The sequence below is a fragment of the Coregonus clupeaformis genome, unplaced genomic scaffold (genome assembly GCF_020615455.1).
Source record: "Coregonus clupeaformis isolate EN_2021a unplaced genomic scaffold, ASM2061545v1 scaf0743, whole genome shotgun sequence".
In the NCBI taxonomy this organism is placed as follows: domain Eukaryota; kingdom Metazoa; phylum Chordata; class Actinopteri; order Salmoniformes; family Salmonidae; genus Coregonus; species Coregonus clupeaformis.
Genome location: NW_025534198.1, coordinates 94,452 through 238,630, shown reverse-complemented (window position 1 = coordinate 238,630; position 144,179 = coordinate 94,452). Strand labels below are relative to the sequence as shown.

The window sequence follows — 144,179 nt, the reverse complement described above, 5'->3', positions numbered from 1 at the left end:
CCCATCTAGTTACTGTAACACACCCCACCCTGCTCCCATCTAGTTACTGTAACACACCCCACCCTGCCCCCATCTAGTTACTATAACACACCCCACCCTGACCCATCTAGTTACTGTAACACACCCCACCCTGATCCCATCTAGTTACTGTAACACACCCCACCCTGATCCCATCTAGTTACTGTAACACACCCCACCCTGACCCCATCTAGTTACTGTAACACACCCCACCCTGCTCCCATCTAGTTACTGTAACACACCCCACCCTGATCCCATCTAGTTACTGTAACACACCCCACCCTGATCCCATCTAGTTACTGTAACACACCCCACCCTGATCCCATCTAGTTACTATAACAAACCCCACCCTGATCCCATCTAGTTAATGTAACACACCCCACCCTGATCCCATCTAGTTACTGTAACACACCCCACCCTGACCCCATCTAGTTACTGTAACACACCCCACCCTGCCCCCATCTAGTTACTGTAACACACCCCACCCTGATCCCATCTAGTTACTGTAACACACCCCACCCTGATCCCATCTAGTTACTGTAACACACCCCACCCTGATCCCATCTAGTTACTGTAACACACCCCACCCTGATCCCATCTAGTTACTGTAACACACCCCACCCTGATCCCATCTAGTTACTGTAACACACCCCACCCTGATCCCATCTAGTTACTGTAACACACCCCACCCTGATCCCATCTAGTTACTGTAACACACCCCACCCTGATCCCATCTAGTTACTGTAACACACCCCACCCTGCCCCATCTAGTTACTGTAACACACCCCACCCTGCTCCCATCTAGTTACTATAACACACCCCACCCTGATCCCATCTAGTTACTGTAACACACCCCACCCTGATCCCATCTAGTTACTGTAACACACCCCACCCTGATCCCATCTAGTGACTATAACAAACCCCACCCTGATCCCATCTAGTTACTGTAACACACCCCACCCTGATCCCATCTAGTTACTGTAACACACCCCACCCTGATCCCATCTAGTGACTATAACAAACCCCACCCTGATCCCATCTAGTGACTATAACAAACCCCACCCTGATCCCATCTAGTTACTGTAACACACCCCACCCTGATCCCATCTAGTTACTGTAACACACCCCACCCTGCCCCATCTAGTTACTGTAACACACCCCACCCTGATCCCATCTAGTTACTGTAACACACCCCACCCTGATCCCATCTAGTTACTGTAACACACCCCACCCTGATCCCATCTAGTTACTGTAACACACCCCACCCTGATCCCATCTAGTTACTGTAACACACCCCACCCTGCCCCATCTAGTTACTGTAACACACCCCACCCTGATCCCATCTAGTTACTGTAACACACCCCACCCTGATCCCATCTAGTTACTGTAACACACCCCACCCTGTAACACACCCCACCCTGATCCCATCTAGTTACTGTAACACACCCCACCCTGCCCCATCTAGTTACTGTAACACACCCCACCCTGATCCCATCTAGTTACTGTAACACACCCCACCCTGATCCCATCTAGTTACTGTAACACACCCCACCCTGATCCCATCTAGTTACTGTAACACACCCCACCCTGATCCCATCTAGTTACTGTAACACACCCCCACCCTGATCCCATCTAGTTACTGTAACACACCCCACCCTGATCCCCATCTAGTTACTGTAACACACCCCACCCTGATCCCATCTAGTTACTGTAACACACCCCACCCTGATCCCATCTAGTTACTGTAACACACCCCACCCTGCCCCATCTAGTTACTGTAACACATACAGCTAAAATAGTGTAAACAATCTTTAATCAATGACAATATGATTACCTTTCACATCATCACTAGTACTTATTGAAAAGTATGTTAGCACCATTGGAAAAAATTTTTTTGTAAACATACGTTAATTTCATTTCACATCCTAATATGCAAATATAAATACAGTGGAAGTCGGACGTTTACATACACCTTAATCAAATACATTTAAACTCAGTTTTTCACAATTCCTGACATTTAATCCTAGTAAAAATTCTCTGTCTTAGGTCAGTTAGGATCACCACTTTATTTTAAGAATGTGAAATGTCAGAATAATAGTAGAGAGAATTATTTATTTCAGCTTTTCTTTCTTTCTGTCACGACTTCTGCCGAGGCTGCCTCCCCTCCTTGTTCGGGCAGGTTTCGGCGTTCGTCGTCACCGGCTTACCAGCTGCTGTCGATCCATTTATCATCACTCCACTTGTCTTGTCTAATTAATCACACACACCTGGTCCTTATCCCCAATTAGTCATTGTATGAGTGTTCCCTCTGCTTCATTGTCTGTGTGGGTGATTGTTTGTAGTGAGCTGAGTGTAGATGGGTGGAGCTACCCTTACCTTGTTGTTGCCAGGGTAGATATTTCCCCTGTTCCTGAGTGTTGTTGTCGCATGCTTGCGCAACTGTTTATCGACGGAATAAACTCTTTGGATGGGTATTACTCTCCTGCTCCTGTCTCCTTCTATCACACGCATCACACTTTCATCACATTTCCAGTGGGTCAGAAGTTTACATACATTCAATTAGTATTTGGTAGCATTGCCTTTAAATTGTTTAACTTGGGTCAAACTTTTCGGGTAGCCTTCCACAAGCTTCCCACAATAAGTTGGGTGAATGTTGGCCCATTCCTCCTGACAGAGCTGGTGTAACTGAGTTAGGTTTGAAGGCCTCTTTGATCGCACACGCTTTTTCAGTTCTGCCCACACATTTTCTATAGGATTGAGGTCAGGGCGTTATGATGGCCACTCCAATACCTTGACTTTGTTGTTCTTAAGCCATTTTGCCACAACTTTGGAAGTATGTTTGTTGCATTGTCCATTTGGAAGACCCATTTGCGACCAAGCTTTAACTTCCTGACTGATGTCTTGAAATGTTGCTTCAATATATCCACAATTTTCCTTCCTCATGATGCCATCTATTTTGTGAAGTGCACCAGTCCCTCCTGCAGCAAAGCAACCCCACAGCATGATGCTGCCACCCCCGTGCTTCACGATTGGGATGGTGTTCTTCGGCTTGCAAGCCCCACCTTTTTCCTCCAAACATAACAATGGTAATTATGGGCAAACAGTTCTATTTTTGTTTCATCAGACCAGAGGACATTTCTCCAAAAAGTATGATCTTTGTCCCCATGTGCATTTGCAAACCGTAGTCTGGCTTTTTTATGGCGGTTTTGGAGCAGTGCCTTCTTCCTTGCGGAGCGGCCTTTCAGGTTATGTCGATATAGGACTCGTTTTACTGTGGATATAGATACTTTTGTACCTGTTTCCTCCAGCATCTTCACAAGGTCCTTTGCTGTTGTTCTGGGATTGATTTGCACTTTTCGCACCAATGTACGTTCATCTCTAGGAGACAGAACATGTCTCCTTCCTGAGCGATATGATGGCTGCGTGGTCCCATGGTGTTTATACTTGCGTACTATTGTTTGTACAGATGAACGTGGTACCTTCAGGCGTTTGGAAATTTCTCCCAAGGATGAACCAGACTTGTGGAGGTCTACAATATTTTTTCTGAGGTCTTGGCTGATTTCTTTTGATTTTCCCATGATGTCAAGCAAAGAGGCACTGAGTTTGAAGGTAGGCCTTGAAATACATCCACAGGTACACCTCCAATTGACTCAAATTATGTCAATTAGCCTATCAGAAGCTTCTAAAGCCATGACATCATTTTCTGGATTTTCCAAGCTGTTTAAAGGCACAGTCAACTTAGTGTATGTTCACTTCTGACCCACTGGAATTGTGATACAGTGAATTATAAGTGACATAATCTGTCTGTAAACAATTGTTGGAGAAATTACTTGTGTCATGCACAAAGTAGATGTCCTAACCGACTTGCCAAAACTATAGTTTGTTAACAAGAAATTTGTGGAGTGGTTGAAAAACCAGTTTTAATGACTCCAACCTAAGTTTATGTAAACTTCAGACTTCAACAGTAAGTGATAAGTGATTAAAAAAAATTACTTAATGAAGAGAATAAGCTTTTTAAATACATAGAATGCGACACAAATGGCACCCTATTCCCTATATAGTGCACTACTTTTTACCATATCCCTTTACACAGAATGTCTTTGTTCTGAAGTTCACGATCCTTTTTACAGAATATCTTTGTTTTGATAACCTGCTCAAGTTGACCATCCTTTACAGAATATCTTTGTTTTGATCACCCGTTGTAGTTGACCATCCTTTATAGATTGTCTCCTCTCTGTGATCACATAATGCTGCCAGGTTTTATCCATGGAACGGATGTGTTCCTTAGCCTTCACCCTCAGTGCTGCGATGCTGGTACTGTGTTCCAGGTCCTTAGCAGAGGGTACTTATCATTGAAGCTGGGGGGGCACTGGTAGGGTGGCGGGGCCATAGACTGCATCCCCTGTACCATCACCTGGTGCACCATACCATGTCCTGGTGGACTGTCGAGGAAGCCATGGCTGTGGCTAAGGGAGTGGGAGTGGTTGGGGTAGGCAGGCTGAAGGTGAGGACCCTGCCCTAGGCCTGTATATCCGGGGATAGTGTGCATTGGGGTGGCGCTGGGCATGGACAAGGCCAGCCAGGGGTCCAGGGGTAATGGGTTGGACATGGGCCCCACATTGGAGGGCATGGGCGGCCGGTTGAAGGACAGCATGGGGAAGTTGTGGAGCTTTGTTGAGCTGGAGTCCATCTTCTCCTGACGTCTCCACTTAGCCCGACGGTTCTGGAACCACACCTGGACACGGACAGAGAGGATACCCTAGTATTAGTCTAAAGTAGTCACTCAGTAGTGTACACTACATCGTATTACAATAATAGTAGTAATAATAGTATTTGTAGATTGTGTTGTTGTTGATGTTTTACTTCAATGTAAAAAAAATGGCCTGGACTAAACTATTCAGAATTCAAATCAATTTGGTTGGAGGCAGGTGATTCTCGTTTACTGTGTAATTTATCTCACCTGTGGTAAGTTGCCGGTGCCTACTGGTTAAAAATAGTAATTGAACCAGTTTTAAAAAGAGAAAACAGAACATTCTGCTCCACTCCATTTTAAAGTGTATAGTGATAGTAATAGTAGTACTAGATAGGAGGAGGCTCCATACAGTATTATTAGTGTATAATGATAGTAATAGTAGTATTAGATAGGTGGAGGCTCCATACAGTATTATTAGTGTATAGTGATAGTAATAGTAGTACTAAATAGGTAGAGGCTCCATACAGTATTATTAGTGTATAGTGATAGTAATAGTAGTATTAGATAGGTAGAGGCTCCATACAGTATTATTAGTGTATAGTGATAGTAATAGTAGTATTAGATAGGTAGAGGCTCCATACAGTATTATTAGTGTATAATGATAGTAATAGTAGTATTAGATAGGTGGAGGCTCCATACAGTATTATTAGTGTATAGTGATAGTAACAGTAGTACTAGATAGGTAGAGGCTCCATACAGTATTATTAGTGTATAGTGATAGTAATAGTAGTATTAGATAGGTGGAGGCTCCATACAGTATTATTAGTGTATAGTGATAGTAATAGTAGTATTAGATAGGTGGAGGCTCCATACAGTATTATTAGTGTATAGTGAGAGTAATAGTAGTATTAGATAGGTGGAGGCTCCATACAGTTTTATTAGTGTATAGTTATAGTAATAGTAGTACTAGATAGGTGGAGGCTCCATACAGTATTATTTGTGTATAGTGATAGTAATAGTAGTATTAGATAGGTAGAGGCTCCATACAGTATTATTAGTGTATAGTTATAGTAATAGTAGTATTAGATAGGTGGAGGCTCCATACAGTATTATTAGTGTATAGTGATAGTAATAGTAGTATTAGATAGGTGGAGGCTCCATACCTGGACAGTATTATTAGTGTATAGTGATAGTAATAGTAGTACTAGATAGGTGGAGGCTCCATACAGTATTATTAGTGTATAGTTATAGTAATAGTAGTATTAGATAGGTAGAGGCTCCATACAGTATTATTAGTGTATAGTGATAGTAATAGTAGTATTAGATAGGTAGAGGCTCCATACAGTATTATTAGTGTATAGTGATAGTAATAGTAGTATTAGATAGGAGGAGGCTCAATACAGTATTATTAGTGTATAGTGATAGTAATAGTAGTATTAGATAGGTAGAGGCTCCATACAGGACTAGAGTACTGTACTGTAAGATGTCCAGGACCAGAGTACTGTAAGATGTCCAGGACTAGAGTACTGTACTGTAAGATGTCCAGGACTAGAGTACTGTAAGATGTCCAGGACTAGAGTACTGTAAGATGTCCAGGACTAGAGTACTGAAAGATGTCCAGGACTAGAGTACTGTACTGTAAGATGTCCAGGACTAGAGTACTGTAAGATGTCCAGGGCTAGAGTACTGTAATATGTCCAGGACCAGAGTACTGTAAGATGTCCAGGACTAGAGTACTGTACTGTAAGATGTCCAGGACTAGAGTACTGTAAGATGTCCAGGACTAGAGTACTGTAAGATGTCCAGGACTAGAGTACTGTACTGTAAGATGTCCAGGACCAGAGTACTGTAAGATGTCCAGGACCAGAGTACTGTAAGATGTCCAGGACTAGAGTACTGTACTGTAAGATGTCCAGGACTAGAGTACTGTAAGATGTCCAGAACTAGAGTACTGTACTGTAATATGTCCAGGACTAGAGTACTGTAAGATGTCCAGGACCAGAGTACTGTAAGATGTCCAAGACTAGAGTACTGTACTGTAATATGTCCAGGACTAGAGTACTGTAAGATGTCCAGAACTAGAGTACTGTACTGTAAGATGTCCAGGACTAGAGTACTGTAAGATGTCCAGGACTAGAGTACTGTAAGATGTCCAGGACTAGAGTACTGTACTGTAATTTGTCCAGGACTAGAGTACTGTAAGATGTCCAGGACTAGAGTACTGTACTGTAAGATGTCCAGGACTAGAGTACTGTAAGATGTCCAGGACTAGAGTACTGTAAGATGTCCAGGACTAGAGTACTGTAAGATGTCCAGGACTAGATGTCCGTGGTCCTCTGTAGCTCTGCTGGTAGAGCACGGCGCTTGTAACGCCAAGGTAGTGGGTTCGATCCCTGGGACCACCCATACACAAAAAAAACAAATGTATGCACGCATGACTGTAAGTCGCTTTGGATAAAAGCGTCTGCTAAATGGCATATTATTATTATTATTTATTATTTATTATTAGTGTATAGTGATAGTAATAGTAGTATTAGATAGGTGGAGGCTCCATACAGTATTATTAGTGTATAGTGATAGTAATAGTAGTATTAGATAGGTGGATGCTCCATACAGTATTATTAGTGTATAGTGAGAGTAATAGTAGTATTAGATAGGTGGAGGCTCCATACAGTTTTATTAGTGTATAGTGATAGTAATAGTAGTACTAGATAGGTGGAGGCTCCATACAGTATTATTTGTGTATAGTGATAGTAATAGTAGTATTAGATAGGTAGAGGCTCCATACAGTATTATTAGTGTATAGTTATAGTAATAGTAGTATTAGATAGGTGGAGGCTCCATACAGTATTATTAGTGTATAGTGATAGTAATAGTAGTATTAGATAGGTGGAGGCTCCATACCTGGACAGTATTATTAGTGTATAGTGATAGTAATAGTAGTACTAGATAGGTGGAGGCTCCATACAGTATTATTAGTGTATAGTTATAGTAATAGTAGTATTAGATAGGTAGAGGCTCCATACAGTATTATTAGTGTATAGTGATAGTAATAGTAGTATTAGATAGGTAGAGGCTCCATACAGTATTATTAGTGTATAGTGATAGTAATAGTAGTATTAGATAGGTGGAGGCTCCATACAGTATTATTAGTGTATAGTAATAGTAATAGTAGTATTAGATAGGTGGAGGCTCCATACAGTTTTATTAGTGTATAGTGATAGTAATAGTAGTATTAGATAGGTGGAGGCTCCATACAGTATTATTAGTGTATAGTGATAGTAATAGTAGTACTAGATAGGTGGAGGCTCCATACAGTATTATTAGTGTATAGTGATAGTAATAGTAGTATTAGATAGGTGGAGGCTCCATACAGTATTATTAGTGTATAGTTATAGTAATAGTAGTATTAGATAGGAGGAGGCTCCATACAGTATTATTAGTGTATAGTAATAGTAATAGTAGTATTAGATAGGTGGAGGCTCCATACAGTATTATTAGTGTATAGTGATAGTAATAGTAGTATTAGATAGGTGGAGGCTCCATATATTATTATTAGTGTATAGTGATAGTAATAGTAGTACTAGATAGGTGGAGGCTCCATACAGTATTATTAGTGTATAGTGATAGTAATAGTAGTATTATATAGGTGGAGGCTCCATACAGTATTATTAGTGTATAGTGATAGTAATAGTAGTATTATATAGGTGGAGGCTCCGTACAGTATTATTAGTGTATAGTGATAGTAATAGTAGTATTAGATAGGTGGAGGCTCCATACAGTATTATTAGTGTATAGTGATAGTAATAGTAGTATTAGATAGGTGGAGGCTCCATACAGTATTATTAGTGTATAGTGATAGTAATAGTAGTACTAGATAGGTGGAGGCTCCATACAGTATTATTAGTGTATAGTGATAGTAATAGTAGTATTAGATAGGTGGAGGCTCCATACAGTATTATTAGTGTATAGTTATAGTAATAGTAGTATTAGATAGGAGGAGGCTCCATACAGTATTATTAGTGTATGGTAATAGTAATAGTAGTATTAGATAGGTGGAGGCTCCATACAGTATTATTAGTGTATAGTGATAGTAATAGTAGTATTAGATAGGTGGAGGCTCCATACAGTATTATTAGTGTATAGTGATAGTAATAGTAGTATTATATAGGTGGAGGCTCCATACAGTATTATTAGTGTATAGTGATAGTAATAGTAGTATTATATAGGTGGAGGCTCCATACAGTATTATTAGTGTATAGTGATAGTAATAGTAGTATTAGATAGGTGGAGGCTCCATACAGTATTATTAGTGTATAGTGATAGTAATAGTAGTATTAGATAGGTGGAGGCTCCATACAGTATTATTAGTGTATAGTGATAGTAATAGAAGTACTAGATAGTTGAAGGCTCCATACAGTATTATTAGTGTATAGTGATAGTAATAGTAGTATTAGATAGGTAGAGGCTCCATACAGTATTATTAGTGTATAGTGATAGTAATAGTAGTACTAGATAGTTGAAGGCTCCATACAGTATTATTAGTGTAGAGTGATAGTAATAGTAGTATTAGATAGGTGGAGGCTCCATACAGTATTATTAGTGTATAGTTATAGTAATAGTAGTACTAGATAGGTGGAGGCTCCATACAGTATTATTAGTGTATAGTGATAGTAATAGTAGTACTAGATAGTTGAATGCGCCATACAGTATTATTAGTGTATAGTGATAGTAATAGTAGTACTAGATAGTTGAAGGCTCCATACAGTATTATTAGTGTATAGTGATAGTAATAGTAGTATTAGATAGGTAGAGGCTCCATACAGTATTATTATTGTATAGTGATAGTAATAGTAGTACTAGATAGTTGAAGGCTCCATACAGTATTATTAGTGTAGAGTGATAGTAATAGTAGTATTAGATAGGTGGAGGCTCCATACAGTATTATTAGTGTATAGTTATAGTAATAGTAGTACTAGATAGGTGGAGGCTCCATACAGTATTATTAGTGTATAGTGATAGTAATAGTAGTACTAGATAGTTGAATGCTCCATACAGTATTATTAGTGTATAGTGATAGTAATAGTAGTACTAGATAGTTGAAGGCTCTATACAGTATTATTAGTGCATAGTGATAGTAATAGTAGTATTAGATAGGTAGAGGCTCCATACAGTATTATTAGTGTATAGTGATAGTAATAGTAGTACTAGATAGTTGAAGGCTCCATACAGTATTATTAGTGTATAGTGATAGTAATAGTAGTATTAGATAGGTAGAGGCTCCATACAGTATTATTAGTGTATAGTGATAGTAATAGTAGTATTAGATAGGTGGAGGCTCCATACAGTATTATTAGTGTATAGTGATAGTAATAGTAGTATTAGATAGGTAGAGGCTCCATACAGTATTATTAGTGTATAGTGATAGTAATAGTAGTACTAGATAGTTGAATGCTCCATACAGTATTATTAGTGTATAGTGATAGTAATAGTAGTTCTAGATAGTTGAAGGCTCCATACAGTATTATTAGTGTATAGTGATAGTAATAGTAGTACTAGATAGGTGGAGGCTCCATACAGTATTATTAGTGTATAGTGATAGTAATAGTAATATTAGATAGGTAGAGGCTCCATACAGTATTATTAGTGTATAGTGATAGTAATAGTAGTATTAGATAGGTGGAGGCTCCATACCTGGACACGGACCTCAAGGAGGTTGACCTTCATGGCCAGCTGCTCCCGGTTGTAGACGTCAGGGTAGTGGGACTTCTCAAAGGCCTTCTCCAACTCATGGAGCTGGAAGGTGGTGAAGGTGGTGCGGTTACGCCGGTGCTTCTTCTTAGGGTGGTCCTCCTTTGGCGGCTCAGGGGACTTTCCCTCGCTGTCCACCCCCTTCTGGAGGTCTCCCAGGTCCCCGTCACACTTGTCCCTGGAGAAAAGGCCTGACTCTGAAGGTAGACAGTAGAACAGGAGACACAAGTGTTTGTTTAGATATCTGTATTTTGCATGGGAGCTCTCGATTCATCCGGCAGTGCCAGTTCTACTTACCAAAAGTGGCCTACTGTGCAGCTCTCTCTATGGGTGATGTCATAATGTCCGTCTTTCACTGCATTCCTCTGTCCCAGTAATCCCATGGGGACAGATGCCACCTGTTAAACCTGAGTGTCCTCATGTGCCCTGGGAATGGACAGCTCTAATCTACACCAAGACTGTACTTGTCCTCTGCACTGCCCCAGTCCAGATCATATTTTCTAAGAAAACAGGGTGAGGTTGAAGCCCCACTACACATGGCTGATGGATGGTAGGATCCAACCTTGTCCAAATCAAGTCAGTCGATATCCAACCAGCTATATCTTATCCAAGCCTGGTCCTAGATCTGGTTTTGTAAAGGTAGAAACATTAAGTCCAACATTTTAGCTATACTGTAGTGATAAACTGTAGTCTCTGAATCTTGAGAAAATGACAACCCAAGCACTGTATGCTTTCAACTGTCCCTGCCTTTCCTCCTGGATGAGGTTAGCACCGTATGCTTTCAACTGTCCCTGCCTTTCCTCCTGAATGAGGTTAGCACTGTGTGCTTTCAACTGTCCCTGCCTTTCCTCCTGGATGAGGTTAGCACCGTATGCTTTCAACTGTCCCTGCCTTTCCTCCTGGATGAGGTTAGCACTGTGTGCTTTCAACTGTCCCTGCCTTTCCTCCTGGATGAGGTTAGCACTGTATGCTTTCAACTGTCCCTGCCTTTCCTCCTGGATGAGGTTAGCACCGTATGCTTTCAACTGTCCCTGCCTTTCCTCCTGGATGAGGTTAGCACTGTGTGCTTTCAACTGTCCCTGCCTTTCCTCCTGGATGAGGTTAGCACTGTGTGCTTTCAACTGTCCCTGCCTTTCCTCCTGGATGAGGTTAGCACCGTATGCTTTCAACTGTCCCTGCCTTTCCTCCTGGATGAGGTTAGCACCGTGTGCTTTCAACTGTCCCTGCCTTTCCTCCTGGATGAGGTTAGCACTGTGTGCTTTCAACTGTCCCTGCCTTTCCTCCTGGATGAGGTTAGCACTGTATGCTTTCAACTGTCCCTGCCTTTCCTCCTGGATGAGGTTAGCACCGTATGCTTTCAACTGTCCCTGCCTTTCCTCCTGGATGAGGTTAGCACTGTGTGCTTTCAACTGTCCCTGCCTTTCCTCCTGGATGAGGTTAGCACCGTGTGCTTTCAACTATCCCTGCCTTTCCTCCTGGATGAGGTTAGCACCGTATGCTTTCAACTGTCCCTGCCTTTCCTCCTGGATGAGGTTAGCACCGTATGCTTTCAACTATCCCTGCCTTTCCTCCTGGATGAGGTTAGCACTGTGTGCTTTCAACTGTCCCTGCCTTTCCTCCTGGATGAGGTTAGCACCGTATGCTTTCAACTGTCCCTGCCTTTCCTCCTGGATGAGGTTAGCACCGTATGCTTTCAACTGTCCCTGCCTTTCCTCCTGGATGAGGTTAGCACTGTGTGCTTTCAACTGTCCCTGCCTTTCCTCCTGGATGAGGTTAGCACCGTATGCTTTCAACTGTCCCTGCCTTTCCTCCTGGATGAGGTTAGCACCGTATGCTTTCAACTGTCCCTGCCTTTCCTCCTGGATGAGGTTAGCACCGTATGCTTTCAACTGTCCCTGCCTTTCCTCCTGGATGAGGTTAGCACCGTATGCTTTCAACTGTCCCTGCCTTTCCTCCTGGATGAGGTTAGCACCGTATGCTTTCAACTGTCCCTGCCTTTCCTCCTGGATGAGGTTAGCACTGCGTGCTTTCAACTATCCCTGCCTTTCCTCCTGGATGAGGTTAGCACTGTGTGCTTTCAACTATCCCTGCCTTTCCTTCTGGATGAGGTAATCTAAGTAAACACTACTCATTTTACTGCAGAGAAGTGAAAGTCTTAGATATACAGTACCAGTCAAAAGTTTGGACACACCTACTCATTCAAGGGTTTTTCTTTATTTCACTATTTTCTACATTGTAGAATAATAGTGAAGACATCAAAACTATGAAATAACACATATGAAATAATGTAGTAGCCAAAAAAGTGTTAAACAAATCAAAATATATTTTATATTTGAGATTCTTCAAAGTAGCCACCCTTTGCCTTGATGACAGCTTTGCACACTCTTGGCATTCTCTCAACCAGCTTCACCTGGAATGCTTTTCCAACAGTCTTGAAGGAGTTCCCACATATGCTGAGCACTTGTTGGCTGCTTTTCCTTCACTCGGCCAGGTCATCTGATGCAGCACTCCATCACTCTCCTTCTTGGTCAAATAGCCCTTACACAGCCTGGAGGTGTGTTGGGTCATTGTCCTATTGAAAAACAAATGATAGTCCCACTAAGCGCAAACCAGATGGGATGGCGTATCGCTGCAGAATGCTGTGGTAGCCATGCAGGTTAAGTGTGCCTTGAATTCTAAATAAATCACTGACAGTGTCACCAGCAAAGCACCCCCACACCATCACACCTCCTCCATGCTTCACGGTGGGAACCACACATGCGGAGATCATCCGTTCACCTACTCTGCGTCTCACAAAGACACGGCAGTTGGAACCAAAAATCTCAAATTTGGACTCATCAGACCAAAAGGACAGATTTCCACCGGTCTAATTTCCATTGCTCGTGTTTCTTGGCCCAAGTAAGTATCTTCTTCTTATTGGTGTCCTTTAGTAGTGGTTTCTTTGCAGCAATTCGACCATGAAGGCCTGATTCACAGTCTCCTCTGAACAGTTGATGTTGAGATGTGTCTGTTACTTGAACTCTGTGAAGCATTTATTTGGGCTGCAATCTGAGGCTGGTAACTCTAATTAACTTATCCTCTGCAGCAGAGGTAACTCTGGGTCTTCCTTTCCTGTGGCGGTCCTCATGAGAGCCAGTTTCATCATAGTGCTTGATGGTTTTTGCGACTGCACTTGAAGAAACTTTCAAAGTTCTTGAAATGTTGTTTCTCTTTGCTTATTTGAGCTGTTCTTGTCATAATATAATATGGTCTTTTACCAAATAGGGCTATCTTCTGTATACCACCCCTACCTTGTCACAACACAACTGATTGGCTCAAACGCATAAAGGAAAGAAATTCCACAAATTAACTTTTAACAAGGCACATTTGTTAATTGAAATGCATTCCAGGTGACTACCTCATGAAGCTGGTTGATAGAATGCCAAGAGTGTGCAAAGCTGTCATCAAGGCAAAGGGTGGCTACTTTGTAGAATCTCAAATATAAAATAGATTTAGATTTGTTTAACACTATTTTTGGTTACTACATGATTCCATATGTGTTATTTCATAGTTTTGATGTCTTCACTATTATTCTACAATGTAGAAAATAGTAAAAATAAATAAAAACACTGGAATGAGTAGGTGTGTCCAAACCTCTGACTGGTACATTTTTTTACATTATAGTCATTTAGCAGACGCTCTTATCCAGAGCCACTTACAGTTAGTGAGTGCATACATTATTTGTATTTATTTATTTTATTTTTCATACTGGCCCCCGTGGGAATCGAACCCACAACCCTGGCGTTGCAAACGCCATGCTCTACCAACTGCCGGCCATTCCCTCCCCTACCCTGGACGATGCTGGGCCAATTGTGCGCCGCCCCATGGGTCTCCCGGTCGCGGCCGGCTACGACAGAGCCTGGATTCAAACCAGTGCTAGCTGCGCCACTCGTAAGTCTTAGATTGTTTTGGTGTTATCATTATATGAACTGCTATTTCACTGATTTTGTTGCTGTATATGTTATAGATGTTTATGAGCAGTTATTAGCACCTATTTTGTGCATTAGAATGCCTCATGCATGTCTCATAATGCATTATAAGTGTTCTTATAATACATTATGAAGAGGGTATTCATAGGAAGTGATACCTTGTCTCCATGTAATAAACAGCAGCCAATCACCCAATCAATCAATTAGTTAACCAATAACCGTGGTACTGACCGTGGAAGGCAGAGTGCTGGGTGCTGTCCCCCAGACTGGGGAGGTGTCTGTAGGGGTCTGACTGGCCCTGCTTCCCCTGGTGGTCCTCCAGGCCCTCAGTGTCCACTTTATGGGTCCATTCGTACCCTATGGGGGTGAGCAGGGGGTCCTGGTCCTTACTGAAGCCCAGGGTCAGGTCAATGCTGTGGACCCGTCCTCCTCCGCTAGACCCCCCTCCCTTCACCATGTCATGGTAGTTGTCTGGTAACAGGCAGCCATCGTCCTTCATTCCCAAGGTATCCATTGACAAATGCGTCCAAGAAAAGAAGGATGATGTCAAAGAGCACTTCGATGGGGGATCCAGATCTGTCTGTCCTTGGATTTCCTGTCAGTCTGCAAAACAGGGAAAGTTAGACACGTTATGTATAGCTAGCTACATTTATCAACAGGGCTAATAAAACATGGAATGGACCAGTTCTAAGATTATATAGTAAATCATCTTTGACCCTTGAAACATGGGTCTATGAATAAATACTGTAGTTACTTTCCCCCCCAAAAACATATAAATCTGTCTTTGATTTTATAATTTTTTAGGAGAGACAATAGATGCATTCAAATGAAGTAGCCTATACCTTATGCCCATTGGAAAAACAGACTGCAGCGAAATTAAATGAAGAATTATCTTAACAATAATGATATCTTCCAAAACAAATAGTAGTTTCAACTAAGCGGCAGTAGTTCTATCAACTCAAAATAAACAGCAATAATATCACTAGCAGCATGTGTAAATGTACTTACCTCTATCCAGGTAACTTAGTTACAGTACACATCCTCTACCAGTGCTGAGCCAGGCGTTGTGGCTCCTCTCTCTGACAAGTTGTAAATGACTGTGGATGGGAGTTCTGTTAGCAGCGCACCTAATCCTCCCAACCGGCTAAGTCCTCGAAAGTCTGTAAGCATATACAGTGAGCAAAGTAATAAGTATTGAAATTCTCTGTAACAAGGCAACGGAGTTCCTCCCTCTTTTGGCTCCCTGTCCTGTGGTCCAGGTGGAGTGGGCGAGGCCCATCACCGGAGCTCCTGAGGCCTACAGGTGTGCCATGTTTAATTTGACCCGTTTCTCACAGCAGGAAAATAATCCTGCAGCAACAGGACATGTGAATTATTATGTGGATTATAATTAAATGGACATGTTTCTAGGTGTTGATAAATCATTTTGTTAGGGCAAATCAAGTCTGAGATTTTAAAGTGGAAATTACAAACTTTAGAAGCCTCTTCAAATATTGAATAAACGACAAGTTTGCATTTCCTGCTGTGCCAGAAAATTCTCTATGACAACAGTGACCAAATTAAGATAGCACATATAGTCAGGTCCAAAATGATAGGCACCCTTGATAAAGATGAGCAAAAAAGACTGTATAACATAAACAATACAAATACTGAGCTACATTATATATACAAAAGTATGTGGACACCCCTTCAAATTAGTGGATACGGCTATTTCAGCCACACCCGTTGCTGACAGGTGTATAGAATCGAGCACACAGCCATGCAATCTCCATAGACAAACATTGGCAGTAGAATGGCCTTACTGAAGAGCTCAGTGACTTTCAATGTTGCACCGTCATAGGATGCCACCTTTCCAACAAGTCAGTTCGTCAAATTTCTGCCCTGCTAGAGCTGCCCCGGTCAACTGTAAGTGCTGTTATTGTGATGTGGAAACGTCTAGAAGCAACAACGGCTCAGTCACTGAAGCACGTAGCGCGTAAAAATAATCTGTCCTCGGTTGCAACACTCACTACAGAGTTGCAAACTGTCTCTGGAAGCAACATCAGCACAATAACTGTTCATCGGGAGCTTCATGAAATGGCTTTCCATGGCCGAGCAGCCGCACACAAGCTTACCATCACCATGCGCAATGCCAAGCGTCGGCTGGAGTGGTGTAAAGCTCGCCGCCATTGGACTCTAGAGCAGTGGAAAAACGTTCTCTGGAGTGATGCATCATGCTTCACCATCTGGCAGTCCGACGGACGAATCTGAACGCTACCTGCCCGAATGCATAGTGCCAACTGTAAAGTTTGGTGGTGGAGGAGGAATAATGGTCTGGAGCTGTTTTTCATGGTTCGGACTAGGCCCCTTAGTTCCAGTGAAGGGAAATCTTAACGCTACAGCATACAATTACATTCTATACGATTCTGTGCTTCCAACTTTGTGCCAACAGTTTGGGGAAGGCCCTTTCCTGTTTCAGCATGACAATGCCCCCGTGCACAAAGCGAGGTCCATACAGAAATGGTTTGTTGAGATCGGTGTGGGAGAACTTGACTGGCCTGCAGAGAGCCCTGACCTCAACCCCATCGAACACCTTTGGGATGAATTGGAACGCCGACTGGCACCCCTGTTTTCAATAACTTTCAATACCTCACCTTGCGAGGATAATGTTTTATGAGATTGGACACATTGGGAGGGTTCTTATACAGAGGAGGCTGGTGGGAGGAGCTATAGGAGGACGGGCTCATTGGAATGGAATAAATGCAACAGTCAAACATGTGGTTTCCATATTTGATTTTATTCCATTCCAGCCATTACAATGAACCCGTCCTCCTATAGCTCCTCCCACCAGCCTCCACTGATCTTAGACCATTCCTCCATACAGAATCTTTATAGATCCTTGATATCATTCGTCTGCACTTATGGACTGCCCTCTTTAATTCAAACCACAGGTTTTCAATTGGGTTAAAGTCTGGAGACTGAGATGGCAATTGCAAAATGTTGATTTTGTGGAATAACTATTTATTTGTGGATTTTGATGTGGAAGGGAGTGCTCTGTCCGTACACTCCACACCTCTACCCTTGATTAGAACTAAACGCACCAGGTGGGCCGGCGAGACAGAGGAGTAAGTCGCTCTGGATAAGAGCGTCTGCTAAATGACGTAAATGTAAATGTAGAGTGCGTCATTAGTGGCCACCGTCACATTGTGTAGAAAAGAGAACAGTAACAGCTGGGACTCTCACCACTTGCCTCCTTTTCTAGGTTTCATGAAGGAATCTCTTTCTGAGAAGCTGTAGCGGCAACCTGCCAAGCCCATTAGAAGTGAATATGGGCGCTAAACTCTGACATGATTTCTGACAGGTTGTAGTTATACACGTGCCATTAGAAGGGGATTTGGATGCTAAACTCCCGAGACATGATTTCTGCCGCGTTCACGTGTTAGACGGAACTCTGACATTTCCAACGCGCTAACTGGTTTTAGTGATACATACACATATACACGTGCCACGTTTTACCAGTTAGCAAGTCGGAAATGTCAGTTTCGACTAGTTCGTGAACGTAGCAGAAATACCTGGGTTGAATGGTGCAGATGTAGGAGTATCGCGTTATTCACAACCCACGCTGTTAACAGGGCAGGCCTCCGGTTTTGACTAGCAGAAGTGACTTTTCGTAGCAGGTTAGGAGAATTTACGCAGCCGGTTAGTATAATTAACGTGGCAGGTTAGGAGAATTAGGTTAACGTTAGGAAAAGGGTTAGGATTAGCTAAAATTGTCCCCGACTTAACTCGGAACATATCTAGCCGGCCCTGAGAACATCCTCCGTTTCCACTGTGATTCAGCGTGTAAATAGCAGACCAGATGTACAGTGGATAATCCCACCACTTTAGCTCCTTAGCCCCTTAGTCTACAGGCCATGGTGCTGTACATTGCCAATTGTTTCAGGCATTATTGCCAGTAAGCGTTTCTAAGTAACTCCTTGTCTTAGTGGAATTGGTTTCGATAAGCTCTTTGGCTTTAATGTGACCAGTACTGGCCAGAAGATCCAGGGTACAGTCTTCGCCAGGCACTGCCCGCATCAACGGTGCCAACCAGGTAGCCACACACACACACACACAAATGTATTTAATTATAATTGTTCACGGCTGTTGACGTTGTTTTGTCTGCAGTTTTAGACCCCTTCGTAGATAAAAAAAAGGTATTGAATGGAAGACGCTGAAAATACATTGGCATCCTGACCTGGGAGTACAGTGCTTTCTCTACCGTGCCACAGGATCTGATTTTGCTTTCCATATTAATAAATAAACACTGAAATAATGAATCAACGTCTGATGTCTTGTTGATATGCTGTACAATTCATCTAAAAATCAGTCCATTTCTGGAAATGGAGGTAGTAGCTAGTATCATTACGTAACAAAATAGAATGGCGACGTTGTCAAATTAGAAGGACATACATTCCTGTTCAATTGGAACGTTCCGTGCCGGCTGGACCTGACCGAAAGATTTACAGAGTGTTGTTACACGGTGTGATGTGTTGATGATCACAAGTTTACTGGAGAACGGAGACCAAGTAGAGACTTTCGGACAAGGTGGATAATTGTATAATATAAGGCAGTTTATTCAGAGGTAAAGATATCTGTAAATAGCGTGCACGGACCCGTTCGTCAATCTCGTAGGGAGATATCTGAGAGAGCGAGCCCCTAAACATTGTGTGCTGACATTTTATACAATAAAATGAAGTAGGTTGATTCTAGTAGTTCTGATCTTCTGATTGGTCCTGATGAGTTGGGCGAGGTCACCTCCAGGCTAGTGTCACTGTTGCATTGACGTGGGCTTCCACCCACGTCAATTTAGAACCTGCACATACCTTGGCTATCTTAGCTTTCAAAGTTTGATTGGCGCGTTCCACGAGGCCCTGAGATTGCGGCCGGTACACTGACCCAAACTTGTGCACAATGCCGAACCTCTCCTCCACCTGTCTCAGGTGTTGGTTACTGAAATGGGACCCGTTGTCGGATCGAATTTGTCTTGGAACCCCATACCTTGGTATGAGTTCAGTCTGCAGCCACTTAATAACTGACCTAGCATCCTCACGTGCTGTTGGTATTGCCTCAACCCATTTGGAGAATCGATCTACCATTACCAATAAGTACCTTTTCCCATTAGTTACATTATCAGCCCCCCATGTCAGTGTAATCTATGCTAATGTCCTGAAAACATGCATTAGGTACTGGGTATGAACCCATGGGTGTTTGGAAAGGTTTCTTTGGGTTGTGGCTGCCACAAATGCTGCACTCATCACAAAACAAGTCTGTCATGTCCTTAATGTGTGGGTGCCACCAAATATGGGAAACCTTCTGTAAAGTTTTGAGTTTCCCTTCATGGGTGGGCCCATGAGCCTCACGTATCAGCTCGGGACAGAGATTAGCTGGGGCCACCAACCTGCCGTCATGGCATCTCCAAAGTTCATCAGGTCCTTTGGTGGCTCCATTCTGTCCCCATACCGAGTGCTCATACGGGCCCGCTGTGAATTGTAGTTCCTTTATGTGTTGGTCTGTGAGTTCTGTTCTAGCTGGTTGAGTCTGCAGCACCATCTGTCTTGGAGTGTAGCCCCCAGCTTTCTTGGCTGCTTTGTCAGCTGCGTCATTTCCCTCGCTGACTTTGTTCTTGAGTTGCTGATGTCCTTTGCACTTCATGATGGCCACCTGCTCAGGTAGTGAGACTGCTTTTATCAGTCTCTCCATTTGTGCCTTGTGTTTGATCGGAAGGTTTCCTGTTGTGGTGAAGTTACGTCTGACCCATTGTGGTCCATCTGTATGGACTGCTCCATGAGCATATGCTGAGTCAGTGTAGATGTTCACAGTCTTTCCTTCAGCCTTTTCCAGGGCTTGAGTCAAACCAATGATCTCGGCTAGTTGGGCTGAGGCAGGTTGTGGGATGATGTCTGATTCCAGGGTCACGTGTGACCCGTCTGGAAGCTGCTGTACCACTGCATATGCTGCTATGTTCCCTTCTTCTCCTCTATAGCAGCATCCATCGGTGTACAACCATAGATCAGGATTAGTAAGGGGTTCGTTTCCCAAGTCTGGTCGCAGTTTCAGTTCCTGTGCCGCCCTCTCTTCGCAGGAGTGTGCCAACCCTTCTTCTGCATTGAGTGCGTCTGCCATGTTTTTGTCCGTGTTGACAAAAGTAATGTGTGATTGGGTGCATTTATTCTGGATTTTGTTCTTTCTTTCAGCGCTGAACGTGAATTCCTTGCTCATCAGATATGCTGCAACCCCATGGTGCGTATGGATTTCCAATTTGTGGCACATTACCAGGTGGGCGGTTTTTTCAATAGCTTTTGCCACTGCAGCCACGTACCTGGAACATGTTGTCTGACCTGCTTCAATATGGTCCAACTTAGAGGAATGATACATCAGTACTCTTCTCTCCCCCTCTTGTTTCTGAAAAAGGATGGAAGAAGTGAACCCCTCCTTTTCAGAAACATCAAGATGAAATTTGTTTTTGTAGTCGGGTGCTGTCAGAGCTGCTGCCACCGAGAGATCGGTTTTTAGGAGAGCAAATGCTGTTGATGCTTCAGGTGTCCAGGTAAGTGAGGAGTGTAAGTTTCTTGGTCCTGCTTCTCTCACTATTTCTCTCAGTGGTTCAGTCCTGGATGTGTAGTCAGGGATGTGGGTACGGCTGTACCCTGTCAACCCCAGGAAGGACAACATGCCTGACACTGTGATGGGACGTGGATGATGGAGTATGGAATCTCGGTGGGATTTCGAGAGACCAGCACCTTCTCCTGAGATTTCTCTGCCAAGGAAAAGGACAGTTCTGCGACAGGACTGGACTTTGCTCATTTTGACCTTGTAGCCTTTTACAGCCAAGAAGTCAAGTAGGGTTTTTGTCATTTGTAGACAGAGATCAGATGTGGGAGCCCCCCAGCAAAAGGTCGTCTACATATTGGATGAGTATCACTCCTTCAGGGATTTTCAATTCGGCCAGGTGTGTCTTCAAGATATGATTGAAGATTCCGGGAGAACACCTGTAACCCTGTGGAAGAACCGAATACGTATACTGTTGATGTTCATATGTGAAGGCAAAGAGAGGCTGTGAAGCCTCATCCAGTGGAATGCTGAAGAAGGCATTAGCCAGATCCACAACAGTGAAGTATTGGTGTTTTGGTGAGAGATTACTCAGTGTAATGTGAGGGTCAGGGACAGGTAGGTCAATGGGTGCAGTGACGTCGTTCACTGCTCGGAAGTCTTGTACCATCCGGTATGTTTCGCCTCCTGTTTTCAAGACTGGTAAGATTGGTGTGTTCCATGGAGACACAGTGCGATATATGACACGAGCTCCCAACAACCCATCTATGGTTGGTTTGATCCCCATGGTCTGTTCAGGTTTCAGACGGTACGGTGTTCGGTAGATAGGAATTTGTTCAGGGTTGAGTAAGGTGATGGTGACTGGTGCCACCTGTAGTTGTCCAACATCAAATGGGGTGTGTGTCCATATGCCTTCATCAATGGTGGAAAGCAGTGCTTGTGATGAGGGGTGGTCTGTGTAAGGTTTACCATGGTGTCTTGGGAGAGTCAAACGTTCAGGAAGGCAATGTTCCTCTGTGTCAACTGTCATAAACATCCACATGTTCTCAGTGGTGGCTTTGGTTATTCCTGGAGTTTGGGTGGGTTCCCACTGGAGTTTGGATGCTCTTCTGATCATAGGCCCAAGGCTCCTTGCCTCAAAACCGTGTCCAACTGCCAGTGTAACATGGGGAGCAGATTCTTCGCCCAGTAGGTACCAGGATTTCAAATGGGAAGGTAGGATAACCGGAGCAGCCACTCCTTCTTGTCCACACACTATGGTACAACATCTGATTGTTGGTGTCAGGTGCATCATGTTTTCATCCCAGTCATCGGTATATGGGTTGACATCATTGTCAGTCACATTAAGTGTACAGTGGATTTCAGCTTGAGGAGTCTTGTATGGGTGAAATGTGTAAATGAGTTGTCTCAGCTGGTTGAACTTGAATTGAACCTCAGGGGTTCCTTGGCCGGATTCGATGCACTTCAACCAGTATATTTCTTGGGTCAGGGAGAGCACTGGGGTTGGGATGATGGGTAGCATCAGCACCTAACTGGATGAACTGGTGTGGAGGTAATGGGATCAATGGAAACCTCCACACCCTTTTCGGTAAGGTAGATTGAACATTTCAGTTTGCACAATAGGTCCCTTCCTAATAGGTTGATTGGACAGTTGGGACAATATAGGAATTGATGCTTCAAATTGGAAGGGCCCCATTGGAAGAGCAATGGTATGGTCTTAGTGCCATGTTCCCCTCTAGGTGTCCTCCTTGCACCACGAACACAGGCGCTTGTACCACTGCAGGACTTAGGAATGGGTTATAAGGGTTAGTTGGAGGAGTGGGTGTGTATGCGGGTGGTGTGCTCTTCGCTTCCTGATGCAGGGTCGGATACAGTGGTGCTGAGGGCGCTGGTATGTCACTCATGGACTGTGTCCCCACTATTGGTGTTGTCTCAGTTGTGGGTTCAATCACCACACCCATCATGTCTGGTTTCTTGTATGGGTGTGCTCGTCGTGTTTCCTCAATTGCCCACGTACCTATCCTTAGCTCAGCCTCTGCTCTCTCTCTGTGTTTAGTCCCTTCCTTCTTGAATAAGTGAGACTTATTCCTTTCCACTTCACTTTCTGTTCCTTCCCTCACTGCCTCCCCTAGCTCTTTCTCCATAGAGGTGAGTTGCCCTTTAGACGGGGCACCCCCGCTAAAGTAACCTGCCTGTGTCCATTTGAGTTTCACTCCCTCCCACACTTTCTTCGCTGTCTTATACTGTTCTTTCCCTCCCGCTCTATCCTGTATTTTTTGATCTAGATATTCATTAAATTTGAGTTTTGGGACGGTAGTGGTTGCCATGGTTATACAGTTTATTAGACTATCTTGGTGCTCTTAGCCCGTCACTGGCCGAATCCAGCAATATATTCTTGGCGCTGACTGAGACTTATCTCTGATGTCCCACCCTCGTACACAAAAAATGTTCAATACTTTATTATTAGGAATTATTTTGCAAAAGGTATTATTGTTTTTCAATTATTCGAATTATTATATATTTTCCCAAAAGGTATCAGAACCGCCCTTTTGGAACAATATATTAACAAACCCGAGCGCTCCCAAAACAATCATCAATTTAATCCCAGGAATTATTTTGCAAAAGTTATTATTGTCTTTCAGGTACTCGAGCTATTATATATTTTCCCAAAAGGTATCAGAATCGCCCTTTTGGAAGAATATATTAACAAACCCAAGCGCTCCTAAAATAATTATCAATCTAATTCTAGGAATTATTTAGCAAAAGTTATTATTGTTTTTCAGGTATTCGAGTTATTATATATTTTCCCAAAAGGTATCAGAATCGCCCTTTTGGAAGAATATATTAGCAAACTCGAGCGCTCCTAAAATAATTATCAATCTAATTCTAGGAATTATTTGGCAAAAGTTATTATTGTTTTTCAGGTATTCGAGTTATTATATATTTTCCCAAAAGGTATCAGAATCGCCCTTTTGGAAGAATATATTAGCAAACTCGAGCGCTCCTAAAATAATTATCAATTTAATTTTAGGAATTATTTGCAAAAGTTATTATTGTTTTTCAGGTATTCGAGTTATTATATATTTTCCCAAAAGGTATCAGAATCGCCCTTTTGGAAGAATATATTAGCAAACTCGAGCGCTCCTAAAATAATTATCAATTTATTTTTAGGAATTTAGGAAATACCAACACCACAAGAGGGAAAAAGTACAAGTCAGCTTTTAGCGCAGCGGCTGCATAACAGGCAAAATAGGACTCGGTGGTCCTCTTAAAAGTTATCAACTAGTTAGTCTCATGAAACGGCCAATCTTACACAACATTCAGGTTAACATTTTCAACATTTACATTTTGCATTTACATATCAACATCAACACACGAATTCAGTTTGAGTTCCTCACAGTACATCTAGTTGAGTGCCAAGTCAACCATTGCCCGACTATCTGAACTTGTATTTTTATTTTATTTTATTGATTCTCCTCAAGGAGACTCCCAGTCGTTTAAACCATTCAACTGGCGTCTAGTCGGGAGAACCTTTTCTGGACTTGGATTCTCACGGAATTAACTCAACCCGACTATCTGAATCTTTTTATCAAGTCACCAGATCCTTCTCTTGTGGATCAAATAAAAGGGTCCATTTCTTGTGAACCAAAACCTCTGTAATAGGCTCCTCACTAGAGAGCCACACTTCAACAGAAAATAAAAGTCGGTCCTTCTCTTGTGAACCACTGTAACTAGACTTCTTCTCTTAGAGTCACATTTCAACAGTAAAAACCTAAGATTTCAGATATCAACAGTAAAAATAAAAGGGTCCTTCTCTCGTGAACCACAACCTCTGTAACTAGACTCCTCACCTAGAGTCACAATTCAACAGTAAAAATAAAAGGGTCCTTCTCTCGTGAACCACAACCTCTGTAACTAGACTCCTCACCTAGAGAGTCACATTTCAACAGTAAAAACCTAAAGAATTCAGATATCTTTACATATATGCCTTTTGAGTCATAATAGATATGTTATAAATTTAACAGTAATCCATACTCACGCTCAGTACTACTGATCTTAATTTGGTTTATCCTACAATACAATATGCAGATTTTGTTTTAACAGGTTCTGCTTACCTTTGTATTGACGTCCGTTTAGATCAGTTTCCTGAGGCGAGCTGGATTCCCGGCTGCTCCTGCGAACAGGTCACCCGTCCTTCCTGATCCGTCTCTTACTTGTCTCCTGTCTCTATCAACTTTTATGGACCGAATTCAGAGTTAGAAAACCATCCTCTGCTACCAATTTTGTTGATGATCACACGTTTACTGGAGAACGGAGACCAAGTAGAGACTTTCGGACAAGGTGGATAATTGTATAATATAAGGCAGTTTATTCAGAGGTAAAGATATCTGTAAATAGCGTGCACGGACCCGTTCGTCAATCTCGTAGGGAGATATCTGAGAGAGAGCCCCTAAACATTGTGTGCTGACATTTTATACAATAAAATGAAGTAGGTTGAATCTAGCAGTTCTGATCTTCTGATTGGTCCTGATGAGTTGGGCGAGGTCACCTCCAGGCTAGTGTCACTGTTGCATTGGCTCTGAGTCGGGTTCTCTGTCTTCAGATGTTCAGCCTAAGAGAAGGGGATTTTTGTGTGTGTGTGTGTGTGTGTATGTGTGTGTGTGTGTGTGTGTGTGTGTATGTGTGTGTATGTGTGTGTGTGTGTGTGTATGTGTGTGTGTGTGTGGGGGTGTGTGTGTGTGTGTCCTCAGAGCAAGAACTCGTGAGTTGGAAGAACTGAGAGACCTATGGCGTGGGTGTTGTCCTTAGCCACCTGCTGATAAGGCTGACAAGATAGAAGTCTTTTGTGCATTGTATTGAATACAAAGGCCCAACACAAAATGGGTCATGCACAAGATTTTAGTCAGACCAAGCTATAACATTATATATTTACTACGACAGTAGCCACACACACACACACACAAATGTATTTAATTATAATTGTTCACGGCTGTTGACGTTGTTTTGTCTGCAGTTTTAGACCCCTTCGTAGATAAAAAAAGGTATTGAATGGAAGACGCTGAAAATACATTGGCATCCTGACCTGGGAGTACAGTGCTTTCTCTACCGTGCCACAGGATCTGATTTGCTTTCCATATTAATAAATAAACACTGAAATAATGAATCAACGTCTGATGTCTTGTTGATATGCTGTACAATTCATCTAAAAATCAGTCAATTTCTGGAAATGGAGGTAGTAGCTAGTATCATTACGTAACAAAATAGAATGGCGACGTAAAATTAGAAGGACATACATTCCTGTTCAATTGGAACGTTCCGTGCCGGCTGGACCTGACCGAAAGATTTACAGAGTGTCGTTACAAGGTGTGATGGTAGGAGTGTCTAACTCATTGATTCTCATTAGAAGCCTGGATAATACACGGTGTGTTTTTATTTTATAATTAGGTCCATTATGTAGTTGTAAGACAAATCATTTCAGAAATGTGAGTTATAGATCTGTCATTCCAATTAAAAGGTAAACAGTAGATCCGTTCTGTGTATTTTACTTTCAGCTTAAGGACAGCTGAAAATACAATGTGTGTGGTTATTGAAGATATATTTCACAGCAGTTTAGGTGATAATGATTCTCTAGAGTCTACAGGGAATAGAGTCAGACACTCAGGCCCTCCATACAAAACAGGACCATGGAGAAGTGGGGGTTTTATGGATTTAATGGTCTCTGTTTAAAAGGTGATACACAGTACATACAAAAATACCTTTTCAAATACAACTTGTTGCCCTACAAAAACAACTGATAAATGACTTGTTAATCGTTTCTCAAAATGCACAACAAAAGAAGAGAGTTGTTGAAAACAGAGTGGTGTAAAAGTCATTGAGAGCCCTAAGCTGCTAGAATGGATGATATAAAATGGTAGAAATACACAAAGCAATAAGAAAAAAAAACATTAATGAAGAGAATACGCCTTTTAAATACATAGGGCACGACCCAAATGGCACCATATTCCCTATATAGTGCACTACTTTTGACCAGAGACCCCATGTAGGGAATTGGGTGCCATTTTGGGATGCATACAAGATGCTTTTCTGGAATTCCTACCGGGGTAGAATGTAGAGAGAAAACACTGTTTGGAAAGGGAGAGCAGGGACTGTACACACAAAGGTTCTCAGAGCACCACTGCTGATCAACAAATGGGTTTTGCCATTTAAATCATAACATTACATGGACATGGGGGACCTGATCCCAGATCAGCACTCCTACTCTGAGAAGTTTTGTGAGTGCGAGTCCTGAAATCTGATTTGAGAGGTCAACTCCTCGACTAGGCTGCATCTGAAAAGGGCACCCTATTCCATATATAGTGCACTTCTTTTGAGCAGGGCCAGATAGGGCTCTGGTCTAAAGTAGTACACTATGTAGGGAATAGGGTGCTATTTGGGACTTGGCCCAGGATGACCCCAGGAGACGCCATGTTTAAGAACCTCCACGGGAGGCGCTGAGGGCCAACACCCCACACTAAGGGAATTACAACACACACACACACACACACACACACACACACACATCCATCCTCACACACCAGCAAAAGCATTACACCCTTTACGCAACACAACTCCAGTGGTGAACCACCTCACAACCATTATCCTACTAGCTCAACACAACCCTCCATGTTTAGGACAGTCCCTGGGTTCTAGTGCTGCCTGGGGAACAGTACCCTACCCTTCTATAAACACACCTGATTCTACTAATGAGCTGCCCCTAAGGACTCTGGTTGGCTGAATCAGGTGTGTGAATCTAGTGTAGGGCTGGAGCAAAAGCCTACAATACCCAGTAGCTCTCCAGGAGGGTTGGTGACCTCTATTCTAGTGGGTGTCAAAGCTTGAGAGAACATACAGGATGTCCTGTTAACCTAGAGGGATCATACAGGAGGTCCTGTTAACCTAGAGGGATCATACAGGAGGTCCTGTTAACCTAGAGGGATCATACAGGAGGTCCTGTTAACCTAGAGAGGACATACAGAAGGAAAAAAGGGAGGTACTATCTGAACTTGTCCAAAAAGGAATGCTCATTTTAGGTTTCTGTTGCAAAACGTTTTGATACGTTGGGCCCAAATGAAAACGACCCAGGTGGATGAGTCTACTGGGTGGGAAGGCTGCGATTGGCTATCAAGGTCATGTTGTGATGCGGTTGACAAACAGTGGGGAAAAACAATACATTTTTTTAACTTTTTTTTTTTTTTTTACATTTTAGATCATAAAACTATAATACAGCTGTATGGAACGACTAAACGTCTGTGATTATTTTTCTCTTTTTAAAGACGAGCTATGTACAATAAACTACACCTACTGTAGAAGTTTTCCATTTGTCAAAACATTACGATGGTACAGAAGGATGTAGTAGCAAGCACCGACACGTTAAGGCCATTTAAAACACTGAACTAAACAGTAAAGGAAGAGGGGGTGGGGGGAATCCCCCCAAAAATAAATACATCCAACTCTTCTCCAACCCAATCTTAAATCAGCTCAACTGGGAAGGACCATAGAAACAGATGACATTTTTGGGGAAAAAAAAGGGACTGTCGTTGCCCATCGTCCAGTGACGGGGACGGGGGGGGGGTAGGAGAGTTAAAATCTGCGTCCTCACTAGGTTTTACCACAGTAGTCTTGATTTTGGATCTCTCAGGTCTGGAGCTAGTCAGTGTTGTAGGTCCAGGCCTCGTGGAGGAAGGGGTTTAGGAGTGGGACAAGGGGACGCTTTACCTGGGGTTACCTGTGCCTGTTGAGGGCTAGTCTGATTGAGTTCTTTACCACCCGCTGGTGGTTACTGCTGGGGAGGGGGGAGGTCACGTCTGGCAGCTCCATACTGGGAAGTCTCTGGAGAATGGACACATGCATGAAGAGACACACAAAAGCAGACACGCGCACACACATGCATGAACACAGACACACACATTATGAGATTTCAAATCAACGACTAATTTGAAGACTGCTTTCACGTATTCTCGCTCATAAAAGTCAGTTAAGTACCTGTGTTCTTGATGTGTCGATAGTTGGAATAGGCATAGCCTTTACCCCACCAAGACTTTCCTGTTAAGAGACAAAAAAGAAATTAAATGCCATACACTGATAAAACCTCTGACATTGAAATAGCAATTTAAAAGAATAATGTGAGGTGTGTATTTCTAGAGTTCAGTTGGTGTTCGGTGGGTTAAAAGAAGAGAACTCACGATGTCCACTCCGTCTCCTTGCTCCTGGCCGGCGCTAGATAAAGGGAAGGGCTCCTTGAATGCAGAGTCGTCACCGGACACCAGCTGGAGAGAGCGAGAGAAAGTGAGAGACTGATAACATCATGACCTCATTAACCTGTGCAAAAACGTTTCCCAAAAAAGTGTGTCCAGACTGAATTCATATTTATACAGCTCCAGTGAGACAATGGTGAAAAGTAGCATGATTAATAAGCGCATCGACGACGTCGTCCCCACAGTGACCGTATGTACATATCCCAACCAGAAGCCCTGGGTTACAGGCAACATCCGCACCGAGCTAAAGGCTAGAGCTGCCGCTTTCAAGGAGCAGGACACTAATCCGGACACTTATAGGAAATCCCGTTACGACCTCCAACGAGCCATTAAACAGGCAAAGCGGCAATACAGGACTAAGATTGAATCCTACTACGACGGCTTTGACGCTCGTCGGAGGTGGCAGGGCTTGCAAACTATCACGGATTACAAAGGGAAACCCAGCCACAAGCTGCCCAGCGACGCGAGCCTACCAGACGGGCTAAATGCCTTTTATGCTCGCATCGAGGCAAGCAACACTGAGCCATGCATGAGGGGAAACTGGACTTCCTGACGGGCCGCCCACAAGCGATGAGGGTAGGCAACAACACATCCGCCACGCTGACCATCAACACGGGGCCCCTCAGAGGCGTGTGCTTAGCTCCCTCCTGCACTCCCTGTTCAACCACGACTGCATTGCCCTGCACGACTCCAACAAGTTTGGAGGGACTAAGTCGATTTGGATAAAAGCGTCTGCTAAATGGCATATTATATTATTATTATATTATACGTTTGCTGACGACACGACGGTGGTAGGACTGATCATTGACGATGAGGCAGCCTATAGGGAGGTCGTCAGAGAACTGGCAGTGTGGTGCCAGGACAACAACCTCTCCCTCAACGTCAGCAAGACAAAGGAGCTGATCATGGACTACAGGAAATGGAGGACCGAGCACACCCCCATTCACATCGATGGGGCTGTAGTGGAGCGGGTCACGAGTGTCAAGTACCTCGGTGCTCACATCACTAAGGAATTAACATGGTCCACACACACAGTTGTGAAGAGGGCACAACATCGCCTCTTCCCCCTCAGGAGGCTGAAAATATTTGGCTTTGGCCCTCCGATCCTCAAACGGTTCTACAGCTGCACCATTGAGAGCATCTTGACTGGCTGCATCACCGCCTGGTATGGTAACTGCAAGGGACCCGAACGCAAGGCGCTACAGAGGGTGGCGAGTACAGGCCAACACATCACTGGGGCCGAGCTCCCTGCCATCCAAGCCATAGACTGTTCTCTATGCTACTGCACGGCAAGTAGTACCAGTGCACCATGTCTGGAAGCAACAAGATCCTGAACAGCTTCTACCCCCAAGCCATAAGACTGCTTGCTAAACAGCTAATCAAATTGCTACCTGCATTCACCATTTTTCCACTGGACTGTCTATTATCTATCCTGTTGCCTAGTCACTTTACCCCTACCTATATGTACATAGCTACCTTGATTACCTCGTACCCCTCCACATCGACTCGGTACTGGTACTTCCTGTATATAGCCATGTTATTACCTGCTACGTCCTGTATATAGCCATGTTATTACCTGCTACTTCCTGTATATAGCCATGTTATTACCTGCTACTTCCTGTATATAGCCATGTTATTACCTGCTACGTCCTGTATATAGCCATGTTATTACCTGCTACTTCCTGTATATAGCCATGTTATTACCTGCTACTTCCTGTATATAGCCATGTTATTACCTGCTACTTCCTGTATATAGCCATGTTATTACCTGCTACTTCCTGTATATAGCCATGTTATTACCTGCTACTTCCTGTATATAGCCATGTTATTACCTGCTACTTCCTGTATATAGCCATGTTATTACCTGCTACTTCCTGTATATAGCCATGTTATTTTTTACTCATTATTGTTATTCACTGTGTATTTATTCCTCGTGTCACTATTTATATTTTGTATCTTTAACTCTGCATTGTTGGAAAATAACCTGTCAGTAAGCATTTCACTGTTAGTCTATGAAGCATGTGACAAATAACATTTTATATGATTTAGTCTGGATGTGGAGGATAGTCCTGGACATATCCATCCAGGGACCACTCCCTCTCCTCACCAGATCCGCAGTGTCTCGGATCCTCTTGGGGGGTTCGTCCTGTGTGGGGGAGTGAGGTCTCTTGGCTGCAGTAGTGGCTCCGTTCTGGTTCTGCTCTGTCGGGCTGCTAGTATCTCTAGGGGAGCCCAGGCAGGGTCCAACGCTCCTGCCTACTACTGTAGGAATGGTGCTGACTGCTGGAGGACTACCCTGGGAGGGGATGAGAAAACTCAATGAGTGATTGACACTGAACATTCATGTTGTGTTCTAATCACAAAGTGGCATTTACACCAAGTGATTGATTGTGGTCCTCTGTAGCTCAGCTGGTAGAGCACGGCGCTTGTAACGCCAAGGTAGTGGGTTCGATCCCCGGGACCACCCATACACAAAAATGTATGCACGCACGACTGTAAGTCGCTTTGGATAAAAGCGTCTGCTAAATGGCATATTATTATTATTATTATTATTGATGACGTCAACAAAGGACATTTGTCTTTTTTAATTGCGTATTGTGTGGGGCTGTCGTGTGCGTTTCTTGAATCCTGTTAACGGGGGGTAAAACAGGTGTCCTCACCACATTGACTCCGTCCCCTTGCTCCCTGCAGTCGCTAGATGGAGGGTACGGCTCCTTGAAGGCCAAGTCATCAGCCAGCTGTACACAAAGCACAGAGACAAAGACAGCGCGTAAGAGATCACCCTGACCGGTGCACATCGTTTTAGTTCAAACTGACAGGAGTCATTGTTTTCTATGGGAGCTCTAGCAAGCCTGCAACATACTTTTAAAATGGAGAGGCTCTGTTGCGTAATCTAGATGTAACCTATGTTCTGGGGGTGGCGGTGCATTCATTTTACAATACAAATTCAACTGACGGGTTCTGCAGTGTCTTTGAGTCTCTTGGACTGCTCCTCCAGCGTAGGGGAATGGAGTCTCTTGACTGCAGCAGCAGCGGAGGCGCCGTTCTGGTCTGTAGGGCTGGTGCTGCCAGGGAGAGGGACCACGGTCCTACCCACTACTGTAGGAATGGTGCTGCCGGCTGGGGCCGCTGGGGCAGAGGGTTTGGAAGCTGCAACCACAGACTCTGTATATGGGGAAAGAGCGAGAGGGGGAAAGAGAGCGAGAAGGGGAAAGAGAGAGAGGGGGGGGAAAGAGAGAGGGGGGGACAGTGAGGGAGTGAGAGATGAGACATTCCTTTAGCAATTTTTCACAGCAGTGACTTTCAAAAACACTAATATGTAGACCATGTGTATCTGAGAGGAGAGGAACGCTGATACTCACTTGATCCGATGACTGGGATGGACATACCCTGCTCGGTCCTGGGTGGAGAGACGTCTGGCACCGAGGAGCTCATCTCCACAATCAGAGAGACTGGTGGCTTGGGAGGTGTCACACTGCACGGGGCAGGACGAGAAGAGGAATATGGTTATATTCATAATTAATCTATTAAGTTAATTTGAAAATTATGATGACCTGAAACAAGGTACATGAAATAATAAAAATATACATTTCGTTTATTTTATTCATTTTGTCAATTGTGGAAAGAAAATGTATACATCTGTATCTTAGAATAAATACATTTGGAAAAAAAATCCTAACTTTCTGGTGCCAAATGGTACCATTATGCTAAGTAGTGAGGAGGTACACATGCATAGATTTCATTTGACATATCTTCTGCTGTAGCCTAGAAGTCTCCCTGGTTCTCCCCCTGTCCTATGTGTGGTGTACCCACCTGTCGTCTGTGTCCGAGGCAGCCGGCCTGGACGGCTTGCAGACGGGGTTGGGCGAGCTGAAGGGAGTCCCTGAGTCGGTGTCTCTGGAGCTGTCCAGCTGACTGCCGTCAAGAGAGGAACGCTTGGAGCCTCCGCTGTTAGCGCTACGGTTCAGCTCCACTATGCTCTGTAGTGAGGGGAGTGGGGAAAGATGGGGGAGTGGGGAAAGATGGGGGAGTGGGGAAAGATGGGGGAGTGGGGAAAGATGGGGGGAGTGGGGGGGGGGACAAGTAGAGAACAAAGCTTAGTACGAAGCCATTCACAAGATCGTGATTTGTTCAAATGCATTTCTTAATAAATATATGTCTAAAGTACACACTGGCTTTCTCAATTCATCTTCCCTGAATATCCCCTCTCCTGGCCCCCCTCTCAAAACGCATTGAGAACCAGGGCCGAGGGGAGGGACCTTGCAATAAGGTTGAGAAGGAGACAAGGAATGACAGAAAGAATTGAGCGAGAGCCTCTGTCTGAAGAGAGCGTCCATCTTACCCTCTTCTTCTTCTGCACCAGCTCAGCAGGAAGGTACTGGTGGAGCTGCTTCTTTTTCACATGCGTAGCTTCGATCTTCATCCCATCCTTCAGCATGTTGATGTTGTTGGCCTGCCTGTAAACTGCAGCAAGGGGTCATGGGACATGGAGTCATTTAGAGCTCCCTCTACCAGCATAGACAGATGGTAAAAGGGATGGTTCACTTAAATTACACATTGGTTTCCTTACCATATAAGCAGTCTATGAATTTTTTGGGGGTTTGGTTTAGTTTCCCTGGCACTGTTTCCACATGCTAACGTTTTACCATTTGTGGCACAAATCCCACTCAAGTCATGGGACCGCTATTAGCATTTTTCGCACATCATGTTGAAATCATCCAAAAGTATCTAGAATTGATTGTGAAGCTCAAAGTCACAGATTTGAACATGATGCGCCAAAAATGCTAATATCAGTCCCATGGCTTGAATGGGACTTGTGCCACAAATGCTAAAACGTTAGCATGTGGAAACAGTGCCAGGGAAACTAAACCAAAGCATGGACTGTTGTCAGCAATCTGTTACAGGCTAAGGAAACCAATATGTCATTTTGTAATTTGGGTTAGTTGAATGCACCAATTTGTAATTCGCTCTGGATAACAGCTTCTGCTAAATGACTTAAATGTAAATGTATGGTATTACCTGTGTCTGTGAAGGACTGGATGTCATAGGTCAGGTCGATGTTGACGCTCTCTGCGTTCTCCACTTTCTTGAAGATGATCCCAATGAACCACATGGAGACAAACTCGTTCCTTTTGGAAGACAACACAAATATCAGCTGGGTACACGGAGACAAACTCGTTCCTTTTGGAAGACAACACAAATATCAGCTGGGTACATGTAGACAAACTGCTTCCTGATGGAAGACCCACCACTAATATCAGCTGGAAGACATTTAGTTACTATGACTAAGATGTGGTTGTCTCACCTAGTTACCTTAAGATGGATCCACTAACTAAGTCGCTCTGGATAAGAGCATTTGCTAAATGACTAAAATGTATATGTAAAAATGCTAACTAGCGTTAGCGCAATGAAGCAGATACCCATAGACTTCCAGTCATTGCGCTAATGCTAGTTAGCAATTGCGGTAGCGCTAATCATCTACTTCCTTCAAACTGCACGCAAAATGGTATTCACTAGTTCATCTGACTCTGGGGAAGTAGATAAAGGGCCTCAGTGCCAAAACCTCAAAGTATTCCTTTAAGTGAAATCTCCACCCATGCTGGGCACCAGGCCATGCAAAACGAACTCGCTCATTGCAAAAAGGTTTTTAAAAAAGTTTCCGTCTTGTGCCCTAATGAACACAACCCCAGGTTTCTGGTGCCTTCAAACTTCACAAAAGGTGTGGAGTCTAGAGACTCACTCGCTACAGCTCTCCTTGTTCCCGGGGAAGGATGTGGGGTTGACGTGTGCCAGGGTGATGTACTCGTTCCTCTCCAGGTTCCCCACCAGGACACGGATCTTAGACTCCACCAGACCAATCCTAGAGGGAGAGGAACAGACAGGAGGTTCATAACATTACTGGGGTCAGAGCCATATAGTTTAGAGTTGGGCCATCTTTTAGAACGGACGCCTTGTTAGCACCTTTGAGCATTCCATTTATCCATTAATGACGAGAATTTGGAATCTTGTACAAAGCATTGTTTAAATTTCAGAAAATGTTGTGAACTGCCATTGGTCAATATTGCCCATTGGGACATAACATGGCTGCCATAGAATGTAGTGTCATGTACAGTGCCTTCAGCAAGTATTCACACCCCTTGACTTTTTCCACATTTTATTGTGTTACAGCCTGAATTTTAAATGGTTTAAATTGAGATTTTGTGTCACTGGCCTACACACAATACCCGATAAATGTCAAAGTGGAATGATGTTTTTTGAAATTTACAAATTAATAAAAAATGAAAAGCTGAAATGTCTTGAGTCAATAAATAAGGGAGGTTTTCCAATGCCTCACAAAGGAAGGGCACTATTGGTAGATACGTTTTTTTTTTTTTAAGCAGAGCATGGTGCTTGCAACGCCACGGTTGTGGGTTCGTTTCCCACGGGGGGCCAGTATGAAAATGTATGCACTCACTAACTGTAAGTCGCTCTGGATAACAGCGTCTGCTAAATGACTAAAATGTAAAATGAAACCGCTCAGGGATTTCACCATGAGGCCAATGATGACTTTAAAACAGTTAGAGTTTAATGGAGAAAACGGAGAATGGATCAACAACATTGTAGTTACTCCACAATACTAACCTAAATGACAGAGTGAAAAGAAGGTAGCCTGTACAGAATACAAATATTCTAAAACCTGCATCCTGTTTGAAATAAGGCAGTAAAATAAAACTGCCAAAAATGTGGGCATTTTTTTTAGTATGTCCTGAATACAAAGCGTTATGTTTGGGGCAAATTCAATGCAACACATCACTGAGTACCACTCTTTATACTTTCAAGCATGGTGGTGGCTGCATCGTGTTATGGGTATGCTTGTCATCGGCAAGGACTAGGGAGTGTTTTTAGGATACAAATAAATGGAATTGAGCTAAGCTCAGGCAAAATCCTAGAGGAAAACCATTTTGAATTCAGGCTGTAACAACAAAATGTGGATTAAGTCAAGGAGTACACCAGACTTTCTGAAGGCACTGTAAATGTGTCATAATGCAGAAACCCTAACCTCAACCAGTTCCACTCATATCATAGACGGGACAGACGTAGCATGACTTCTACCAGAGAGGAAGCGAGGGTTTACTCCCCCTAAAATCTGTCCACAAAAATAAGACCAGGAAGTGAGGAATGTTTGTAATGGGAGTTCAATGTGAGTGTTAAATTTGGTCAACAAAAAATTGTATCGCTAATTTTCTACGTGAGGCTTAATTGATCTAATAGAAGCTTCGTAATGGTTAGGTTATTATTAGGAATGTACCGATATAAGGGGACGCATATGGCATTTCAGCAACTTTGGAAAAAAAAACACTTATATGTCGGACTTGTCTGCTGTTCACACGTGCATCTGCCCTCTCATTGGCTAGAATAGTCCCACTTGATCTCGACTCCTCCCGCCTCCCTCCATCTTTGAGGACATGTATTTCCATTGTTAGAGCGGTCACTCGACTATAATAGAAAAGCTTTGCTTTTACCGGTTTGATTTGTTTGCCTAGGGTGAAATGCTAAACAGATATTTTGTAGGACCTTAGGAGCTCCATGTTCCCACGTAACACACAAAACACTTACCATTCTAACTGGTTTTCTTCTGTGGATGCACTGGCAGTCAGAACAATGTAATGCCTGTTAAAAGACAAAACACAAATTGGCATACAGATAAACACCTGTCAACTATTTCAACATTTAAAATAGAAAACAGGGAAATAAATATATCAATAAATACGTACTTGTACTTCAGGAAAAAGTTGGGCGGCTCAAACAGTTTGGACCAGTCCGTTTTCCCCTGAAGGATGTCATCGGTCACACTGAGACCTGTAGGTGTCAGATATTTAGTAATCTCTTGTGGACAGACGCATGTAAAACAGGATGGTATAATAGCATCTGTCAACAGACTGTGGGATGCAACGACTAACAAGGAACTTTGTTCTTCCTCACTGGTTATTTGGACAAATCATGACTTCGCATCTTTCAAATTTCAGAAGTGGAGGGGACATTTGGCCATTGCTTTGCTGCGAGTTTTCGTTTAGGGGGGTGGAGAGTTCTCTAGGCTGGTTAGGGTCTCCTCTCATACAGTTACCCCCAGAACATAATCGAACACAATTACACAAGATTCTACTTCTAGGTTTCCCAGATTAGACATTTAAAGAATGAGCACAATTAGCACCATGCTGTACCAACTGAGCCATTCAGGACCACTATACAGAACACCCCTCATTGCATGGTGTAATAATTTGATGTAAGAGAAAGGTTTTAGGATATATCCTACTGCAAATACAGGGAGTCAACAATCTGGGTTGGGTATTTCAGTGCCATTCAGTGGGCAGTCATTTCAGGGCCTTTATTGGAGTGCTGTTCTGGGATCAGTTTAGCCTTTTGGATAATAATGAACACGATAATATGGACGGGGGGGGGCTGATCCTAGATCAACCAGGTTAGGGCCAAGAGTTAGGTACCCACCGTATTTGAACTCCTCGCTCATGATGGTGCGTGTGGAAGTGGAGACGTTGTAGGTGGAGTTCTGCTGGGGGTAGGCTGGTGTGATGATGGGCATCAGGTGGTACCTGTCTGACGGGTTCACCTGGAGGGGGGGGGGGGGGCAAGACAGGTAGAGAGGAGAGTTGGCACAGGGCAAGAGCAGCTTTGTCCCCCCCCACAGACACACCACACCTTCAAAAGAAGCGTTTTATCAATTTGTTATGTTCATCCGATAAACCTTGCGGAATTTGTGCATCTCGAACACACACACACACACACACAGCAGACACCTACCCGTGGATCCCAAACAGGCAGATTCAGATTGCTGTCTTCAGGTTGTTTCAAAAGCACAGGATTCGGCCATTCCCTACAGGACGGAACAGATTGAGTGAATTGATGGCTTTTCAAACAATGGAGATTTCAAAGCAACAACATGTTTTTATCATAGTGGGTCATCGACTACACAGGCTACACATATCATCACACCCATTTAGACTGATCAGGACCCATATCATCACACCCATTTAGACTGATCAGGACCCATATCATCACACCCATTTAGACTGATCAGGACCCATATCATCACACCCATTTAGACTGATCAGGACCCATATCATCACACCCATTTAGACTGATCAGGACCCATATCATCACACCCATTTAGACTGATCAGGACCCATATCATCACACCCATTTAGACTGATCAGGACCCATATCATCACACCCATTTAGACTGATCAAGGCCCATATCATCACACCCATTTAGACTGATCAGGACCCATATCATCACACCCATTTAGACTGATCAGGACCCATATCATCACACCCATTTAAACTGATCAGGACCCATATCATCACACCTATTTAGACTGATCAGGACCCATAGCATCACACCCATTTAAACTGATCAAGGCCCATATCATCACACCCATTTAGACTGATCAGGACCCATATCATCACACCTATTTAAACTGATCAGGGCCCATATCATCACACCTATTTAAACTGATCAGGGCCCATATCATCACACCTATTTAAACTGATCAGGGCCCATATCATCACACCCATTTAAACTGATCAGGGCCCATATCATCACACCTATTTAAACTGATCAGGGCCCATATCATCACACCTATTTAAACTGATCAGGGCCCATATCATCACACCTATTTAGACTGATCAGGGCCCATATCATCACACCCATTTAGACTGATCAGGACCCATATCATCACACCCATTTAAACTGATCAGGGCCCATATCATCACACCTATTTAAACTGATCAGGGCCCATATCATCACACCTATTTAAACTGATCAGGGCCCATATCATCACACCCATTTAAACTGATCAGGGCCCATATCATCACACCTATTTAGACTGATCAGGGCCCATATCATCACACCTATTTAAACTGATCAGGGCCCATATCATCACACCTATTTAGACTGATCAGGGCCCATATCATCACACCTATTTAGACTGATCAGGGCCCATATCATCACACCCATTTAGACTGATCAGGGCCCATATCATCACACCTATTTAAACTGATCAGGGCCCATATCATCACACCCATTTAAACTGATCAGGGCCCATATCATCACACCCATTTAAACTGATCAGGGCCCATATCATCACACCCATTTAAACTGATCAGGGCCCATATCATCACACCCATTTAAACTGATCAGGGCCCATATCATCACACCTATTTAGACTGATCAGGGCCCATATCATCACACCTATTTAGACTGATCAGGGCCCATATCATCACACCTATTTAAACTGATCAGGGCCCATATCATCACACCTATTTAAACTGATCAGGGCCCATATCATCACACCTATTTAGACTGATCGGGGCCCATATCATCACACCTATTTAAACTGATCAGGGCCCATATCATCACACCTATTTAAACTGATCAGGGCCCATATCATCACACCTATTTAGACTGATCAGGGCCCATATCATCACACCCATTTAGACTGATCAGGGCCCATATCATCACACCTATTTAAACTGATCAGGGCCCATATCATCACACCCATTTAGACTGATCAGGGCCCATATCATCACACCCATTTAAACTGATCAGGGCCCATATCATCACACCTATTTAAACTGATCAGGGCCCATATCATCACACCCATTTAGACTGATCAGGGCCCATATCATCACACCTATTTAAACTGATCAGGGCCCATATCATCACACCCATTTAGACTGATCAGGGCCCATATCATCACACCCATTTAGACTGATCAGGGCCCATATCATCACACCTATTTAAACTGATCAGGGCCCATATCATCACACCCATTTAGACTGATCAGGGCCCATATCATCACACCCATTTAGACTGATCAGGGCCCATATCATCACACCTATTTAAACTGATCAGGGCCCATATCATCACACCTATTTAAACTGATCAGGGCCCATATCATCACACCTATTTAAACTGATCAGGGCCCATATCATCACACCTATTTAAACTGATCAGGGCCCATATCATCACACCTATTTAAACTGATCAGGGCCCATATCATCACACCTATTTAAACTGATCAGGGCCCATATCATCACACCTATTTAAACTGATCAGGGCCCATATCATCACACCCATTTAGACTGATCAGGGCCCATATCATCACACCTATTTAAACTGATCAGGGCCCATATCATCACACCCATTTAGACTGATCAGGGCCCATATCATCACACCTATTTAAACTGATCAGGGCCCATATCATCACACCTATTTAAACTGATCAGGGCCCATATCATCACACCCATTTAGACTGATCAGGGCCCATATCATCACACCTATTTAAACTGATCAGGGCCCATATCATCACACCCATTTAGACTGATCAGGGCCCATATCATCACACCCATTTAGACTGATCAGGGCCCATATCATCACACCTATTTAAACTGATCAGGGTCCATATCATCACACCCATTTAGACTGATCAGGGCCCATATCATCACACCCATTTAGACTGATCAGGACCCATATCATCACACCCATTTAAACTGATCAGGACCCATATCATTACACCCATTTAAACTGATCAGGGCCCATATCATCACACCCATTTAGACTGATCAGGACCCATATCATCACACCCATTTAAACTGATCAGGACCCATATCATCACACCTATTTAGACTGATCAAGGCCCATATCATCACACCCATTTAGACTGATCAGGGCCCATATCATCACACCCATTTAGACTGATCAGGGCCCATATCATCACACCTATTTAAACTGATCAGGGCCCATATCATCACACCCATTTAGACTGATCAGGGCCCATATCATCACACCCATTTAGACTGATCAGGGCCCATATCATCACACCCATTTAAACTGATCAGGCCCATATCATCACACCTATTTAGACTGATCAGGCCCATATCATCACACCTATTTAAACTGATCAGGACCCATATCATCACACCATTTAGACTGATCAGGGCCCATATCATCACACCTATTTAAACTGATCAGGGCCCATATCATCACACCCATTTAAACTGATCAGGGCCCATATCATCACACCTATTTAAACTGATCAGGGCCCATATCATCACACCCATTTAAACTGATCAGGGCCCATATCATCACACCTATTTAAACTGATCAGGGCCCATATCATCACACCTATTTAAACTGATCAGGGCCCATATCATCACACCTATTTAAACTGATCAGGGCCCATATCATCACACCTATTTAAACTGATCAGGGCCCATATCATCACACCTATTTAAACTGATCAGGGCCCATATCATCACACCCATTTAAACTGATCAGGGCCCATATCATCACACCCATTTAAACTGATCAGGGCCCATATCATCACACCATTTAAACTGATCAGGCCCATATCATCACACCTATTTAAACTGATCAGGGCCCATATCATCACACCTATTTAAACTGATCAGGGCCCATATCATCACACCCATTTAAACTGATCAGGACCCATATCATCACACCTATTTAAACTGATCAGGGCCCATATCATCACACCCATTTAAACTGATCAGGACCCATATCATCACACCCATTTAAACTGATCAGGACCCATATCATCACACCTATTTAAACTGATCAGGGCCCATATCATCACACCTATTTAAACTGATCAGGGCCCATATCATCACACCCATTTAAACTGATCAGGACCCATATCATCACACCCATTTAAACTGATCAGGACCCATATCATCACACCTATTTAAACTGATCAGGGCCCATATCATCACACCCATTTAAACTGATCAGGCCCATATCATCACACCTATTTAAACTGATCAGGGCCCATATCATCACACCTATTTAAACTGATCAGGGCCCATATCATCACACCTATTCAAACTGATCAGGGCCCATATCATCACACCCATTTAGACTGATCAGGACCCATATCATCACACCTATTTAGACTGATCAGGGCCCATATCATCACACCTATTTAAACTGATCAGGGCCCATATCATCACACCTATTTAAACTGATCAGGGCCCATATCATCACACCTATTTAAACTGATCAGGGCCCATATCATCACACCTATTTAAACTGATCAGGGCCCATATCATCACACCTATTTAAACCGATCAGGGCCCATATCATCACACCTATTTAAACTGATCAGGGCCCATATCATCACACCTATTTAAACTGATCAGGGCCCATATCATCACACCTATTTAGACTGATCAGGACCCATATCATCACACCTATTTAAACTGATCAGGGCCCATATCATCACACCTATTTAAACTGATCAGGGCCCATATCATCACACCTATTTAAACTGATCAGGGCCCATATCATCACACCTATTTAAACTGATCAGGGCCCATATCATCACACCTATTTAAACTGATCAGGGCCCATATCATCACACCTATTTAAACTGATCAGGGCCCATATCATCACACCTATTTAAACTGATCAGGACCCATATCATCACACCTATTTAAACTGATCAGGGCCCATATCATCACACCTATTTAAACTGATCAGGGCCCATATCATCACACCTATTTAAACTGATCAGGACCCATATCATCACACCTATTTAAACTGATCAGGGCCCATATCATCACACCTATTTAAACTGATCAGGACCCATAGCATCACACCTATTTAAACTGATCAGGACCCATATCATCACACCTATTTAGACTGATCAGGGCCCATATCATCACACCTATTTAAACTGATCAGGGCCCATATCATCACACCTATTTAAACTGATCAGGGCCCATATCATCACACCTATTTAAACTGATCAGGGCCCATATCATCACACCTATTCAAACTGATCAGGGCCCATATCATCACACCTATTTAAACTGATCAGGGCCCATATCATCACACCTATTTAAACTGATCAGGGCCCATATCATCACACCTATTTAAACTGATCAGGGCCCATATCATCACACCCATTTAAACTGATCAGGGCCCATATCATCACACCTATTTAAACTGATCAGGACCCATATCATCACACCTATTTAAACTGATCAGGGCCCATATCATCACACCTATTTAAACTGATCAGGGCCCATATCATCACACCTATTTAAACTGATCAGGACCCATATCATCACAGCGCCTCAGATAAGTGCTGATCTAGAGTCAGATCTCCCTTATACATTGTGATTTTTAAAAAAAGGTCCAATCCTAGATCAGCGCTCCTGCTCTGGGACACTTTGGGAGTAGAGGCTGTGGAACGTAAAGCGGCGGTACGGGGCTCCTTGTGTACGTACCACTTAGAGAAGACCAGGAAGAACTTGTGTACGTACCACTTAGAGAAGACCAGGAAGAACTTGTGTACGTACCACTTAGAGAAGACCAGGAAGAACTTGTGTACGTACCACTTAGAGAAGACCAGGAAGAACTTGTGTACGAGGGTGGAGGCCACAGCGTTGGGGTAGAGCTGGCAGGTCCTGGCTACCAGCATGGCCCAGGAGACGCCACCCAGGAAGCCCAGCATGTTGGAGTAGATCCCACGGCCTGGGGCACAGGGGTAATAATATACCATTTAGCAGATGCTTTCATCCAAAGCAACTAACATTCATTCGTGCATACATTTGTTAACACATGGGTCATATTCAGTAGATTCAAAACAGAGAAGACCACTCAGAAAAGGGGTGAAAAAGGGAGGTACTACGATCTGATCTACTTGTCCAATAAAAACACTGAATTTAGTTTCCCCTCCTAACATATTTCTAGAAATGTTACATGTGCCTTAATGAACACGTCCCCGGTCACTCAGTGCCCTACAGTAGAGTCCTGTATCCGGTTAGGCAGAGTTTTTAGAGGGTAAACTGTCTGCAATAGTGGTCCTCTGTAGTAGATTGGATTTCTATAGTGGTTTTCTATCAACTGATGTAGTCAAAGCGCTTTACATAGGAGGGGGAAACTCACCTCATCCACCATCAATGTATATCACCCACCTCAGTGACGCACGGCGACCAATTTGTGCCAGAACGCTCACCACACATCAGCTATCAGGTGGAGAGGTGAGGAGTGACACATGCCAATTAGGAATGAGGGGGATGATTAGATGGCCATGATGGAAATGGGGCCAGGTTGGGAGTTTAGCCAGGACACCGGGGTGAACACCCCTACTCTTACCATAAGTGCCATGGGATTTTTAGTGACCACGGGGAGTCAGGACACCCATTTAACATCCCATCCGAAAGATGGCACCCTACGCATGGCAATGTCCCCTTCACTACCCTGGGATCTCCTTAGACCAGAGGGGAGAGTGCCCCAGCTACTGGGCTCTGACACCACTTTCAGCCGCATCTGGTCTCCATCCAGGGACCGACCAGGACCGACCCTGCTTAGTTTCAGAGGCAAGCCAGCAGTGGGATGCAGGGTGGTATGAGCAAGGCGCTTGCAATGCTAGGGTAGTGGGTTCGATTCCCAGGACCACCCGTACGTAAAATGTATGAACAAATGACTAAGTCACTTTGGATAAAAGCATCTTGCTAAATGTCATATTATAGTCTATATTATTAAAATGGTGTATTAATGGCAAATATATGACATTGTATTGTAGTTGCTGACTCACGTTTGGCCCACAGCTTGATGGCCCTCAGGGTTAGTCTGAAGTTCTCCTTGTTTGGTACCAAGTACAGGATCTCATCTGTCACTCTGCAGCCTGGAGCAGGAGGAGAGCAAAGGAAGACATCACTATAGTCTCAGAAAAAGTCTAACTGCTCACAACAAGAGTACAGGGAGGGAGGTTAGTTAGTTACACACTGCGTTGTCATTCCAAAGCTGGTGCTGTAGTTGGCTAAAGGTAACAGTCATAGTTTAACATGACTACAGATACGGGGTACGGTGTTAGTTACACTATAACCTAATGCACAGTATGACCCTCTACTATGTAGTACCATGTATTACTATGTACTAGGTTCTATGTAGTACCATGTATTACTACTATGTTCCATGTAATACCACATATTACTACGTACTAGGTTCTATGTAGTACCATGTATTACTACGTACTAGGTTCTATGTAGTACCATGTATTACTACTATGTTCCATGTAATACCACATATTACTACGTACTAGGTTCTATGTAGTACCATGTATTACTACGTACTAGGTTCTATGTAGTACCATGTATTACTACGTACTAGGTTCTATGTAGTACCATGTATTACTACATACTAGGTTCTATGCATTCCAATTATTACTACATACTAGGTTCTATGTAGTACTTTGTATTACTACTATGTTCTATGTAATACCAAATATTACTATGTACTAGGTTATGTAGTACCATGTACTAGGTTCTATGTAGTACTACTATGTTCTATGTAATACCACGTATTACTATGTACTAGGTTCTATGTAGTACCATGTATTACTACGTACTAGTACTATGTTCTATGTAGTACCATGTATTACTACTGTTCTATATAGTACCATGTATTACTATGTACTACTACTAGGTTCTATGTAGTAGCATGTATTACGATGTCCTAGTACTATGTAGTCCCATGTATTATTATGTCCTAGTACTATGTAGTACCATGTATTACTACATACTAGTACTATGTAGTACCATGTACTATTCCTATGTACAGTGCCTTGAGAAAGTATTCACACCCCTTGATTTATTCCACATTTTGTTGTATTACCCTCTGAATTCAAAATGGTTAAGTCAGTCCCGTCTATGACACGAGTCTAAAAGGTTGAGGTCAGGTATTGGTTGAGAGCCGAGATCTGCCCAGCCCAGATTAAACTTCTACCAGTCATGCACCTCTGTTGGAAACTCTATACATGAACATGTTCATTCTGCAGCACACTTCACAGTCTACCTCAGAGCCATGTAGTGTAGTTAGAGAGGTGGGACATTGGGGTTTCTGCATTATGATACATTTACAGTGCCTTCAGAAAGTATTCATACCCCTTGACTTATTCCACATTTTGTTGTGTCACAGACTGAATTCAAAATGGATTAAATAGATTCTCTCCCCCCCGCACCCATCTACACGCAATACCCCATACTGACAAAGTGAAATCATGTTTAGAAATTTTAGCAAATGTATTGGAAATGAAATACAGAAATGTCTAATTTACATATGTATTCACACCCATTACATTACATTTTACATTTTAGTCATTTAGCAGACGCTCTTATCCAGAGCGACTTACAGTTAGTGAATAATTTTTTTTTTTATACTGGCCCCCCGTGGGAATCGAACCCACAACCCTGGCATTGCAAATGCCATGCTCTATCAACTGAGCTACATCCCTGCCGGCCATTCCCTCCCCTACCCTGGACGACGCTGGGCCAATTGTGCGCCGCCCATGAGTCTCCCGGTCACGGCCGGCTGTGACAGAGCCTGGATTCGAACCAGGATCTCTAGTGGCACAGCTAGCACTGCGATGCAGTGCCTTAGACCACTGCGCCACTCAGGAGACACCCCTTTGCTATGACACTCCAAATTGAGCTCAGGTGCATCCAATTTATTTTGATCATCCTTGAGATGTCACTACAACTTGGAGTCCACCTGTGACCAATTCAATTGTTTAGACATGATTTAGAAAGAAAACACACCTTTCTTTACAAGGTCCCACATTTGACAGTGCACGTCAGAGCAGAAAATATACCATGAAGTCCAAGGAAGTGCCCGTAGATCTCAGATTTAATTGTGATGAGGCATATATCTGGGGAAGGGTATAAAACCAAAACATGGAACTACCCAGACTCTGCCTAGAGCTGGACGTCCGACCAAACTGAGCAACTGGCAGAACTACAGAGTTCCTTGGCGGAGATGGGAGAACCTGCCAGAAGGCCAATGGTCTACAGAATTTCACCAATATGGGCCTCATGTGAGTGGCCAGAAGGAAGCCACTCTGGAGAAAAAAGGCACATGACAGCACGCCTGGAGTTTGTAAAAAGGCACGTGAAAGACAGAGCATAAGGCAAAAGATTCTGTGGTCTGATGAGACAAAAATTGTAACTTTTTGGCCTGAACGCAAAGCACTATGTCTGGAGAAAACCAGGCACAGCTCATCACCCGTCTAACACCATCCCTACCATGAAGCATGGTGGTGGTGGCAGCATCATGCTACAGGGATGCTTTTCAGTGGCAGGGACTGGGAGACTAGGTAAGGATAGAGGGAACAATGAATGGAGCCAAATACAAGCAAGTCCTTGATGAGAACCTGCTTCAGAGCGCATACGACCTTAGACTGGGGCGAAGATTGACGTTCTAACAGGACAATGACCCCAAGCATACAGCCAAAGCAACGCTGGAATGACTTCAGAACAAGAATGTGAAAGTCCTTGAGTGGCCCAGCCAAAGCCCAGATTTGAATCAAATTGAAAATCTGTGGAACGACTTGAAGATTGCTGTTCACCGCCGCTCCCCATCTAACTTATCAGAGCTTGAGAAAATCTGCAAGGACAGACGGGAGAAAGTACCCAAATCCAGATGTCCAAAGCTGATACAGACAGACCCAAGACGACCCAAAGCTGTAATCAACGCCAAAGGCGCTTCTACAAAGTATTGACTCAGGGGTATGAAAACTTATGTAAATGAGATTTCTGTACCAAACTGTGGAATAAGTAATGGGGTATGAATACTTTCTGAAAGCACTGTTCTATGTATTACCATATATTATTATGTACTAGTACTAGGTTCTATGTACTACCATGTATTACTATGTACTAGGTACTACCATGGCCTATTACTAGTTACTACCATGTATTACTATGTCCTAGTACTATGTTTTATGAACCCTTTTGGCTCAGTTTGTAGAGCATGGTGCTTGCAATGCCAGGGTTGTGGGTTCGATTCCCACGGGGGACCAGTATGAAGATGTATGCACTCACTACTGTATGTCGCTCTGGATAAGAGCGTCTGCTAAATGCCTAAAATGTAAAACCACGTATTACTAAGTACTAGGTTCTATGTAGTACCATGTATTATGTCCTAGTACTATGTAATACCATGTATCACTATGCTCTATGTAGTACCATGTATTACTATGTCCTAGTACTACGTAATACCATGTATCACTATGCTCTATGTAGTACCATGTATTACTATGTCCTACTACTATGTAGTACCATGTATTACTATGTCCTAGTACTATGTAGTACCATGTATCACTATGCTCTATGTAGTACCATGTATTACTATGTCCTAGTATTATGTTCTATGTAGTACCATGTATTAATATGTCCTAGTACTATGTAGTACCATGTATTAATATGTCCTAGTACTATGTAGTACCATGTATACCAAACAAAAATATAAATGTAACATGTAAAGTGCTGATCTCATGTTTCATGGAGCTGAAATAAAAAATGGCTGACATTTTCCATATGCACTAAAAGCTTATTTCTCTAAAATGTTTGTTTCCATCCCTGTTAGTGAGCATTCCTCCTTTGCCAAGATAATCCATCCACCTGACAGGTATGGCATATCAAGAAGCTGATTAAACAGCATGATCATTACACAGGTGCACCTTGTGCTGGGGACAATAAACGGCCACTAAAATGTGCAGTTTTGTCACACAACACAAACAGACGTATCAAGTTTTGAGGGAGCGTGCAATTGGCATGCTGACTACAGGAACCAAAGCTGTTGCCAGAGAATGTAATGTTCATTTCTCTACCATAAGCCGCCTCCAACATCATTTTAGAGAATTTGGCATTATGTCCAACCGGCCTCACAACTGCAGACCAAGTGTAACCACGCCAGCCCAGGAACTTCACATCCGGCTTCTGACTGGCTAGGCCTGGCCCCCAATTGGGTGGGCCTATGCCCTCCAAGGCCCACCCTTGGCTGCTCCCCTGCCCAGTCATGTGAAATCCATAGATTAGGGCTTAATTAATTTATTTCAATTGACTGATTTGCTTATATTAACTGTAACTCAGTAACATTGTTGAAATTGTTGCGTTTATATTTTTGATTCAGTAGATTACTGTGTGGCTTAGTAGGTAGAGCATAGTGCTTGAACGCCAAGGGTCGTGGGTACGATTCCCGTGTAAAATGTATGCTCGCATGACTAAGTTACTTTGGATAAAAGCGTCTGCTAAATGGCCTGTATTACTACTACTAGTACCACGTAGTTCCATAGGAAGAGAGCAACAGTACCATTGAGGCTGCGGATGCAGCGTATGTCCAGGTTCCTCAGGTGGGAGTCTCCTCTCAGATCCAGGTTGTCTGGGATGGACTGCAGAGCCAGCCGCGCAAACAGCAGGTCAATCTGCCCGGCAACAAGACAGAGCAGGGACACTCAATTACACTGGGCCCAAATTCACAAAGTCTCTTGAGTAGAAGTGCTGATCTAGGTTCAGTTGGGACCCCGCTAATTCAGTAGGACTTTAAGGCACACATGATCCTAGATCAGTACTCAGTTTGTGAATTACTGTACTGCTTATAATCTGTATCCACTACAGGATATTGTGATTTTGTGTGACGATTAAATAGTGATCATGTTATAATTATGTTTATGGCAATAGTATACTATAACTACGTATGCTTTCTGTTCAAATATGCGAAAAATTCTCGCATTCTTGGGTCTGCCAGGTGGTTTCTGACCACGCGTATCATTAACCTCCCATTTCCAGGGTCTGATCTAATCTTCAAGGATTAGCTGTGTTTAGGTCGATCTACAGCCTGATCTGGGTTCTGTTCTATTTCAATATGAATGTCAATGTGTTGGATGTGAATGTTGAATGAAAGCGTTTGCTCCATCATTAACATTTTCATTGGTGAAAACCCACTCTGGTGGTATACATATCTCCCAGAGTGTAGATAGACGCCACTTAGTACATCCAAACCCCATTACCTCGATGCCGTCAAACTTGAATTTGATCACAGGCACAAAGGCATCCTCCACCGCCTGAAACAAGAAATGCATCACGTTAAAGCGATTGACATGCCAAGTCAAAAAGGTACAGGAGAACACAGAAGTTTACATACACCTTAGCCAAATACATTTAAACTCAGTTTTCACAATTCCTGACATTTAATCCTAGTAAAAATTCCCTGTCTTAGGTCAGTTAGGATCACCACTTTATTTTAAGAATGTGATATGTCAGAATAATAGTAGAGAGAATGATTTATTTCAGCTTTTATTTATTTCATCACATTCCCAGTGGGGAATGTTTACATACACTCAATTAGTATTTGGTAGCATTGCCTTTAAATTGTTTAACTTGGGTCAAACGTTTCGGGTAGCCTTCCACAAGCTTCCCACAATAAGTTGGGTGAATTTTGGCCCATTCCTCCTGACAGAGCTGGTGTAACTGAGTCAGGTTTGTAGGCCTCCTTGCTCGTACACGCTTTTTCAGTTCTGCCCACACATTTTCTATAGGATTGGAGGTCAGGGCTTTGTGATGGCCACTCCAATACCTTGACTTTGTTGTCCTTAAGCCATTTTGCCACAATTTTGGAAGTATGCTTGGTGTCATTGTCCATTTGGAAGACCCATTTGCGACCAAGCTTTAACTTCCTGACTGATGTCTTGAAATGTTGCTTCAATATATCCACATCATTTTCCTTCCTCATGATGCCATCTATTTTGTGAAGTGCACCAGTCCCTCCTGCAGCAAAGCACCCCCCAGCATGATACTGCCACCCCCGTGCTTCATGGTTGGGATGGTGTTCTTTGGCTTGCAAGCTGCCCCCTTTTTCCTCCAAACATAACGATGGTCATTATGGCCAAACAGTTCTATTTTTGTGTCATCAGACCAGAGGACATTTCTCCAAAAAGTATGATTTTTGTCCCCATGTGCAGTTGCAAACCGTAGTCTGGCTTTTTTATGGCGGTTTTGGAGCAGTGGCTTCTTCCTTGCTGAGCTGCCTTTCAGGTTATGTCGATATAGGACTCGTTTTACTGTGGATATAGATACTTTTGTACCTGTTTCCTCCAGCATTTTCACAAGGTTCTTTGCTGTTGTTCTGGGATTGATTTGCACTTTTCGCACCAAAGTACGTTAATCTCTAGGAGACAGAACGCGTCTCATTCCTGAGCTGTATGACGGCTGCATACTATTGTTTGTACAGATGAACGTGGTACCTTCAGGTGTTTGGAAATTGCTCCCAAGGATGAACCAGACTTGTGGAGGTCTACAATAATTTTTCTGAGGTCTTGGCTGATTTCTTTTGATTTTCCCATGATCTCAAGCAAAGAGGCACTGAGTTTGAAGGTAGGCCTTGAAATACAGCCACAGGTCCACCTCCAATTGACTCAAATGATGTCAATTAGCCTATCAGAAGCTTCTAAAGCCATGACATCATTTTCTGGAATTTTCCAAGCTGTTTAAAAGGCACAGTCAACTTAATGTATGTAAACTTCTGACCCATTGGAATTGTGATACAGTGAATTATAAGTGAAATAATCTGTCTGTAAACAATTGTTGGAAAAATTACTTGTGTCATGCACAAAGTAGAGGTCCTAACCGACTTGCCAAAACTATAATTTGTTAACAAGAAATTTGTGGAGTGGTTGAAAAACTAGTTTTAATGACTCAAACCTTAGTATACGTAAACTTCCGACTTCAACTGTACATGCCTCGAGCACGTCTACAGTGTCAACATAGGTTAGAATCCGGCCTACTGCCCTTTGACACAATCTCTCTCCATTTTCCTCCACTGTCATCCTCTCACACGCTGTTCAATAAAATCTCAGATTTTTTTTGTATAAGAATATTATCCTGACTCACCCGTAGGTCTTTGATCTCTTCGTGCAGTTTGAGCTTTGCAAAGAATGAGTCAAAGAAGTCAGTCCTCTCCACGTGTCGCGGAGACACACACAAGGCATCAATATCCGCCCCTGCAACACAAACACAACTTAACTACACCTTTGACAGCTCAGTTGGTAGAGCATGGCGCTTGCAACGCCAGGGTTGTGGGTTCGTTTCCCCACGAGGGGCCAGTATGGAAATGTATGCACTCACTAACTGTAAGTGGCTCTGGATAAGTGTGCTAAACGACTAACATGTCAATGTGGCTCATGCAGACATGCACTTGTTCCCTTTAAGAGTCAGGACAGGACATTACCTTTAGTGTGAACTCCCAGCCGGTAAGACCCAAAGGTGAAGATCTTCCCCCCCACATTGGTTATCGCCGATGGTGGGAGGTTCTGAGGGGAATTAACATCAACATCATTCAGCATGATCACACATCATTCTCCCATTGACATCGTAGCAGAGTAGGAATTATTTGCTTTCTGTAAAGCAACCACTGACGCGCACACACAGTTCAGTCATCATTGTTCTTCAAGGAACCTACCTTTGTTTCACTGATCTCGGCAATCCATTCCTTGACAAATGTATTCAACTTCCCAAGAACTGCGAGTCTGTGGGAAGTACCATCATGTCAATCAATTCACCTGTCCACTACGAAACCCAGCATATCCCAGACAAACATATGAAAAGAACGTAAACCTACAACAACTCTTCAACTTGGAAAACACTGAAGCAAAATAAGGTCATTAAATGAACAAATACAACTCAATTTCAACCCGTGCCTGTATTCACTGAAAGTCTCAGAGCACGAGTGCTGCTGATAAAGGATCAGTTTCATCTTTTAGATCTTAAATGAATAAGATTATACGGACAGGGGGGGACCTGATCCTAGATCAGCATGCTTACTCTGAGATGCTTTTTGAATACGGGCCCAGGTGTGTAAGAAAACACATTTTGGGTGGAAACATTACACAATAAAAAATAAAAAAAATCTAAACAACAGGAGTATTCATCAGTGTGCAGGCATCTTTTCTTTATTTCATGAGAACTCCATCTCACCTGTGGTTGAGTTCGTCCTCATCCTCGAACACCCCAAAGGGTTTCATGGCCTCGCTGAGCTTGTGTGTGTACTGGTGGTCCACCTCCCTGGGGAAGGCCATGCTGATGGACGAGGTGATGCCATAGTGTTTCTGAGGCTGCTGCCCGCCATGCATACTGTTACTGTTCCTTTACAAGTCAACACAGAGAGGAGGATGAAGAGTATGTTATAGATATGATAGATGTCCTGTTGAATTGACCAAAGTTGTTTGCAGTACATATACTTCAGTCTAGCCGACTAAACGCAACTCGATGGTGAAGGAAGTTTCTGATTAACTCCACCAACAGAGTTGAGCAGAGACCAGGTTTTGTGGAATTCAGCCCTGACTACATCGATTCGTCCGAGGTCAATACTACACAAATATTTTATTATTTAACGCTTACCTTACACCTATGTTTGTCCTCTGTAGTTGTGTGCCTTTGTTTGCTAAAATCCATACTTTTTAATAAAAACGTTAATCAAATACCACCACCAATTGTTTCCTTGTCGAGATTCAATTGGCACATGCGCAGAGTTGAGATCTTAGAGCAACAGCAATGAGCAAACAGTCAGTGGTTGTATTTTATTAACATTTATTGAAAAAGTATGGATTTTGGCAAACAAAGAAAGGCACGCAACTACAGAGGACAAACATAGGTACAAGGTAAGCATTTCATAACTTACATTTTTAAAAGTATTGACCTCGGGCGAATCGATGTAGTCCGAGATGAATTCCACAAAGCCTGGTCTCTGCTCAACTCTGTTTTTATTTTTTATTTTATTTCACCTTTATTTAACCAGGTAAACCAGTTGAGAACAAGTTCTCATTTACAACTGCGACCTGGCCAAGATAAAGCATAGCAGTACGATAAAAACAACAACACAGAGTTACATATGGGGTAAAACAAAACAAAAATCAAAAAAATACAACAGAAATACAATTAATATACAGTGTGCAAATTTAGCAAGTTATGGAGGTAAGGCAATAAAATAGGCTATAGTGCAAAATAATTACAATTTAGTATTAACACTGGAATGATGTGCAAGAGATGATGTGCAAATAGAGATACTGGGGTACAGATGAGCAAAATAAATAACAATATAGGGATGAGGTAGTTGGGCGGGCTAATTTCAGATGGGCTGTGTACAGGTGCAGTGATCGGTAAGGTGCTCTGACAACTGATGCCTAAAGTTAGTGAGGGAGATAAGCGTCTCCAGCTTCAGAGATTTTTGCAGTTTGTTCCAGTCATTGGCAGCAGAGAACTGGAAGGAATTGCGGCCAAAGGAGGTGTTGGCTTTGGGGATGACCAGTGAGATATACCCGCTGGAGCGCAGACTACGGGTGGGTGTTGCTATGGTGACCAATGAGCTAAGATAAGGCGGGGATTTGCCTAGCAGTGATTTATAGATGGCCTGGAGCCAGTGGGTTTGGCGACGAATATGTAGTGAGGACCAGCCAACAAGAGCGTACAGGTCACAGTGGCGGGTATTATATGGGGCTTTGGAGACAAAACGGATGGCACTGTGATAGACAACATCCAATTTGCTGAGTAGAGTGTTGGAGGCTATTTTGTAAATGACATCGCCGCTGTTGGTGGGAGTTCATCAGAAACTTCCTTCACCATGGAGTTGAGTTTAGTCAGCCACTTCAATCATAGCAATAAAGAATATATATTTTTATGTTGAGCATTCTGTTTACTAGTTATCACTTAGCTAACGTTTAGGTAGGTAGCAATTTTTTGTTTTCCAAAGCCACCCATTTACTCTATGGCGAGCTAAAGTTAGATGTCCTGTTGAATTGTTCAAAGTTGTTTGAAGTACATATACCATAACAAACCATATTTGCATTTGAAGAGCCATCCTATGTGTTTAGTGCACTCACTGGGTGAAAATCAGAGACACAAACCGTGGACTAACTTAACGTTACTTTGATGGTGCTTCATTCATTTCCTATTCATTGAGCTGGTCTGGATAGATTTAGCACTAATAGGTAGCTAACGAGGCGAGCACCTGTTTGACATGACGCAGGGACGCAGGCGTCAACTCCACATGACCTGTTATTGGTCACTACACAGGGATGTTTACAACAAAATAATCCAGACAGCTAATGTTACCTTATTTAAAGGCAAGTTAGTTAGCAAAAACGTTGGCTAGAAAGTCTGGTAGCCAGCACACGTTAACGACCATATATCTATATGACCATCTAGCTAACGTTATATACCGGAACTCAAAGGCTCTAACGTTAACGATGTTAGCTAACAAGTTAACTAGCGTTGATTATAAACAAAATAACGTTAATGAATAATTAGCTAAATAACGTTGGCTAGTTACAATAACATACAAACAACGAAATATTGAAACCCATCGAGTCATCAAGCTAGTTTTGAAATGTCTCTGATTGCCGTGTCGAGTAGCAAGCTAACCAAGTTAGCAGATGCACCAAATAGCTAGGCCTTTGTTAGCTTCGCTAACTCCCTCAGCCTCGCATTGTTGTGATGATAGCCGTTCGTTAGTAACTAGCTAGCCGTGTTAGCCTAGCTAGCTATGTTAGCCTAGCTAACGTTAGCTATTCTATCATCTTTCTACAACAACACACATGTTGAAGAGAGGACAATATTACAATGCATTAAGCATGTGGACAACTTACGCTGACATTTCTTTCATGACCCACCGAGAACTTTCTCTTTTCCTTAGAACAAACTTGTAGAAAACATGTAAACTCAGCTAGCAGCAGCCCCGACCCTATTTATAACAATAGCTAGTTAGTTACACTCCAATATGGCGCTCAAGCCGTCTCTGTATCCCGACAAGCTTTGCGCAATGAGATTCCGTCGTCATTTCTGGTCATAAATCCATAAACATCCACAGTATACTTTTTTGAGTGTACTAACTTTGAGTTACCACAATAAAATTCTGTATACCTTAGTTATACTCACTATCCAGTGTATGGGTATAGGACTTGTTCATCAATAATCCAGTGAGTTTTTAAGGGAACATTTTGAAATAGCCATGTAAACAAATATGTGTCAAATGCCATTATTCTGTTATAATAAAGTGTATGGTGCCATGCTACTGTAGTGTATGAGGATAGTATGGGACTTGCTCTTCATTAATATTGTGAGCATACTACAGTATTTGAAATGACTGTAATGACAAAGACTCTATTTTAAATACTGTAACACTTAGCATTTGTGAGCATTGTACTGCGTCTTCCCAGGGGCACATGCTTTAGTGCAGTGGTGGAAAAAGTACCCAAATGTCATACTTGAGTAAAAATATACATACCTTAATAGAAAGTTACTCAAGTAAAAGTGAAAGTCACCCAGTAAAATACTACTTGAGTAAAAGTCTAAAAGTATTTGGTTCTAAATATACTTAAGTATCAAAAGTAAATGGAATTGGTAAAATATACTTAAGTACCAAAAGTAAAAGTGAAAGTATAAATCATTTCAAATTCCTTATATTAAGCAAAGCAAATGGCACCAGTTTCTTGTTTTTAAAATGTACGGATAGCCAGGGGTACACTCCAACACTCAGACATAATTTACAAACGATGCATTTGTGTTTAGTGAGTCTGCCAGATCAGAAGCAGTAGGGATGACCATGTGTTCTCTTGATAAGTGTGGGAATTTGACAATTTTCCTGTCCTGCTAAGCACTCAACATGTAACAAGGACAACAACCTCTCCCTCAACGTGACCAAGACAAAGGAGATGATTGTGGACTACAGGAAAAAAAAGAGGACTGAGCACGCCCCCATTCTCATCGACGGGGCTGTAGTGGAACAGGTTGAGAGCTTCAAGTTCCTTGGTGTCCACATCACCAACGAACTATCATGGTCCAAACACACCAAGACAGTCGTGAAGAGGGCACGACAAAGCCTATTCCCCCTCAGGAGACTAAAAAGATTTGGCATGGGTCCTCAGATCCTCAAAAAATTCTACAGCTGCACCATCGAGAGCATCATGACTGGTTGCATCACCGCCTGGTATGGCAACTGCTTGGCCTCTGACCGCAAGGCACTACAGAGGGTAGTGCGTACGGCCCAGTACATCACTGGGGCAAAGCTCCCTGCCATCCAGGACCTCTATACCAGGCGGTGTCAGAGGAAGGCCCTCAAAATTGTCAAAGACTCCAGCCACCCTAGTCATAGACTGTTCTCTCTGCTACCGCACGGCAAGCGGTACCGGAGTGCCAAGTCTAGGTCCAAAAGACTTCTCAACAGCTTCTACCCCCAAGCCATAAGACTCCTGAACAGCTAATCATGGCTACCCGGACTATTTGCACTGCCCCCCCACCCCATCCTTTTTACGCTGCTGCTACTCTGTTAAGTAAGTATTTATGCATAGTCACTTTAACTCTACCCACATGTACATATTACCTCAACTACCTCAACTAGCCGGTGCCCCCGCACATTGACTCTGCAACGGTACCCCCCTGTATATATAGCCTCCCTACTGTCACTTTATTTTACTGTATATATAGCCTCCCTACTGTCACTTTATTTTACTTCTGCTCTTTTTTTCTCAACACTTTTTTTGTTGTTGTTTTATTCTTACTTTTTTGTTTAAAATAAATGCACTGTTGGTTAAGGGCTGTAAGTAAGCATTTCACTGTAATGTCTGCACCTGTTGTATTCGGCGCATGTGACCAATAAAATTTGATTTGATTTGATTTGAAGTAGCTGGTAGCTTAGTGGTTAGGCGCGTTGTGCCAGTAACCGAAAGGTCGCTGGTTCTAATCCCTGAGCCGACTAGGTGAAAAATCTGTTGATGTGCCCTTGAGCAAGGCACTTAACCCTAATTGCTCCTGTAAGTCGCTCTGGATAAGAGCGTCTGCAAAATGTAAATGTAAGTACTTTTGGATGTCAGGGAAAATGTATGGAGTAAAAAGTACATTATTTTCTTTAGGAATGTAGTGAAGTAAAAGTAAAAGTTGTCAAAAATATGAATATTAAAGTAAAGTTCAGATACCCCCCCAAAAAACGACTTAAGTATTTTTACTTAAGTACTTTACACCACTGCTTTTGTGGCATAGGTCTCATTAGGCTCTTTTTCGCCATGGTTCGAGTCCCCGTTGCAGCTCTCTTTTTCTACTGCTACTGCTACATTGGTGGCAGTGATGGGATCACATCCAGTGGTCTTACATGGTGTTGGGGAACACCATGGTGCAAGTCCCCATTGCATCTCTCACTTGAACCATGACTAAAAAGATCCTAATGCGACCTTTGCCACAAAAGCCGCGGCTCCTGGGAAGAGGCAGTACAACGCTCACAAACGCTACTTGTTACAGTCATTTCAAATACAGTCTTTCAGTCATTACAGTCATTTCAACTACAGTAGTATGCTCACAAACTTATTGAAGACCAAGTCCCATACTATACTCACTACTCATACACTGCATTGCATCTCACTTTCTCCCGCTACATGACCATTTAGTGGGGTTCAACCACAAGGCCTCACAAACGCCTTCCCTCTTCTGACAGAGCAACACACTTTAGGTCTCCCAGATCATAGGCAAACTTCTTATTAACCACTGCTCTAATAAAGTTAATCCTGCTGGGGTAGGACATAGGCAGTGTATCAGATGGGGATCTGTGAAACTCACTCCTCGCCCCTTGCGCTGTTGAAGAAGGCCTTTTTCCATAACTTGATGGGTTGGAATGCTTCAAGAGGGCCGTTAAGTGTGTTTGAGTTCAAGTCTCGGTATGAACTGAATCAGGGGGAAGTGGTATTGGCTAAACTAGCAACATTATGTTATTTACACTAGCTTACCTAGGCAGTTGGGGTTTGAACCAATTATGTATGGTTTCAAATCCACCTGTACAGTTCATTGGATGGTATTTTTAGAAAGTAATAATTGCAGGGCCAATGTTAGTTAACACTATCAACGTTTCCCTTTACTGTGGCAATTGTGATCGAATCAAGGCAATATTAGCCATTTTCAATGCAACATACCAAAACAAAACAAACTATGGAAGATATTTTGTTGTAGGCAGAACGCAAGGGAGTAGGATTCTATTGTACAGGACTCAGCCCGTAATCTACACAGACAGGTGTGGCATAACCAGATCAAAAAGCAAGATCTGCATGTAGCCACATGTACACATTTTGTTCATATCCTTTGCTAGTTAGTGAGTTATTAGTCCAATTATAGATAATGTATAGTCAGCAATAGCAGAGTGATTGTTTCCTACAAGAGCACCAAACTTGTACATTTCTAGACATCTTTGAAAAGCAAGTCAGGTAAAGAGCTTTTTTGTGTGTGTCTGTGTTGTATTTTGAGACAGGCTTGAATAGGCAGAGGGTAGCATCATTTGTCTAATTCCCTGGAATAATGGTATGGGAATAATAATGCATTTTATTTTGTAAAGTGGTTTCTTGCATTTTCAGTCACCTTGTCTGAAGGACCAATGGCTAAACAGGTTACTGTCAAGCCCTGCATGTTTTTTTCAAAAGTCTCATGGAATGTAGACATTGAACGCGGGAAGAGGAAGGAGCGAGAGAAGTCGGAAGAAGGTTAGAGGAGTAGGTGGGATAAATCGTTGAAAAACAAACAAACTTTACTCGGTGTGGCGGCGGTCGGCACGGCTGTGCTGTGAATGGGTCAGAGATGGTAGGAGATAGTGATGGAGAAGAAAGTGAAGCAAGTATTGAACATTGCGGTACAAATAAAGGAGGGGGTAAGAAAGAGAAAAAGAAAGCGGGAGAGAAAGGGAGTAGGGGTTTGAAGGGGAGCGAGAGGTCTATGAAGGCAGAAAAGGAAGTTTGAGGAGCGCAACCTAGCTTCCAACGCTAGCGGAAGTTCGGATGTAGAAAGTGCCGCGGAAGCGCAAGATAAGACGCGAGGGGAACATGAAGGTGAGGGAGGAGCATAAAGTGATTCTGAAGTTTAGGAAGGAAGGGGGAGTTGGGGCGATGAGTCCGATAAGGTTGACGGCTGTGATAAAATAGTTGATTGGGGAAGTTGTCAATGCTAAAGTGTCAAGAGATGGGAGCTTGTTGGTGTTCTGTAAGGACATGGCGCAGAGGGAAAAAGCTCTGAGTGAAGCGGATAGGGAAGTGTAAGGTGGAGTCGAGCAGCTGGACTGATCAAGCAGCGGAGTAAAGGGGTGATAACAGGAGTGCCTGTGAGTGTTAGTACTAAAGAGGTAAGGGACAATTTGAGAGGAGGCGTTCTAGTGAATGTTCAAAGATTTTAAGCAACAAGGGGTGGAGTTAGGGTAGATAGCACTTATATTCTGTTACATTTCAAGGACCGGGTACTGCCTGTGGGGATCTATTTTCTTACAACTAGATGTGATGCCTAGCTTAGAAAGAATACATTAATGATTAAACATAATAGGTTTGTGCTGTACTGATATAGATTGTTTAACATAACAAGCTGTGATTAATGTGAGGAACCGTTAGGGGGTAGGCTGAGACAGGCTTGTGACTCACACACACAGCCTCTTTGTTAAACCGCTCAAGGACATGTGTTCTGCTACAAAGAAGGACAAACTATGTCTGAGGTTGCTGACTCGAGACAAGTTGTAAAGATAACAACTAATGCCTGGCAACAGTGAAGCGCCAAGGGTCTGGGATCAGCCTGTGCGCCATCGATAGGTTGGGTAAGTTTAAACCACAACCCAGCCTCTACTCTGACAGGCCCAGCAGGGAGCGGGAACTATCTCTGTCAGAGTATTTAAAGAAGAACTTATAACAATGGCTCAGTTCTCTGACTGCCCTGCGTGGTTTTTCAGTGGGCCCGTAAATGCGAACATCATATTTACCATTCAAGTGTTTGCATTAATTAAAATACTAGTCTATTTTAGAAGACGTGTATTGACCTCTTTTTGTTCCTATACCAGATTTGAATTGACACAACTTGACATGCCAAATAAAGTAACAATAGGATATATTAGTTATTATGTGAGGGCTTATGTACCGAAGCCTTTGAGATGTTATAAATGCCAGAGGTTTGGGCATGTGGCAACAGTCTGTAAAGAGAAAAAGAGGTGTGCCAGGTGTGGAGGAGAGCATGAGTATGGGAAGTGTGGAGATGGTGGACATCCAAAGTGCTGCAACTGTGGGGGTGCTCATAGTGTGGCATATAGTGGGTGTGAGGCTATGAAGAAGGCAGTGGAGGTGCAACAAGTGAGAGTGGAGAGAAGGGTGTCATATGCTGAGGCAGCGAGGGTGGTCCAGGAGAGAAGGGTGTCATATGCTGAGGCAGTGAGGTTGGTCCAGGTCCAGGGAGATATAGGTTCAAGGGAGAGATGGGCAGGAGCATCTAGACCGCGGATTACGGGGCAGGTGGGTGGCGATATGGTATACATAGAGAAAGCTGGTGATGTTCATAGCAGGAGCTATCAATAGCACTGATAAAGTAGAGTCTAAAACAGAGAGGATTAAGCTGATAGTGAAAGCTGCTGGGAGACATTTGAGTATGACAGGGTTGACATTGGGAAGAGGTTCGAGATGATCTCATGACGTAAATGATGCACCATTTACCAGGGCAGAGGTGAAAAGAGCACTAGTTAAGGCTGGGTTAACTTCACCTGGGAAAGATGAGGTGTGCCATGTTATGTTGGCCCATCTTAGTGATGAGGCGCTGGATAAGGTATTGGTGTTGTACAACAGAGTGTGGGAGGAGGGGAAACTACCAGGCAGTTGGAAGGAGGCAGTAGTGGAAGGATCCAATGAGGCCAACAAGCTATCGGCCAATAGCTGTAACATCACATGTATGTAAGATTATGGAACGTATGATTACGGAGAGGCTAACTTACTTCCTGGAGAGCAGAGGGCTAGTATCGCCACATCAGAGTGGGTTCAGGAAGGGTAGGGGAACTATGGATCCAGTGCTCTGCTTAGAAGCAGAGGTCAGGAAGGCTCAGGTGAACAAGGAGCCTGTTGTAGCTGTCTTTTTTGATGTGGAGAAGGCGTATGATATGATGTGGAAGGAGGGGTTGTTAATCAAGCTTGATATTATGGGGGTAGGAGGAAGATCGTACAACTGGATAAAGGATTTCCTGTTTGGAAGGTCTATCCAGGTGAGGATGGGGAAGTCTTTATCAGGCAGCTACCTGGTGGATAACGATACACCACAGGGGAGCGTGATTAGTCCTCTGTTGTTCTCAATCATGATCAATGATGTTTACTCTCAGGTACAGCCGGGTATAGGGAGGTCGTTATTTGCAGATGATGGAGCCTTATGGAAGAGGGGAAGAAATGTGCCATACATAGTCAGGAAGGCACAGGAAGCAATTGATGAGGTAGAGCGGTGAGCATAAATGTGTGGATTCAGGTTCTCTGTAGAGAAAACGCAGTGTTCTTTACCAGGAGGAAGGTGGGAGATGAGGTATGCTTGAGGTTATATGGGAGAAACTTGGAGAAGGTGGGGGCCTTCAGGTTCCTTGGGGTGTACTTTGACACTAGACTGACCTGGGCAGAACACATTGAGAGAGTGGTGGGAAAGTGTAAGAAGGTGCTAAAGGTGATGCGCTGTCTGATGGGGAAGGAGTTGGAGGCTGGACGTTCCTCATTGAAGACCATGTATGTTGCATTGATCCGATCTGTAATAGACTATGGCAGTATAGCGTATGGTTCGGCAGCCCGGACCTCACTGGAAAGGCTAGATGTCATACAGGGGCAAGGACTCAGCATATGTAGTGGGGCGTTTCGGACATCCCCAGTGGCTGCATTACAGGTGGAGATGGGGGATATGCCATTGCAGATTAGGAGACAGCAGCTGGCAATGAATTATTGGGTCAACCTACAAGGACATGGAGTGTCTCATCCTGCAAAAGGGATTTTACAGGCATGCTGGGAACATGAGCGAAGACAGAACACGAGCTTTGGGTGGGCGAAGGAGATGGGACTGTATGGAAGGGAGTTTAGTCCAACGGTAGTTATTCCTGTAAATCCACCATGGCTACTCCCGCCTCCAGTAGTTGATCTAGAAGTGTTGGAGAGACTACAGAAAGAGAGGGAGGGTGTTGATCCATCTGATTTGTTTAAGAGATGTCTGGATACTGTGTATCAGGATTTTGTGGCCATTTAAACAGATGGTTCAAAAGATCCAAGGACAGGACGTACTGGGTCAGCATTTGTAGTGCAGGAATTTGGGGTGGAAGTCAGGAAATGTATTACAGATCATCTGGCGGAGCTGATGGCCATACTGTTGGCCTTGCAGTGGGTGGAGGAAGTCAAACAGAGTAGTTATTTGCTCTGAATCATTTGCAGTGTTAATGAGTCTCCAGTCCTTTAGCTCACAGAGCAGACAAGACCTGCTATATGAGGTGCAACAAACCCATGGCAGGATTAAACAGAAGGGGATACATATAAGATTTACTTGGGTTCCAGCCCATGTGAGGGTGGAGGGGAACGAGGCAGTAGATGTACTGGCTAAACAAGCACTTGGTAGTGGGGATATTGACGTTGAAGTGTCAATGAGCAAGGCAGAGGCAAAAAGACTGATATATACAGTGATGGTGCAGAGATGGCAGGAGCAGTGGAATAGAGATAATAAGGGAAGGCATTTATTTCAAGTACAGAGGAAAGTCGGGGAGGGGAGGATGGCAGGACGGGACAGAAGAGAGGAGGCTAATTTCACTTAGATTAAGGGTGGGACACAGCCAGTTGAATAAGACATAAAATGTGATAGGAAAGCATCCAACAGGAAAGTGTGAATATTGTCAGGAAACAGAGACCGTGGAGCATGTATTGCTATATAGTGTGGGCAGTATCAGAGGAAAAGAGAGAGGATGAGATCTAGTATGAGGGAGAAGGGGATACAGGAAATTAGTTTAAAGAGTATATTGAGTAGAACGTCATTAGATATAGTCTCAAATATTTTATCTTTTTTAAGAGCAACGGGGCTGGCAGGTAGGATTTAGTTTCTCCGTCTCTGGCCCACACTCCAGTACAGTAGGTGGCGGTAATGCAGTATAACGTTGGATGCCAACCGCTGATAAACCCCACAGAAGAAGAAGACGACGACATTGAACACCACACATTGGCTGCTGTTGTAGGCTGAGTGATAGAACAGCTATTTCCATGTTAAAATGTTATGGGATGCATTTTCTCCATTGTTTTTGATGGTAGGACACTCTGGTAGGCCTACATTATGATCAAATAGGCCCTTTTCACGATGACGTCATCTAACTTCCGCCTTTCCGCGTAGCAGGTTAACTTCACTTCCGTTCGCCCGTAACCTGAGACTTCTCAACGAAAATACAACTGTTGACCACTAACTAGCAAGCTAGCTACTTGAAGAAATTCCAAAAGGTACGTTTAAGTTAAATTAGTAAAGTTAAGAGTAATAATGTTTACGTATATGCAATGGTTTGTAACTTGCTAACGTTATTGTTAATTCATAATTGTTCACTGCCTTAGTTACTTAAAAGTGGGCTAACGTTAGCTAACAACAATTTTGGTAAGAGCATTTACAACATCGCAATCCTTTTCAAAATTTGTATTTCAATACATAGATATACAGTATATAACACAATTAAGTTCATTTGCAGTTAAAGAAAAACATGTCGACATTTACATCACAATCCTTTTCAAAATGTGTGTTTCAGTACATAGGAGATATACAGTATATGACAAGTTAATTTGCAGTTAAAGAAAAAAATGTCAAAGGTTCACCTTCCACATTTACCTTAACACTATTTACACATATTTACAGTGTGCACTTCACACCAGCTCTGACACTTGTTTTTTTCTTAGCCGCTGGTTTACACACCGCCATATCATTGGTGGCCTCTGGTACAATTCCCTGTGATATAATAATGATGAACAATACATTGTCAAAAGTCAATACAAACTGCAAAGTTCTGCATCAGTGTAACAAATAATGTCTGACCTGTGTCCTAGGCCGGTGCCAGGTCTGCAGTGCGCTGGTGCATGACAGAGGCAATGGCACTGTCTTAAAGCCCATGGTAACATAGTGAGCACTTTGAAAAAGAAGTGCTACTATGTGATTACATAGTGCTTTCCCAGCAGAGCAGGAACATGACATGTGATTGAGTACCACAGGAACCTCTGCAGAGTCTAGTGTAACCTGTTCATAGAGACATAACAATTAGTGCTGTACTTACAAAACATTTTTTCTGCGTTTCATTATAAACTACTGTACACAATTTTCAAAACCCAATTTCTTTTTTTTAATTAAGAAAAATTGGCTGTTCTGAAACCTTTGACAAGTAGTGCCAACACTTATCGAAAATTTGAACATTTTGAGTTATCACAGAATCTTTCCCAGTCTTTATTGCCGTCAACAACCCACATCGGTTTGTAAGAATTTCGTTGTGTATTAAGTTTAATGATACAAAATCAGAGCTCAGACTGAGAAACAAACTGATCCACAGTGGAACTTTGTGGAATCATTCTTATTAAATCTGCAACCGCAGCAAAACACAACAAAAAGAAAACTTATCTATCTTAACCTATCTTATCATAATGTTAGAGAACTGTTTATCTGAGAAACCTGAAGCCGATGAGCCTCCTCATTTTTCTTCATGGACCTGTAACATCGCCCTCTCACTGTCACCTCACCGTTAACTACACTTGAGACTGTTTCAATACAGTGATTGGGAGAAAGGGCGCAGCATTAGCCATTAATACATTACTGACTCTTATCTTACGGTCGATACAAACAGCAGTAATATTAAAAAGAGGCTGCAAAACAGAAACTTCGTCAGCTCATAACCTTCGCTAGCATAGGGCTAATTTAAGCTAAATAAAGATAAACACGTACCTTCATAATCAAACAGGTAACCTTCAACGAAGAACTTGTAGCCTTTATCAAGCTTCGATCTTGAAGTAAGGGACCACTTGTCAGCAAGTCGTTCTACGTCGTTAAGTCGTATTGGTGGCAGATGTGAAAGGGACTGGGTGAACTCCATAATGATGTGCTACTAGCTAAGCGTTCCTAAGCGACACCGGATGTAAACATAACCTGCATTGCGGCAGAACGGAAGTTGTCTGACGTCACGTGAAAAGGGCCTATAGCCACAGTAGCCTACTTGGCCACTGTTAAAACTGTAACTTAAAACGTCAGTGTTCACAGTAAACGTGCGCTGGAAGTTGCACAGAACATTCAAGTTTGCGCTAAGCAGGCCTGAAATTTGCTCAGTGCTGAAAAAAATTAGAGGTTACATTGATTGGCACTAAAAAGGGGATTTGATACTTATTTTCTAGGAAGGAAAGAAGGATGAATGCCATCGAAAAGTATTCGAACACCCCGCCCGCCCTCCGGAAGATGCCACAGACAGCCAGGGTGGTGACTTCCGGCTTGCCGAAGAAAGTTGAGCTGGGGAGGTTTGCTGGCTCCTGAGTTTTGCAAAATGGACAGCCAGGGAAGGAAAGTGGTGGTTTGTGACAATGGAACCGGGGTAAGTTTATGAGTGGAAAGCTGCATATTACTGATTTCTATTAATTCCGTGTTTTTCCAAGGCAGAATGACAGAAGAAAACGTTTCTCTGAAACAGGAAGTGGATGATGTGTCGCTAGCACGCTAACGTTAGCTAGCTAAATCGGTAGGTGACGCTAGGCACGAATGTCAGTCCGTTTCTACAATTATCTACTGCTAGCTATTTCATCAATATCTTCCAATACATTGATGAAATACATTTCACGGTGCAAATTTTAAATCGGCCTTTTAGCTCAAACCTAGAAAATCGTTTGATTTAGTTTTCATGTTAGTTAGTTGGCTAACTAGTCTTGTTAGGTTGGCTAACTAGCGTTAGCTAACTACATTTTCACCAAATGTTTTTGTCGACAGGTTTTTCAGCTGTTGAATGCATTATTGTTTTTTTTATTCACTTGTAAATTCACATTTGTTTCTGCTGGTCCCTATGCCTCACGTTCAACTACATAATTAGTTAAGCTAGCTAACGTTAACCATAACCCATGCCTTTGTGTTAATAGCTAGCTGGCAATATCCTGTAGGGTATCCAGTATTTTTAATGGAATGCTATAAAATAGTTGCATCTGGAAAATAGCGCCAGCGCTGCGTTCCTCATGATAACTGTGTTTCTAGGGATTCTGAGGTCCCTCCAGCATTTATACCGGTGGGTTTAGACTAGGACCTAGGTAGTGAAAATTGCTTACATCTATAGTACTCAGATCCTTAAAATCTGGACACACCAAAGGGGTCCTAGTGGTTGTTTTTGGACTGGACTTCTGACTCTCAGCAGTTCGAGGGGATGCTGGCTTAGTGTGTATGTAGCTAAAAAGTGCTCACTGTGAAGGGCTAAAGAAATGAGTCAAGCGGAAGTGAGACCAGTTTCTTAACCACAGCTATGATTAGAAGAGACAACACATTCACTGTTAGGCTAGAGCCTTTGACCCTTACTCAAGCCTACTGAAGCGAACGTCACAAATGTTTTCAGTAATTGCTCTCTGATGCCTGAAGAAGTGTAGACTACAATTTTGCCATTGGTCATAACATAATCTCTCGTTACTTCTGTGTAACTGAGATTAGTCATAATAACTAGCCTATTTTGCTTTGGGGAGTCAAATAAACCCTCTCTCTTCCACGTTTGCCTCATCTCTCCACATCCTTTCCCACCTTTCCTCTCCACCCACTCTCACTCTCTCTTCCTCCTTTCTTTTAATTCAATCCAGTCCAATACAAACAATATTTATTGACATGGAAGGAACAGACCAGTTGCCAGGACAATATACAGTGTTAATATAAAACATTTTAATATATGACCTCTCTCTCTGTATCTCTGTCTCTCACGTATCTCTCTCTCTCTCAGTTTGTGAAGTGTGGCTATGCAGGCTCCAACTTCCCCGAGCACATCTTCCCTGCCTTGGTGGGCAGGCCCATCATCCGCTCCACAGCCAAAGTGGGCAACATTGAGATTAAGGTAATACTACTACGCTCCCCTCTCCTGTCCAACACTCCATCGTTGGTTCAAAAGTTACCCCGACACAACAGCCCCTATTCCTGGACCATGAAGCATGGACTAGGCTTAATCTAATCTATGTCTGTCATACTAGCTCCCTGAGTCTAGTAACACCTATTTTAAAATGACTAGAAAATTGAGATTTATACCCCTTCCTCTCTCTTTGTTTTATTGGCTGACTCTCTACTTTATGCTCCACCTCCTTCACCTGTCATCACATGATGAAGTAGAATAGTCGGAAGATGGTGAGTGCCGTGAATTCCCGGCTGGTGTGTGCAGGCCCATATCCGTGCCCTCCCTGGTTGCCTGACAGGGAGAGGGAGTCATGCTGTGTGTCTGGTCCTACTACATAGCTGCAACATGTTGAGGGACTTTTTAGTTGTTATTGTCCATGTTTTAATTTGTCTCTAATTTGTGTTTTATTTGTCTAAATGTTTGGCTAATTGTAACATTTTAAGTACTTCTGTGGAGGAAAATCGATTCTAAATGACTAGGCAGATAGAAACCTAGCGATTGAGAGTCCACTCCTTCACTGTTGCAGTTCCTGTTTTTCGTCTGGAGTTAGTTTAGCAGAAGTAACTTGGATGCTGCATGGGGTGCGTCCCAAATGACACCCTATTCCCATATAGGGTGAGCGTACCCATTAAACCCTCTTCCACCTTTTGGATTAAAATAAAATACACTTTTTCTGCTGTTTTAATGTTTCAACCAATTAATCTGGTTGTTATATCATCACAGTTTTTATTCTTAGCCAATCAGATGTTGTATTATTAAGTTATTGACAGTTGTGTATGTTCCCCTAGTGGCCATTTCAAAGGGGTCGAGGCAACCCTGAGAACACATTTTTATAGAAATGTTTTGGTACCCTCTCAGATAAGTCATCATACTTTATGTAAAATTAAGAAATTAATGTGCTGATATATGCACATGCAGTGGTGGAAAAAGTACTAAATTGTCATACTTGAGTAAAAGTAAAGATACCTTAATAGAAAATGGCTCAAGTAAAAGTGAAAGTCACCAGTAAAATTCTACTTGAGTAAAAGTCTAAAAGTATTTGTTTTTTGGCTAAGAAGATATATGTATATATGTGTGTGTATATGTATGTATGTATATGTGTGTGTGTATATGTATATATGTGTGAAACTATTTTCTATTCTCACTCCTGGTGCTTCTGGGCTAGCATACCTCTTTGGTTCCAGACAGCTCTGGGTTAATGACAGCTCTGGGTTAATGACAGCTCTGGGTTAATGACAGCTCTGGGTTAATGACAGCTCTGGGTTAATGACAGCTCTGGGTTAATGACAGCTCTGGGTTAATGACAGCTCTGGGTTAATGACAGCTCTGGGTTAATGACAGCTCTGGGTTAATGACAGCTCTGGGTTAATGACAGCTCTGGGTTAATGACAGCTCTAGGTTAATGACAGCTCTGGGTTAATGACAGCTCTGGGTTAATGACAGCTCTGGGTTAATGACGCAGCATAGAGTTTCTCTCTACATTAAATATGAAATGAATACAGTAATAAGTGGCCCATCGATCAGATATCAGAGTATTGCTCCAGCTGTCATTCATGTTAACAAAATACTTCAAAAGAGTCTGAGTATGGATGCGTGCGGTATCCAGGAAGTTAGCATCGTAACCAGGATGTTAGTCAGACCGCCAGTTGATTGGCGGGACAAACAGGATGGAAGCAGCAGGTCTTCATTGAAAACACATGGCACTGCCAGAGGGGGGGCTCCCTCAGTGCCAAAACACACACTGTATCAACTGTTTCACTAACCTGGTCCTAGATCTGTTTGTGCCAACAATTGACCATAGCAGTTGGCACAAGTCAAGACAATACAAACAGATCTGGGACCAGGCTACTGTTTCTACACTTTTTCGGTCAAGTAGCTTTTGTAGACACATGTTTCTAGTCTGCACTGATGAGTCAGGCTCAGGGTATGCCAGTGGAATATGAAACGTTGTAGTGTGTGGCTAACACTTGGCTAACCTATCATGTAGTGATTCCCAATGCCGGGTTTGCATGTAGCTCTGACTAACGCTTGCTCAAATGAGACTGAATCCTAACATGAAATGCATGCAGATTTTCAGGCAAACCTCCCATTGACGTCAATGAATGATCCATGCAAGTTACTTGCATGTATTTCAAGTTAGGATTGTGCCCGTTGTGAAATTAGACGAAAGAGTGCGCTGGGCAGAAAGGGAACAGGTCTTAAGAGTGAATGCCTGGAAACATGCTGTATTGAAGAATGCATGCTGTGTAATTGCTGATGGCCGTGACTGGGCTCTTTGAGCACTGCATATGTGTACATTCCATGAGTGTGTCTCATTAGGCCATCATGGAGGCAGTGTTGACATGCCCCTCCATTACTGTGTCTCATTAGGCCATCATGGAGGCAGTGTTGACATGCCCCTCTGTTACTGTGTCTCATTAGGCCATCATGGAGGCAGTGTTGACATGCCCCTCCATTACTGTGTCTCATTAGGCCATCATGGAGGCAGTGTTGACATGCCCCTCCATTACTGTGTCTCATTAGGCCATCATGGAGGCAGTGTTGACATGCCCCTCCATTACTGTGTCTCATTAGGCCATCATGGAGCCATCATGGAGGCAGTGTTGACATGCCCCTCCATTACAGTGTCTCATTAGGCCATCATGGAGGCAGGGTTGACATGCCCCTCTGTTACTCTGTCTCATTAGGCCATCATGGAGGCAGTGTTGACATGCCCCTCCATTACTGTGTCTCATTAGGCCATCATGGAGCCATCATGGAGGCAGTGTTGACATGCCCCTCCATTACTGTGTCTCATTAGGCCATCATGGAGGCAGGGTTGACATGCCCCTCCATTACTGTGTCTCATTAGGCCATCATGGAGTCAGGGTTGACATGCCCCTCTGTTACTCTGTCTCATTAGGCCATCATGGAGGCAGGGTTGACATGCCCCTCCATTACTGTGTCTCATTAGGCCATCATGGAGGCAGGGTTGACATGCCCCTCTGTTACTCTGTCTCATTAGGCCATCATGGAGGCAGGGTTGACATGCCCCTCTGTTACTGCTGGGTCTGGTGAAAGGCGACTGTGCAATTAAGCTAACTGTCGGATTTCTCCAGGGTCATATTCGTAAGGCACTCCACCGATCAAACCCAAACTATCCCACAGAGAACAACACCTGAGCTTGTCCAATAAGAAAAAGGCATGTTTTTGTTTACTGTTGCAAAATGCTTTGTCACGTTGTGCGCTAATGAATACGACCCAGGGGTGTCTATCTGACCTTAAACCCCTAACGTCTATAGGACCTGATGGTGGGCGACGAGGCCAGCGAGCTGCGCTCCATGCTGGAGGTCAACTACCCCATGGAGAACGGTATCGTCAGGAACTGGGACGACATGAAGCACCTGTGGGACTACACCTTTGGCCCTGAGAAGCTCAACATCGACTCCAGGAACTGCAAGATCCTGCTCACCGAGCCGCCCATGAACCCCACCAAAAACCGCGAGAAGATCATTGAGGTGGGTAGGGGTGTGTATATCGGAGGGGGGTGTGCGTGTAGGAAGTTGACTCCAAGTGCATAGCACCAGCTAGCTACCACTCTGACCTCATTGCCGTATGAGAACTGATGTAGGAACAGCTCTGTGAGGTTCAGTGTGTTCATAATTAACAGAGCTCTAAAGCTGTGTGAGGTTCAGAGTGTTCATCATTAACAGAGCTCTAAAGCTGTGTGAGGTTCAGAGTGTTCATCATTAACAGAGCTCTAAAGCTGTGTGAGGTTCAGAGTGTTCATCATTAACAGAGCTCTAAAGCTGTGTGAGGTTCAGTGTGTTCATCATTAACAGAGCTCTAAAGCTGTGTGAGGGTCAGTGTGTTCATCATTAACAGAGCTCTAAAGCTGTGTGAGGGTCAGTGTGTTCATCATTAACAGAGCTCTAAAGCTGTGTGAGGGTCAGTGTGTTCATCATTACAGAAGCGGTCCAGCTGCCCTACAGGCTCACGCCAGACCATATTTGATGCCAGTCTTTTAAAGTTCTCTCTCTCTGTTTGTCATAGGTGATGTTTGAGACGTATCAGTTCTCAGGGGTCTACATCGCTATCCAGGCTGTGCTGACGCTATATGCTCAAGGTACTAGACTAGAGGAACACAGCCTCTTCCACCCTCTCTGTTCACTTTAAGCCCCAACTCAACACAGCTTACTCCTATTCAGAGACTGCGTGAAACTTATCGAGGGTGTGTGTTAATGATGTTATTGTGTGTGTCTGACCTCTTGTGTGTGTCTGACCTCTCTGTGTGTGTCTGACCTCTCTGTGTGTGTCTGACCTCTCTGTGTGTGTCTGACCTCTCTGTGTGTGTGTCTGACCTCTCTGTGTGTGTGTCTGACCTCTCTGTGTGTGTCTGACCTCTGTGTGTGTCTGACCTCTGTGTGTGTCTGACCTCTGTGTGTGTCTGACCTCTCTGTGTGTGTCTGACCTCTCTGTGTGTGTGTGACCTCTCTGTGTGTGTGTCTGACCTCTCTGTGTGTGTCTGACCTCTGTGTGTCTGACCTCTGTGTGTGTGTCTGACCTCTGTGTGTGTGTCTGACCTCTCTGTGTGTGTCTGACCTCTCTGTGTGTGTCTGACCTCTCTGTGTGTGTCTGACCTCTCTGTGTGTGTCTGACCTCTCTGTGTGTGTGTCTGACCTCTCTGTGTGTGTGTCTGACCTCTCTGTGTGTGTCTGACCTCAGGCCTGCTGACAGGTGTTGTGGTGGACTCTGGGGACGGTGTGACACACATCTGTCCGGTGTACGAGGGTTTCAGCTTGCCCCATCTGACACGACGCCTGGACATCGCTGGGAGGGACATAACCCGCTACCTTATTAAGGTACCTCTGACCCTTCACCTCTGACCCCTGGATCTCGTACACATTGATTGCCCCTCATTCACTGTTTTGGCTAAATGGAGTACAGCTATGGACAGAAGTGACTTGACTTAGCAGGTTAAGAGAATTTAACGCAGCAGTTTAGGATAATTTTTCAGATCAAATGTTATTGGTCACATACACATATTTAGCAGATGTTATTGCGGTTGTAGCGAAATGCTTGTGTTTCTAGCTCCAACAACTCTCCCTGTCTCTCTCTCTCTTCTCTAGCTGTTGTTGCTGAGGGGCTATGCGTTCAACCACTCTGCAGACTTTGAGACGGTGCGCATGATGAAGGAGAAGCTGTGCTACGTGGGCTACAACATCGAACAGGAGCAGAAACTGGCTCTGGAGACCACCGTGCTGGTTGAGTCCTACCAGGTCAGTACCACTGTCCTACCAGTCAATACCACTACCAGTCAATACCACTGTCCTACCAGTCAATACCACTGTCCTACCAGTCAATACCACTGTCCTACCAGTCAATACCACTGTCCTACCAGGTCAGTACCACTGTCCTACCATTTAATACCACTGTCCTACCAGGTCAGTACCACTGTCCTACCAGTCAATACCACTGTCCTACCAGGTCAGTACCACTGTCCTACCAGTCAATACCACTGTCCTACCAGTCAATACCACTGTCCTACCAGGTCAGTACCACTGTCCTACCAGTCAATACCACTGTCCTACCAGTCAGTACCACTGTCCTACCAGTCAGTACCACTGTCCTACCAGGTCAGTACCACTGTCCTACCAGGTCAGTACCACTGTCCTACCAGTCAATACCACTGTCCTACCAGTAAATACCACTGTCCTACCAGGTCAATACCACTGTCCTACCAGTCAATACCACTGTCCTACCAGTCAATACCACTGTCCTACCAGGTCAGTACCACTGTCCTACCAGTCAATACCACTGTCCTACCAGTCAATACCACTGTCCTACCAGTCAATACCACTGTCCTACCAGTCAATACCACTGTCCTACCAGTCAATACCACTGTCCTACCAGGTCAGTACCACTGTCCTACCAGGTCAGTACCACTGTCCTACCAGGTCAGTACCACTGTCCTACCAGGTCAGTACCACTGTCCTACCAGGTCAGTACCACTGTCCTACCAGGTCAGTACCACTGTCCTACCAGGTCAGTACCACTGTCCTACCAGGTCAGTACCACTGTCCTACCAGTCAATACCACTGTCCTACCAGTCAGTACCACTGTCCTACCAGTCAGTACCACTGTCCTACCAGTCAGTACCACTGTCCTACCAGTCAGTACCACTGTCCTACCAGGTCAGTACCACTGTCCTACCAGGTCAGTACCACTGTCCTACCAGGTCAGTACCACTGTCCTACCAGGTCAGTACCACTGTCCTACCAGGTCAGTACCACTGTCCTACCAGGTCAGTACCACTGTCCTACCAGGTCAGTACCACTGTCCTACCAGTCAATACCACTGTCCTACCAGGTCAGTACCACTGTCCTACCAGGTCAGTACCACTGTCCTACCAGGTCAGTACCACTGTCCTACCAGTCAATACCACTGTCCTACCAGGTCAATACCACTGTCCTACCAGGTCAATACCACTGTCCTACCAGGTCAATACCACTGTCCTACCAGGTCAATACCACTGTCCTACCAGGTCAATACCACTGTCCTACCAGTCAATACCACTGTCCTACCAGGTCAATACCACTGTCCTACCAGGTCAATACCACTGTCCTACCAGGTCAATACCACTGTCCTACCAGGTCAATACCACTGTCCTACCAGGTCAGTACCACTGTCCTACCAGGTCAGTAACTAACCTCTGTGCTGGTCGAGTCCAACACAGTAAGTGTTGGGCAAAATCCTAAATAGACCTCTAGTGACTAATTCACAACTTTTGGACAACATTTCTGGACCCTAAATAACAGACCAGGATAAATGGCGTTTAGCAGCTTTTTTTAGTCTGGAGCTTCAGTCCACAATAACATCTTTATGATAGATAGAACCCCCCAATGACCCCCAAGGAAGTATTTTATCCCCTTAAAAGTAGCACAAATGATGAGTAACAGAATATGCCACCACACCAGGCTAAACACTGGAGTGGGCGGAGCTTCAGGGGAACCAGGAAGTGCTGAGCAGCTGTTTCTTCCAGGGAGTGTGTGGGTGGAATATTCCTCCATGATATTATTTTCTTTCCATAAGAAGGGAACGCATAAAAAAAACACGAGCACACCTTAAATGTGTGTGTGCAGCGTGTGTGTGTAGCGTGTGTGTGTGACGGAGGCCTGACGCGGACTGTGACATCATATCCTGTGTGGCCGCAGAGCGGCGGTGGCTGGGCATCTCTCTACAAGACACTATACTACACATTCACCACACATATGTCTGATCAACATATATACTCCATCCTCTGACTTTCTCCCCCTGCAGCTCCCAGACGGCAGGTTGATCAAGGTGGGAGGGGAGCGGTTCGAGGCTCCAGAGGCGTTGTTCCAGCCACATCTCATCAACGTAGAGGGAGTAGGGGTGGCAGAGCTGCTCTTTAACACTATCCATGCAGCAGACATCGACACCAGGTAACTAACACACAGTACGCACACACTCTTTTTCTTTTTTTATCGTCACCCCTTTTAATTTCCTCTTTCTCTCTCCCTCCCCCCCTCGTCTCTCCCCTCCCCCCGTCTCTCCCTCCCCCCGTCTCTCCCCTCCCCCCGTCTCTCCCCTCCCCCGTCTCTCCCTCCCCCCGTCTCTCCCCTCCCCCGTCTCTCCCTCCCCCCGTCTCTCCCCCTCCCCCGTCTCTCCCCTCCCCCCGTCTCTCCCTCCCCCCCGTCTCTCCCTCCCCCGTCTCTCCCTCCCCCCGTCTCTCCCCTCCCCCGTCTCTCCCCTCCCCCCGTCTCTCCCCTCCCCCCGTCTCTCCCCTCCCCCGTCTCTCCCTCCCCCGTCTCTCCCCTCCCGTCTCTCCCCTCCCCCGTCTCTCCCTCCCCGTCTCTCCCTCCCCGTCTCTCCCTCCCCCGTCTCTCCCTCCCCGTCTCTCCCTCCCCCCGTCTCTCCCTCCCCCGTCTCTCCCCTCCCCCGTCTCTCCCTCCCCCGTCTCTCCCTCCCCCCGTCTCTCCCTCCCCGTCTCTCTCCCCCTCCCCCGTCTCTCTCCCTCCCCGTCTCTCTCCCTCCCCCCATCTCTCCCTCCCCCCCTCTCTCTCTCTCCCTCCCCCCTCTCCTCTCTCTCTCCCCCTCTCCTCTCTCTCTCCCCCCTCTCCTCTCTCTCTCCCCCCTCCTCTCTCTCTCCCCCCTCTCCTCTCTCCCCCCTCTCCTCTCTCTCTCCCCCCCTCTCTCTCCCTCTCTTCTCCCCCTCTCTCCCCCTCTCCTCTCTCTCCCCTCTCCCCCCCTCCCCCTCTCCTCTCTCCCCCCCTCCCCTCTCCTCTCTCCCCCTCTCTCCTCTCTCTCCCTCTCTCCTCCTCTCTCCCCCCTCCTCTCTCCCCCCTTCTCTCTCTCCCCCCTCCCCCTCTCCCCTCTCTCCCCCCCTCTCTCTCTCCCCTCTCTCTCCCCCCTCTCTCTCCCCCCCTCTCTCTCCCCCCTCTCCTCTCCCTCCCCCTCCCTCCCTCTCCCTCAGGTCTGAGTTCTATAAACACATAGTGTTGTCGGGTGGTTCCACCATGTATCCAGGCCTTCCATCTCGACTAGAGAGAGAGCTCAAGCAGCTCTACCTGGAACGCGTGCTCAAAGGCGACGTGGACAAACTCTCGGTGAGAACAATTCTTTAAAATGTATTTTGTTTTATTTAACTTTTATTAATAAATGTAAGTCAATAACAGATTGTTATTCACAATGATTACTTGTCTAAGGGACAACCGGTCCCAAATGGACCTGAAGGGTGGGAGCAAGGATGTATGTTGAAAGTATTGGGACAGGGCCCACTTCCTCAACGTGGTGCAGTGTTGTAGTTAAACCACTAGGTGGAGACAGAAGAAACATCTCTGAAGTAGTCAGCTCATAGTACAGAACAGAAGTAGAACATATAATCACTGATCTACAAATCACCTTTCCTTCTGAATTACTACGCATTATATGACGAGGTCAAGATTAGCAATCCTGTGCCAAACTCCTCCCCTCAAACATGACGCTGAATTGCCCCGCCTCCCTCTGTAGAAATTTAAGATCCGCATCGAGGACCCTCCGCGGCGTAAACACATGGTGTTCCTGGGAGGGCGCCGTGCTGGCGGACATCATGAAGGACAAAGATAACTTCTGGCTGACCAGGGAGGAGTACCAGGAGAAAGGTGTCCGGGTGCTGGAGAAACTAGGGGTCACCGTCAGATAAAGGCCCCCATAATGTTAGTTAGACGACCCCCCCCACCCCACACACACACAATCAAACATACATATATATACACACAAACACTGAAGGGTCATCATAGAGAAGTACTAGAATTGGTGACTAGAAGGGTGTGTGTGTATAACACACACACGGTTTCCTCCCCCATGGCAGACTAGATAATCTATTTATCCATCTTCTTCCTCCTCTATACAACAGAATCACGGCATCACCAGAGGGAGTCATGACATCACCCCCCCCCCCCCCCCATGTCTTCTGATGGCCTAGTATAGTTTAGCCTCATGGTTGATAGGGATTTTGTGGATGGTAGTAGAGTTCAGGGTGTATATCAAATCTCCTGAAAAATTCACACGGTGAAAGTAATATGGTGGAAAGTTATATTTTCAGACTAGTGCAGATGAGGGTTGAGGTCAATTTCAGTGAAAACAGAATGGTCCCCAACCCTAATGCAGGTGATGACTTTACACTATTGAGGCCCACCCCTAGAACAGTTGAACCTCTCGTCTCCTTACCAATCACTTCAAACTTCCCTGTCCTCTTCATAAAGGAGGAGCTAGAAGCTGTCCCTAATCGCTGATGCAGGGTCAGATGTTATTTCATTTCCCAAATGGTTAAAGGGACCGTTGGAGATTTTGGCAATTTAAGGACTTTTTTCTACTTACCCAGAGTCCGATGAACTCGTGGACGCAAACTCCCTCCCACCAAAACAGGCTGAAATTTCAGGCGGTCTTTTCAAACAGCTCTTACATTAAAAAGGGCATCATCATCATTTTCACAGTTAGACAATATTATTCCAACCTCCATAGTGTGGAAATGTATATAAAAGACAGGAAAATCACGTTTTTGCCTGCACTGGGCCTTTAAGGTCAGGGTACGGTTAGGGTTAACTGATCCTATATCTGTGGTTATTTAGAGGCAACCGGCTTTCTGGGACGTCACAATCAGGATCCATCTCAAACAGGCATTGGCCAGTCCAGTATATACACAAACCATTATTAATTGAGGACTGATCATGTTTTTATATCGTCTTTTTTTTTTTGTATATCATGATTTATTAATTTCTCTTTTTGGGAGAGGGATGTCTTCTGTTGGATGTATACAGAGTCTCGTACCTTAATTTTTTACATCGTTTTCTTTTTTTTGTGGTGCACGACCATTTTAAATGGAGTATATGTCATATGAAAATTCCTCGTTTTTTTAATGAAGAATTGATGACGAGGATAATGAAGTTGATTTTAAGGGACATGACCCCTGACCTTGAAATTAGTGACGGTACAAAGGGTTCAATGGTCGGGGTTCAGGGGTGGGGTGGGGTGGCGGGAGGGTCATGATATTAAAACATGGTTAAATCTGAAGGTTGTACTATTAGGCGTGTTCCAGGTCGACTAAATTGCAGTCGCGCTGCACACAGCAACCAATGGTTACGTGCCACGTCATCGACTTCACAGTCGAGTATCAGATTGCTATATCCTACGGTAACAGTTTCCCAGACGCAGATTAAGCCTAGTCCCGGACTAAACATTTTTATTCAAATACGTTTTTAGTCCAGGACCAGGCTTAATCTGTGTCCCGTAAACCGGACCTATATGTGGTTAGCTGATATGTTGAACATCTAATCAGGCGTTGAGGTCTGGCAGGCGACTGCAGCGTAGGCAGCCTGGAACATGTCCACTGACACTGAGACGTAGTAAAAAGCTGGTATTTAAGTTCACTAGTCCGGCTCTCACCATCACAACATGATATACAGTTGAAGTCGGAAGTTTACATACACTTAGGTTGGAGTCATTAAAACTCGTTTTTCAACCACTCCACACATTTCTTGTTAACAAACTATAGTTTTGGCAAGTCGGTTAGCACATCTACTTTGTGCATGACACAAGTCATTTTTCAAACAATTGTTTACAGACAGATTATTTCACTTATAATTCACTGTATCACAATTCCAGTGGGTCAGAAGATTACATACACTAAGTTGACTGTGCCTTTAAGCAGCTTGGAAAATTCCACAAAATGATGTCATGGCTTTAGAAGCTTCTGATAGGCTAATTGACATAATTTGAGTCAATTGGAGGTGTACCTGTGGGTGTATTTCAAGGCCTACCTTCAAACTCAGTGCCTCTTTGCTTGATATAATGGGAAAATCAAAAGAAAGCCAAGACCTCAGAAAAAATATTGTAGACCTCCACAAGTCTGGTTCATCCATGGGAGAAATTTCCAAACGCCTGAAGGTACCACGTTCATCTGTACAAACAATAGTACGCAAGTATAAACACAGCAGCCGTCATACCGCTCAGGAAGGAGACGCGTTTTGTCAGGAGGAATGGGCCAAAATTCACCCAACTTATTGTGGGAAGCTTGTGAAAGGCTACCCGAAGTTAAACAATTTTAAAGGCAATGCTACCAAATACTAATTGAGTGTATGTAAACATCTGACCCACTGGGAATGTGATGAAAGAAATAAAAGCTGAAATAAATCATTCTCTCTACTATTATTCTGACATTTCACATTCTTAAAATAAAGTGGTGATCCTAACTGACCTAAAACAGGGAATTCTTACTAGGATTAAATGTCAGGAATTGTGAAAAACTGAGTTTAAATGTATTTGACTAAGGTGTATGTAAACCTCCGACTTCAACTGTATATTGGAGGCACTTACTCTCCCCCCAGCCTAAATATCATATTTTTTGTTTTCATAAATGTTCTCTCCAGTGCCAAGAGCGGTTATTGTTAACTGGATCTTTTCATGTTTTTATTTGACGTTTTGTCTCTTTTTTGTTTTTGATGTTCTTATTGTTCATTAGTATAACTGCCTAACGTCGCTGATTTAAATAAAGTGATTTATAAGAACGTTCTTGTTGTGTAGCTCTTTCTTCTGAAGGACTAAACAGAACGAACGGTTAGCAACAGAGGGGGACCTTTCCTGTCTCCTCCGACCGCAGAACATCGGACGTCATTTTGTTCATTCTCCAAAAGGAGAGCGAAGAGGGTGAGGCGTCGTCTGTATTATTAAAAAGGGGGGGGGGGGGGGGTTGAAGAAGAAGCACTTAAGACTTGAGAGCCAGTAAATGAGAAGCATTATTACTTCTGTCGTATATGGGTTTATAGGTCGTCCCCATGGTAATTGCAATACACGATCCCCAGGCCCCAGGAGGGTTAGCTGCCGGTGGAGGAAGGAAGGAAGCAATTTCTAGTCCATAAACAAAGTAGCCCTTAGGAAAAAATACTAAAGGGGGGAGAGAGAGAATAGGAACTGAGCCCAGAGCAGAGGGACTAAATAGAGGATCAACACTGGAATGCATCATGGGTAAATAGTGACTGACCGATGTACAAATAATGAGTAGTTATTTATGATGCAAGGTTCTGTGGCTGAAAACAGTGTTGCACCACCAGAGGAAAAGGCTGTCTTTTCTGGTCGAACATACAGAGCTCACTCCTGGGTTGTGTTCATTAGGCATCAAATGGATTGAAACAGCCTGAAGTTGTCCAATAAGAAATGTTTGTTTTTGTTTTTCTGTTGCGTAATGTTTTGTTACGATGTGCCCTAATAAATGACTCCGATCTCAGTCCCACTGACTCCCCTCTGTTGGCCTCTCTCTCTGGTCTGGGTACTGTTCAGTAGGCACCAAACTGAAGGAAACACTGCAGGCTACTCCCTGTGTGAATAGTTTTCAGGACAATGATCTGGCTCAGTAAACCCTAGTCTATCTCCATTGGGCGCGTTCGCGTGGACCACTTTTGACAAGTGCCTTTCAAAGTGTTCCGTTATGGGGATAAAAATGGTCCCACTCCAGCCTACATGTCGACCACATTAAGTTTCTGTAGTTAATCTTCACCTTCATCCTGCTCTATTGTCAACCAATCGTTTGGGTGTTTATGTTTGGCCCACGCGAATGTGACCAAAGACATGACAAACACACGTCCCTGAATCGATGGCAATACTATATTTCAGGGAGACTTACTTTGATGTGGGTGCTTGGGACAGGCAAGTTCTGCCCATGTTACATTAATGTGCGGGATAAACACATTTTGAATTCTGTAGTGTACAGAAAACATTGTTTTATTTCGCCTGTTTCCCAAGTAGTCACACACACTAGTACATCCCAGAAATCATGACGGCAGACAGCAGGGTGGTTTCACTGACTGGTGTCTCTCCTTTTATTGGAGGCTGAAAGTAAAGGCACGACTGATTCCTTTGTCACACACCAGGCAGACCACCCCTCTGTGGGGACTATACAGTACAGGCAGACCACCCCTCTGTGGTGACTATACAGTACAGGCAGACCACCCCTCTGTGGTGACTATACAGTACAGGCAGACCACCCCTCTGTGGGGACTATACAGTACAGGCAGACCACCCCTCTGTGGTGACTATACAGTACAGGCAGACCACCCCTCTGTGGGGACTATACAGTACAGGCAGACCACCCCTCTGTGGGGACTATACAGTACAGGCAGACCACCCCTCTGTGGGGACTATACAGTACAGGCAGACCACCCCTCTGTGGTCACTATACAGTACAGGCAGACCACCCCTCTGTGGGGACTATACAGTACAGGCAGACCACCCCTCTGTGGTGACTATACAGTACAGGCAGACCACCCCTCTGTGGGGACTATACAGTACAGGCAGACCACCCCTCTGTGGGGACTATACAGTACAGGCAGACCACCCCTCTGTGGTGACTATACAGTACAGGCAGACCACCCCTCTGTGGGGACTATACAGTACAGGCAGACCACCCCTCTGTGGGGACTATACAGTACAGGCAGACCACCCCTCTGTGGTCACTATACAGTACAGGCAGACCACCCCTCTGTGGTGACAGTACAGGCAGACCACCCCTCTGTGGGGACTATACAGTACAGGCAGACAACCCCTCTGTGGGGACTATACAGTACAGGCAGACCACCCCTCTGTGGGGACTATACAGTACAGGCAGACCACCCCTCTGTGGGGACTATACAGTATAGGCAGACCACCCCTCTGTGGGGACTATACAGTACAGGCAGACCACCCCTCTGTGGGGACTATACAGTACTCAGGTCCTTATCAAAGCAGGAGCTACATCAGAAATGTTAAACACCAATAATACAAAGAAATGTACAACATACATGCAGTGTACAAAACATTAAGAACACCTTTCTAATATCGAGTTGCAGAACAGCCTCAATTCGTCGGGGCATGGACTCCACAAAGTATCGAAAGCATTCCACAGGGATGCTGGCCCATGTTGACTCCAATGCTTCCCACCGTTGTGTCATGTTGGCTGAATGTCCTTTGGGTGGTGGACCATTCTTGATACACACGGGAGGAGATGGGTTAAAGAAGGATTTTCAAGCCTTGAGACATGGATTGTGTATGTGTGCCATTCAGAGGGTGAATGGGCAAGACAAAAAATGTTAGTGCCTTTGAAAGGGGTATAGTAGTAGGTGCCAGGCGCACCGGTTTGAGTGGGTCAAGAACTGCAATGCTGCTGGGTTTTTCACACTCAAAGGTTTCCCCAGGTGTATCAAGAATGGTCCACCACCCAAAGGACATCCAGCCAATTTGGCGTCAACATGGGCCAGCATCCCTGTGGAACGCTTGACACCTTGTCGAGTCCATGCCCCGACAAATTGAGGCTGTTCTGAGGGCAAAAGGGGGTGCAACTCAATATTAGGAAGGTGTTCCTAATGTTTTGTACACTCAGTGTGTGTGTGTATATATATATATATATATATATATATATATATATATATATATATATATATATATATATTTTAGGGTGTAACGATCCATCTACTACATCGATGTATCGATTTATATTCCTATGATCCAACTACATCGATCTGTGCTCGTCGAGTTGGCCTTTTGGACAACATATATCGATCTAACATCGTTTTAAAATGTAATAAATCGATTGTATCGATACTAGGAAATAACCCATTGGATTTAAGCACGTCAGACTTTATATGGATGTTTTTTCTTAGCACTTTTAATGATAAAGGCTTTAAACATTACTCGATTCAGTCTGCCTATCCGTGACGTCATCGCGCCAACAGCAGCGCAAAGGCGCAAAGACAACCAAACATAGCATGGCGGACTACAGAGGAGAAGCCGACGAGCGAGAAATTATCAAGCCACCATTGCGGTCCAGTGTGTGGAAACACTTTGGCTTTTGCAAAGACGGAGATGTTCTAAATAAGTCGCTCGCTGTTTGTAGGATATGTAAAGGTCAAGTAAAGTACAACGGCAACACGACAAATCTCTCCAACCACCTACTAAGGCGCCATGGGATTTCACACAACACCGACCGTCCAGGCACCTCTTGCAGCGTTCCCGCTGCTACAGCAGCGAAAGGTAAAGTCAACTCTGCAGAAGCCTCAGGTCTCGCCTGCATGTTTAGTCAGAGACTAGGCCAAAACTCAGCTCGGGCGAAAAACATCACGGCAACAATTGCCAAGTTTATCTGCAAAGACATGCGACCCTACAGTGTGGTTGAAAATCCGGGATTCCGTGAAATGATTCAAACATTGGAGCCAAGGTACACAATACCAAGCCGACCACACTTCTCAGAAAAGGTTATTCCTGCATTGTACGAAAGTACTAAGAATGATGTGAAGCTGTCGCTTTCTCAAGCTGAACGAGTAGCGATAACGACAGATGGCTGGACGTCATGCTCAAATCAAGGGTATGTGACAATTACCTCTCATCACACTGATCCGGAGTGGAAAATGAAGACCTTTGTTCTGCTAACCAGAGTTTTAAATGAAGCCCATACTGGTAAAAATATTGGCGCGTTACTGCGTGAAGCCTGCATGGAGTGGAAAATCTACGACAAGAATCCTGCCATCGTCACAGATAACGCCAGGAATATGATTGTGGCCGGTGCAGAAGCCCAGTTCAGTCCACACATTACCTGCTTCGCACATACACTCAACCTTGCCTCGCAGAAGGGTTTGGGGTGGACCGTGCTTCCAGGTTGTTGGGGAAAGTGCGAAAAATTGTTGGATATTTTCACCGCAGCCCGATTGCATGTCACGCCCTACAGGAAAAACAAACTGATGGATTTACCAAAACATAAACTGATCCAAGACATAATCACCAGATGGAACAGTTCATTCGAAATGCTTGAACGTTTTTTGGAACAACAGCCAGCTATAATGGCAACTATGATGTCCAAGGATCTACGAAAGGGGGGTCACAGATGTAGGCACGCTTTCTTTGTTCAGTTGATGGGTCCTGTCAAAATGGCAACCACTGTGATGTGTGAAGAAGACCAGCCAACTCTCTCTGTAATTGCTCCTCTTCAAGCAAAACTGCTGAAACACCTACAGCCATGCGAAGACGACTCAACCCTGGTTGCAGAGATTAAGAGGGTGATGGCCAGTGACCTCTCCACACGCTACAGAGGCACCCAAGATGCTCTCAACATAGGTAATTAATTTGGAGTCTTAATTAAAATCAACTTGGTTAATATTTTAGGTTATTAGACTGTATTAATTTGTAAAATGGCACACCTTTGCGTTTTCAAGTTTGAATTTGAGTTGTTTTTTCATATGGAAAAGTAAACAAGATATCTGCAATACAATTCTTAGTTCATGGTGGCTTTACATCATCACTGTGCCACATTTCTTTTAAACATACTAAAGTTTAATCTTCTGATTATTTTGTGTATGAGGAGGTGGTCATCACTTGCAATTTCAGGTCAACTTAATTTAATAATGCAATGAATGCAATATTCTTGTTCTTTAAACAGCATCAGCGTTGGACACGCGATTTAAAGAACTGCCCTACCTGGAAAAAGAGGACAGAGAACAGGTCTACACAAAACTGGTTTTTGAGGCAGAAGTGTCCCACCAGGTAACTCTTCTCTCCCTTTCCTCTGCTCTTTTCTCTTCTCCCCTTTCATTTGTCCTCTCTCAAATCTCATCTGTTCTTTATCTTCCTCTAAATTTATGTGTGCAGTATTCCAGAGCAGAAATTTGAACAGTTCACACATTCTTACATCAATAGATGCAAGCAATGGGAAATCAGGAGGAAGACGAGGGAAGCTCAAGCACAAAGCTGTCAGGATTCAATGAAGAGACCACAGGTGTGTTTCATGTGATACCAATAAAAGATTGTTGTTGTTTTGTATTAATGAAAAACATGACTATATTTTGAAATATATTTCTTATATTGTAGCTCCAAATGAGTCACCTCCTTGTAAGAAGAAAGCCTTAGATGCGCTGTTTGGCGATTCCTTCACCCAAAGAGAAAGAAAATCCACAAGCGAGACAGCCAGAGCAGAGGTGTTAAAGTACCGAGCAAAGGATGCGTTGCCTTTGACTGAAAATGCCATGAAGTGGTGGAGATCTCAGGAGAAAGAGCTACCTGTACTTTCCACCCTTGCTAAACGGTACCTGTGCATTCCAGGCACCAGTGTGCCAGCAGAACGAGTGTTTAGTACTGCTGGCAACATAGTGAACGCACAGAGAAGTGTTCTGCGGCCAGATCATGTTGATATTTTTTGAAAAAAAATCTGTAGTCATTGAAGAGTAGCCTAGTAGGTTACACTTGATCTTTTGTTGAATATTGTTTGTTTATTAAAATGAGAGTAGTAGCAGGTTCATCCACTGCTCATTCAACCTGAAGAAATGTTGGTTGCACTTTATTTTTGATATTAATACTGTATTTGTATTGTAATGTTGAAAAACAAAAGCAGAAGTAGCAGGTAAACCTACTGTTAATTCAACCTGAAGAGATGTTGGTTGCACTTTATTTTTGATATTAATACTGTATTTGTATTGTAATGTTGAAAAACAAAAGCAGAAGTAGCAGGTAAACCTACTCTTTATTCAACCTGAAGAGATGTTGGTTGCACTTTATTTTTGATATTAATATTGTAATATTTTTATGTTGAAAAACAAAAGCAGAAGTAGCAGGTAAACCTACTGTTAATTCAACCTGAAGAGATGTTGGTTGCACTTTATTTTTGATATTAATATTGTAATATTTTTATGTTGAAAAACAAAAGCAGAAGTAGCAGGTAAACCTACTGTTGAAATGTTGGTTGCACTTACTGTACTTTTATTGAAAATGTATTGAATATTGAAAATGAGATCAGACAATTTTAACTTCCTGTTAATTCAACCTAAAGTGTTGTTTGCACTTTATTCAAATAAAATGTGAATGCATTTGCCATTCATTGTTGTTCACTTGTTTATTTATTTTCATAATTAATTGATACCTGATTCCATTACAAGAAACAGGAATCTAGGAAACTTCACCTGCACTGTCCAGTATCCAGGTATTTATTTCAGTCACACTGGTTGAATTTTTTGGCTAAAAGGTTACTGAATCGATTTCAAGTCACTGAATCGTTTAGGATCGTATCGTTCTAAATGAACCAATATCGTCCTTGAATCGTATCGACAACCACGAATCGTGATACAAATCGAATCGTTGTTAAAACGAATCGTTACACCCCTAGTTTACACTGATACGTTCTCATACTTACAGCTATACATACTCACACTTTCATACTCACATTCACACACGAACCCCACCTTCAACAGGTCTGATCACATACAAGGCCCCTGGATAGGCAATCGAGTAGGCTACTTCCTTACATCAAACTAGATGTAGCTCCGGCGCTGATGTGCTCTGGCATTTGCAGGACAGAGCGTACTCACCAATTCTTTCCCTCTCACTGTTTATTCTCTTCCCCTGTCCCCCTTGCCCCTTATCGCTCTATATTTGTATCTGTTTATGCAACCTATCTTCCTTGGCCATGCATGTATGTGATAGAGACAGAGATCCTAATACTTTATGGGAATTAACCCTGTTCTTAGAATCAGCACTGTAGAACATAGCGTGTATAATAAGTATAGTGTTAATTGCAGTGTAGCCTAGGTTGCCTCTGGCTCAGTGGCGGCTGGTGAAAAATATTCTCGGTGGGGCTGTGCCATACTTTTTTTTCCTGTAACCATCGCGATATATTTTAACACAAACTGCAGGACAGCAGTGCTCAGTGAAACATTCAGTAATTATTTAATGCCAATATTAAAAAGTTGAGGCATTCTTACACAAAAACATATTACACAAACCCAAGCCTTTCATTTGCATTTAAAGTGAACTTTTCACCATTGGTAGTAAACAGGCAACGCAACAGGCATGCTGTCAGAACAGAGTGGAAAGTGGACAATAACATGAAATTATTATAAAGTTTATAGGAAATCTTACACTGTATAAAAGGATGTATAATATAGAAATGGATATCAAGTGGATGAACTCAAACCTTTGACTGGAAGAATAGCATACAGTATTTTATGATCATACTAAATGTGACTAATTGTTAATGTGCTCCAGAACTGCAACAATTAATTGATACAAAACAACATATATACAGTAATATTAGCAAAGACACTATTAAGACTTTCTAGAGTACCATATATAACTGGATTTTTATGCTAAGGTCAACTATATACAAAGAAACATGCGGCCAGAGCTGCTCTGTGTGTGTGTGTCTGTCATCTTATTTGTACAGGAATTTTGCCCGTCTGTCCTTCTGAGTGGCAAACCTCTCAATGACCCTTTGATTAAAGTCAGGAATGTCCCTGACAAGTTTCTTCTCCATGGAGAGCATGGCCAGAGCGTTCAGGCGATCCTGTGTCATGCTGTTTCTCAGGAAGGTCTTGATCCTTTTCAGTGTAGAGAAGCACCTTTCTGACTCAGCAGTTGTCATGGGTGTGGTGATGAGGATCTTGAGGAGGCTGGCAGTCTCTGTGAAAGTGCTCTGAAGGTTGTTCTCCATGAAGAACTGGTACAGGGGCACTGCACCACTACAAGCCTTGAACTCACTGTTCTCATAGATGAGGGACAGTTCGGTTTTGAGCTTGGCCTTGTTCAACATGGGGTACGCCTCCACGGTTGTTTCAAGCGCTGTATCGGGAACTTCACACTGTGTTGTGGGAACAACTCTCCGTGCAATAGTGTTGCGCTGATGAGGTGCTGGGTGAAGGAGAACCTCTCTTTGGCATGACTCAGGATGGTATCACATACCTGTAAAAGATACATCATCAGCTTTAATTTGCAATTAAGCTATTTTGATGCAAGTGATCCTGACTGACACATGCCTATGTCCAACTCAAGTATATGATTACCAAGGTGCTGATTGTTCAGGGTTTTGGCTACATACTACCAGGCCTGAAAAAAAGTTCTAGGGGGAAACACTGACAATTACATCACAACTTACCTCTATAGCCAACCTCTGTTGTTCTCCTGGTCCCAGCATCCTCCGTCGCTTGATGGGCTGTTGCTGCTCGTCAGATGCGCTGTCCCCACACAAAGAGGGAATTGAGGCCCTGGGTCCAAAAATAAAGTTTAATTTGATAACTTGCAATCAGACTTCTTAACTCACTGTAATTCCCCCTCAACACACAACCAGTGACTTTTATTTATATATATATATATATATATATATATATATATATATATATATATATATATATATATATATATATATATAGACAGACAGACAGACAGACAGACAGATAGTGTGTATATACACACAAACTATGTCTAGTAACTGCTTTTAACCTGTGATGTACATAATTAACTGATGTTATTACGTTTTAAAGCCTTTTTCTATTACATTTGTGAGAGGGATGCAACATCATTTTGTTCTGCTGTGCACTTAGCAATAAAGTTAATCTTCAATAACAACTAGGCCTCTTCTAGAAATTGACCTGGTGGACACCTGAATAATTATTACAAACTGTGTAGTACTTTCCTGCATTATTATCAACGTCTGATTGTGTCTTCTCTTTCCTTTTAAAATACTAAAACAAATATAATTGTGACGGCTCTATGATAATCACTCACTTTGATGACCAGACACATTTAGGCTTTTAAACTGTTGTAAGTGAACTATTCATCTTTCTAACAACATCTTTATCAGCCAATAGTAAATATAGTTATTTACCTGATTGTTAGCATGCTGTCTGTGAACCTCTGGACAAGTGCTTTAATGAAGACAGGGTCGATGTTCCTCTTCTGCAGCTGGCTGAAAAGCATGTCCACATTTGGCATGATCTTGTGGAACAGTGCCAGGAAAAAACAGAAAGCCTCGTCTTCGAGCATCCTCACAAAGCCCCCCGCCTCTCTGACAGTCGGGGCATCAAAGTTCCCAGAGTCTCTGATGGTCTGGAAACACGTTAGGAGGTCATCCCTGTACTCGTACACAGTGTTTACAGCGCGACTGTGGAAGTTCCACCGTGTTGTAGAGGCTCTGGGGAGCGGTTCTGAAGGACTAAACAGAACGAACGGTTAGCAACAGAGGGGGACCTTTCCTGTCTCCTCCGACCGCAGAACATCGGACGTCATTTTGTTCATTCTCCAAAAGGAGAGCGAAGAGGGTGAGGCGTCGTCTGTGTTATTAAAAAGGGAGGGGGGGTTGAAGAAGAAGCACTTAAGACTTGAGAGCCAGTAAATGAGAAGCATTATTACTTCTGTCGTATATGGGTTTATAGGTCGTCCCCATGGTAATTGCAATACACGATCCCCAGGCCCCAGGAGGGTTAGCTGCCGGTGGAGGAAGGAAGGAAGCAATTTCTAGTCCATAAACAAAGTAGCCCTTAGGAAAAAATACTAAAGGGGGGGGGAGAGAGAGAATAGGAACTGAGCCCAGAGCAGAGGGACTAAATAGAGGATCAACACTGGAATGCATCATGGGTAAATAGTGACTGACCGATGTACAAATAATGAGTAGTTATTTATGATGCAAGGTTCTGTGGCTGAAAACAGTGTTGCACCACCAGAGGAAAAGGCTGTCTTTTCTGGTCGAACATACAGAGCTCACTCCTGGGTTGTGTTCATTAGGCATCAAATGGATTGAAACAGCCTGAAGTTGTCCAATAAGAAATGTTTGTTTTTGTTTTTCTGTTGCGTAATGTTTTGTTACGATGTGCCCTAATAAATGACTCCGATCTCAGTCCCACTGACTCCCCTCTGTTGGCCTCTCTCTCTGGTCTGGGTACTGTTCAGTAGGCACCAAACTGAAGGAAACACTGCAGGCTACTCCCTGTGTGAATAGTTTTCAGGACAATGATCTGGCTCAGTAAACCCTAGTCTATCTCCATTGGGCGCGTTCGCGTGGACCACTTTTGACAAGTGCCTTTCAAAGTGTTCCGTTATGGGGATAAAAATGGTCCCACTCCAGCCTACATGTCGACCACATTAAGTTTCTGTAGTTAATCTTCACCTTCATCCTGCTCTATTGTCAACCAATCGTTTGGGTGTTTATGTTTGGCCCACGCGAATGTGACCAAAGACATGACAAACACACGTCCCTGAATCGATGGCAATACTATATTTCAGGGAGACTTACTTTGATGTGGGTGCTTGGGACAGGCAAGTTCTGCCCATGTTACATTAATGTGCGGGATAAACACATTTTGAATTCTGTAGTGTACAGAAAACATTGTTTTATTTCGCCTGTTTCCCAAGTAGTCACACACACTAGTACATCCCAGAAATCATGACGGCAGACAGCAGGGTGGTTTCACTGACTGGTGTCTCTCCTTTTATTGGAGGCTGAAAGTAAAGGCACGACTGATTCCTTTGTCACACACCAGGCAGACCACCCCTCTGTGGGGACTATACAGTACAGGCAGACCACCCCTCTGTGGTGACTATACAGTACAGGCAGACCACCCCTCTGTGGTGACTATACAGTACAGGCAGACCACCCCTCTGTGGGGACTATACAGTACAGGCAGACCACCCCTCTGTGGTGACTATACAGTACAGGCAGACCACCCCTCTGTGGGGACTATACAGTACAGGCAGACCACCCCTCTGTGGGGACTATACAGTACAGGCAGACCACCCCTCTGTGGGGACTATACAGTACAGGCAGACCACCCCTCTGTGGTCACTATACAGTACAGGCAGACCACCCCTCTGTGGGGACTATACAGTACAGGCAGACCACCCCTCTGTGGTGACTATACAGTACAGGCAGACCACCCCTCTGTGGGGACTATACAGTACAGGCAGACCACCCCTCTGTGGGGACTATACAGTACAGGCAGACCACCCCTCTGTGGTGACTATACAGTACAGGCAGACCACCCCTCTGTGGGGACTATACAGTACAGGCAGACCACCCCTCTGTGGGGACTATACAGTACAGGCAGACCACCCCTCTGTGGTCACTATACAGTACAGGCAGACCACCCCTCTGTGGTGACAGTACAGGCAGACCACCCCTCTGTGGGGACTATACAGTACAGGCAGACAACCCCTCTGTGGGGACTATACAGTACAGGCAGACCACCCCTCTGTGGGGACTATACAGTACAGGCAGACCACCCCTCTGTGGGGACTATACAGTATAGGCAGACCACCCCTCTGTGGGGACTATACAGTACAGGCAGACCACCCCTCTGTGGGGACTATACAGTACTCAGGTCCTTATCAAAGCAGGAGCTACATCAGAAATGTTAAACACCAATAATACAAAGAAATGTACAACATACATGCAGTGTACAAAACATTAAGAACACCTTTCTAATATCGAGTTGCAGAACAGCCTCAATTCGTCGGGGCATGGACTCCACAAAGTATCGAAAGCATTCCACAGGGATGCTGGCCCATGTTGACTCCAATGCTTCCCACCGTTGTGTCATGTTGGCTGAATGTCCTTTGGGTGGTGGACCATTCTTGATACACACGGGAGGAGATGGGTTAAAGAAGGATTTTCAAGCCTTGAGACATGGATTGTGTATGTGTGCCATTCAGAGGGTGAATGGGCAAGACAAAAAATGTTAGTGCCTTTGAAAGGGGTATAGTAGTAGGTGCCAGGCGCACCGGTTTGAGTGGGTCAAGAACTGCAATGCTGCTGGGTTTTCACACTCAAAGGTTTCCCCAGGTGTATCAAGAATGGTCCACCACCCAAAGGACATCCAGCCAATTTGGCGTCAACATGGGCCAGCATCCCTGTGGGAACGCTTGACACCTTGTCGAGTCCATGCCCCGACAAATTGAGGCTGTTCTGAGGGCAAAAGGGGGTGCAACTCAATATTAGGAAGGTGTTCCTAATGTTTTGTACACTCAGTGTGTGTGTGTATATATATATATATATATATATATATATATATATATATATATATATATATATATATATATATTAGGGGTGTAACGATCCATCTACTACATCGATGTATCGATTTATATTCCTATGATCCAACTACATCGATCTGTGCTCGGCGAGTTGGCCTTTTGGACAACATATATCGATCTAACATCGTTTTAAAATGTAATAAATCGATTGTATCGATACTAGGAAATAACCCATTGGATTTAAGCACGTCAGACTTTATATGGATGTTTTTTCTTAGCACTTTTAATGATAAAGGCTTTAAACATTACTCGATTCAGTCTGCCTATCCGTGACGTCATCGCGCCAACAGCAGCGCAAAGGCGCAAAGACAACCAAACATAGCATGGCGGACTACAGAGGAGAAGCCGACGAGCGAGAAATTATCAAGCCACCATTGCGGTCCAGTGTGTGGAAACACTTTGGCTTTTGCAAAGACGGAGATGTTCTAAATAAGTCGCTCGCTGTTTGTAGGATATGTAAAGGTCAAGTAAAGTACAACGGCAACACGACAAATCTCTCCAACCACCTACTAAGGCGCCATGGGATTTCACACAACACCGACCGTCCAGGCACCTCTTGCAGCGTTCCCGCTGCTACAGCAGCGAAAGGTAAAGTCAACTCTGCAGAAGCCTCAGGTCTCGCCTGCATGTTTAGTCAGAGACTAGGCCAAAACTCAGCTCGGGCGAAAAACATCACGGCAACAATTGCCAAGTTTATCTGCAAAGACATGCGACCCTACAGTGTGGTTGAAAATCCGGGATTCCGTGAAATGATTCAAACATTGGAGCCAAGGTACACAATACCAAGCCGACCACACTTCTCAGAAAAGGTTATTCCTGCATTGTACGAAAGTACTAAGAATGATGTGAAGCTGTCGCTTTCTCAAGCTGAACGAGTAGCGATAACGACAGATGGCTGGACGTCATGCTCAAATCAAGGGTATGTGACAATTACCTCTCATCACACTGATCCGGAGTGGAAAATGAAGACCTTTGTTCTGCTAACCAGAGTTTTAAATGAAGCCCATACTGGTAAAAATATTGGCGCGTTACTGCGTGAAGCCTGCATGGAGTGGAAAATCTACGACAAGAATCCTGCCATCGTCACAGATAACGCCAGGAATATGATTGTGGCCGGTGCAGAAGCCCAGTTCAGTCCACACATTACCTGCTTCGCACATACACTCAACCTTGCCTCGCAGAAGGGTTTGGGGTGGACCGTGCTTCCAGGTTGTTGGGGAAAGTGCGAAAAATTGTTGGATATTTTCACCGCAGCCCGATTGCATGTCACGCCCTACAGGAAAAACAAACTGATGGATTTACCAAAACATAAACTGATCCAAGACATAATCACCAGATGGAACAGTTCATTCGAAATGCTTGAACGTTTTTTGGAACAACAGCCAGCTATAATGGCAACTATGATGTCCAAGGATCTACGAAAGGGGGTCACAGATGTAGGCACGCTTCAGTTGATGGGTCCTGTCAAAATGGCAACCACTGTGATGTGTGAAGAAGACCAGCCAACTCTCTCTGTAATTGCTCCTCTTCAAGCAAAACTGCTGAAACACCTACAGCCATGCGAAGACGACTCAACCCTGGTTGCAGAGATTAAGAGGGTGATGGCCAGTGACCTCTCCACACGCTACAGAGGCACCCAAGATGCTCTCAACATAGGTAATTAATTTGGAGTCTTAATTAAAATCAACTTGGTTAATATTTTAGGTTATTAGACTGTATTAATTTGTAAAATGGCACACCTTTGCGTTTTCAAGTTTGAATTTGAGTTGTTTTTTCATATGGAAAAGTAAACAAGATATCTGCAATACAATTCTTAGTTCATGGTGGCTTTACATCATCACTGTGCCACATTTCTTTTAAACATACTAAAGTTTAATCTTCTGATTATTTTGTGTATGAGGAGGTGGTCATCACTTGCAATTTCAGGTCAACTTAATTTAATAATGCAATGAATGCAATATTCTTGTTCTTTAAACAGTATCAGCGTTGGACACGCGATTTAAAGAACTGCCCTACCTGGAAAAAGAGGACAGAGAACAGGTCTACACAAAACTGGTTTTTGAGGCAGAAGTGTCCCACCAGGTAACTCTTCTCTCCTCTTTCCTCTGCTCTTTTCTCTTCTCCCCTTTCATTTGTCCTCTCTCAAATCTCATCTGTTCTTTATCTTCCTCTAAATTTATGTGTGCAGTATTCCAGAGCAGAAATTTGAACAGTTCACACATTCTTACATCAATAGATGCAAGCAATGGGAAATCAGGAGGAAGACGAGGGAAGCTCAAGCACAAAGCTGTCAGGATTCAATGAAGAGACCACAGGTGTGTTTCATGTGATACCAATAAAAGATTGTTGTTGTTTTGTATTAATGAAAAACATGACTATATTTTGAAATATATTTCTTATATTGTAGCTCCAAATGAGTCACCTCCTTGTAAGAAGAAAGCCTTAGATGCGCTGTTTGGCGATTCCTTCACCCAAAGAGAAAGAAAATCCACAAGCGAGACAGCCAGAGCAGAGGTGTTAAAGTACCGAGCAAAGGATGCGTTGCCTTTGACTGAAAATGCCATGAAGTGGTGGAGATCTCAGGAGAAAGAGCTACCTGTACTTTCCACCCTTGCTAAACGGTACCTGTGCATTCCAGGCACCAGTGTGCCAGCAGAACGAGTGTTTAGTACTGCTGGCGACATAGTGAACGCACAGAGAAGTGTTCTGCGGCCAGATCATGTTGATATTTTTGAAAAAAAAATCTGTAGTCATTGAAGAGTAGCCTAGTAGGTTACACTTGATCTTTTGTTGAATATTGTTTGTTTATTAAAATGAGAGTAGTAGCAGGTTCATCCACTGCTCATTCAACCTGAAGAAATGTTGGTTGCACTTTATTTTTGATATTAATACTGTATTTGTATTGTAATGTTGAAAAACAAAAGCAGAAGTAGCAGGTAAACCTACTGTTAATTCAACCTGAAGAGATGTTGGTTGCACTTTATTTTTGATATTAATACTGTATTTGTATTGTAATGTTGAAAAACAAAAGCAGAAGTAGCAGGTAAACCTACTCTTTATTCAACCTGAAGAGATGTTGGTTGCACTTTATTTTTGATATTAATATTGTAATATTTTTATGTTGAAAAACAAAAGCAGAAGTAGCAGGTAAACCTACTGTTAATTCAACCTGAAGAGATGTTGGTTGCACTTTATTTTTGATATTAATATTGTAATATTTTTATGTTGAAAAACAAAAGCAGAAGTAGCAGGTAAACCTACTGTTGAAATGTTGGTTGCACTTACTGTACTTTTATTGAAAATGTATTGAATATTGAAAATGAGATCAGACAATTTTAACTTCCTGTTAATTCAACCTAAAGTGTTGTTTGCACTTTATTCAAATAAAATGTGAATGCATTTGCCATTCATTGTTGTTCACTTGTTTATTTATTTTCATAATTAATTGATACCTGATTCCATTACAAGAAACAGGAATCTAGGAAACTTCACCTGCACTGTCCAGTATCCAGGTATTTATTTCAGTCACACTGGTTGAATTTTTGGCTAAAAGGTTACTGAATCGATTTCAAGTCACTGAATCGTTTAGGATCGTATCGTTCTAAATGAACCAATATCGTCCTTGAATCGTATCGACAACCACGAATCGTGATACAAATCGAATCGTTGTTAAAACGAATCGTTACACCCCTAGTTTACACTGATACGTTCTCATACTTACAGCTATACATACTCACACTTTCATACTCACATTCACACACGAACCCCACCTTCAACAGGTCTGATCACATACAAGGCCCCTGGATAGGCAATCGAGTAGGCTACTTCCTTACATCAAACTAGATGTAGCTCCGGCGCTGATGTGCTCTGGCATTTGCAGGACAGAGCGTACTCACCAATTCTTTCCCTCTCACTGTTTATTCTCTTCCCCTGTCCCCCTTGCCCCTTATCGCTCTATATTTGTATCTGTTTATGCAACCTATCTTCCTTGGCCATGCATGTATGTGATAGAGACAGAGATCCTAATACTTTATGGGAATTAACCCTGTTCTTAGAATCAGCACTGTAGAACATAGCGTGTATAATAAGTATAGTGTTAATTGCAGTGTAGCCTAGGTTGCCTCTGGCTCAGTGGCGGCTGGTGAAAAATATTCTCGGTGGGGCTGTGCCATACTTTTTTTTTCCTGTAACCATCGCGATATATTTTAACACAAACTGCAGGACAGCAGTGCTCAGTGAAACATTCAGTAATTATTTAATGCCAATATTAAAAAGTTGAGGCATTCTTACACAAAAACATATTACACAAACCCAAGCCTTTCATTTGCATTTAAAGTGAACTTTTCACCATTGGTAGTAAACAGGCAACGCAACAGGCATGCTGTCAGAACAGAGTGGAAAGTGGACAATAACATGAAATTATTATAAAGTTTATAGGAAATCTTACACTGTATAAAAGGATGTATAATATAGAAATGGATATCAAGTGGATGAACTCAAACCTTTGACTGGAAGAATAGCATACAGTATTTTATGATCATACTAAATGTGACTAATTGTTAATGTGCTCCAGAACTGCAACAATTAATTGATACAAAACAACATATATACAGTAATATTAGCAAAGACACTATTAAGACTTTCTAGAGTACCATATATAACTGGATTTTTTTATGCTAAGGTCAACTATATACAAAGAAACATGCGGCCAGAGCTGCTCTGTGTGTGTGTGTCTGTCATCTTATTTGTACAGGAATTTTGCCCGTCTGTCCTTCTGAGTGGCAAACCTCTCAATGACCCTTTGATTAAAGTCAGGAATGTCCCTGACAAGTTTCTTCTCCATGGAGAGCATGGCCAGAGCGTTCAGGCGATCCTGTGTCATGCTGTTTCTCAGGAAGGTCTTGATCCTTTTCAGTGTAGAGAAGCACCTTTCTGACTCAGCAGTTGTCATGGGTGTGGTGATGAGGATCTTGAGGAGGCTGGCAGTCTCTGTGAAAGTGCTCTGAAGGTTGTTCTCCATGAAGAACTGGTACAGGGGCACTGCACCACTACAAGCCTTGAACTCACTGTTCTCATAGATGAGGGACAGTTCGGTTTTGAGCTTGGCCTTGTTCAACATGGGGTACGCCTCCACGGTTGTTTCAAGCGCTGTATCGGGGAACTTCACACTGTGTTGTGGGAACAACTCTCCGTGCAATAGTGTTGCGCTGATGAGGTGCTGGGTGAAGGAGAACCTCTCTTTGGCATGACTCAGGATGGTATCACATACCTGTAAAAGATACATCATCAGCTTTAATTTGCAATTAAGCTATTTTGATGCAAGTGATCCTGACTGACACATGCCTATGTCCAACTCAAGTATATGATTACCAAGGTGCTGATTGTTCAGGGTTTTGGCTACATACTACCAGGCCTGAAAAAAGTTATAGGGGGAAACACTGACAATTACATCACAACTTACCTCTATAGCCAACCTCTGTTGTTCTCCTGGTCCCAGCATCCTCCGTCGCTTGATGGGCTGTTGCTGCTCGTCAGATGCGCTGTCCCCACACAAAGAGGGAATTGAGGCCCTGGGTCCAAAAAAATAAAGTTTAATTTGATAACTTGCAATCAGACTTCTTAACTCACTGTAATTCCCCCTCAACACACAACCAGTGACTTTTATTTATATATATATATATATATATATATATATATATATATATATATATATATATATATATATATATATGACAGACAGACAGACAGACAGACAGATAGTGTGTATATACACACAAACTATGTCTAGTAACTGCTTTTAACCTGTGATGTACATAATTAACTGATGTTATTACGTTTTAAAGCCTTTTTCTATTACATTTGTGAGAGGGATGCAACATCATTTTGTTCTGCTGTGCACTTAGCAATAAAGTTAATCTTCAATAACAACTAGGCCTCTTCTAGAAATTGACCTGGTGGACACCTGAATAATTATTACAAACTGTGTAGTACTTTCCTGCATTATTATCAACGTCTGATTGTGTCTTCTCTTTCCTTTTAAAATACTAAAACAAATATAATTGTGACGGCTCTATGATAATCACTCACTTTGATGACCAGACACATTTAGGCTTTTAAACTGTTGTAAGTGAACTATTCATCTTTCTAACAACATCTTTATCAGCCAATAGTAAATATAGTTATTTACCTGATTGTTAGCATGCTGTCTGTGAACCTCTGGACAAGTGCTTTAATGAAGACAGGGTCGATGTTCCTCTTCTGCAGCTGGCTGAAAAGCATGTCCACATTTGGCATGATCTTGTGGAACAGTGCCAGGAAAAAACAGAAAGCCTCGTCTTCGAGCATCCTCACAAAGCCCCCCGCCTCTCTGACAGTCGGGGCATCAAAGTTCCCAGAGTCTCTGATGGTCTGGAAACACGTTAGGAGGTCATCCCTGTACTCGTACACAGTGTTTACAGCGCGACTGTGGAAGTTCCACCGTGTTGTAGAGGCTCTGGGAGTCTATGCGCAACCACTTCGTCAAGCACGGTGGTTCGCTTGGGAGACCTGGAGAAGAAAGCAGAAAATCCTGCAAGGTCGGAAAAGAAAGTGCCGATCCTGGGGATGCGTGAAGTAGCCTGCTGCATGATGAGGTTCAGCTGATGTGCATAGCAGTGGACGTAGTGCGCATTTTCGTACACATCCACTATTTTACGCTGCACTCCTGTTAGGCTATGGTTCAACCCAGCACTCAGAGAAACAAACACGACAAAGGGAGTGGAAGAAACAAAAATATTTAATAAAAGTTAAAATTGTCTTAGTCCAAAAACAACTGAAGTAAAGGAACAGAGTGGGCTAGTCGGCTCCGGAGGAAGGAGAGGCTGAGGCAGGCGGGCAGGCAGGCAGGCAGGCAGGCCGACAGGCAGGAAGGCAGGCAGGTTGGGAGGTATGTCCGAAACTAAAGACAAAACAAATGACAGGTTAAGGAGAGTGGAGAGCCAGGCTGAAGACAAAGACAAAATAACTTTACTGGTGAGCCAAGTTACCGCTCTGGTAAGAACAACGATCTGGCGCCGGTGGAGAGCCATGCCCCGGAATTAGTAGTGCAGGTTGATTAGAGAATAGGATGCAGCTGCGTAGGCAGGAATCACTGGAAACAACCCGCAGCTGCACAGGAGAGGCAGATCCTGAGCACGCCCCTGATCCACTCCAGACACACCCACATAAAGGGGACAAACACACATACAGATACAACAGACACAGAGGGGACAAAACAAGGAGGAAGGGAAACAGAAAAGGGAGAGACAAGCTGCCCACATAACAGTACCCCCCTCAATGGTCGCCACCTGGCGACCCACCAGGCCTGTCAGGGTTGTCGTGATGGAAGTCCGTGATCAACTGAGGATCCAACACAAAACGCTTAGGGACCCAAGACCTCTCCTCTGGTCCATAACCTTCCCAATCGACTAGGTATTGGAGACCCCTACCCCGCCTCCGAGAGTCCAGTAGCCTACTGACGGTGTAGGCCGGATGGTCGTCAATGAGACGAACAGGTGGAGGTGGAACAGCCGGCGGACACAAAAGGCTGGAGGACACAGGTTTCAGTTGGGAGACGTGGAAAGTAGGGTGTATCTTCATGGCTGAAGGCAACTTCAAACGAACCGCAGCGGGGTTAATGATGGACTCCACCACAAACGGACCCAGGTACCGAGGAGACAGCTTGCGTGATTTGGTACGAAGAGGTACGTTCTTAGAGCGACAGCCAAACCTCTTGACCAGGATGAAACACAGGTGCGGGAGTCCTGCTCCTATCCGCTGTCATCTTGTTCCTGTCGGTGGTCCGAGCAACGCTTCCCGAGCGTCGCGCCACACTCTCTGGCAGCGGCGGAGGTTCTCCTGAACCGAAGGAACAGCCAATTCCTTCTCCTGAGCAGGAAACAGAGGGGGTTGATAACCCATGGTAACTTCGAAGGGTGAAAGACCAGTGGCAGAGGTGGTGAGGGAGTTGTGGGCGTACTCTATCCAAGGCAGATGTTTGGCCCAGGATGATGGATGTTGAGCAGCCACACAACGAAGGGTTGCTTCGAGGTCTTGATTGGCTCTTTCTGTTTGACCGTTGGTCTGGGGATGAAACCCTGAGGACAGACTAACGGAAGCACCCAAAGCAGAACAGAAAACCTTCCAAACACGGGAAGTAAACTGTGGGCCTCTATCAGATACGATGTCCACAGGTATTCCATGGGGACGGAATACATGTTGGACTAGGAGGTCCGCTGTCTCACTGGCAGACGGTAATTTTGGTAATGCTATATAGTGGACAGATTTAGAGAATCTGTCCACAATGGTAAGTATAGTATCATTACCTTCAGACTTGGGTAGGCCGGTGACAAAATCCATGGCTATGTGGGACCAGGGACGGCTGGGAACTGGGAGGGGTAGCAGCAGCCCCGAAGGGGACTGATGGGAGGCTTTGCCCCGAGCACAGGTTGAACAGGCTGCCACAAAAGCCCGAACGTCAGTTTCCATTGAAGGCCACCAAAAATGTCTCCTAAGCAGCGTCAACGTGCGTCTCATCCCAGGGTGACCAGCAAAACGGGAGGTGTGAATCCACTGCAACACCTGAGACCGGACCGTCTCGGGAACAAAGAGTAGGTTGGGAGGTCCATCACCCGGTCCCGGGTCCGTGGCAAGTGCAGTCTTCACAAGAGACTCGATCTCCCACTGAACAGCCGCCACGACGCATGAGGAAGGCAGGACTGCCTCAGGCTCGCTGGTCTCCGAAGGGTCAGCAAACTGGCGGGACAAAGCATCTGGTTTAACATTTCTTGACCCCGGTCTGTATGTAAGAATAAAGTTAAACCTACTAAAAAACAGGGCCCATCTGGCTTGGCGTGAGTTGAGTCTCTTAGTGGCTTGGATGTAAGCCAAGTTCTTGTGGTCTGTCCAGACCACAAACGGCAGTTCAGCTCCATCCAGCCAGTGCCGCCATTCTTCCAGTGCTAGCTTGACCGCCAGCAGTTCTCGGTTTCCAACGTCGTAATTCCGTTCTGTGGGTGACAATTTTTTGGAGAAAAAAGCACAGGGGTGAAGCTTTTGGTCAGTGGGGGAGCGCTGGGAGAGGACGGCTCCCACACCTGAGTCCGACGCGTCCACCTCCACAACAAACTGCAGAGAGGTATTGGGGTGTATCAACACAGGGGAGGTGGAAAACAGTTCCTTCAAAACCCCTACCGCCTGCTCCGCCTCAGGGGACCACAGAAAAGGGACTTTTGGGGATGTGAGTCTAGTAAGGGGTGCCACCACTTTACTAAAACCCTTAATGAACCTACGGTAGAAGTTAGCAAAGCCCAAAAATCGTTGAAGTTGCTTACGGGTGGTGGGTATGGGCCATTCCGTCACTGCCCGGATCTTCTCGGGGTCCGCCTTCACCTGCCCGCTCTCAATGATGAAACCAAGGAACGATGTAGACTGTTTGTGGAACTCACACTTCTCTGCTTTGACATACAGCTTGTTTTCCAAGAGCCGTTGAAGGACTTGACGGACGTGTGACTCATGCTCCTCGGGTGACTTGGAAAAAACAAGAATATCATCCAGGTATACAAAGACAAAACGGTTCAAAAATCCCTAAGAACATCGTTCACCATGGCTTGGAAAACAGCAGGGGCGTTTGAGAGCCCAAAGGGCATGACCAAATACTCAAAATGTCCCAGTGGAGTGTTGAAAGCGGTTTTCCACTCATCTCCCCTTACGGATCCGGACAAGGTGATAAGCGTTCCTGAGGTCGAGCTTGGAGAAAACTGTGGCGCCATGCAGAGGTTCAAAAGCAGAGTTGATGAGTGGAAGGGGATACTTGTTTTTAACAGTTATGTTGTTTAAACCCCTGAAATCGATACAGGGGCGTAACGACTTGTCCTTCTTTTCCACGAAAAAGAAACCTGCACCCAAAGGAGACGACGAGGGACGGATTATGCCCGAGACCAGAGAATCACCAATGTACTGCTCCATTGCCTCTCTTTCCGGTCGGGACAGATTGTATAAGCGACTAGAGGGCAAGGGAGCACCAGGAAGCAGTTCAATAGGGCAATCATAAGGCCTATGTGGTGGTAGAGACAGAGCCTTGTCCTTACTGAAAACCTCCGCTAAGTCATGGTATTCTTTGGGGACAGATGACAGATCAAGAGGAGCTGAGGGATGAGTTGGGTTACACTTAGTGGGGGGAACCGCTGACCTAAGGCACTCTGAATGGCAGTTAGTGCTCCAACTGAGAATGGTGTGACGTGTCCAATCAATTTGTGGGTTGTGAAGAGCCAACCAGGGGAAGCCAAGGATTAGGGAGGTAGCTGAGCCAGACATAACTCTTAGCTGAATGCTTTCACAATGATTGCCAGAAATCACTAGGGGAAACGGGGGTGGTTTGATGAGTTATCTCCGCGAGGAGGCGCCCATCAAGGGCTGTGACCCGAATGGGGGTAGGTAGTGGCTCCATGGGGATACGAGCTTGTGTAACGAACTGGTGGCTAATAAAGTTGTCTTCTGCACATGAGTCTATGAGAGCTGAGAGTGGCAGGGAATGACTCTGGAAACGTAAGGTTACAGGTACTTGTAATCGGGGAATGATGGGTTCAGGATCTAACTCTGGGCTCGCAAGTAGACCCACCGTTACGAGCGAGCCTTGTCTTTTGGCCGCTTAGGGCATGTAGCCAGAATGTGTGTGGCGTCTCCACAGTACAGGCACTCACCCGCCTGGAGGCGCCGTTGCCGTTCTGCTGGAGGTAGTCGAGCTCGACCCACTTGCATAGGTTCCTCCTCTGTGCTCGGGATGGAATCAGGAATAAGAAGCTGCCGGCTCCGGGAGGCGAGACTCGAGTGGTTGAAGGCTGGGGAACTCGTCCTCCTAGATGCGGCCGACCGCCTCTCTCCCGACGCCTCTCCCGCAACCGGTTGTCTAGCTTAATGGACAGGGAAACGAGAGAATGTAAATCATGTGGCTCGTCACGAGCAGCCAGTTCATCCTTAATGGCTTCATTCAAACCGTTTAGAAATGCTCCTTGAAGTGCCACATTGTTCCACTTGGAGTCCGCTGCCAAAGTCCAGAACTCAATAGAGTACTCAGCCACACTGTTAGAACCCTGCCTCAAATTAAAAAGTATCTTGGAGGAATTACCCACATGGTCAGGATGGTCAAAAACAGTCTTCAATTTAGCAGAAAAATCAGCGAAAGTCAATCCAGTCAAAGTTTGATTTGAGCACACAGCCTCAGCCCAAACCAGAGCTCTCCCTCTTAACAGCCCCAGAACATAATGTACCTTAGAGGAATCAGTAGAAAATGACAGTGGTCTCTGCCGAAAAATCAAGTCACACTGAAGCAAAAATCCCGGCACTTGTCCAATTCTCCATTGAACGGTTCAGGCGACGTGACAGGGGGTTCCCGATGGAACGAAGCCTGCATCATGTCCGAGGAACCAACTTGGGGTGCATCAAACTGGGGGTCAGAGAGAGATGGAGAACTGATAACAGACAATTTAGAGACTTGTGTAGTTAACTGAGTCACCTGGTTCAGCAGTTGATGATTATTTTCCAAAAGAGTCCGAATCAGTTGGTCATGCTGTCCTAGCAACGTTCCTTGAGCCTGGATAGCTTGTTGGAAGCTGTCTTCGTTTGCCCCGTGCTGTCTCTCTGTTGGGTCCGGGGCCAGATCGTTCTGTTAGGCTATGGTTCAACCCAGCACTCAGAGAAACAAACACGACAAAGGGAGTGGAAGAAACAAAAATATTTAATAAAAGTTAAAATTGTCTTAGTCCAAAAACAACTGAAGTAAAGGAACAGAGTGGGCTAGTCGGCTCCGGAGGAAGGAGAGGCTGAGGCAGGCGGGCAGGCAGGCAGGCAGGCAGGCAGGCCGACAGGCAGGAAGGCAGGCAGGTTGGGAGGTATGTCCGAAACTAAAGACAAAACAAATGACAGGTTAAGGAGAGTGGAGAGCCAGGCTGAAGACAAAGACAAAATAACTTTACTGGTGAGCCAAGTTACCGCTCTGGTAAGAACAACGATCTGGCGCCGGTGGAGAGCCATGCCCCGGAATTAGTAGTGCAGGTTGATTAGAGAATAGGATGCAGCTGCGTGAGGCAGGAATCACTGGAAACAACCCGCAGCTGCACAGGAGAGGCAGATCCTGAGCACGCCCCCTGATCCACTCCAGACACACCCACATAAAGGGGACAAACACACATACAGATACAACAGACACAGAGGGGACAAAACAAGGAGGAAGGGAAACAGAAAAGGGAGAGACAAGCTGCCCACATAACAACTCCGCCGGTGGCTCCCCTCATCACACTTGCTCCGTCGTAAGCCTGGGCAATAAGTTTGGCCTTTTGTCCATGTGAGAGTATGGTGCTGAGCCTCTCCAGCAGCGCTGTAGCGATGGTGTCGGCGGTTGCGTTCTCGATCAAAATGAACTCGAAAAACGCTCTTGGACGTTACTTTTAGCATCGATGTAGCGTATCACAAGCACCAACTGGCAGTGGGTGGAAACGTCAGTCGTCTCGTCAGCTTGAATGGCGATAAAATCAGCACTCTTTACTTCCTCCAGGATGTAATCCTTAAGCACTGACAGCATACAGTCCAACAGCTCGTTCTGTATCGTCTTTGACGTGCCCTTAAAAACGGTAGCTGTCTTCAGGTGCTCCTCCAGCACACTGTCGAGGGAGGCAACAAAATCCACTAAGCCCCGGAAAATGCCGGGGTTGTCCGAGGAGTCAGTCTCCTCGTGCCCACGCAAGGCCAACTCAAAAGCCCCACAGAACTTCACACAATCGATAATTTTGGATAGAATGTGCCTGTTTTTATCCACCTCCTCATTGTGTTTCCTCACCGCAATCCTGTGGCCGTCATCCAGCTGCGTAGCAATGTTCACCCTTCCTAATACAGCTAACTTTACAGAGTTGTCCATGTGTGCCCTGGTGTTCTCATGTTTCTTTACCTTCTCTGACAGGTGCTTCATATCCCTCACTCCGGTACCTGTCCATGCTGAATCTGACCCCGTCGTTTTAAAAAGCAAGCACGGAAAGCAAAATAAAGCATTAGCATCAGTGCACCCAGCTAGCCAAGCCTTCCTGGTGTACCAGCTACGGGAGAAGCTGCGCATATACTGCTTCCCTTTCTCGCTAGCCTGCTGTCTGATTGAGAGGTCAGGTTGATCTGGGCCCAGCTCTTTCACCCGAACTTTCTCTGACAAAGTTCTCCTCTCAAACGGATCTTGGAGGAGAGATTTCACCGAGTTAGGGTTGGGTCTTGGAGGAGTAACGTTTGCGCTCGCCATTGTCGTCTAGTAAAAATGGCGCCACTGGAGCCCGGTCCTTATTTTATCAGGGGCGAGCTTGGGGCGATAAAATAATCGCCCTCCTTGGATTCGATTTAAGATCGCTGATTGGCTACATTTTATGTCATACATTCATATCTTAAATTAGCAATTGGCTTAACTGCTACGTAGACCCGCCTCCTCGGGGCACTTTCTGTATCGCCCAGAGCTGACGAGGCGTTTGACAGGCAGAGGAAAGGTTGCGAATATGATTTTCTATCATATCTTACACATATTACTGTGTGCATTCCATATTTCAAACACACAAATATTGACATACTGATGTTTTTATTATTATTATTATTTTATTTTTATTTTATTTTTTTATTTTTTTAAAATAATTTTATTTAAGGGGGCGGCGCCCTAGCGCCCTCTATCGGCCAGCCGCCACTGCTCTGGCTATGAATGTTTCTGTACTTGTATCAGTCAATTTTTGGCTAATAACATAGACCTAACAATTATTGTAAATGTGTGTTTACCTTGTGTTATAATAACCTATTTTCAATATAAATGATAGGACTGACTGAAAAGCTGACTTCCTCCATTATAGGCTCCTGGTTGTAATTATTACATGTGTAAGCCCACAACAGCATTGCTGTTAGATAGCTTCATTTATTTAGTTAGCTATACGAAATTAATAATAGCCTAAAACGTATATTAGCTGTATGGCTAGCTTTATTCAAAATAGCAGAACATACCTGCCAGGCGACAAGTCAGCTCTCCCGCGCTGCCTCTCTTTAGCGAAAATCGTCATGCAGACTTGTGCCCTCATGGAGATTCCGTGCAGTGGATAATTAATACTGAGGTATTAATTTGTGATACTTCACTAGGCTAAAACAAGGTTTACTCGTTCATTCGTGTCGGTCAACCACTGAAAACATAAATGTGTCAAACTTTGTCTGCCTCTTCTTATCCATTTGGTGGAATTTCAACCATGCTCCGTCTTCTCTGCTTCCCACCCCTCCTCGTGCACTTCTCCAATCCTCCCTCTCAGTCTCACAACAAGAGGATAATGCTAGTGTCTCGTTTCCCCTAGCAACCAGTTGCTATAGGAATATTCCTTAGTAATTCAAAGTGTTGATGATGATGATGATGAAGAGTCCAGATGTGTGACCACGATAGTTAGATTAGGCTAGTTATTCAATCAAACACATTTATTTTACAATTATAGACCCCTAACCTAGGAAGAAATGTGTCTCTTATAAACGTATGTGTGCAGTTACAGGTAGCATACTCCAAAAACTAGAGAAAATTCGACAAAAAATATATTAAATCCACCTTTTGCACAGTCCTCGGCATTTTAGCTGTGCACATCTCACATTTCCCAACACCGTTGCAGTAACTAGTCGTTTCTATGCGAAGCGGCTGCGGCCGCTTGTAGAAGTAGCCTTAATGACAGCACTTCCCACAGTGCGACCAAAAGAAAGATCTACACATATGAAAGCGGTATTTATCGCTCAATACAAAAAGTGGATTTAATATTTTTCTGAATATTCTCTGTTTTTTGGAGTTCCACCTGCAACTGCACACAGATGTTCATAAGAGACAAGTTTCTTCCGAATCGAGAACAAAGAAACTATCGCCAAGGTTTGTAGAAAAATATCCTGATTATGGTAAACAGCAGCCTATGCAAGATCTCAGTTGAGCTTTAGCTCTGCCACTGAGGTTCGTGTTTACATGGCTATCTAGCAGTAATGTTAAAGGCTACTGGCTTTGATTCAGTTAGTCTACTGGGAGGAGAAGATTTGTCTTTCCCCAGGATACCCTTGCTTGTGGAGATAATGCTAGCAACCGAATGCTTTAATAAAGGATGAAGGTATAGTAGACCCAAGTAGCCTATTGTAAACTGTAACACATCTCACAATTAGAGTAACATGCAATTTTATCATTGGGGACATCACACTTTGTGCTATAGAGTATAGACTGTTGGGTTTAACAACATTTCCAAAACTCCATACCTGATCATAGGCTTTTGTTTTGAAATGTGTATGCCAGTAATGTTAATTTTATCACCAGCACTTTTGGAACCATAGCACCACTGTAGCTATATAATCCAACCACCTTGACTGATGACTGTCAATTCCTGCTGGAAGTTTCTAACTTTCACAGACTAACCAACCTTTTCTAACTTTCACAGACTGACCAAACTTTTTTCACAAACGTTTTTAGAGTAAGATTGTTGGTCATGAAGATGTCCCTTTCCTAAAATACTGTAGCAAACAAGGGGCGGGGAAGCGAACCCAGGTTACATGCGTGAAAGGCGCATGCTCCAACAGATTTAACCCACTTGGTCAGAATTGTAATGTGGCTCACTGTATTAGCGAGGATCACTACACCGTTTCGACCACTTTGACCACCAATATGCAGCCTACAGTTTTTTAGAGAGACAATAGATTTGTGGGAGTCCTTCGTAATTAAAACACTAACCAGCCGTAACATACGCATTCGATTTCTATTGTCTGCCATTTTCTTTTAGCCTCTGATTACTTTTATCTCCTAATGAAGATTTGTGTTGGTGTACTGGTTTTCCTCAACAGCCACCCTCTTTGGATGTATTATTGTTGCCGGCTGTACAGCCAGAGCTTGTGTGCTCGCCCAGGGTTTCAATTTTAGTCTATTTTAGGATTAGGGTTATGTCATGAAACGTGGGCTACTAGGCCCTACATTATAAATATGACACAATCAGCATTTCACTTTGGATATGAATAATCCAAATTATCAATCAGTTATCAAAACGCTCAGATATAACCACCAGGGCAGGAGGGCGAAGAGATGAGAAGAGTAGGCTATCTCAGCTGATTTATGCAGGAGATTTAAAATAATAATGTAAAACATATCTGTAGGCTTTTTAGTAACTATTTGAATGATGTTTTAGTCCAATGCATGTTGGTTGAACGCTTTGACACCTTGAACGTGAAAGTGAGTGGTTCAGTGAGTGTCTCCGCCTAGAACATCACAGAGCTGATGAACGCAGCAACGTTCTTTTTCAGAACCATGGCGAGCGCATTGTGACGCTGTCCCTTCTACTCCTACTCAGAGCCATAGATACAGTATTTTCTAAATGGTTATACTCCTACTGTTCTCTAAACAATGGTTTCATAGTTTACAATTGTATAAACTCCCAAATCATGCTCAAAATTCAATTTAATTGATGTCACTGTTGAGTGTTTTTTAATCAGTTTGATAAACATGTTTATCCCATTGTGACATAGCCAACCATGACTTATGGAAGACTTTGACGTATTAATGGTCCCTATAAAACCCTGTAATTCTAAGAAAGAATTGTCAGATGGTTTTGAACTCAGTCAAAATCACTGCAGTATGTAGAGCGATAATGAGTAGGTCTATGTTCAGTCGTTTGTTGACAGCGACCCCGCTGAGATTCCTCCGCGAGAGGCCGCTTCTGAGTGCAGCTGGCCTGTTGTTTGCGACCGGTTCGGCAGTCTACTTTTATAGCAAATATTACGGTATCGGTGAGGATGCACTGGCCACCGTGGAGAGCGTGGACCGTGTTGTCACGGTTGAGGAGGGTAAGTTTACATATTTGACAATGTCTAAATAGTAATAGTCCCAAATGCCACCCAATACCCTATTTCTTATTTTGACCAGGACCCATAGTTCTATGGTTAAAAGGCGCTGGTCAAAAGTAGTGCACTAAATAGGGAATAGGGTGTCATTTAGGTAGCAATCATGGTGATTACATTTTTTATAGTGTAGCCCTAGATTAAAAACAACAAACAAACTTGCTCCTTTGAAACCAAACCGTTGCTTTAGGTTTAATTGAACATGTTGGTACATTATGCAGACACATAAATACATTTGATGTCATACAATATAAAACACAAGTAAATATATGATCAGCCTAACTACATGGACAGATGTCTGGTGTCTTGTAGCTAGTATTTCTTAAACTTAGAGAAAACAATCCTTTATTGTTTTTCATAAAGATAATGATCCCACCCTGGAGCAGGAGGACCCAGTCCTTGTTCAGGTAAGAATGCTGCAGGCCTATCAATAGCTTGGGTGCCAGTCTTTCTGCTCTCTTGCCAATTCCATCGTGGCAATATGATATTGGCATCACAATCCCATAAGGAGTGGACAGAGAGCTGAAACAGACTGGCACCCAGGCTATAACAATACTGCTTCATTAGCAGGATTGGTTCAATAACAATCTGTCATTCAAACTGTCATTTTACTGACTCATAAATTGATCCTGATTTTCTTCCTTAGTATGTGGTTGAGGAGGTTGGGCACCGGCCCTGTCTGGCTTTAATCCCTTGGTCTGGACCTCTGTGGGTTCCCAGCTCTGTAAGTCCATCCATTCTGATACTCTTTGGTCTTCTCTCTGGTCTTAAAACTGGTTTATGTACTTTAAACATAAACATGACGTTTTCTGAAGAACAATATGGAAATACATTTCTGTAAACATTTTCCCTATTTTTTTATAACTGCAGCCAACATATTACCTTACCCATGCTGGGAGGATGCTGGTGAGAGAGCTGGCATTGTTAAACACGCAGGTAACCATGCAGATTATTGGACAAAGCTCATCTGATCTAATAGGCAGGATTACCTTCAGTATCCACTACGGTAGTGAAATACTTTGATGTTCGTTCCCTCATTTTCTCACAGATTTTCACAATGGAGCAGCCCATTATAATCAATTTCACTCCTGCTAGGAGGATGGTATGGGAGGAACTGTCCTCTCAAAATGAACAGGTAGCCATTCATATGCAGGTACCTCAGATGTTTCCTTAACCTTTCAACACAGACCTGTGTAGTGTCTCAGAATCTATCATGCAGTAGCCTCCTCTTGTGATCCTCCCTATAGCAGTCTGTCAGACCTATAGGCTACCTGTCTATCATTCAAACTGACTTTTAATTTGATCCTGTCTTGTTCCTTAGTATGTGGATGAGGAGGTTGGGCAGCGGACCTGTCTGGCTTTAATCCCTTGGTCTGGTCCTCTGTGGGTTCCCAGCTCTGTAAGTCCATCCATTCTGATACTCTTTGGTCTTTAGACTGGTTTATGTAGCTTAAACATAAACATGATGCTTTCTGTAGAACAATATGAAAATACATTTCTGTAAACATATTCCCTATTTTTGTAATAGTCTGTAACACTGCAGCCAACGTATTACCTTACCCATGCTGGACGGATGCTGGTGAGAGAGCTGGCAGTGTTAAACACACAGGTAACCATGCAGATTATTGGACAAAGCTCATTTTATCTAATTGGCAGGATTACCTTCAGTATCTACTATGGTAGTGGGATACTTTGATGCCCTTAAAACTGTTCCCTCATTTTCTTACAGATTTGCAAGATTGAGCAGCACATTTTCATCTCTCGTGCTGGCATGATGGTATTGGATGAACTGTCCTCTCAGCTTGAAGAGGTAGCCATTCATCTGCAGGTACTTCAGACATGTTCTTAACATTTATATCTCAGACCTGTGTATTTCAACTATTATCATTGCAGTGGCCTCCTCTTGCAATCTTTCCCTATGCCAATATTTTACTCCTATACAGTACCAGTCTATCATTCAAACTGACTCTTAAATTGATCCTGTCTTGTTCCTTAGTACGTGGATGAGGAGGTTCGGCAGCAGCCCTGTCTGGCTTTAATCCCTTGGTCTGGACCCTTGTGTGTTCCTATCTTTGTGAGTCTATCCATTCTGATACTCTCTGGTCTCTAGAGGATATTAAAGATTAACATCAAGTCACTAGTTTTCTATAAAACCACATAATGAAAAAACATATTCCCTTGTCTTCATAGCCTGTCTTCTCCAAGGCCAAACCAGTCTACTACCTCACTCGTGCTGGGAGAATGCTGGTAACAGAGCTTGCAGTGTTAAACACACAGGTAACCAAACACATTATTAACCAAAGCTCATCTGATCTTATAGGGAGAATTTACTTTACCCTGTTCCCTTTTTTTTCACAGACTTCCAAATTGGTTATTGAGGAGTCTACCATTCACCTCACTGAAGCTGGGAGGCTAGTGCTTGACCAACTGTCAGCACCTTCAGATAGCCATTCACAGGTAGTCAATCACATTATTAGACAGTCATAGCTGATTAGTAATAGTACACATTACCATGTCCTCTATCTCCACAATTGTGTGTCTTATTAATCACAGAGCAATCTCTATAATTAGGGGGATGTCTTTGTTTTTTCAGCCAAATAGGGAAGACTCTGGTTTTCCCTATGAGAAGTTGCAGCTGGTTGGGAACTGGGGTTCGTTTCATTTCCATTACTGGAAGATCCATTATAGACGAGTGCAGGTACTTCAGACATATTCTTAACATTTATGAACACACCTGTGTATTTGAACTCCCAATTGTCTCTGGGTTTTCTTTTGTATGTCTGTCCCTAATTGAAACCTAGGGGAAACTTGTCGTACGAACATCATGTGGGCTCTATATCACTGCCAGGGATTATACTCAGAACTGAAATCGCCTGCCAAATGTTATAGACATCTACAGCTAACATATAGAGAGAGGTCTGGAGACTGAAGGAGTTTTTTCTTTATAGCAAAATGAAGAGGACATGCATCACCTGTGCATTGTGAGGGGAGTGGAGAAGCAGCTGTGGTGGAGCAGAGTCATCCAGGAAAAAATCCTGGACCCATGGGTGAGAGATTCTCAACTGGTCTTTCGTCTCAAATGCACCTGATTTGTGTCAAATGACGCACATGCTATAGGTCTACTTATATTTCCTGGATGAAATGTAATGTTTCTCTGTCTCTTTTAAAGGGTCTCGTCCAGGTGGTCCTCACCAACAACAAGGTGACTGGTATTAAGGTACAGTCAGGCAATTTTTCACAGAAAAAATTTAAAGTGGCAAATGTCCATTTACCTATTTGAATAAATACATGTTGACAGAAAATGAAATTACACGTTCTAATCTCTTGCCTCATTTTTAGTTCCTTGGTAGAAGGATCCATGGACTCATGTCCTGCCTCGTCAAGAGGAGGTCTGAGTTCACCTATTATGAGGATGCCCAGGTACACCCCGTTGTTTCTCTGTGTTATGATTTATTTCAGTGTTTGGTTGAGGGGTTTTTCAATATGGTGGTTTTCAGTGTTGGGCTGACAGTGTCACATGTTGTGTGTTAAACAGCAGGTGGATATCTCCACCACAGTGGAGGGGTACCAGGAGAGGGGGGATGAGATGATGGCATATCAGTTCTCCACCTCTGACATCATCACCACCCCTCATGAGCCGTCCTCTGGCTCCTCTCACCAGTCCCCCCAGAATTCTCCGCCTCCCCCTTTCCCTTCCGATTCCCCTCCCAGTCCCCCTCCACCTTACCACTCCACCCAGGACCAGGACCAGACCCCTGACAGCACTCCTCAGGTAAAACTCTTTCTACAGTCAATAATTCTTATTTCATTTGTACTTGTGTGTACAGGTGTGTGTCATTGTTTTGGTATCGATAGGTTTGTGTTGTCTGTCAAGGGTCAAGTTGTTAGGTCAAGATGAAAGTATTGTTATGATGTCACTGAATGTTTTGTCTGCTTCAGTTGATGTTGCAGGTGAAATGCAGTTTAGTAGAGTTTAAGTTAATGTGATGTCTGTTTTAGGAGTTTGAGGAGGAGTTTGTGGAGGAGCAAAATAATGCTGCAGATGTGCCCCAGTTGCGGTGGGTTCGCTTTCATGTGTTCATCTATAGTAAAAACCTTTGCTTTGAAATAATCTGCCCAATATTGTAGTTATACAGATGTAGGATCTTAATTTGAGACAGTTTGCTACAGCAGGAAAATAATCCTGCAGCAACAGGATACATTTTTCGTTAGGGCAAATCGAGTCTAAAATTTCAAAGTGGAAATTACAAACTTGAAAATTCCAAATACGCTACAAGTTTGCATTTCCTGCCGTGCAGGAAAATTCTCAGCAACAAAAGAGTGATCAAATTAAGATCCTACATTGGTATGGTCTTTCTGAATCCTGCAGTTATAATATAGGCTAACATAAAATGATTTCTTAATTTCATGGCACTGATGTTTTAGCTTCTTAGGTTGAACATTTGTTATTGAACATTTCTATTTACAGGCGTTACTTTGAAAACCAAGGGACAACCAACTTCTCTCTGAGGCTGGCCGGTATCAGACGTGCTATGGAGGTGAGAAAATGTGAATTTAGCACCTTTTGTATTTCACTTCATGAACATTTCTGGACTATTTGTAAATGTACTGTCTTGTTCTCACAGGCTCTGACATCCTCAGACAGTACCTCCCTCAATTACCTCACCCACGCTGGGAGGATGGTGTTGAGTGGACTATCCGAGCTCAACCAGCAGGTAACCAATTACATAATTGTGCAACGTTCATCAGACCAGATATATAGTTCCCACTGGGCACAGATGTCATTTCAACGTCTCGTTTTGATTTACATTTGGTTGAGTTGTCAACTAATGTGAATTCAATTTGAAATCCCCCAAAAATTAACGTAATTGGATTTAGGTTAAAAGACGAAATTCCCTTACGTTGATGACTTCTTTCAAATCCAATCAGTTTCCCACTTTGATTCAACATCATCACATTGACATTTTTTATTGATACAACATTGATTCAACCAGTTCTTGCACAGTGGGTTACCTTTAGGCAACAGTGATTCATAGGGTTTAGTTGAAAAGTTTCAACGTCATACTAGCCAAACAATCGGAGGCCCTTTGAATTACAGACCTGAATCTTTGAGTTTATGATCTAAGTTTTAAGGAATTTTATGATTGTTTTGTTTTGAGGATGTGAGGCAGTTTCAGCAGGCCTACGACCTACTGGTGAACTTCATTAATGAGCCAGCAAACAGGGAGCGACTAGAGCAGGAGATGGCTCTCGTAGGAGTAGGTCTACATGCAAGCTTGAGCGTTAGCTGCAGGCACCGTCTTCTCATCTAACATCTACTCAATGAGACTTTCTAAAGTGCTTGTCAATGAAGATTATGTAATTATCCTATTTGTTTGACTTCAGATCGACCGCATCAACTTCGCAGATGTTTTTTATGAATTCATTCTACTAAGCCTTCTAGAAGGAAAGACATCTCTTCCTATATCTGTAAGTGGCCCTAAGAATGGAACATCCTGTTGTTTATCTATGCTATACACACTGTTGTCATATCAGATCTGTAGACACTCACTCATGTCCCCTGTTCCTTCTCCAGGAGCCTGGTAGCTTCCTTTATCTGCTCCTGCAAGTCATAATGAGGATTGACCCTCCTGGAGGAGCCTGGACAGAGGCTGCTGAGAACTTCTACCTCCTCGTTAAGGTACATTTGTTTGTTTCTCTCTCTCTCTCTCTCTCTCTCTCTCTCTCTCTCTCTCTCTCTCTCTCTCTCTCTCTCTCTACTCTCTCTACTCTCTCTACTCTCTCTCTCTCTACTCTCTCTACTCTCTCTCTCTCATAGTTGATGATGTGTCTATTGTCAACAGGGCCAGATGAAGGTATGGCTAGAATCCATCTTCAACCTCAATGACTCAATCTATGAAAGCCCAGAGAGGCTCTCGGGGGAGGTGATGAGGAATCTAGAAATACAGGTTGAGTTCCTGCTGTCCAGCCTGGATTAAGGTTCCCAAACTGAGCTGAGGGGCCCATCACAAAATAAAGTGTTTTGCATTTAAACATTATCTGTCAATCGTAAACAAATGTTACATCATGTGTAGGGGAGAGTGGGGTAAGTTGAGCCATTTTTTACATTCAGCATCACTCTGTCAAGGGAAATATATTATTCTTTCAAAAATATACAGTATCTGTCACGACTTCCTCCGAGGCTGCCCCTCTCCTTGTTCGGGCAGGCTTCGGCGTTTGTCGTCACCGGCCTTCTAGCCACTGCCGCTCCTCATCTCATCATTCCATTTGTTTTGTCTTGTTTATTACACACACCTGGTTCATATCCCCTCATTAGTACCTGTATAAGTGTTCCCTCTGCCCCCTTGTCTTTGTGTGTGATTGTTTATTGTGGAGGAGAGAGAAGCTCGGTGGAGCTCCATGTATTTTGTATCGCTGGGAATATTCCCTGTGTGCCTTGTATTTTCCACTGCCCCTGTTTTGCGCACTGGAGTGTTTTTACTAGGGGTGTAACGATCCATCTACTACATCGATATATATATTTATTTTTTTCAGGCGTAAAAATACAAATCATAAAAAAATAATCTAATTACAAGGGTGGATTAATTCATTACAATTTCTTTTTAAAATACATTCGTAAGGAGATCGATGAACGCTATGCTTTCAGGCAATGAAAGGTTTCCGTGTGCTGGATGGTACATACGGTAACGGTACTGTTGCACCAGAGACAGACGACAGCTTTTGGTGTAGCTTCACCACAGAGTGAAGGCTAACCGACACACAGCTCTCTTTAACCCATGATTGATGAAATACTTCAGGAGTGGAGAAATGACACACAGACTAACCTCGTCCCCAGACTTTCTGTATTGGCTAACGAAGGCCAAGTTTGACGCGATGGTCCACCAGTGTCTGGGAACGAGATGACACATAGACTGACAAAACATCCCATAGAAACAGAATAGTGACTTTATAATATGCTCATATAAGCTTATAGCAAGTTTAAGGCATTATAGCGGTTGGCGTTACCCATGATGAATGATTAATATATTTCTGGAGTGGAGTAGTGACAAAGTCATCCCATAGAAACTTAATAAACATAAAGTGCCTGTAACACTTTTATAAAGGCGCATACATGCTTATAACAAGTTATAAGGCATTATACCAGTTGGCTTTACGTAAAGTGTTACCGAACAACTTTCCCCATTAGAAGCTTTCAGACAACAACAGATGGGTCAAATGACATTACTTATGTTGAGTATCATGGTATGGAACAACACATTCATTCAACCATTTAGGTTTGATAAAAGGAGCATGTAAACTGCATACATGACAATGCACCATTTATATTTCTTTGGATTCTAAACGTTATATTTATATGGAACAAACTGACATGTTGGGTGACAGGGTTGTATTCATTAGCATGCAACTGATTTTTTTTTTTAAATATATTTTTTAACGGAAAACGATAATTTCTTAGATTTAGCAGACGCTCTTATCCAGAGCCACTTACAGTTAGTGAGTGCATACATGGGATTCGAACCCACAACCCTGGAGTTGCAAACACCATGCTCTACCAACAGAGCTACATCCCTTTCGGCCATTCCCTCCCCTACCCTGGGCCAATTGTGCGCCGCCCCCATGGGTCTCCCGGTCGCGGCCAGCTACGACAGAGCCTGGATTCGAACCAGGATCTCTAGTGGCACAGCTAGCACTGCGATGCAGTGCCTTAGACCACTGCGCCACTCGTCCAGGTAGTCTCTTCTAGTTGCAGTCTGTTGTTGTTCCGTTCGGTGCCTAATGAATACTACTACGTTGTGTAGAACAGACATGCCTCTCGGACAGAATCACGTCCACTCTGGCATTTCTATCGGCAACATTTTGTCAGAACATCGTCTTATCATTAGTGTTGTGCTTTAACATTGTGGATGGAGTGTTTGGAAGTGGATAGCTACAAGGTCAATCATACGAGAAAAGGTGTGTGACCGGATGAAGGGGGCGGGTCTAAGGTGAAACTGCTTCTTATAGGTCCTCAGAGAGATTATACGATGCTGATAAACTAATAATAATAATAATAATCATCTATATTTGACTCATTCTCTCAATAGAAAAGTCTTATTGAGTTTAAGTTCCTTTCTCATATATTATAAACATATTTATTTTATTTCCTGCAGGTACATTTAAACTTTGAAACTGTATAAATGTTAATAACACAATGTCTCAAAGTAGTTCTTCCCAAAATCTACGTTTGTCAGACGTTTTCAAACCTCAAGTGGTGTAACGTTGAGATAAATCCCAAACTGACACACCTCAGATTTGACCTAATCTTTTAAAAGGCTAAGGGTGCATCCCAAATGGCAGCCTATTCCCTATATAGTGCAGGGCTTTTGACCAAGGCCCTATGGGAATACGGTGCCATTTGGGACTCAGCCTAAATGTGTTCCTGGCTTTAGTGAAGGTATCTAGGCACTGTCTATCTATCTCCTACCAACTGGCATGTCTGTCTGTCCACCCTGCCACCCTGTGGCTGGTGGGGCAATTCTGAGAGAAAAATAAATACAATCAAAAATACATCTTTGGATTTAAATGTCAAGACCCAAGTCCCTGTTGATTCTCACTGGAGAGCTTCAAGTTGAACCTTGTTTTAAGGACTTGGGACAGAAGGCCAGTTTAGTTTCGAGGGGTCTGGGATCGGCCCTGGCGCCATATAAACAGAACGATCTAAACAAGACCTGGGTTCAAATACTATTTTAAATCATTTCAAAGACTTAATCTGTGCTTGATTGAGCTTGCCTGGCTTAATGAACCAATAGAAGTCTAAACACTGCAAACCCCGCCCTTTCTGGAACTCCAGGCCGGCTAGAACAAACACTGAAATTATAGAAACAATGTCAAATAGTATATGAACCCAGGTCTAATATCAAACAGGCACTCCTAGCAACCAACCACACAACATACGCAAACTAAACAATTCAAGTGGTTCATCACCAAGTCAGTGTAAAAAGTAGAAAGTACCTGGTTGCATGTGATACATTACATATTAGTGAGCTATAAAAAAAAAGAGTCCCTCCTCAAACAGGAATGGAGCGAACAAGACAGCCACGTGGAGAGAGGAGAGAGAGCGACAGACAACAAGGAGCTTATCAATCTGTACGCCATTTCAAAATGTTAGCTACAACACGCCAACGTTTCGGCTGTATATACACGTCCATCTGTAGAGTAACAAAACCACAACATCTAAATGGGGCATAGGACCACTCCCCCTCCTCTTCTCTCCCCACCATGTATTCCCCTCCATGTGTTTTTTGGGGTTGTGTAAGGTTTATGTCATTGAGGCTTTGTGCCTGCCCCCGCAGCACCCGCACGCCACCCCGGCCCGGTGGCAGCCGTGAAGGGGCGGGTACAGACAGAGACATGGCGCCACTAGGGACAACCCCAGCAGAGCTGCCCAGCGTGTGCCCAGCCTCCCCTCACCACCCCCCTCACAGGAGCAGGGGTCCGAGTAGTCCCCCTCCGGGTCGGACATGCAGTGGTACAGCAGTGTGTCGGCCAGCCACATGCAGCTGACCCGCCTGACGCACGCCCTGATCGGGTCCGGTGCATCCTGGCAGCGCCCCCGTCGGTTGTTACCACGGTAGAACGATTCACCGCAGTACTGGCACTGCAGGCGTTCACCGACCCCGCCCTCCTCAGACTTCTTGTCGTGCCCATTTGACGAGCCAGGGAGGAGGGGTTGGGGCTGGGTAGAGACCATGCCCCCACCGAAGCCATGCTCCCCTGTACGGTGGTGGTGCGAACCCAAGCCGGCGTAGTGGTGGCTCTTGGGTAAAGGTCTGAAGGTAGGTTCGGAGTCGGAGGAATGTAACGGCGCGGACACCAGGGGATAGCTATAATGGTGTTTGTGGGGCTCGCTCTTAGCGAAGTGGACATAGGACTCGGAGTCATCCGGCGGGTGGACCGTGGCCTGACGGTAGTCATCATAGCCCGTGAGCCAGGAGCGTTCTAGTTGGTCCACGCCGCGTTCCGAGCGGGATGAGGATTCCGAGGGGAGCTCCCAGGAACGTTCCCGAGGGTTGATCCTGACGATCTCCTCGTCCTCCTGGAAGCTGACGTGGCGAGGGATGCGGGGCAGAGGCTGCAGGGAGAGGGAGAGGGGGAGAGAGAGAGAGGGGGGGGGGAGAGAGAGAGAGAGAGATGAAGGTGTGACTCAAGCATTGAACAAATGCTATTGGATAACACGGTGTGGATGATGCTGTGTAACTTTCATATTTATAGTTCCACTGTGTACATTTTACTACACAGTACGTTCTAAATATACGCATTACTATTAGTAAAATGCAGTGATGAAGTGGTACAAAATGAGGTGGGTAAAACGCTGATTGCTGTTTGCAGTGAGTAAAGTAACGCTCCCTATACTTTTAAAGTGGGTTCAACGCTCACGCAAAATAAAGTGGGTGTGTAAACGGGCTCCACAACACCACTGGTAATGTGCAGTATATTCAGACCATAGAGAACCACTGGTAATGTGCAGTATATTCAGACCATAGAGAACCACTGGTAATGTGCAGTATATTCAGACCATAGAGAACCACTGGTAATGTGCAGTATATTCAGACCATAGAGATGGAAAGAGGTCTGGTAATGTGCAGTATATTCAGACCATAGAGATGGAAAGAGGTCTGGTAATGTGCAGTATATTCAGACCATAGAGAACCACTGGTAATGTGCAGTATATTCAGACCATAGAGATGGAAAGAGGTCTCATCTTTGTATCTGTGCCATTATGGTGTCTGTGACAGCATGCGCAGCGCCGTTTGAGAATATCTCGATTTTTAATGGAGTCCTGTACCAACTCTTGTGGCATTAATTTATTGTGCCCACTAGATGGCGGTGATATAGCTTAAAGCCATTGACAAACCATAGCACCCAATTTGAAGAGGAAGACTGCTCTGCTAATTGGCTAATCGCTCCCAATCCATAGGAATCACCACCCAGTTGACTACTTTAAAATGGTGAAAGCCCTCAATGGCATTGTCCATGCTAAAACAAGTTATATCCAAGTTGAGTCCTCTAACCTGCTCTATGATTCAGACACAAATCAAATTGTATTTGTCACATTTGTACTGAATTCAACAGGTGTAGACCTTACCGTGAAATGCTTACTTACAAGCCCTTAACCAACTATGCAGAGTAAGAAAATGCTAAATAAACTAAAAGTTTTAAAAAAAGTAACAAACTAACAATAACGAGGCTATATACAGGGGGTACTGGTACCGAGTCAATGAGCGGGGGTACAGGTTAGTCCAGGTAATAACGAGGCTATATACAGTGGGTACTGGTACCGAGTCAATGTGCGGGGGTACAGGTTAGTCCAGGTAATTGAGGTAATCTGTACATGTAGGTAGAGTTAAAGAGACTATGCATAACAGCGAGTAGCAGCAGCGTAAAAAAGGGGGTCAATGTAAATAGTCCGGGTAGCCATTTTATTAATTGTTCAGCAGGCTTATGGCTTGGGGGTAGAAGCTGTTAAGGAGCCTTTTGAACCTAAACTTGGCACTCTGGTACCGCTTGCCGTGCGGTAGCAGAGAGAACAGTCTGACTTGGGTGGCTGGAGTCTTTGCCAATTTTTAGGGCCTTCCTCTGACACTTCCTGGTATAGAGGTCCTGTAGCGGTCGGATGCCGAGCAGTTGCCATACCAGGCTCTCGATGGTGCGCTCTCGATGGTGCAGCAGTATAACTTTTTGAGGATCTGAGGACCCATGCCAAATCTTTTCAGTCTCCTGAGGGGGAATAGGCTTTGTCGTGCCCTCTTCACGACTGTCTTGGTGTGTTTGGACCATGATAGTTTGTTGGTGATTTTCCTGTAGTCCGCATCTTACTCACATTGAGGGAGAGGTGGTTGTCCTAGCACCACACTGCCAGGTCTCTGACCTCCTCCCTATAGGCTGTCTCATCATTGTCGGTGATCAGGCCTACCACTGTTGTTTCGTCAGCAAACTTAATGATGGTGTTCGAGTCGTGTTTGGCCATGCAGTCGTTGGTGAACAGGGAGTACAGGAGGGGACTGAGCACGCACCCCTGAGGGGCCCCCGTGTTGAGGATCAGCGTGGCAGATGTGTTGTTGCCTACCCTTACCACCTGGGGGCGGCTCGTCAGGAAGTCCAGGATCCAGTTGCAGAGGGAGGTGTTTAGTCCCAGGGTCCTTAGCTTAGTGATGAGCTTTGAGGGCACTATGGTGTTGAACGCTGAGCTGTAGTCAATGAACAGCATTCTCACGTAGGTGTTCCTTTTGTCCAAGTGGGAAAGGGCAGTGTGGAATGCAATAGAGATTGTGTCATCTGTGGATCTGTTGGGGCGGTATGCAAATTGCAGTTCATGTCTACAGACGTGAGTGCTACGGGTCGGTAGTCATTTAGGCAGGTTACCTTAGTGTTCTTGGGCACAGGGACTATGGTGGTCTGCTTAAAACATGTAGGTATTACAGACTCGGTCAGGGAGACACATCCAGTGTCAACATCACATCCCATCCCTTACTCTCCTCCCATTGGCTTACCAGATCTAGGAAGTAGTGGTCTGACAACCTATAGGGTTTGTGGAGGTCGTGTCCCAGGATGTAGTTGTTGTGTAGGTGGGATGAGTCAGCGAGGGGGGAGGAGTCCAGTGGCTGCAGACAGGGCTCCAGTCTCTCGGAGGAGGAGTTAGACGAGCTGTCTGTGACGTTCTGATTGGACAAAAGACAAACCAGAAGAGTCAGTCAGTAAAGCTCTGATTGGACAAGAATGTGTCGGTGGGCAGTTTTGGTTTGTACTAAATTCAAGACATTTGAGCAGATCGTCTACATTGTTGTTTGAGTTGTTTAACTGGCCATCAGTGACCGAGAAGTAGCTTTCTCTTTGATTCTGTTTCTCTAAGGCCTCTCTTTATTTCTCCCTTCACACAGATCTACCTCTGCTGTTCCAGGACAGGCCTCTGTGCATTTCTCTCTCTACATCTCCCCTCTCTGCTTCCCCCACTCTACCCCCCTCTCTCTACATCTCCCCTCTCTGCTTCCCCCACTCTACCCCCCCCTCTACATCTCCCCTATCTGCTTCCCCCACTCTACCCCCCTCTCTCTCTACATCTCCCCTCTCTGCTTCCCCCACTCTACCCCCCCTCTACATCTCCCCTCTCTGCTTCCCCCACTCTACCCACCCCCCCTCTCTCTACATCTCCCCTCTCTGCTTCCCTCCCCCCTCTCTCTCTACATCTCCCCTCTCTGCTTCCCCCCCTCTACCCACCCCCCTCCCCCCTCTCTCTCTACATCTCCCCTCTCTGCTTCCCCCACTCTACCCACCCCCCTCCCCCCCTCTCTCTACATCTCCCCTCTCTGCTTCCTCCCCCCTCTCTACCCACCCCCTCTCTCTCTACATCTCCCTCTCTGCTTCCTCCCCCCTCTCTCTCTCCATCTCCCCTCTCTGCTTCCTCCCCCCTCTCTGCTCCCCCCCTCTCTCTCCATCTCCCCTCTCTGCTCCCCCCCCCGCTCTCTCCAGGTCTACTTCCTGTGTGAGTAGAGTTATCCTGCCCTTTCCTCTCAGGCTGTGGTCCAAGTCAAACCTTGGCCAGACACGAAACACACCAGGCCGTCGGCTAGCCGACCAGCAGCCAGCTGACTCTACACATTGTGTGTGTGTGTGTGTGACTCCACATTGCTGAGCGCCCAGACAGATATTTTGGACAGGCAGGCAGGGGGACAGCCTCTGGGGTTCTTGCAGGCAACAGAGTACTGGCTGACAGGGTGGACATGATTTTCCGCCTGCGTTCCAAATGGTACCCTATTCTCTATATAGTGTACTACTTTTGACCAGGACCCACTATATAGGGAATAGGGTGCCATTTGGGACGCAGACGCACTCCCTCTGACCTGTCTGTCTGTCTGTCTGTCTGTCTGTCTGTCTGTCTGTCTGTCTGTCTGTCTGTCTGTTGCTACACACCAGCAGGCCAGGGGGGAAGTGTGTGTGTGACACTTTATTTCGCTTTTTCAACCGGTTTCTTTCCCCACCATTGGTTTGCTTTATGGGGGTCAGTGTTGGACTAAATTTAACTCTCCCTCCCTCCCTCCCTCCCTCCCTCCCTCCCTCCCGCAGCCCACGACACACAGGGGAGGGAGGGAGACACACACACACAGACAGACAGAGAGACAGACAGACAGACAGACAGACAGACAGACAGACAGACAGAGAGAGAGAGAGAGAGAGAGAGAGACAGCGAGAGAGAGACAGAGAGAGAGAGACAGCGAGAGAGAGAGAGAGAGAGAGAGAGAGAGAGAGAGAGAGAGAGAGAGAGAGAGAGAGAGAGAGAGAGAGAGAGAGAGAGAGAGAGAGAGAGAGAGAGAGAGAGAGAGAGAGAGAGCAGCTAAATGACTCAAAACTAGAAGAATGGCAGCAAAATCTCTATCTCTAAATAGTGTCCCCTCAGCGAGAGGCAGGGGTGAGGGGAGTTGGGTTAAGTATAGACTAGCCCATGAGGAATAATTGAGGAAGAATGTGCTTCCTAGCCCTGTCACCCCACCCCTCCCCCTTGTCTTTTGGGTGGTAAATCCAGAGCAGTACTTTCTGTCTGACACGCCACCTCACACTGCACCGGACCGGACCGGACCACTGCTGCTAACTTTAGGAAAGGTCGTCAACATGAGCCTCAGCCTGTGCAGAGGTGTGTGTGTGTGTGTGTGTGTGGTAGGTTGGGGTTGAATGTGTCTGTGTCTGTGTGTGTGAACTGTGTGTGTGTGTGGTAGGTTGGGGTTGTGTGTGTGTGTGTGTGTGTGTGTGTGTGTGTGTTTGTGTGTGAACTGTGTGTGTGTGTGGTAGGTTGGGGTTGTCTGTGTCTGTGTCTGTGTGTGTGAACTGTGTGTGTGTGTGGTAGGTTGGGGTTGTGTGTGTGTGTGTGTGTGTGTGTGTGTGTTTGTGTGTGAACTGTGTGTGTGTGTGGTAGGTTGGGGTTGTCTGTGTCTGTGTGTGTGTGTGTGTGTAAACTCAGACCACCAGAGCTCCCATTCATCTAGCTCTGACAGACAGTTGGAGTCAAGATGAGCCATGAGCCACTTCCTCTACCCAACCCCCCCCCCGCCCTCTCTGAGTGCTTGTAAATCACACTGTCAGAAAGCTTGGATGCAGCTGCCAACGTTAGTTTGATTGTGGTTGTGGTGTGTGTGGAGGTGGTAACAGGAAGTGACCTTGTGACCCTGCCTGCTGCTCCCAGTGTCAGGAGGATGGGGTAGGTAGCGTGCACACACACACACACTCACACACACACACACAGCACACACTCACACACACGCACACACACACACACACACACACACACACACTCACACACTCTCACACACACACACACACACACACACACACACACACACACACACACACTACAGACATGTAACAGAGGGTGGTGTAGGTAGCAGTGAGATACACTACAGACATGTAACAGGGATACCTTTTTAAGCAACCTATGCTAGATGAGGGCTTTGGGGCTGGGCTTATGCAATTCAATGATGGTCATCAACATAACCATATCTCTGACACAGCTAAAACATCTAAATGGGCAAGGTTGTGCTTACGGTGAACACGTCATCGTCGCCCAGTTCAGCCTCATTCTGGAGTGTTGAGGAGGACGTCGTGGAGCCTACGGGGAGCAAAGAGGGTCAAAATTAACCCTAACTCAGGTTGTGCACCATTTTCACGTATAGACTTTCCAATCGCATAGTTACAGCTGAATTAATAATAATAATTAGGTGGGTGCTTATATTTGTCAAATTTCACACATGTACAAGTGTATATTAATATACATGTGTGAATTTGAAATGTGTTACTTGCATGTCCCAACTCCCCCTGAGACCCCCTCAGAGATTGGGGTCATGGCCAGGACCCCCTCAGAGATTGGGGTCACCATTGACCAGTCCCCCTGGAGCAATTAGGGTTAAGTGCCTTGCTCAAGGGCACATCGACAGATGTTATACCTTGTTTGTTCGGGGATTCGAACTAGCAACCTTTCCGTTACTGGCTCACTGCTCTAACCTGCCGACCCTATTAAGTATCAAGTGCCTTTTGCTTTCAAGATTGATTGAAACAAGCACCAGATAGTGCCAATTGTTATTGGGTCATTTAGTGTGAATACCTGGACAATATATGGTAGGGTTATAAAGGAGCATTATTCTTGGCCCTCCACAATAAATATACTACTTGTTGACAGCTAAAGAGTGAGCGATCATAAAGGGATAGTTAGACATTTTGGAATTTAAGTCCTTTCTTCAAAATAACTAATGGATTCCATTTTTATGTCTCTGCGTGCAGTTTGATGGAAGTTGAAGGTAGTTTCTGGAGCAGTTGCTAACTAGCATTAGCACAATTACTGGAAGTCAACAGGAGCAGCTAGCATGCTACTCCTTTAAAAAGGCCCATGCCAGACCCTTCCAGAGTTCCCCTACCTTCTGTCATGTCCTCGATGGCTTTCCGTACGCCCCTGTCGAAGGCCCGGGCATCAGCAGGCCTCTGGAACGTCAGGCCACACCTCCTGTCATCCACCCTCCAATGGTGGAAGGTGGGCGTGGCCTTGGTGTACACAAGGTTCTTTCTCAGAGCACACTCCAGGATCACCTGGCAATCACACAACAGACATGTCAATCAATCAACCGATCAATCAATCAACCGAACAATAAATCAACCGATCAATCAATCAACCGAACAATCAATCAACCGATCAATCAATCAACCGATCAATCAATCAACCGATCAATCAATCAACCGAACAATAAATCAACCAATCAATCAATCAATCGACCGATCAATCAACATGATAATTGGTTAGCAGTGTTGTATTGGAGACCACCTTAAACAAGTCCAATTTCAGTCACGACGAGACCAGAACAACGAATCCAATTTAACACTATATTGTACTGTAGTAGTTGTCATAATGATAGTATAGCATGTTGACTACGGAAGACGTTGCAATAAAACCTATTTTGGACCAAACCTGAAGCACATGTGTGACCCCATTGTGGAGCTGTTTGGTATGTGTGTGTTTTGTAGTGTGTGTGTGTGTTTTGTAGTGTGTGTGTGTGTGTTGTAGTGTGTGTGTGTGTGTGTTTTAGTGTGTGTGTTTTGGTGTGTGTATTTGGTGTGTGTGTTTTGGTGTGTGTGTGTGTATTTGGTGTGTGTTTGGTGTGTGTATCTGATGCTCATATGCGTCTGTGTGTGTCTGTATTTGCCCACCTGTTTGTCCCGTAGCCGTTCTCCGTGGATGAGGAAGTGGGAGCGACCCAGGGGGGCAAGCCCAAGCCCCAGCTCGGGGGGCAGGACTCTGCAGACTCCCACCCTGCTCAGAGCCCCCCCGTCCTGGGCCAACCAGCCTCCACTGGAGTCATCCCTCACCATCACCACCGCTTTTACACACACGATGTAGCTTTCACTGGAGAGGGAGGGAGGGACAGAGGAAGAGAGATTATCAACATCATTATTCATAACGACATTTCCTTGAGGTTATTGATTTTATGTTCCTGGATTCTCACTCTGGTGATGATAGATTGTGGGCGTGTTTGACATTGCAGCCGACTCTTAAGGCAAGTTGAGACTGAGGGTTCTAAATCACCTTCCATCATATATAGCTACTCAATATTATTTGTAGATCAGTCAGTCAGTCAAGATTTACCCATAAATCACGGTTTTGATACACTTGAACACGGCCACTGACTTATCAAGTGAGATATTCCTGGCAGAGAAATATCCCCATTCCAGTAATGCACAAAATGCATGACAGAAAGAGAGAGAGAGACTTCATTGAGAGAAAGAGAGAGAGAGAGACTTCATTGAGAGAAAGAGAGTGAGATAATTCATTGAGAGAAAGAGAGAGAGAAACTTCATTCAGAGAAAGAGAGAGAGAGAATTCATTGAGAGAAAGAGAGAGAGAAACTTCATTCAGAGAAAGAGAGAGAGAGAATTCATTGAGAGAAAGAGAGAATTCATTGAGAGAAAGAGAGAGAGAGAGAGACTTCATTGAGAGAAAGAGAGAGAGAGAATTCATTGAGAGAAAGAGAGAGATAGAAAAGGAATGAGCTCTCAAAATTAACTTGACTACAAGCTCCCTCCGTCCCCTCCCCTCTGGTTCTCTGTAGTGGTCACTAAACCAGGGCCCAGCCGTCCCCTCCCCTCTGGTTCTCTGTAGTGGTCACTAAACCAGGGCCCAGCCGTCCCCTCCCCTCTGGTTCTCTGTAGTGGTCACTAAACCAGGGCCCAGCCGTCCCCTCCCCTCTGGTTCTCTGTAGTGGTCACTAAACCAGGGCCCAGCCGTCCCCCTCCCCTCTGGTTCTCTGTAGTGGTCACTAAACCAGGGCCCAGCCGTCCCCCTCCCCTCTGGTTCTCTGTAGTGGTCACTAAACCAGGGCCCAGCCGTCCCCCTCCCCTCTGGTTCTCTGTAGTGGTCACTAAACCAGGGCCCAGCCGTCCCCTCCCCTCTGGTTCTCTGTAGTGGTCACTAAACCAGGGCCCAGCCGTCCCCTCCCCTCTGGTTCTCTGTAGTGGTCACTAAACCAGGGCCCAGCCGTCCCCTCCCCTCTGGTTCTCTGTAGTGGTCACTAAACCAGGGCCCAGCCGTCCCCTCCCCTCTGGTTCTCTGTAGTGGTCACTAAACCAGGGCCCAGCCGTCCCCTCCCCTCTGGGTCTCTGTAGTGGTCACTAAACCAGGGCCCAGCCGTATACTGTATGGTAACCTGATACAACCCCAGCCCAGCCTCCTTTCAATAACTACACAGGACATTGGAGGAGGAGGAGGAGGAGAGGACAGGTAGGGGAGGAGGAGGAGGAGGAGGAGGAGGAGGAGGAGAGGACAGGTAGGGGAAGAGGTGGAGGAGGTAGGGGAGGAGGTGGAGGAGGAGAGGACAGGTAGGGGAGGAGGTGGAGGAGGAGGAGGAGGAGAGGACAGGTAGGGGAGGAGGTGGAGGAGAGGACAGGTAGGGGAGGAGGAGGAGGAGGAGGAGAGGACAGGTAGGGGAGGAGGTGGAGGTGGAGGAGAGGACAGGTAGGGGAGGAGGAGGAGGAGGAGAGGACAGGTAGGGGAGGAGGTGGAGGAGGAGGAGGAGGAGGAGAGGACAGGTAGGGGAGGAGGTGGAGGAGGAGAGGACAGGTAGGGGAGGAGGTGGAGTAGGAGGAGGAGGAGAGGACAGGTAGGGGAGGAGGTGGAGGAGGAGAGGACAGGTAGGGGAGGAGGTGGAGGAGGAGAGGACAGGTAGGGGAGGAGGTGGAGTAGGAGGAGGAGGAGAGGACAGGTAGGGGAGGAGGTGGAGGAGGAGAGGACAGGTAGGGGAGGAGGTGGAGGAGGAGGAAAGGACAGGTAGGGGAGGAGGAGGAGAGGACGAGGAGGAGGAGGAGGAGGAGGAGGAGGAGGAGGAGGAGAGGACAGGTAGGGGAGGTGGAGGAGAGGACAGGTAGGGGATGAGGAGGAGGAGGAGGAGAGGACAGGTAGGGGGGGAGGTGGAGGTGGAGGAGAGGACAGGTAGGGGAGGAGGTGGAGAAGGAGGAGAGGACAGGTAGGGGAGGAGGAGGAGGTGGAGGTTAGGACAGGTAGGGGAGGAGGTGGAGGAGAGGACAGGTAGGGGAGGAGGTGGAGGAGAGGAGAGGACAGGTAGGGGAGGAGGTGGAGGAGAGGAGAGGACAGGTAGGGGAGGAGGTGGAGGAGAGGAGAGGACAGGTAGGGGAGGAGGAGAGGAGAGGACAGGTAGGGGAGGAGGTGGAGGAGAGGACAGGTAGGGGAGGAGGTGGAGGTGAGGACAGGTAGGGGAGGAGGTGGAGGAGGAGGAGGAGAGGACAGGTAGGGGAGGAGGTGGAGGAGGGAGAGTAGGAAATTGAGGAAATTGTAAATAATGACTGAATGAATGGGTGTCACCACTAATAATCTGTGAGGCCATTTGTGGTGTGAGGGTGTCACCACTATCCATCTGTGAGGCCATTTAGGGTGTGAGAGTGTAGACTATGTGCTGTGGGTCAGGGGTCCTGGAGAATAGACTGATGGCCATCAGGGGTACTGGAGAATAGACTGATGGCCATCAGGGGTACTGGAGAATAGACTGATGGCCATATAGATTAGCCAGTAGACATGAACAGAATACAGGACATCTATCCCCCATATAGTTTAGTCTACCTGATTACCGTCAGGGAACCAACAGTAACAACACAACACTATGTAAGTCAATGCAATTCAGAACAATACAATGCAAAACTGGTGGAAATACATACAACACAATCCAAAACCTCTTGAGTCAATCCAGGCGTTAGCATGGAAGCGCTCTCTCTCTCTCATGTAAACACACGTGTAACAGACCCATGCTAATCTCTGATGGACAGACTACGTAAACATAACCGATGCCGTAGATCTGTCATGATCCAACGGTAGTTAAAGAGCTAGTTCGGGTGCTTCGGGTCCTCTCTGGTTATTTGGACAAATCACCACTTCACAGATGTTAGCATCTTTCCATTTTCCAGACGGGGGACATTCAGCCCATAGACTGGCCCATAACTTGTAAAGAGAGAGGGTGGAGCTCCTTGTTCTGGTTCCCCTCCTCATTCTATCTCTTCTGTTAACGGACCCAGAACTTAATTGAGCAAATGACCAACTACGTGAGACTTTAGTTCTGGGTTAACTGAGATTACATCCACGCTAAAGTTTGACAATGAATTGTAGTCTACTGCATAGACTCAAGAGGTTTCAGATTGTCTCAGTCTTGCCTCTAACTTCCCCTGCCGCAGCTTCCTCTGGATGTGTGTTTGTCTTATATAATTAGCTTTGAAGCAGGGTTTTGAAGGGACACACACAGGTGGCTAAACTGGTTCACCAGCTCCCACAAACACATTCACACACTACCAGAGCAAGAGACAGACAAACAGAAACAGGCTGACAGACAGAGACAGACAAACAGCCAGCCAGCCAGCCAGTCAGCCAGCCAGCCAGAGTGTTATGACCAAGAACTTTAGTTGAAAAAGAGGCGACCCGGCTTTGTGATCAATGTGACCATGCAGGCAGCTCTGCTCCAATACTGGCTGCATTTCAAGGAGAGCTCAGAATCCGCAGACATACGTCCCACTAGTAGGTTGGATTGAGTCTGCCTGTCCCACAGAGATATGTGCTGCATGAGTCATCAGCAGAAAGCTTCTCTGCCTTCAGTCTGCATGCAGCCACCAAACCACTCTAAATATATACCAGACATACATTTTTTGTTGAAACTGGCCAAAGACAAACATGAATGGAGAGTAATTCTCATCCAAAATGACATAAGGCTGTCTAGTTGGTTTGCCTCACTCTTATGATGATAGACTGTAGACCTTGTATGAATGGAGAGTAATTCATATGAGAGGGTAGTAACCTATCCACCCTGAGATAATAGAGGGGTGAAACACAGCAGGCAGACAGGCAGGCAGACAGACAGGCAGGCAGGCAGGCAGACAGGCAGGCAGGCAGGCAGGCAGGCAGACAGACAGACCCTATAATCTGTGGTCAGGCCACAACATAGCCTGCTGCACTGGGCAAGGGGGGCGTGTCCACATAAACACATACCACACCCACACACTGGAGAGCATGCACACACACACACACACACACACACACACACACACACACACACACACAACAGGACAGCTACTAACTACTCCCTGTGCTGGTTCCTTCCAAACCCTCCCTCATGGTTACACCCCATCAAACACACAGGCCAATAAAACACAGAGACATATAGTCTGTCTGTCTGTCTGTCTGCCTGCCTGTCTGTCTGCCACCACTCCTTCCTAGCAGACTGTGTGATGGGATTATAATCTGTTACCTAGGCCTGTTTCAGGTAGACTGTGTGATGGGATTCTAATCTGTTACCTAGGCCTGTTTCAGGTAGACTGTGTGATGGGATTCTAATCTGTTACCTAGGCCTGTTTCAGGTAGACTGTGTGATGGGATTCTAATCTGTTACCTAGGCCTGTTTCAGGTAGACTGTGTGATGGGATTCTAATCTGTTACCTAGGCCTGTTTCAGGTAGACTGTGTGATGGGATTCTAATCTGTTACCTAGACCTGTTTCAGGTAGACTGTGTGTGATGGGATTCTAATCTGTTACCTAGGCCTGTTTCAGGTAGACTGTGTGATGGGATTCTAATCTGTTACCTAGGCCTGTTTCAGGTAGACTGTGTGATGGGATTCTAATCTGTTACCTAGGCCTGTTTCAGGTAGACTGTGTGTGATGGGATTCTAATCTGTTACCTATACCTGTTTCAGGTAGACTGTGTGATGGGATTCTAATCTGTTACCTAGGCCTGTTTCAGGTAGACTGTGTGATGGGATTCTAATCTGTTACCTATACCTGTTTCAGGTAGACTGTGTGATGGGATTCTAATCTGTTACCTAGGCCTGTTTCAGGTAGACTGTGTGATGGGATTCTAATCTGTTACCTAGACCTGTTTCAGGTAGACTGTGTGATGGGATTCTAATCTGTTACCTAGACCTGTTTCAGGTAGACTGTGTGATGGGATTCTAATCTGTTACCTAGACCTGTTTCAGGTAGACTGTGTGTGATGGGATTCTAATCTGTTACCTAGACCTGTTTCAGGTAGACTGTGTGATGGGATTCTAATCTGTTACCTAGACCTGTTTCAGGTAGACTGTGTGTGATGGGATTCTGATCTGTTACCTAGACCTGTTTCAGGTAGACTGTGTGATGGGATTCTGATCTGTTACCTAGGCCTGTTTCAGGTAGACTGTGTGATGGGATTCGAATCTGTTACCTAGACCTGTTTCAGGTAGACTGTGTGTGATGGGATTCTAATCTGTTACCTAGACCTGCTTCCTTCCATTTGCTCTAGTTGCCTCTCCCTTGCAGACCTGAAGGGCAGACCCATTCTGTGTGGTAGAGATAGAGGCAGTGAGAGCAGTTGTTGCAGCACAGGGACTGGTAGGCTACATACAGACAGATTGATGTAGAGGTTAGCTGATCTACTGATATTCCTAGTCTGCATACCACATACAGTAGTCCTATCATGACAGGCTGGTTATAGGAAGAACCATTCTAGTCATATTGATCATTCTGATTATAGGAAGAACCATTCTAGTCATATTGATCATTCTGATTATAGGAAGAACCATTCTAGTCATATTGATCATTCTGATTATAGGAAGAACCATTCTAGTCATATTGATCATTCTGATTATAGGAAGAACCATTCTAGTCATATTGATCATTCTGATTATAGGAAGAACCATTCTAGTCATATTGATCATTCTGATTATAGGAAGAACCATTCTAGTCATATTGATCATTCTGATTATAGGAAGAACCATTCTAGTCATATTGATCATTCTGATTATAGGAAGAACCATTCTAGTCATATTGATCATTCTGATTATAGGAAGAACCATTCTAGTCATATTGATCATTCTGATTATAGGAAGAACCATTCTAGTCATATTGATCATTCTGATTATAGGAAGAACCATTCTAGTCATATTGATCATTCTGATTATAGGAAGAACCATTCTAGTCATATTGATCATTCTGATTATAGGAAGAACCATTCTAGTCATATTGATCATTCTGATTATAGGAAGAACCATTCTAGTCATATTGATCATTCTGATTATAGGAAGAACCATTCTAGTCATATTGATCATTCTGATTATAGAAAGAACCATTCTAGTGATATTGATCATTCTGATTATAGGAAGAACCATTCTAGTCATATTGATCATTCTGATTATAGGAAGAACCATTCTAGTCATATTGATCATTCTGATTATAGGAAGAACCATTCTAGTCATATTGATCATTCTGATTATAGGAAGAACCATTCTAGTCATATTGATCATTCTGATTATAGGAAGAACCATTCTAGTCATATTGATCATTCTGATTATAGGAAGAACCATTCTAGTCATATTGATCATTCTGATTATAGGAAGAACCATTCTAGTCATATTGATCATTCTGATTATAGGAAGAACCATTCTAGTCATATTGATCATTCTGATTATAGGAAGAACCATTCTAGTCATATTGATCATTCTGATTATAGGAAGAACCATTCTAGTCATATTGATCATTCTGATTATAGGAAGAACCATTCTAGTCATATTGATCATTCTGATTATAGGAAGAACCATTCTGGTGATATTGATCATTCTGATTATAAGAAGAACCATTCTAGTCATATTGATCATTCTGATTATAGGAAGAACCATTCTAGTCATATTGATCATTCTGGTTATAGGAAGAACCATTCTAGTCATATTGATCATTCTGATTATAGGAAGAACCATTCTAGTCATATTGATCATTCTGATTATAGGAAGAACCATTCTGGTGATATTGATCATTCTGATTATAGGAAGAACCATTCTAGTCATATTGATCATTCTGATTATAGGAAGAACCATTCTAGTCATATTGATCATTCTGATTATAGGAAGAACCATTCTAGTGATATTGATCATTCTGATTATAGGAAGAACCATTCTAGTCATATTGATCATTCTGATTATAGGAAGAACCATTCTAGTCATATTGATCATTCTGATTATAGGAAGAACCATTCTAGTCATATTGATCATTCTGATTATAGGAAGAACCATTCTAGTCATATTGATCATTCTGATTATAGGAAGAACCATTCTAGTCATATTGATCATTCTGATTATAGGAAGAACCATTCTAGTCATATTGATCATTCTGATTATAGGAAGAACCATTCTAGTCATATTGATCATTCTGATTATAGGAAGAACCATTCTGGTGATATTGATCATTCTGATTATAGGAAGAACCATTCTAGTCATATTGATCATTCTGATTATAGGAAGAACCATTCTAGTCATATTGATCATTCTGATTATAGGAAGAACCATTCTAGTGATATTGATCATTCTGATTATAGGAAGAACCATTCTAGTCATATTGATCATTCTGATTATAGGAAGAACCATTCTGGTGATATTGATCATTCTGATTATAGGAAGAACCATTCTAGTCATATTGATCATTCTGATTATAGGAAGAACCATTCTAGTCATATTGATCATTCTGATTATAGGAAGAACCATTCTAGTCATATTGATCATTCTGATTATAGGAAGAACCATTCTAGTCATATTGATCATTCTGATTATAGGAAGAACCATTCTAGTCATATTGATCATTCTGATTATAGGAAGAACCATTCTAGTGATATTGATCATTCTGATTATAGGAAGAACCATTCTAGTCATATTGATCATTCTGATTATAGGAAGAACCATTCTAGTCATATTGATCATTCTCCTTTACTTCAACAGTTTTAGTTGACTAGCTTTAAGAACCAAGAAAGGGTGAAGCCCTGTTTGTTTTAGACCATGCAGTCTCTCTCTCCCTCCCTCCCTCCCTCCGCTCTCCCTCTCCTATCCACATCAGGTGGAACACATCCTTGGTCACAGTACTTCCTGTGTTCTCCTCAGCTCATCATTGCTTGCTTTCTGGAGCATTTCTGTAAGGTTCTATATCAGAGCCCAAACAATGGCTTTTCATTGTATTTCTGTAAGGTTCTATATCAGGGCCCAACAATGGCTTTTCATTGTATTTCTGTAAGGTTCTATATCAGGGCCCAAACAATGGCTTTTCATTGTATTTCTGTAAGGTTCTATATCAGAGCCCAACAATGGCTTTTCATTGTATTTCTGTAAGGTTCTATATCAGAGCCCAAACAATGGCTTTTCATTGTATTTCTGTAAGGTTCTATATCAGGGCCCAACAATGGCTTTCCATTGTATTTCTGTAAGGTTCTATATCAGGGCCCAACAATGGCTTTTCATTGTATTTCTGTAAGGTTCTATATCAGGGCCCAACAATGGCTTTTCATTGTATTTCTGTAAGGTTCTATATCAGAGCCCAACAATGGCTTTTCATTGTATTTCTGTAAGGTTCTATATCAGAGCCCAACAATGGCTTTTCATTGTATTTCTGTAAGGTTCTATATCAGGGCCCAACAATGTATTTTCATTGTATTTCTGTAAGGTTCTATATCAGGGCCCAACAATGGCTTTTCATTGTATTTCTGTAAGGTTCTATATCAGGGCCCCAAACAATGTTTGTTCTTGTCATGGATTTATTTTCCATATGGGTCCATGTGTTTGTTCTTGTCATGGATTTGCTCAACTCCTGGGCTCCCGAGTGGCGCAGTGGTCTAAGGCACTGCATCTCAGTGCTTGAGGCGTCACTACAGACCCTCTGGTTCGATTCCAGGCTGTATCAAAACCGGCCGTGATTGGGAGTCCCATAGGGCAGCGCACAATTTGGCCGGTGTAGGCCGTCATTGTAAATAAGAATTTGTTCTTAACTGACTTGCCTAGTTAAATAAAGGTATAAATAAATCCTGTCTCGTATCCTGTTGAAAAAGGTAATAGGTCATGGAATAGAGATGGGGAGGAGCCGGAACGTGGACAACAATTTGCTTGTATGAAATTAGACTTTCCTCCACTTGTGCGTCATTATGCAAATGAAGTTTACAGGGGTGGAATAAATTTATAAAGTGATCAAAACAAATTAAGTTAGTTATGCAAGACATTTTCTAGATAGGAAGATAAGCAGCATATTGTTTTTAAACGTATGCATGCTTTTCTCCTCCGACAAAACAACAGCTGAATCAAAGGGGACGTGGCAGATTTCAAAACTCTTCCAATAAGGACTTAGGTAGGATACACGACTATCCTGGATGAAAGGGGGCCATGGAGGAGGGGAGGACGCTCTTCCGTTCGCCTACTAACCAACTGACATCTCCCCCGCCACTCGACCACTTATCGGTTTCCGGGTCACGGAGGAGAGAGGACAGAGGGGAGAGGGTGGAGGACTTTTGCCCAAATGAGACAAGACCAGAGAGGCCAGGGAGTCACCTTGGGAACGTAAGCTTCCGTCCGGAATAAGGTTACAGGGATATCACTTTTTCCAAATGGGAATCTAGTGAGGGTTGTCGATGTCAGACAACTGACAGGGAAGGGTGGACATAGAATGACTGAAAGCTGGGGCCTGTTCACAGTGAGGTACTATGTCATAGAACAATCAGATAGAAATACACCATGTAGAACAAACATTCTATGTCATATTGAATGGGGTTATACTGAGCAGTCCCGTCCTGCTGGCTCAGACTAGAAGGAAGGTAGGTTTGCTGTTGACTGGGATTCTCTTTCAGCTTTTGCACTTGTCTTATCGCTCTCACATGTATGCGCGCAAGCACACACTCACACACACAGTCCAGTTATTACCTCTGTACAGGTGAAGAAAGACATTGTCCGGCTGGACATGTGAGGGTTGCCAATAACTACAGCTGACAACTGACCGTTTTTGGATGCAACTTTCCCTCGGGGGCCTGGAGTGTCAATAATCTCCAATGAACTCACCTCAACTCATCCAAAACCAATGGTAAATAGGACTCTCTCTCATTCTCACTCTACCCATCTGGCATTCTCTGCCTCTCTCTCTGTCTCTCACTTTCTGTGTCCGTCTCTCTCCGTCTCTCTCCCTCTCTCTCTCTGTCTCTCACTTTCTGTGTCCGTCTCTCTCCGTCTCTCTCCCTCTCTGTGTCTATTATCCTCTGTTTCAGGAGCCAGTGTTTCCCCTAGATTATTTTCCAGGAGGTGCCCTACTCCTTGCTGTGCTGTGTTTTTATTTTGTATTTATTTTGTCTGTGATGCTCTAGTACATATAGCCATGTTGCTTGGAGCTGAATGAGCTGGGAAAATAGTGTACATTTTCCCAATTCTAGAAAGACAATGCATAGAAATAGCATCAACTGTGGTCTGAGAGGCTTTTCCCGTTCTAATCATTCTGATTCTATGGAGACATGGCCCAACTCGTTCCCATACAGAAAAAATCTAAATCAAATCAAATGTTATTTGTCACATGCGCCGAATACAACAGGTGTAGTAGACCTTACAGTGAAATGCTGACTTACAAGCCCTTAACCAACTATGCAGTTTTAAGAAAAATAAGTGTTAAGTAAAGAATAGATAAGCAAAAAAATAAATATAAAAAATAACAAGTCATTAAAGAGCAGCATTAAAATGACAGTGGTGAGACTATATAACTATATACAGGGGGTACAGTTAGTGAATGACAGACAGTGAGTGACTGACAGTGAGTGTGTGTGTGTGTGTGTGTGTGTGTGTGTGTGTGTGTGTGTGTGTGTGTGTGTGTGTGTGTGTGTGTGTGTGTGTGTGTGTGTGTGTGTGTGTGTGTGTGTGTGTGTGTAGCGGTTTAACCAATGCTTGGTGGTCAGCTCTGGGTTACATTGCAGACCAGTGATCTATCATTTGGCATCAGTCATCTACTGAAGCACTGTCAGTGTCCGTAGCCTAGAGATCAATACATCTTCCACAAAGGTCTCTGTCCTCTCTGTGGGAGTGTGTATGTGTGTGTCAATGAGAGAAAGTCAACAGAGGACTCGTTATATAGTTGGATCCTTAATTTAGCTGACAATGAGGTTACATGTACACAATAATGTGATTGTTGTGGATAGTCAGGTTAATATAATAGTTTGATTAAAACGTTTACATGCTTTGCAAGAAGAACGACTTCCCTAATAATCCTGTTTACATGCGCACATCTGAAATCAGGCTACCTGATAGCACTCTGATAAATGCAGAAAATTGCGAATCAAAATAAGCGTTCTACCACAGCAAACATGTTGTTTTTGGGAAGCATATTTGATTCTGAGTTCGGATATATAAAGTGTGTATGTGAAAACTACTTCTAAGACGCATACATTCAGTTGTTCCGAACTCAATCCACTCGCGCCAAAGAGGGAGGTTCGCTGGTGCTAGAACATGCGCAGGTCAAATACACCGCTGGAACGCCGATGAAGGCGTTTACATGTCCTAATCATTTGAAAGATTGCTCAGAAAACCAGGTGTTTTAATTGGCGTATGCTAACTTCGATTTCGATCTGACGCCTATTAAGATAAGCAGAGTAAGGTGTTTACATGACTATTGGATAATCTGCCTACTACCATAATCAGTTTAATATCGCATTATTAGTGTGCCTGTAAAAGTTCTCAACGTGTCATTATGGATCAAAATAAAACCTTCAAATGTGTATTGCGTAGAATATAAAGTATTTATTTTAATAAGCAGTAGCTTAGGCCCTTACTGTAGATACCCATTATATTCATTATATTTATATGCATTTAATCCTATCCGATTGCTGTAATACGATCAGATAACTCGACAAAGTGGGCCCTGAGCATTTAGCCTGGCCTGCTGTGTGTAAGGACAACAGTTTCCTGTCTTTATAGTTTGGTTGCAGCTCTAATAGCCCTCACGTCAAGGTAACAAGGTCCCTGGCTGTAGCTATGCATGGTGAATGGGGCGCTGAAGGTTACAGCTTTTATGAATGGACGAACGTCACGCGACTGCCACGCAAACATCCCCTCCTGTGCCCTTCGCCCTTCCGACAGCTATCTATCTGGATCTGCATGACTGACATTCTACAGAGCCTGTCTCTGCTTTCAAAGCAATAGGCTAGGCCCACTTATGATTCAGCATGCACACGCAGCATTAAAGGTGAATAGCCTATTGAATATTGCCAATAAAAGACACTGTAAATAGGAGTTGCCAACAAGAAATATCAACATTTTCTCTGCAACTCATGCCAGAATGTGTAGAATTGCGGCCAAATGCACAATTTTCTCTACACCAACAAGAGGGGTGTGAAAAGTTTGTGACATGAATGTTCCCCAATGCTGGAAGGGGAGACTGAGTGAAAAAGTTTGGGAACCCCTGGCCTAAACAACATTAAAATGACCCAAAGACAAAACTCAGACAGCTACAGGCCTAGACTACGCAAGTGCCTCTGTTTACATTTCAAATGCTTTCGATTTGAGCAAGATAAAGGAAGGCAGGGCACTATGATTCAGACTTTATGAATAGCCTAGGGTACAAAGAAACTGGAATAACGATCGAATGCTAGAATAAATAGCACGCGACGCGTCCATAGATAAACAAATTGGTTGATGTTTTCGGGTAAACTTTGCAAGACAAGCCCTGTCGTCCTCGATTGGTGTTTTTATGAATGAAGCGTGCTCCCGGGAAGACTTCCCCTAGTCACAGTTTGAAGCAGACATACTTTTGAACGATGGCCTAGACACAAATAACCAAACGAATAGCTACAAAGTAACAAAAAACGATAGTCTCTGTTCCATCCGTCAATAGAATGTAACTTGTTTCGAACTTGGTTACATTTTTATTAAGGCCCTACTGCTGCTAATCGCTTTACAACATGTTTCCGATCCACCCACGCTGCAACCCCCACCCCGTTAACGATTATGCAAATGAGAGCGATTCCGAAAAGGGACGGTGGATGGGGCATATCGGATATCTCATATCCTCCTTCCGAAAAGAGTTCCCCCCAGCCACAGCTTGAACAAACAAACATAGAACGATAGCCTAAACGAATGTTGCATAGGCTCCGCGACAATATTAACTGCAAAGTAAAGAGAAACGATAGGCTCTGTTCCATCCGTCGATAGAATGTAACTGTTAGAACGTTAAGAGTTTCTAACTTGGTTACATTTTAAAAGGCCCTACTACTGATCGCTTTACAACATGTTTCCGATCCACCCACGCTGCAACCACCACCCCTCGTCTCTCTCCGCAAGACAGAGTCCGTAGACTAAAGCAAGGCGGGGGCCCTAAACCCCCTCGTCCTCTTCTGCTTTCACATTTTAGTCATTTAGCAGACGCTCCTATCCAGAGCGACTTACAGTTAGTAAGTGCATACATTTTTCATACTGGTCCCCCGTGGGAATCGAACCCACAACCCTGGCGTTGCAAGCGCCATGCTCTACCAACTGAGCTACACGGGACTACTGTCAATATATATGCCACAGACCATTTTCAAACTTTGTAAAATGCCTATTTTTAAACTGAAACAGCTCCACAAGGCATTCGTTTCCAACAAATAAAATGTAACTTAGTTGAGCATTTCTCAAAGGGAAATATATATATATATATATTGGAGTCTATATTTACTAGCCTAGCATGTGTGGTTCCAATTTGACAATCGCTCCATCAGTTGCAGGTTGACTGGGCAGCCAGGCTAGTAATTTTCTACTAGCCCGGGTCCAAAATCTGTACCATGCGATATTATGGGCACATTTTCTACTAGCCCCGTCTAAAAAGTAACCTACTTGCCTCGGGCTATCTTCATTTGTACCGTTGTTTGAAACACTCAAAATGTTCAACTCTGCCCGACAATCGTAGCTTAGTCCAGACCTACTGTGTCATGATTTATTATTGTATTCTTTGCGATTCTTTCTGCCTAATGAAAAGCACTAATGAAGTTGAAGAAATTGTTATCATTATTATACTTACTCGTTTGGATGTGTTTCTTCTATCATTTTTCCCGTTTCACCTGAAATAATATCCCAATGCGGGTGCATATTTTTTGGCCGTCATTTTTTTTCAACACCTATCCTCAGTCCTTTCCCTTCTACTCCGCATAGTAGCCTATCTTTCCGCTGCCTTTGTGTGAATACCTAACGCTCTCTGCTTCAGTCTTAGACTACAGTAGGTCTCTCTCTCTCTGCTGTCCTTTTCTTGTCAAGCCAACCAGTTGCTTGTGTAAAATAAAGACTATCCGAAAGTTTATAATCCTCAGGTTAATACGGTGAAGTAAAATGTTGCCTCCTAAATTCTGGGGGCCCGGTTTTCGACGGCCCGTTCAGCGTTGCTGAATGGGCACTATCGTTACCGAGGGGTGGCCCCGCTAGAGCCCCATCGCTCGCTACTCCATGTTGGATTGTGCAGGCAGCCCTACGTCACGGCCGACACCGGCGAAGGAGATGCCGCGTTCACAACAACTGGGAACTCGGAAATTTCCGAATTCAGTCCGTCCAAGACAACTGGATTTCTGAAATTCCAACTCGGCAACTCGGGCCTCTTTCTAGAGCTCCGACGTTCCGACCTGAAGATCACAGAAGTCATGATTTGAGCACGTATTTTTCCAAGTTCCCAGTTGTCTTGAAAGCACCAACAGTTTTTGTCAGATTTGACTTTTCATAGCAGATTAGAATAATCAACATAGCAGGTTAGGATAATTAGATTAAGGTTAGGGTTAGCTAAAACGCAACAACAAAAAACTTTTGATATTAATTTGACAAAAGCTGTAGGCTATCCCTTCTAGCCATTACCACTACAGGCCGAGTGCTTGGTCCCTGTGGACAGTAACCTAGTCCTACTTGATGCCGTTCAGCTAATTTTTACTAACTCAGAGCGATTTGCTTATATTTCTGTGCAATGAACCCTCCAATCGAACTCAGACCACTCAAAAGAGCCCCCCCTCCCCGCCCCGCCCTCAAAGGTTCACAAACCGAACTGAGACCAAGCTACAAAAGTGGCCCCGCCCTCAAAGGTTCACAAACCGAACTCAGACCAAGCTACAAAAGTGGCCCCGCCCTCAAAGGTTCACAAACCGAACTGAGACCAAGCTACAAAAGTGGCCCCGCCCTCAAAGGTTCACAAACCGAACTGAGACCAAGCTACAAAAGTGGCTCCGCCCTCAAAGGTTCACAAACCGAACTGAGACCAAGCTACAAAAGTGGCCCCGCCCTCAAAGGTTCACAAACCGAACTGAGACCAAGCTACAAAAGTGGCCCCCCCCTCAAAGGTTCACAAACCGAACTGAGACCAAGCTACAAAAGTGGCCCCGCCCTCAAAGGTTCACAAACCGAACTGAGACCAAGCTACAAAAGTGGCCCCGCCCTCAAAGGTTCACAAACCGAACTGAGACCAAGCTACGAAAGAGGCCCCGCCCTCAAAGGTTCACAAACCGAACTGAGACCAAGCTACGAAAGAGGCCCCGCCCTCAAAGGTTCACAAACCGAACTGAGACCAAGCTATGAAAGTGGCCCCGCCCTCAGGATTCCAAATGTAAGTCAATGTCCAGACATGCTGTCCCCTTTTACTGTCAGTCCTCAATTGATTACATCCGTTCAACTGATTAAAATGACTATTCTCTCAACCTATTAATTTCTCTAGTGTGTGTGTTAAAATGAAAGCCACCAATATTAATCAGGGGGTGTACTTAAAAGGGATTTAATAATATTTGTGAGACTGTTGTTGCTCAAATTTCACCCCCTTCCCACATGCTGGTAGGCCCCTAGGATAATCTAGTTCTTCACCCTACTGTGGTCTAGGCCTGTTGTTAGACCTTGGCCAATGCCAATGTTGCATTTCCCTTTTTCTGTCTAAAGTGAAATACGTCTTTATGTTTGAGTATGTCAGGGCTGCTGTTAGCTAGCTGTTCAGGTCAGGAAGTCTGGCTATTTGACAGATATTAAGTGTACCTATATTAGTTTTTATGTTTGAATATTTTTTTTTTAACGAACACGTTTAAATGGTGATGAGTCTCAAAAGTTATATCAGAAACAACAGAAGCAGGGAAATGTGAGGGAAAGCTGCCCAGATATCACAGACGAAAGTATGAGACTACACCTACGTACATCACTTATTTTTGACACAATATTAAAGAGAAACCCAAAGAAAAATCGCTCGAATCAGAATTTCAGCCCAATGAAACTAGAATACAAAACACCAAACTAGAGACTTTGAATCATATTAAAGATCTTAACCAGTTAATCCTGTTGGAATAGTGTTTACTTTAGCATCACCAGGTGGTGATGTCCAGTCTCTGTCACTCCCTGTGCAACTACAGCTATAGCCTCTGGAGACCCAGTGATCCCTCAGGGCCCATAGCAGAGTGCTGATCCAGGATCTGTCCATGTCATCTTATTCATTATGATAAAAAAAAAGGAATACAGATCCGAGATCAGTAGGCTACTGATACCCTGATACGCATTGTAAATACAGGCTCGGATGGGTTTCAAAGGTGCAGTATGTAGGCCCTAATGTTTTAGACATCATTTAGACTCATTTCAAGGCATACTTACGTTTTTTTTAATTCACCAGACATTGGAAATGTACAGTATATATATCAAGTTTCTCATCCACAGCTGAATCCGGTCATTTTCTCACTGAGCTACAGTTCAAATATGGCATTACAGCTCCCTCTGCTGGCCAAATCACAATCCCAGCACAGCAAAGTATTTTCTTCATCACGCAATATTCTATAATTGGTCCGTGTTATTCCTGGTAATTCCAGGACTCCCATAGGATAATTCAGGGCAAAGGTAAGACAAGGTCGTCAGGTCACATGTCATCAGCTCTCTAACAGGCGTTTATTGATTTCATTAGAGAGTGATGTGTACCAGAGGTGGTTTGGAAGTACCACGCTCCTGGAGTGAGACACCTTACCTGAGACTTAAAGACTTGTGTTGGCTGCCCAAGATAATGTCTAGGTTTAAGCTCAGAGGGCTAACACAGTCTCATGGCAAGCAGGAGACCCAGGCTCCAACCTCATACTGTCACATGATATCATCCAAAGCTGTTATTAGTTTAGGCTCATTAGACTAGCTGTTGTCAGGTTTGAAGCTGGAATCCTTCATGGTGAAACTGCCCCGTCCGTTTGGGATATTACAACCCCAAAGAAGACACTGGAAACAACCAACACGGGTTTCCCCCCTCTGACATCATCACACCTGCAATAGAACAGCAGAATATGTACTGCAATTTCTTTTACCACGCTGCTGGATGCTCCTCCACGCTGCTGGACGCTCCTCCACGCTGCTGGATGCTCCTCCACGCTGCTGGATGCTCCTCCACGCTGTTGGACGCTCCTCCACGCTGTTGGACGCTCCTCCACGCTGCTGGACGCTCCTCCACGCTGCTGGACGCTCCTCCACGCTGCTGGATGCTCCTCCACGCTGCTGGACGCTCCTCCACGCTGCTGGACGCTCCTCCACGCTGC

General features: G+C 44.1%; 5 protein-coding genes and 2 long non-coding RNA genes across 11 annotated transcripts; 4 read left to right on the top strand and 3 right to left on the bottom strand.

Moving 5' to 3' along the window:
- Positions 1-4,249: 4,249 nt before the first annotated feature.
- On the bottom strand, positions 4,250-15,549 carry LOC121564973 (retinal homeobox protein Rx1-like). 2 transcript variants are annotated; one of them, XM_041875944.2, is made up of 4 exons: positions 15,439-15,549; positions 14,662-15,033; positions 10,406-10,659; positions 4,250-4,753 (listed from the first exon to the last, which is right to left on the bottom strand). In XM_041875944.2, the coding sequence occupies exons 2-4, from the start codon at positions 14,942-14,944 to the stop codon at positions 4,316-4,318; spliced, it is 975 nt and encodes a 324-aa protein (XP_041731878.2). In that variant the 5' UTR covers positions 14,945-15,033; positions 15,439-15,549; the 3' UTR covers positions 4,250-4,315. The 2 variants fall into 2 exon arrangements, with proteins under 2 accessions (XP_041731878.2, XP_045072511.1); XM_045216576.1 differs by having other exon boundaries at positions 10,418-10,659.
- Positions 15,550-26,693: 11,144 nt separating this feature from the next.
- On the bottom strand, positions 26,694-55,941 carry papolg (poly(A) polymerase gamma). 3 transcript variants are annotated; one of them, XR_006659065.1, is made up of 25 exons: positions 55,793-55,941; positions 53,127-53,294; positions 52,612-52,678; positions 52,381-52,462; positions 52,044-52,153; positions 50,165-50,218; positions 49,468-49,579; positions 44,915-45,004; positions 43,710-43,848; positions 38,091-38,163; positions 37,779-37,899; positions 37,049-37,133; positions 36,891-36,944; positions 35,035-35,154; positions 34,314-34,423; positions 33,637-33,758; positions 33,108-33,274; positions 32,657-32,769; positions 32,251-32,459; positions 31,955-32,032; positions 31,402-31,590; positions 29,223-29,306; positions 29,023-29,082; positions 27,999-28,869; positions 26,694-27,967 (listed from the first exon to the last, which is right to left on the bottom strand). XR_006659065.1 is itself a non-coding variant. In XM_045216577.1 (24 exons), the coding sequence occupies exons 1-24, from the start codon at positions 55,807-55,809 to the stop codon at positions 28,762-28,764; spliced, it is 2,532 nt and encodes an 843-aa protein (XP_045072512.1). In that variant the 5' UTR covers positions 55,810-55,941; the 3' UTR covers positions 26,694-28,761. The 3 variants fall into 3 exon arrangements, 2 of the variants coding, with proteins under 2 accessions (XP_045072512.1, XP_045072513.1); XM_045216577.1 differs by having other exon boundaries at positions 26,694-28,869; XM_045216578.1 differs by having other exon boundaries at positions 26,694-28,869; positions 53,127-53,288.
- A 10,450-nt stretch (positions 55,942-66,391) lies between these two features.
- Positions 66,392-77,323, top strand: LOC121559965 (actin-related protein 2-A-like). Its single transcript, XM_041873005.2, has 9 exons — positions 66,392-66,522; positions 67,894-68,004; positions 71,340-71,555; positions 72,091-72,163; positions 72,763-72,899; positions 73,167-73,316; positions 75,358-75,503; positions 76,535-76,667; positions 77,071-77,323. Exons 1-9 carry the CDS (start codon positions 66,475-66,477, stop codon positions 77,164-77,166), a joined length of 1,110 nt encoding a protein of 369 aa, XP_041728939.2. The 5' UTR covers positions 66,392-66,474; the 3' UTR covers positions 77,167-77,323.
- A 7,689-nt stretch (positions 77,324-85,012) lies between these two features.
- Positions 85,013-85,671, top strand: LOC121559967. Its single transcript, XR_006659064.1, has 3 exons — positions 85,013-85,101; positions 85,255-85,333; positions 85,426-85,671. It is a non-coding gene; the product is annotated as an uncharacterized LOC121559967 (long non-coding RNA).
- Positions 85,672-94,146: 8,475 nt separating this feature from the next.
- LOC121559968 lies at positions 94,147-95,104 on the top strand. Its single transcript, XR_005998850.2, has 3 exons — positions 94,147-94,488; positions 94,643-94,721; positions 94,814-95,104. It is a non-coding gene; the product is annotated as an uncharacterized LOC121559968 (long non-coding RNA).
- Positions 95,105-110,897: 15,793 nt separating this feature from the next.
- On the top strand, positions 110,898-115,451 carry LOC121559969. 2 transcript variants are annotated; one of them, XM_045216575.1, is made up of 17 exons: positions 110,898-110,935; positions 111,056-111,154; positions 111,323-111,400; positions 111,517-111,603; positions 111,685-111,783; positions 111,920-112,024; positions 112,275-112,373; positions 112,496-112,543; positions 112,666-112,746; positions 112,862-113,098; positions 113,326-113,384; positions 113,795-113,864; positions 113,952-114,041; positions 114,486-114,584; positions 114,712-114,795; positions 114,902-115,006; positions 115,170-115,451. In XM_045216575.1, the coding sequence occupies exons 1-17, from the start codon at positions 110,900-110,902 to the stop codon at positions 115,302-115,304; spliced, it is 1,611 nt and encodes a 536-aa protein (XP_045072510.1). In that variant the 5' UTR covers positions 110,898-110,899; the 3' UTR covers positions 115,305-115,451. The 2 variants fall into 2 exon arrangements, with proteins under 2 accessions (XP_045072510.1, XP_041728940.2); XM_041873006.2 differs by lacking the exon at positions 114,486-114,584.
- A 1,766-nt stretch (positions 115,452-117,217) lies between these two features.
- Positions 117,218-141,131, bottom strand: LOC121559966 (sprouty-related, EVH1 domain-containing protein 2-like). Its single transcript, XM_045216574.1, has 6 exons — positions 140,687-141,131; positions 126,547-126,742; positions 125,763-125,931; positions 124,896-124,960; positions 121,857-122,024; positions 117,218-119,437 (listed from the first exon to the last, which is right to left on the bottom strand). Exons 1-6 carry the CDS (start codon positions 140,752-140,754, stop codon positions 118,625-118,627), a joined length of 1,479 nt encoding a protein of 492 aa, XP_045072509.1. The 5' UTR covers positions 140,755-141,131; the 3' UTR covers positions 117,218-118,624.
- Between the last annotated feature and the right edge of the window lie 3,048 nt (positions 141,132-144,179).

Bases quoted from the DNA above. Each gene is read 5' to 3' on its own strand.
- LOC121564973 (XM_041875944.2), bottom strand. From the start codon at position 14,944: ATGGATACCTTGGGAATGAAGGACGATGGCTGCCTGTTACCAGACAAC. The intron at 10,660-14,661 runs GTCAGTACCACG...GTCTACCTTCAG, and splicing joins CCAGCACTCTGCCTTCCACG to AGTCAGGCCTTTTCTCCAGG. The intron at 4,754-10,405 runs GTATGGAGCCTC...GTCCGTGTCCAG, and splicing joins TCCTTGAGGTCCGTGTCCAG to GTGTGGTTCCAGAACCGTCG.
- papolg (XM_045216577.1), bottom strand. The intron at 45,005-49,467 runs GTACTGTTGCTC...CTCCTGCTCCAG, and splicing joins CTGCATCCGCAGCCTCAATG to GCTGCAGAGTGACAGATGAG. The intron at 29,307-31,401 runs GTGAGGAGAGGG...CGCTCTCTCCAG, and splicing joins TCCGAGACACTGCGGATCTG to CTGGTGTCCGGTGACGACTC.
- LOC121559965 (XM_041873005.2), top strand. From the start codon at position 66,475: ATGGACAGCCAGGGAAGGAAAGTGGTGGTTTGTGACAATGGAACCGGG. The intron at 68,005-71,339 runs GTAATACTACTA...TAACGTCTATAG, and splicing joins TGGGCAACATTGAGATTAAG to GACCTGATGGTGGGCGACGA. The intron at 72,900-73,166 runs GTACCTCTGACC...TCTCTTCTCTAG, and splicing joins TAACCCGCTACCTTATTAAG to CTGTTGTTGCTGAGGGGCTA.
- LOC121559969 (XM_045216575.1), top strand. From the start codon at position 110,900: ATGCTGGTGAGAGAGCTGGCAGTGTTAAACACACAG. The intron at 112,025-112,274 runs GTACTTCAGACA...TTTTCTTTATAG, and splicing joins TCCATTATAGACGAGTGCAG to CAAAATGAAGAGGACATGCA. The intron at 114,042-114,485 runs GTAACCAATTAC...TTTTGTTTTGAG, and splicing joins TATCCGAGCTCAACCAGCAG to GATGTGAGGCAGTTTCAGCA.
- LOC121559966 (XM_045216574.1), bottom strand. From the start codon at position 140,754: ATGCACCCGCATTGGGATATTATTTCAGGTGAAACGGGAAAAATGATA. The intron at 124,961-125,762 runs GTAGGGGAACTC...TGCTCCCCGTAG, and splicing joins CATCGAGGACATGACAGAAG to GCTCCACGACGTCCTCCTCA. The intron at 119,438-121,856 runs GTAAGCCAATGG...CTCTCCCTGCAG, and splicing joins ACCACTACTTCCTAGATCTG to CCTCTGCCCCGCATCCCTCG.